The sequence below is a fragment of the Saimiri boliviensis genome, chromosome 5, assembly GCF_048565385.1.
Source record: "Saimiri boliviensis isolate mSaiBol1 chromosome 5, mSaiBol1.pri, whole genome shotgun sequence".
NCBI lineage: Eukaryota > Metazoa > Chordata > Mammalia > Primates > Cebidae > Saimiri > Saimiri boliviensis.
This window is the reverse complement of record NC_133453.1, coordinates 57,050,792-57,194,970: the sequence shown is the minus strand read 5'-3', so window position 1 is coordinate 57,194,970 and position 144,179 is coordinate 57,050,792. Positions and strand designations below refer to the sequence as shown.

The 144,179-nt window shown below is 36.0% G+C and overlaps 1 protein-coding gene and 1 non-coding gene across 5 annotated transcripts; one reads left to right on the top strand and one right to left on the bottom strand.

The window, feature by feature from the left end:
• Positions 1–23,688: 23,688 nt before the first annotated feature.
• Positions 23,689–141,915, bottom strand: NCKAP1 (NCK associated protein 1). 4 transcript variants are annotated; one of them, XM_074399379.1, is made up of 32 exons: positions 141,468–141,915; positions 128,035–128,052; positions 126,880–126,990; positions 104,290–104,376; positions 104,032–104,088; positions 103,192–103,334; positions 103,018–103,108; positions 97,107–97,244; positions 96,241–96,289; positions 90,422–90,578; positions 87,599–87,655; positions 84,747–84,843; positions 84,283–84,389; positions 82,426–82,558; positions 80,008–80,089; positions 78,090–78,148; positions 67,423–67,568; positions 65,188–65,320; positions 62,660–62,779; positions 58,967–59,106; positions 57,921–58,052; positions 54,562–54,780; positions 54,248–54,378; positions 53,860–53,957; positions 43,308–43,401; positions 36,098–36,180; positions 35,566–35,646; positions 30,020–30,113; positions 28,204–28,320; positions 27,507–27,616; positions 25,889–25,978; positions 23,689–24,612 (listed from the first exon to the last, which is right to left on the bottom strand). In XM_074399379.1, exons 1-32 carry the CDS (start codon positions 141,573–141,575, stop codon positions 24,496–24,498), a joined length of 3,399 nt encoding a protein of 1,132 aa, XP_074255480.1. In that variant the 5' UTR covers positions 141,576–141,915; the 3' UTR covers positions 23,689–24,495. The 4 variants fall into 4 exon arrangements, with proteins under 4 accessions (XP_074255480.1, XP_039325671.1, XP_074255481.1 ...); XM_039469737.2 differs by having other exon boundaries at positions 104,290–104,382; positions 141,468–141,914; XM_074399380.1 differs by lacking the exon at positions 128,035–128,052 and having other exon boundaries at positions 141,468–141,914.
• Positions 133,642–133,703, top strand: LOC120364442 (U7 small nuclear RNA). The gene has a single exon (XR_005579698.1). It is a non-coding gene; the product is annotated as a U7 small nuclear RNA (small nuclear RNA).
• Positions 141,916–144,179: the final 2,264 nt, after the last annotated feature.

The following is a 144,179-nucleotide window of genomic DNA, read 5'->3' as shown; positions in this document are numbered from 1 at the left end:
GTGCATCACAGCCACCATCCCAGGCCACAGCCTCAAAATTACTCAGAGACAACTGCGCCAGTAGCTTTGATCTAGGGCATCTTGAAGTATAGCTGAATTTTCACACAAATTCTAGGTCAGTAAGTCACCCATCAACTGAAATATGATAAGTTATTTAATGGCTGCTTGAATGTACTCTAAATTCATTTGGGAAATATATTCAGGTTTTTAAAGAGGAAAGTAATTTCACACTGAACCTTTATATGGCAAGCAAAATGGGATTCAATTTATTAGCCAAAGCACTAATGGCAGGGTAGCATGAGGAACAGGAACATTTATTCTGGCATCCAACTCCTTGTTTTATCCATCTGGACTCCCTCCCCAGTTTAATAACAAAGAAGGAAATGTGGTCACCTCCACCAGGGAATATCACCTTAGAGTCAAATATTTCTGGTATAATATCCTCTCTGTAGAATGCTGGCTCTTAAGCAAAATGCTTTAAAGAAATAAGTATGGAAATTTTCTTTTTCGGCTTTAGAAGATTGGTGTTCAACCTACAACATGAAGGAAGGCCTCGATGTTGTGCATAAAAAACATAGAAGTGAACAAAATTGAACAATTATTGGTATCTTTCCATTCTTATTTAAGCTACAGTAGAGTCTCTTTAGAAAAGAGCACATGGATCTCCTGAAACTGATAAACAACTTCAGCAAAGTCTCAGGATACAAAATCAACGTGCAAAAATCACAAGCATTCCTATACACCAGTAATAGACTTCAAGAGAGCCAAATCAAGAACGAACTGCCATTCACAATTGCTACAAAGAGAATAAAGTACCTAGGAATACAACTAACAAGGAACGTAAAGGACCTCTTCAAGGAGAACTACAAGCCATTGCTCAACGAAATAAGAGAGGATACAAACAGATGGAGAAACATTGCATGTTCATGGTTAGGAAGAATCAACATCGTGAAAATGGCCATACTGCCCAAAGTAATTTACAGATTCAACGCTATTCCCATCAAGCTACCAATGACCTTCTTCACAGAACTGGAAAAAAACACCGTAAACTTCATATGGAACCAAAAGAGAGCCCACATAGCCAAGTCAATTCTAAGCAAAAAGAACAAAGCAGGAGGCATCACACTACCGGACTTCAAACTATACTACAAGGCTACAGTAATCAAAACAGCATGGTACTGGTACCAAAACAGAGATATAGACCAATGGAACAGAACAGAGGCCTCACAGGAAATACAAAATACCCACAACCATCTGATTTTCGACAAACCTGACAAAAACAAGCAATGGGGAAAGGACTCCCTGTTTAATAAATGGTGTTGGGAAAACTGGCTAGCCATGTGCAGAAAGCAGAAACAGGACCCCTTCCTGACACCTTACACCAAAATTAACTCCAGATGGATTAAGGACTTAAACATCAGACCTAATACCATAAAAACCTTAGAAGAAAATCTAGGGAAAACCATTCAGGACATAGGTGTAGGCAAGGACTTCATGACCAAAACGCCAAAAGCAATGGTAACAAAAGCCAAAATAGACAAATGGGACCTAATCAAACTCCACAGCTTCTGCACGGCAAAAGAAACAGTCAGTAGAGTGAATCGGCAACCAACAGAATGGGAAAAAATTTTTGCAGCCTACCCATCTGACAAGGGGCTGATATCCAGAATTTACAAAGAACTAAAGCAGATCTACAAGAAAAAAACAAACAAGCCCATTCAAAAATGGGCGAAGGATATGAACAGATACTTTACAAAAGAAGACATACAGGAGGCCAACAAACATATGAAAAAATGCTCATCATCACTGGTCATCAGAGAAATGCAAATCAAAACCACATTGAGATACCATCTCACACCAGTTAGAATGGCGATCATTAAAAAATCGGGAAACAACAGATGCTGGAGAGGATGTGGAGAAATAGGAACACTTTTACACTGTTGGTGGGAATGTAAATTAATTCAACCATTGTGGAAGACAGTGTGGCGATTCCTCAAGGACCTAAAAATAGAAATCCCATTTGACCCAGCAATCCCATTACTGGGTATATATCCAAAGGATTATAAATCATTCTACTACAAGGACACGTGCACACGAATGTTCATTGCAGCACTGTTTACAATAGCAAAGACCTGGAACCAACCCAAATGCCCAACGATGATAGACTGGATAGGGAAAATGTGGTACATATACACCATGGAATATTACGCAGCCATCAAAAACGATGAGTTCACGTCCTTTGTAGGGACATGGATGAACCTGGAAACCATCATTCTCAGCAAACTGACACAAGAGCAGAAAATCAAACACCCTATATTCTCACTCATAGGTGGGTGTTGAACAATGAGAACACATGGACACAGGGAGGGGAGTACTAAACACTGGGGTCTGTTGGGGGGAAATGGGGGAGGGGCGGGGGGGTGGGGAGGTGGGAAGAGATAGCATGGGGAGAAATGACAGATACAGGTGAGGGGACGGAAGGCAGCAAACCACACTGCCAAGTGTGTACCTATGCAACAATCTTGCATGTTCATCACATGTACCCCCAAACCTAAAATGCAATAAAAAAAAATAAAAAAATAAAAAATAAAAGAAAAAGAAAAAGAAAAGAGCACATGGAATAGACACATAGATATGCTAAAAGGTTCAGTGCAGGCCGGGCGCGGTGGCTCAAGCCTGTAATCCCAGCACTTTGGGAGGCCGAGGCGGGTGGATCACGAGGTCGAGAGATCCAGACCATCCTGGTCAACATGGTGAAACCCCGTCTCTACTAAAAATACAAAAAATTAGCTGGGCATGGTGGCACGTGCCTGCAATCTCAGCTACTCGGGAGGCTGAGGCAGGAGAATTGCCTGAACCCAGGAGGCGGAGGTTGTGGTGAGCCGAGATCGCGCCATTGCACTCCAGCCTGGGTAACAAGAGCGAAACTCCGTCTCAAAAAAAAAAAAAAAAAAAAAAAAAAGGTTCACAGTGCAGAGTTCTCACAGGGGAAGATTCTTTTATGTTTTTAAATTTTCTTGAATTTGGTTTGAGGTATGGAAAAATAGTTTGTTTCTTCTTTGTTTTCTGTTTTAAAAGTTAGCTTTCTGGTAACAATAATTAAAGAACAATTCTATCAAATTTCTCTTAAATGAGCTGAAAGAAACACGTCATTCAGAGTATTGGGTATATCTCTTCCTAATCTCCAGCCTCAGAAATTAGAGACTCCTTTAAAAAGAAAAAGAAGAAAAAAAGTTGAGCTAATGAAACATATTCCTGAAACATCTAGTTTTTGAGCCACTTATTTTTTTTCTCTTCAAACTAATAAAATACGATACATCTTTGTGGTCTAATTTGCTCAACGGGAAACCCCATTGCATATAACCTTTCACATGTTCAAACACCTCTTTTCTCTTCATTTCAGTATCATAGTTGATTAACTGCTACCTACAGTGCAGACACTAGCTGTTTTTAGGAAGAGGTGCTAAATATACAAAACAGGTTATTATTCGGCAGAGGCTGTTTAGAAATACGTAACAAAATTTAATTTACTTGTTTCTCCCACAAGAGGCTACTGTAAACACCATAAAACATATTCACTTAGTCATAAAAGGGGGATTTATTGTACATATCCTGTTTCCACTGAGGTCTGGTTATAGTTCCCACAGGTAGACAAAACACAAGAGAATTTTAACTTCCTTTAATAATTGCTCAAATTGACTTTAGCTAATATAGAAGGAAATGGAAACAGGTTTTCAAAAATATGCTTGGACCTGAAAATTTGCTTTTTTTTAAATTTTCTTTTTGCTTGTAGCTATATTGTACCTCTGGATGGTTGGGGATCTCTGGTTTGTATTTCTAAGTTGGTATTTTATCCTTTAGGTTTTTTTTTTTTTTTTAATGATTAATTTTTGTACGCTTTCTTTTCCTAAGGAAAAAAAAAACAGCTACCTTATTAAATTTTGCATAACGTATTGAACTAGAGCATCAAAGCTAGGTTTCCTAAGCTACATTTTAGATTCTTTTCTCAGCAATGTACACTTACTTTTTAAAAAATAATAAAAATAATAATAAAAATCGTTTTTCCAAGCACCTCCATCTAAAGTTACAGCTGTATTTGGTTACTCTTTGGAGAGGAAGGCTGGTTGCCTTTCTTCTTGGCTTCCAAGCCTTCTTTCTGAATCCTTTCCACACACACAACTCTTATTTCAAAGAGAAACCCCACCGGGAGGCTGGAAGACAGGACTGTGAGAGAAGGAAGTTATGTTAATTCCCCAGCCCCAAAGACACCAGTGAGCATTTCAAATAGTTCGGGAGAAAAAAAAAAAAAAAGAAGCTTCCTTCTAGATTGATTAAAATTTTGGTTATCACACTTGCAAGTTTTCACAGTTCCACCATTACATCCCTCCTCCCCCACTGCACCAGTCTATTGCTTAGTCACAGAAAGTGTCACCTCTTAAGGAGCCAAGTAAGGCTGACTGTGACCCCTGTTTCCCGTGGCAGCCTGAGCCCCAAGGTAATTGAAGACATGACGGCTGTTGATTCTGGCTGAGGCACCGCAAGAACTTAATGTTTGGGGAAATCAATGTTCCCACAGTGGACCACAACCCAACCAAGTGGCTTCTCCAGCCTTGAGAAGTACTTTTCCCTCTCACACTTGAAAGAGTCCAGAAAAAGGGGACAGGAAGCGCTAAGAAACAATTTTTAAAATAGTTACACATCTGACAATAAACCAACAGACTCTTCTCTTTGTTAATTGCAAGTTACTGATAGAAATATCTTTCAAGAAGAAATGGTATACAGAAATTGAAAGAAATCTTTGAAGATGAAATGCAGTCCCTTGCAAGCATTCACTCTATTGTCAAATGGAAGGGAAAAGATTATGAATAATTGCACTGCATGACGTGTAAAATACTTGTTGAGTAGCACACATGTATATAAACATAAGACCCAGGCTGAGTGCAGTGGCTCATGCCTGTAATCCCAGCACTTTGGAAAGCCCAGGTGGGCAGATCACTTGCACCCAGGAGCTCAAGACTGGACTAGGCAACACGGTAAGACTCCATCTCTACAAATAAAAAGTAAAAAAAATAAAAATTAGTCGGTGGTGGCACATGCCTGTAGTAACATACTTGGGAGGCTGAGGTGGGAGGATCACTTGAGCCCAAGAAGTGAGGCTGCAGTTAGCCAAGACCATGCCATTCACTCCAGCCTGGGGGACAGAGAAAGACCCTTTCTCAAAAAAAACAAAACAACAACAACAACAACAAAAAGAATAAAACCATAAAAGTACTAAAAATAACATTGAGATTTTTTTTTAATCTTGAAAAACTGGACACAGTCTACACAACTATTTAAAAGGTCTGTATGGTTAAAAAAAAAGAGACAATTGATAGGTTTAGAAAACATTTGCCAAATATATGACAGGCAAAACCAATTTCATTAATATGTATAAATTTTTGCTAATATGTGACTTCCTACAAGTCAATAAGCATACAAAAAAGATGTTCAACCTCACTCAGACAATATTTTTCATCCATCAAATTGACAGAGGTTAAAAAATTGGATAATATGCATTCCTGGACCGTGAGGACACAGGGATCCTACATTGCTGGAGGGAGTGTCAATTGGTACACCTGCTATGGAGGGAAATTTGTCAATATCATATTTTTAAAACATATACTCTTTCACCTAAAGAACGTTTCTGGGACTTTTTCAAGCATATACACTTAGCCAAGTGCCCAAATACATAGATTTAGATGTTCACTACTGTTTTGTTGTTGTTTTGAGATGGTGTCTTGCTCTGTTGCCCGGTCTGGAGTGCAGAGGCGTGCTCTCAGCTCACGGCATTCTCCGCCTCCCAGGTTCAAGCAATTCTCCTGCCTCAGCCTCCTGAGTAATCGGCTGGGATTACAGGCATGCACCACTACACTCGGCTAATTTTTGTATTTTTAATAGAGACAGGGTTTCGCCATGTTGGTCAGGCTGGTTTCAGACTCCTGACCTTGTGATCTGCCCACCTCAGCCTCCTAAAGTGCTGGGATTACAGGTGTGAATCACCACGCCCAGCCTGTATTTATTTATTTTTTTTTTTTAAAGAATGTAATCGGACTGTTCAGTAGGACACATAAAGCATTTAGACTATTTCAAGATAATGGTTTATTTTGATACCACCAAAAAGAATGTAGTATATCTCTGTTTTGATCTGGAAATAGGTTCAATACACATTATATAAAATTTACCGTTTTAACCATTTTTAAGCATTCGGTTCTGTGGCATTAGGAAGTACATTCATGTTGCTGTATGACAGGTGTCCCCAAACTTTTTACACAGGGGGCCAGTTCACTGTCCCTCAGACCGTTGGAGGGCCGCCATATACTGTGCTCCTCTCACCGAACACCAATGAAAGAGGTGCCCCTTCCTGAAGTGCGGTAGGGGCAGGGGCGGATAAATGGCCTCAGGGGGCCGCATGCGGCCCGCGGGCCGTAGTTTGGGGACGCCTGCTGTACGACAACCACCATCATCCATTTTCAGTACTTTCTCATCTTCTCCAACTGAAACTGTTTCCATCATATACCTACTCTTCCTTTCTCTCTCCTCACCCCCACCACTCTACTTTCTATCAATTTGACTACTTTAGGTAAAAAGTATAAGAGGAATTATACAGTGTCTGTTCTTTTGTGGCTGGCTTCAAGGTTTATGTCTTCAAGGTTTATCCATGTTGTCTCGTGTGCCAAAATTTGTTTTCTTTTTAAGGCTGAATAATATGCCACTGTACATGTCTATCTCATTTGTTTATTGATTCATTTGTTGATGGGTGCTTTGATTTACTGCCTTTTCTTGTATGTTGTTGTTTTATTTGTTTAAGTGAACAATCATTTTTAAAGCCAAGGTTTCCTTGAGAAGCTATTTAGGGCACAGGGCACCAAAATACAAGTAAGTCAATGAGAAATGAGAATTTTCTGTGCTCCATTTTAAATGATTCCTAGTTCTCAGAATAGAACAGGGAGCCCAACCCAAGCGGAGGTTCGAAATGAGCTTCTTGGATAATCCTAAGAAAAACCCTTCCCTGGAGTCCATTCTCAGCCACTGGGTTATATAAAGGCCAAACAGCCTCCTGATCAAAGGCCACAAATTCTGTCGCATTTGGTATTCAGGCACGTACAACCAAGTCTGTCGGAATGGAGAGGGTGGGCATTCAGTGGAGGCCAAAATAGAAAAGAAAATGATAGGGTCTCAGACAGAAAGTTTTATTCTAAGGAGTTCAACCGCTGAGCCCTAGAGTTAAGGAGAAACAGTGGTTTCTGCAAAGCTGTGGTAGCTGGCTCTTTAACTGGTTCAGACTCTACTATCTTGGTGGCCTGCAGGTGCCCTGGATGCCAAAGGGCTGAGTTCAAACTCAAATAGCTGTCTTACTAAACTCTACATTTTGGAGTCCTAGTAAACCTGCTGTGGACAACCCTCGCCACCCAACTCAAGCTACAGTTTTTAATTGAGTAGGAAAGCTAGCATGATTTGTGTTTCTGTGTCCAGGCAGACATACTAAAATTCTTTGAGAGATGAGAGGAAATATTTTTCACAAACTTGGAGGTCTGAGTACGCACGTGGGGAAAATGGTGATTCTAAATTGGGCATCGATGTTAATGTATCCTCATATGTGCCCACAATACCTGGAGCCTTGGAGACAAGGAAGTTACACTACCTCGCAAAGAAGGTTTTGGTTTCCACTGGACCTGCAAAGGAGAGTCTAAGCTCTAGAAGAGCCTCAAACCACTCAGGATTCAGAACCGAAGCAGGTGATGCTATGAGGGCTGCGGCTGTGCTCTGAGCTTCTGTGCACATCGAACCAGACAATGAGTGTGAAAGAACAACCCTGAAGTTACCACCCTCACAGTCATGCATCTTCAAACACCTTTTTTTCTAGGAAATTCCTGGCAATATAATCTAATGTCTTCACTCCTCATTTTGAGGGATAACTGGGCAGACCTCAAGAACGTTGGCTTGTCAGCAACCTACAGAGGCTACTGAGAAGGTGCTTGCTAAGTATTTATACTCAACCTGTATTCATGTCCTGATGGTCCAATGTTATTACCTGGAAATAAAAATAAAATCCTAAGGCTCCCATCTGACTGAACAGACCCTCTCCTGGCCAAGAGGACTTCAGGGAAACCTTAAAAACTGAGTTCCCAGTCATGACAGGACGAGAGGTTGGGCACATCTCATTTACCCCCTCCCTCACTAACTGCCATTAGGTGTTCTTTCCTAAGGGTTAAATAGGAACCAGCCCCTTGGAAAGACCTGTTGCACCTCTGATTTCAGCCAACCTCATGACTGCCCCTCCCTTTTTGCTCTTTGACAACTGATCAGCATTCCTTCTTGTTATGGGAGTCCACTGACCATGGAGTGGCTCTGGGCAGTCTAGGGAGGATACAGTGAGGGTTTTTATGTCCACTGACCATGAACCACTGGCAAGTGGTTCTTACCAGTCTAGGGAGGATGCAGTGAGAGTTTTTATGTCCTCTGATTTATCTTTTGATGTCAGAGGGCTGAAAACCCCACTTGGATCATGCTAACACTACCAAGCCTTACATAGTGAGGAATTCAAACACATGGGAAGAGGGTTAATTCACAAGACAGCCTACACTATATGAATAAGACCAAAAGATGGCAATCAGTGCATGACTTTTATATACTGTTATAAATAGATTATGTGAAAAAAAATTGAAATACAAACTCTTGAACCATGAAAACATAAGTCAATATTATGTGACTTCAAATGTTAAATTTTTCAGTCATCTATGTAGGGCCATCATCATGATTTGGAGCCAGCAAAGTCATCAGTTAGGTCTGCTACATCCTTTTTGTTCTCGCCAGCTGTTGGAGCTTTCATGCTAACACCTACTATTACACTGAGAACACAGATTGCTGCTGATGGGAATTATTAAAAAACAAAACAAACAAAACAACTTTTAGGAGAAACTTGCCTTTATATACACTCTTATAATTGCCTCGACAAATTCAAGATGGTTATACTTTAAGTTTTTCATGATTTTATTAGAAAGCAGTAACTGTATTTCTGATAGGCCTCTCTGATAGGTCACTTGAGAATTACTTTTGCATTATTCATGTACTTTCCACAATAGACACTTCATGTCTTTTGAATTCTTTTAGTTGGAGTAGGAAATGCAAACAAATCGGCAAATGGACTTAGCCCTTGAAAGCTTATGTCCAGCTGAGTAGTTACGCTATCAATCACATCATGAAAAATACCTTTTACCAAAAAAAAACTGCTGAAGTTCAGAGGGTTGTAATTTTTTTCTCAGCATAGGACAGACTGAAAAAGAAAATGTAGACTCTCTTAAAATATCCTTGGATGTTGGCAAAAATTTAGGGAGCTTCTTGATATGAGAAAAACATGCTTTTGCCTTTAAGACAACATGTTGCCCATTACATATTAATAAACTGGCTTCAACAAAGTGTTTTTTACCCATTGCTAAAAATCAATAAACTATAAACAGTCACCACAGTTCTGTTTTTGCTGGTGCCAAAAAGATTTCCAAATCCTTTCAGCTAAAAAGCCAGCAAAGATCAAAGAGTTTTCACATGAGCCCTCTACGTGGCAATGAGAGAAAAGTACCATCTTTTAGCACATTATAACAATCCCGTTGTGCAGTACTCTTTTCCAATGACCTATAAAAATTATATATTCAAGGAAAGGTACATTTTTTTCAGCAAAGGGAAAAAGTATGAATTAGGAAAGGTACATTTAACAAGCTCAATGATCTATCATAAGTTAACACACTTTTTCCCCATTCTGTGAAGTTCAGAATTGCAAATGCTTGGCTAGTTAGCCATAATAAAAATGGAATTTGAATGTTAGAGTATAACCTGACAAAATGATTTCTTACCCCTTAGTCATTGGAATAAATACATGTTCAAACCTTTATAGCTTCTGACTTACTCTGTTATGCATGCCTTGCACCAAATTTAAAATAGGTGCACTAGCACAATACTGTAGCCAGATCTCAAAACCAAAGACAGAGGAAGGAAGAAATTCAGCCAGTTGAACTTTAGTTAAATGCAATTTATTTATTTATTTATTTTTGCTAATGATAACACACTAGTTTTCCAATGCATTCACCTATCCATTGGGCATGGTTACTATCACTGAAACTTTCACTTGAGCCTCTGTTCAGTTTTGACATTACCATGTTGAATAGCCATTATTTGTTTCACTGTCTGCCTCCTTCATCAGATGATAAGTTGTGACCCTAGTTTTACAGTATGATCAAATATGTAAAGTCTTGTCTCCTCCACTATAAGCTCTGTGACGTCAAGGACGGTATCTGGTTCGTTTACATACCAAGCACTTAAGACACTATGTCCTGTGTATTCATTCATTCAACAAATATTTATTGAGGACTATTGTGGCTTGAATATGTCCCCCAAAAGTTCATGTGTTGGAAATTTGGTCCTCAGTGTAGCAATGTTGACAGGTGAGACTTCTGGGAGGTGATTGGTTCACAAGAGCTCTGCCCTCATGAGTGAATTAATCTACTTAATGGACTGATGGGCTATGGAGGGAGTGGGTTAGTTATCACAAAAGTCAGTCTGTTATAAAAGTCAGTTTGGCTCTTTCTGGTGAGCCCCATGCCATCCCACGTTATGTGTCACCTCAGGACCCTACAGAGAGATGCCACTAATAAGAAGGTCCTCACTAGATGAGAACCCTTGACCTTGTACTTCTCAGCATCTAAAATGGTTAAGAAATAAATTTTTTTCTTTATAAATTACTCAGTTTCAGGTATTCAGTTAAAGCAACAGAAAATGAATGAAGACAAGGACCTCCCCTCACAGGGCCCTTTTGATTGCAAGAAATATAATTTAGTCAAATTAATTAAAATGAAAAAAGTCTATTTCCTCATTCTCATGTGCTTCTTTACTTCTCTATTTGCATCTACTCCATTCTTTTTTCCTGATTAGAACTCTATAAGGCTCTCGGCCTTCATGCCTGTGGAAATACAGGAAACTTCGCAAGGGCTACACAGCCCATACTCCATGAAACCTTCTGCTTTAGTAGCTACCACAACCCTCGGCCTCTTGGTTCTAACTTAGTGAGAAAAGTCTGATAAGAACCTACCTACCTCCCCTTGAATCAGTTTTCCTCCTTCATTTAATCAGTTGTAGCCAGGGAGAAGTTACATATTGGGATCAGAGTGTGCAGTCACAGAAGGAACTCCCATTAGCAGTATCTCCTCTTAAACAAAGCTGTAGGTAGAGCTGGTAATCGTAGATAAGACTAATTAAACTGTGTTTTTAGTTGCTTTGTTTTGTATTTTATCATTCTGTCCTCAGTAGCTAGCACATAGTAAGTATTTTAAGAACTATATTCACTGAACTCATGTTAGGATATGACATAATATATTATTCCTAACTTTTATAGTTTATGTGGGATGGAGAAGGCAAGTGGAAGGAGCTGAGGTTTTGGACTCTGGACAGATATAATACATACTCACTGCCAGGATGAACAGATTTAAAGCTGGCAATTTCTATTTCTTTAACTTTCCCACTCAAGTATTGCTTTTTTTTTTTTTTGAGACGGAGTTTCACTCTTGTTACCCAGGCTCGAGTGCAATGGCATGATCTCGGCTTACCACAACCTCCGCCTCCTGGGTTCAGGCAATTCTCCTGCCTCAGCCTCCTGAGTAGCTGGGATTACAGGCACGCGCCACCATGCCCAGCTAATTTTTTGTATTTTTAGTAGAGACGGGGTTTCACCATGTTGACCAGGGTGGTCTCGATCTCTTGACCTCGTGATCCACTCGCCTCGGCCTCCCAAAGTGCTGGGATTACAGGCGTGAGCCACCGTGCCCGGCCAAGCATTGCTTTTTAAATGAAAACTAACTCTTAGCACATCAACCTTTAAAAAATCAATTAAAGTAATTATAAGAGGAAATGGAGATACTCTAGTATATAATTTATATGAAACCCATTGCCCACTATAACTATCTTTGAGGACACTGCATTTTAAAAGTGCCACAATAGCATATTCTCTCCTTTTCTGATTCCTTTTAAAACTTAAGTCACTTAGAATGACATGAGGGGTTCTATTATTAACTTGAAGAGTAAAAAGCAAGGGAACAAATTCCTCTCTAATAAATTCCCTCGACAGAAAACATGCTGTGAGGTGGAAAAGGCTAGACAGATGCTGCAGAGTTCCACTGGTAGAGACGTGCTTTGTGTAATGTTGGGAGCAAGTAATGACTTTTCCTCTTTGTTCTTGTGGAGGGATGCTTTGGGGGCTCAGAGCAGCATTTACTACCTTTTTCATCCCTTCCCTTTAAAGAAACCAAATTTTGTAAAGAGTGATAAAACCAGGAGCAGATGTGATTTAAGCTGGGAATCTAACCGTACCAGTTGTCAGAGCATGTTGTGAGCATGTCTACCTGGGTGTTCCCCCTAGGGCTGCAGCTGCTCTCAAGGTCGCTTCCTCTCATATGGAACAGCAATGAAACTCATTCTGAGGACTCACCTTCTGTACACACCTTTAGGAATTTCTACTTCCAAAGGTACAATGAAGTTAATAAATGAAGCAAAGCAGATTTCTAGAACAGGCTTCACATAGGGTGGATTGCTGGATTTAGAAGTTTTTCTTTAGCTACCACACCTATTTTCCAACTGTATAGAATGCAAATGTTCGGACTTTTTTTCAAAAAGGTTGTATGGTTCACAGCTGAAGAGAGAATAGTTCAAAGTTGAGTGATCTATCCTTCAAACTAGAGGCATGATACTATCTCACTTGCCAGCAACCCTTAGATCTCTGCAAGGATGTGACAGGAATAGCAGAACTCACTAGAGCAGGCATCAGCTGTTCCCTCTAGTCACTTTCTGGGTGCTGTGACCTCCAGCAGCAGAGGCATTCATTCTCCAAGGCTGTTGCGTGAGCGTTACTCAAGGAACTGTGAGTAATCAGTTCTGTGATCAGCTGCCAAAGACTTGCCAGTGCAATCTTGAGACTAGATGAGAAGTTACACTGATAGGATAAAATTTCAAGACTTGCTAATCTTTGTGCATGATGACATGAGATCATCAGACCAGCTTGACTATTGGAGCCATTTCTATAAAGGGTTAAGTTACAGTTAAGTGTCTTGCAGCTCCTGTCTTTTCTATGAAGTACTGACTCTAGCTAGGGGTGAGTCACCAGAATAAAATGATCATTTATTTCAGGACAATGACCTGAGTAGTCACTTTGTAATTTCTCTGACGGCCTCTCTTCTTTGCTCTTGGCATTTCACTTACATTTTTAGATTTGAAAATTATTTTTCTGCTATGTGGAATGCCCTTTTGAACTCTTGCTAATGCTCTCACCCTTTTGTCTATTTATACATGGGGCTCAGATTCTGCATCTTCTCCCCTTGACATCCTAGACAAGTGATTTGTCTCACTGGGAGAAATCTTAGAAACCATGTCTTTGGGGCTGTTTCCTCTCCCTCTCCTCCTCTGCCTTTTCTCTCTGCCATGTAAGAAGTGCCTTCCTTCCCCTTCTGTGAAAGAAAGAAAGAAAGAAAGAAAGAGAGAGACAGAGAGAGAAAGAAAGAAAAAAGAAAGAAAGAACGAACGAACGAACGAACGAAAGAAAGAAAGAAAGAAAGAAAGAAAGAAAGAAAGAAAGAAAACATGTGTTTGTGTCATCATTGAGCTGCTGCTATTACAGGTGTAGAAATCCCCAGCTGCCTGTATCTCTGATGCTTCTCCATAGGAACAAAAAGAAATATAACCACTTGGTCCCAACATGAAGCTAAGGTCATCTGTACCAATGGAGGTCTGTAGCATCTGTACAGCCACCTGCCTTTCCAACCTCAAAGTAAGATTCTGATAGCTACACAGGGTAGGGAATTTGACTAAACAGTAAGAAAGATGAAATAAACCTAGACCTTGACTTCAAGGCAGTCCCAGAACCAAAGGAGACAGAGATAAATAATAATTACATTATGATTCAGTATGTAGTATAATAAAGGTATTTATAAGGTTCAGAAGAAACAGGATGGCCTGGTAAGGAAAGGGCAAGTGATGTCTGAGCTTACTGTTTACAGTATGATCAGGAGTTTGTCAGCCAGAATAAGAGAACATTCCATTCCAGAGATAGGAAACAGCATGTGGAAAAGCACAGAGGCTTCCAAGGGCAACTGTCACAATTGTTCTGGATACTGCAATAACATTTGAAAATACAAACTTTGGCTGGGCACGGTGGCTTATGTCTGTAATCTCAGCACTTTGGGAGGCCAAGGCAGGTGGATTATGAGGACAGGAGTTCAATATGGTGACACCCTATCTCTATGAAAAATACAAAATTAGCCAGGGATGGTGGCACGCACCTGTAGTCCCAACTACTTGGGAGGCAGAACTACTTAAACCGGGAGGTAGAGGTTGCAGTGAGCTGCGACTGAGCTACTGCACTCCAGCCTGGGAGACATGGCGAGACTCCATCTCAAAAAAACAAAAAGGAAAAGAAAATATAAGCATTGCATCTTATACATTTTTGTTGTGTATGGTATATACAAATATAGTATAACATATATACAGTATAGAGCAGTCTTAAAATATATATACTGCATATATGTTATATATATACAGTATATGTATTTTTAAAATTAATTTTAAATATTTTATTTATATGTAAATACATAAAAATATACACAGTATATATATAACATACATACACAGTATGTATATATAGTGTATATATACATGTAAAATGTTATATATACAAATATATAACATATAAAATGTTATATATACACTATACTGTGTATATATAACATATATACATACTGTATGTTATTTTTATATATACTGTATTTATATACTATACATACACAATACATATAAAATATAGTATATACCCAAAAATACATACAGTATATATTTTAAAAAATTATTTTAAGATGTGTTATATATTAAATGTTATATATATACAGTATAGATCAGTCTTAAAATTAATTTTAGCATTGTTTTCTGTTAAAGTTACTTGAGAGGGAATATAATCTTTCCCATTTAAGATAAAGACTCAGACCAGAGATGGAAAACAGACTAACACAAAAATATCACATTTTCATGAATGGAAGTTCTGATACTGTAATACTCATAAAAACCATGAAAAACTCTTTGAAGGCAATTTTATAAGTGAAACCAAATAATCTAATAAGATTAGAGAAACTACCGCCATTGAAACTGAATGCCTACTTTGTGGCAGCCTCTTCTTTCTCATCATCTCAATCAATTTATATGCACGGCTTTATTTTACTCTAATGCTTACAATAGCCATTAAAGTAGATAATAGTCACATTCCACCTTAGGGAAACAGACTTAGAGAAATTAAGTAATTTGTCTATAAGTGACAGAGCTGAGATTCAAACCCCAGATTTGTTTGATGCTGTGGCATTATACTTCAACTCATATCTACCCCCAAAATCCTACCAGGAACCAGTAGCTATTTATTATGAACACTATGACTGCATAAATATAAGATCAGCATATATGCGGCAACACAGCACAGCAGAAGGAACACTAGATGAGCCAAGAATCAAGCAGTTGACTTCTAGTCCCCACACGTCCCCATATATGTTAATTTGGTTAAATTACCTAACTTGAGTACAAGCGTCTTTGTGTGCAGTCTGAAGCAAGGGCTAGCTGGCAGAACTTGTGATGGCAAGGAGGGGAAAATTTGACCCAGATAATCTGAGTTGAAGATTGAGTAGGTTGAACCAGATAATCTCTAAGGCTCTGTCCAGCTACAAATGACTAAAATGCTCCATTATTATAATCATTAATACATAATTCAAGAATCAGCTATTATCTTGAAAATAAATTCATCTTTCATAAAGGCAGATTCATCAATCAATCACATTTAGAGAGCTCTCTGCACTAACTCTAATATTAGAAGTGTTGTATGCCTAATAGGGATGAGAACAGGAATCTCATTTCAAAAGCTGGGTTATCTTCACAAAACAGTAAAAGCCATTTTTGTTGACATAGAAAGTGTGTATGTGTGAGCTTGAGATTTCAAACTAAAACAAATATTTTTAAAATTCACAAATATGTGACATACTATCTATTATACATGTGGGATAACGCAGACTAGGAAAGAAATTTGATTTACTAGAGATTAATCTCAGCAGGATCAGAGAGAAAAAGTAAAGAAGCAAAGAAGCAACTTAGGACCAGGAAGGGCAGAAACTGGGCATAGCATCCCCAAGCCCATAGTCATATACCTAGGAAATGTTTTTAGTGCTTCAGGAAAGAATGTGATACAGTAGAAAAAATATGAGCTAGAAATCTAATAGCCTTAGATTTTAATCTCAGCACTGTCACTCAATAATTTTGTGACACTGGGGCAAGGAATTTAACATTTTATGAGCTGGTTTCCACACTCATTTATAAAAATTAAAAAAAAAATCCCTAACAAGTAATTTGGTTGTAGAGATTAAAAGAGTAATGGGTATGAAAATGTCTAGTATCAAGAGTAGCATAATGTAAGCCTTCAGTGTTTTTTTGTCTCTCATTGACCTTAAGGAAAAGAAGTCAATATATCAAAAAGATATCTGCATGTGTATGTTTATAGCAGCACAATTCACAATTGCAAAGATATAGAGCCAACCTAAGTGCCCACTGGGCAATGAGTGGACAAAGAAAGTGTGGTATATATACACACCGCAGAATACCATTCAGCCATAAAAAAAGAAACAATGTCTTTTTGCAGCAACTTGGATGAAGCTAGAGGCCATTAGTCTAAGCAAAGCAGCTCAGGAACAGAAAATCAAATACCATATGTTCTCACTTACAAGTGGGAGCTAAGCTATGTGTATGCAAAGGCATTCAGAGTGATATCATGGACTTTGGAGACTCAGAACAGGGAGGATAAGAGGGGGTCTTGGGATAACAAAACTAATATTGGGTACAGTGCATACTACCTGGATGACAGGTACACTAAAACCTCAGACTTCACCTATACAATTCATCCATTCAAACATAAACCTACTGTACCCCAAAAGCTATTCAATTTCTTTTTGAGATGGAATGTCACTTGTCAGCAGGCTGGAGTGCAATGGTGTGATCTCGGCTCACTGCAACCTCCGCTTCTCGGGTTTAACTGATTCTCCTGCCTCAGCCTCCTGAGTAGCTGGGACTAAAGGTGTGTGCCACCACACCAGGCTAATTTTTTGTATGTTTAGTAGAGATGGGGTTTCACCATGTTAGCCAGGATGGTCTTGATCTCCTGACCTCATGATCCGCCCACCTTGGCCTCCCAAAGTGCTAGGATTACAGGCGTGAGCCACCACAACCAGCTGCTATTCAAAAAAAAAAAATTTTTTTTTTTTGAGACAGCTTTGCTCTGTCATCCAGGCTGTAGTACAGTGGCGCGATCTCGGCTCACTATAACCTCTACCTCCAGGGTTCAAGCAACTCTCCTCCCTCAGCCTCCTAAGTAGTTGGATTTACAGGCATGTGCCACCATGCCTGGCTGATTTTTGTACGTTTAGTAAAGACGGGGTTTCACCACAGTGGTCAGGCTGATCTCAAATTCCTGACCTCGTAATCCGCCCACCTCAGCCTGTCAAAGTGCTGGGATTACAGGTGTGAGCCATCACACCGGCCTCAAATTTTTTAAAAGTTAATTTAAAAAATGCTATTGGATAGAAAAATCCATACTCACGTTTGAGATATCTGAGACACAGTATAACGATAAGAACACAGCTCTGGGGCCAGATTTAAACGTTGGCCTCTGCTACTTCCTTGCAGTGTGAGTTTGTACAAACTGCTTTGTCTTTCCTGAACTTCAGTTTCCGTATCAGTTAATGGGGGTCATCATGATATAGGGTTATTGTGAAGACTAAAGAAGCAATATTTAAACGTTTGAATTAGAGAAAACTTGAGTATCTGGTACACAGTGAGCTCTCAATAAACAGTAGCTCTCATTATTACTCTAGTCAGCATTTTTGGCTTGACAAAACCACTACTATCAGTCAAGGTCAAATTTTCCCCTCCTTGCCATCACAAGTTCTGCCAGCTAGCCCTTGCTTCAGACTGCACACAAAGACCCTTGTACATTTTTGCTGAAGGCAAGAATTCAGAATGAACTGACATTCAGCAGTAACCTGGAATGTTGTGCATTATCTGTTCCTCAGCTTCAGCTTCAACTTTTGCAAGATCTAACAGTTAAATGGTTAAATGACTATTACCTATTTCAATGTGCTTTCTGGCAGCCAGAATTTGTGTGCAATCAATGACCATGTGACTATATAAATTACGATCATACCTAATTAGCGTAACATTCTGATTATTAATAACTGGGTATTTCCTCTCAAATAAAGATAAGCATTCTATATGTAACTTGGAGTAAAACACTCCCTGTTTTATATTTGAATGCTCTCCATCAGTTCAAGGAATGAATATGCCTTCAGAATGCAAGTGTTTCTTCTTTTTTAAAAAATTTAGTATTATTATTTTTTGAGACAGAGTCTTCCTCTGTCGCCCAGGCTGGAGTACAGTGTCACAATCTCAGCTCACTGCAACCCCTGCCTCCTGGGTTCAAGTGATTTTCCTGCCTCAGCCTCCCGAGTAGCTGGGATTACAGGCACACCATGCCTGGCTCATTTTTGTATTTTTAGTAGAGAGAGGGTTTCACCACATTGGCCAGGCTGGTCTCAATCTCCTGACCTCAGGTGATCCGCCTGCCTCGGCCTCCCAAAGTGCTGGGATTACAGGAGTGAGCCACCACACCCAGCCTTAATTATTTTTATTGAGACTGGCATGCTCTGTCACCTAGGCTAGAGCGCACTGGTACAATCATGGCTCACTGTAGCCTCAAACTACACCTCCTTCCCCTCCCCTTGGGCTCAAGTGATCCTGCGACACCAGCTTTTTTTTTTTTTTTTGAGACAGAGTTTCGCTCTTGTTACCCAGGCTGGAGTGCAATGGCGCGATCTCGGCTCACCGCAACCTCCGCCTCCCGGGTTCAGACAATTCTCCTGCCTCAGTCTCCTGAGTAGCTGGGATTACAGGCACGTGCCACCATGCCCAGCTAATTTTTTGTATTTTTAGTAGAGACGGGGTTTCACCATGTTGACCAGGATGGTCTCGATCTCTTGACCTCGTGATCCACCTGCCTTGGCCTCCCAAAGTGCTGGGATTACAGGCTTAAGCCACCGCGCCCGGCCACGACCCGAGTTTTTTAAGTCGCTGAGACTACAGGCATATACAACCACATCCAGTTAATTTTTTCAATTTTCTATTTTTTCTAATTTTTTTTTTTTTTTTTTTTTTTTTTTTTTTTTTTTTTTGTAGAGATGGGGTTTAGACATATTGCCCAGGCTGATCTCAAACTCCTAGGGTCAAATGATCCTTCCGGCTTGGACTTTCAAAGTGTTAGGATTACATGCATGAACCACTGTGTCTGGCCACCAGTACTTCTTACATAATACTTGCTATAGAGAATCTCTTTCTACTCAGGGAAAGATGCTAAAAAATGGTGTTCACGCAATTAAAGATGATATGAAAATAAAAATTCAGAAGCAATACTGTCATCTTGAGAGCCAATTACATCATTCCAGTGCCACATTTCTAGAACTAAAATATGAGTCCATGTGGACTGCTATTACAAAATGCCTCTGAGTGGCTTATAAAGTTTATAAACAAGAACTGTGAACGATAAATTTGTTCTTATAAAAAAACTTCCTTCACAGAGTTCTGGAGGGTGGAAAGCCAATCAATGTGCTGGCATATTTGGTGTTTGCTTTCTGGTTCATAAATAGTGGCTTCTTGCTTTGTCTTCACATGGTGGTTGGGGCAAGGCAGCTCCCTGGGGCCCTTTTACAAGGGCATTAATCCTATTCATGAAGGCTCCACTCTCATGACCTAATCACCTCCCAGAGGCCCCACATCCTGTTACACTGATGATCAGATTTCAACATAATTTGTGGCCAGGGAGACACGAACATTCAGAGCATAGCACAAAGGTTAGGGACAACTTCTCAAGTAACTGGGTGATGCAGCAAACATATGCAAAAAAAATCAGAAATAAAAAAAGTAAACAAGGACATTATCTTAGGTTTGTTTCTGAAAACATTCAAAACACATCATGGAGTAGTGCACAGAGTTTTAGTCTGTGAATATGCTTCAATGAAATTATATCACTGACCACAAAAGCTTCAACTCCGCGAGTTAAAGAAATATTTTTAGTCAGTTACTAATGGAGAAAAAACAAATATAATTTGGTTGCAACCTCATGAGTTGCTTCCTGCTCTATAATTTAAAATAACTGCTTACTATCTTAAATTAGTAGTTTAATGTGAGAGCAATTTAGTACCTGATAATTCTGAGAAATTAATGATTTTGCACTGCATTAAATTTTATGAAATGAGCTTTGATAAAATTATAGTAATTTAAAAATATGCTTTCCTATTTATTCATAGATTCTATAAGCTTATTTTATGGTGGTAATCTTCAGTTTCGGTCTTGGCCAAATAATTTCAAGCCTTAGCTATTGGCATTTGGTTAGTATGTGCATTTAAATGTACCATGAATGTAACTCAGCCACATACTACAACTGAGACAAGGCAATCACCAAGGTCACATACCTAGTACAGCCCCATCTCCAGGCCACACATTTACCAAGTTTGTTGCCCTCATATAAGAGGTGACCAAGATGCATCTGCACCAAGAGCACCAAGAGGATTGTCCATCTATCTCAATCCTTAACAGAAAAAAAAAGGTATGGGCTGGGGTGAGGAGTATACTTAAAAGAAAAATGAGACATGGGCCTCTGTGGCTAGGATCCTGACTTCAGATTGCTAATTTATCCCATTTTATTTAGGCCAAAATGACAGGCTTAATACTTTTATTGGAAAGGAAACATTCCAGAGTTAGACATGTTTAATCTGGATAGTCAAGAACAGCAATGTGCATGGAAAGTTTGGTTCATGCAAAAATGAATAAAATTTTAATATATTTAAAGTTACTTTCCACTCTGAAAATAATACCAAAGTAGAGTCAATAAATATTATTTAAATTTCCTTCCAATCCCACAGGACCAAATAACTAAAAACATACTTTTTCTACTAAAGAATAAGACATTTAAAATCTCAAGCAAATACTTTTTCCCAAGGGCAGAAGGTCATGGCAAATCTTCGGAGAAAGAGGGCATATTGTCTATTTGAAAATTCAGGCTAAGGCCTTGAAATGAAATGATGGTTCATGATGTCATTTCAAGTGACTATGAAGACATGAAATACAGATGTAAGCAGTCACTACTTTAAGGATTATTCACAAAAGCCTTGGGAATAATACAGCTGAAGTCTCAGAAAAGCTACTCATTATAATAGAATGTGCATGATCATGTACTAAATTAATCAGTAGGTTACAGTTCACTACCTTATAGAATTTGGGCTTCATTTAGAAGGCTGATGGTATACAACAGGCTTTTTACCATTTTCACATTAATGCAAGAGACTATCAGTGAATTCATGTTCATTTCCTTTATTAAACTAACCTACATTAGATTTGATTTGTGAACTCTGGCTATATAAGCAAAGAAGAAAGCAAGCAAGCAACTGATCAGAAAAGAAAAAGAGCTAGCTAGCCCATGAGGCTCCTAGAGGGACCTTGAGCACTCCTTGTGACAGAGACACAGATGATACACTTCTAACTTCTCAAACATGCCAAATTTGTGCTTGCCTTCTAAGTCTCTGCCTTTACTATTCTGCCCCTCAGCCCACTTGTGGTTCCTTCTAATCCTTCATGTACCAGAGCAAATGTTTTCTACTACACAGATGGCACTTTCTAAAGTAGTTTCTCTACTGCTTCCCCAACTGCTTCCCAGCATATCATCCTGTATACTTTCCTGTCACCATCAGAAGTTTGCTCATTTATTGTATACCATCATTAGTATCCAAGCTCAACTATAAAAGGGGTACCATTTTACTCACCGTTACATCCAGGCATCTAAAAATACTTGCTTAAATAAATGAATGAAAAAGCAGTAGAAAGCAAGTAATTTTAAGTCTGAGAAACTGTTCTTAAAAAAAAAAGGGTCAAGTTTACAAAGATATAGATATACTTTTATAATAATGTAAATAAATTGTCTAAATATCTATCCAATCTATCCAAGTATTCTCTTTTTTGTAAGACACTCTCATTCTGTCACCCAGGCTGGAGTGCAGCAGTGTGATCTTAGCTCACAGCAACCTCATCCTTCCTGGTTCAAGCAATTCTCCCACCTCAGCCTCCCATGTCGCTGGGATAATAGGTGTGTACCACCACCGTACCTCGGTAATTTTTGTATTTTTAGTAGTGATGGTGTTTTGCCATGTTGGCCAAGCTGGTCTCGAACTCCTGGCCTCAAGTCATCCATCCTCCTCTGAAATTACAGGCATGTGCCACCACACCTGGCCATGAAATTGTAAATTAGTTATGGTATCTACAGAGGTATTAAAAAGGGTATCAAAGACATTTTTTCTACTATTGAGTGAAATAAGCAGATTACAGGCCAGTATGTAAAGTATAATTAAATGAATGTAGAGAAAACAACAAAAATAGCATGTTGTTATATAAGTTTAGAAGAAAATAAAGATGAAAACAAACAAGATATTAAAAATATTTTTGCTGTAAGAGAAAAAATTTGGACAAGAACTTTAGGTGACTATGAAGGAGTGATTTTTTTCTCCACCTAGCAGTGGTAGAGAATGTCTTATTTTCATCTTTATGCCCTTTCACATATGATTCCAAAGTGTACATATGCAAATGCCTACTTTACCTCTTAAGACATCATTGCCAACAAAGTTATTTCCCCTCTAAGATTGTAATATTTCAAAACAAACAGCATTAAATCTTAGTTCTGACTGTTCACTGTGTAAATCAGACTATTTCAGGTCTGAATTATGCCATTCAAATTTCCCTTTAAAAAAATCTTTATGGAATCACTACAATTTTTCAACAGATAGTGATAACTACTCTCTATTTTAAATACAGACTGGACAAATTATACACAAAATAGCAGTATGATAATCTTCTAGTACTTCAATTTCATTATAGTCTCTATATTTGAACAAGAAAAAATATTATAACTGAGTTCACAGCAGATTTCTTTTTTCTTAACACAAGTTACCAGCATATATATAAGAAGCTGTGAACAACAGAAGTTCTTTATGATATTCAGATACAAAGCTGTTGAGAAACAGTCTCTCAACAATGCTAAACAAAGAGCAAAACATCTGGTTAGTTTTCAAACTAAATGAGTTGCTTTACCCTCCATGCCAACCATTAAGCAATAGGCCCTTTATGTCCTTCTCATTCATTACTGACTAATGTAGCAGTTCTCAACATTCTCATTAGTCCCATGATCACTCAATATTTTCACTATTCTTTTAAATAACTCTATCTGGTTATTCAAATGAGCAAGTTGATAGCATACAAGCTTTAGGTTGTTAATTTTTAAGAAGTATTGTATAATTTTATTTTCTAATTTTGGTATTTTTTTCAATGAAATGTTTTTCAAAACATTTAAACGAATCATGTAATAGCTGACCTAGTATCGATTGCTGTACTTAGACATTCCTAAACCAAAATTTATTTTAAACTAAGTTGGAACAAAAACTTTCGTATTATCAAAAGAATGTCCAAGAATTTTGATTAAGGAAATCATTCGAACTGTAATACAGTCTAGTGTTTATTTTATGTTATGGCAGGTACACTTGAATTTCAAAAATTTAAAACATATATAAAAAGTGGTTAGGGACTAACATTTGTATCAACAGTTGATAAATGTCTAAGATTGTTTATTATACAGCAGGGTATAATGGTAGTGATAATGCCAACAGGGCACCATGGAAGTTAGTCTAAAAATTATCACTAGGCTTTATACAAGCAACAACATATGCTGCTGTTTTTAGAATTTTGGGAAATGATCTGCTTCTAATTCTAAGCAGTCCTTTAACATTTTTAAATGTTATACAGTGTTATGGTATTTAGTTTGGCAAACGTTTCAAAATAAAGTAGAAATGTATTCATAACATCACAGAAATGCACATCCAATTTTGTTTTCAATAAGAACCATAGGTACAGATCAGAACTCTTCCCTATATGAAATAATTTATACACAGATGAATGCTATAATATCACTATCTAAAATAATCACTAAATACAATTTTTTCAGAAATAAACAAGCAAAGATTTTTTTTCATTATCAAATATCAAAAACATGTAGATAATGTATGTTTTTCAAATAAATGATACTCTAAAATTATAGGAATAATCTCAGTGAATTCAGTGAATGTGCAACCTAAATCAACCAAGTATACTGTAGTACAACCATATTAAGAAACCAATGATCAGAAAATACAACCGTATGAAAGAAATTTATAATCCACAAACTTTTTCAGGCCTTAAGGTAAAATAGTTCCACAGTCTACAGGTAAAACCAAGGCAACAAAAATGCGTGCTTGTCTTGAATAAGTAGATATTTTATGCAGAAGATGTAACACTTTGTTTGTAGACAGCATGGTATGCATTTCTCAGCAAGACATAAGGAAAACAAGACTCCAAAAGATCCATTGTAAGGAATGGGGATTCTTGTACAATCTGAAAAATTCAAAAAATGCATCAAAACTCAAGTTATTTATTATTGGAACAGTTCTTGACAACCAGTAAGGCATAATTTCTACACTGTTCTTATTAGAAATAGACACATATTATTTCCTTTTTACTTAATCTAAAATGTAAATATGCCAGAGTGAATGTATATCAAAATGTTTAAAAAGTACCACTTCTCAATTAAATTATTATTATTATTGTTATTTTTGAGATGGAGTTTCACTCTTGTTGCCCAGGCTGGAGTGCAATGGCATGATCTCGGCTCACTGCAACCTCTGCGTCCCGGGTTCAAGGATTCTGCCTCAGCCTTCCAAGTAGCTGGGATTACAGGCATGAGCCACCACACCCAACTAGTTTTGTATTTTTAGTAGAGATGGGGTTTCTCTGTGTTGGTCAGGCTGCTCTCAAACTCCTGACCTCAGGTGATCTGCCTGCCTTGGCCTTCCAAAGTGCTGGGATTACAGGCATGAGCCACCGTGCCCAGCTCAATTAAATTATTTAATCAACAAGAATATATCGAGCACTTTGGTTTTCCTCACTGATATACTAGAAATAAAAGACAATAGAAAAATACTTAAAATATGGTCCATGCTATCAATTCTAACTGGCAATCCAAGACTAATAAGCTAGGAAGCAAAATCAAACATAAGACCAACTATAATTAAATGGAAAGCTGCAAATTCTAGAGGAATTCAAAATGGAAGAAAGATTAATGTAGGCCAAAATAATCAGGAATGATTTGGAAAAAGATTTGAGCTGTGGGGTGTGCTGAGTCATTAGGATAAATACAATTTCTGCAGGTAAGGAAAATGACTCTAAGTGGGGAAAGAGCCATGTGGTAGAAACAAGCAGAGCTGGTCCACAATTACTGCAGAGAGGGAAGTGACTAGGCACAGAGCATTATAGAAAATTACACAAAATGGGCAGATGGGCAGAGTACAGTCAGAATGTGGAAAAATCAGAAAACTAGAAGAGAGCTGAAACCATTACAGTAGAAAAATATAAGGCCTAAGTGTTTTCCAATAGGTGGAAAAACTGTTCATAAAAGAATACTCAGTTAATGCTAACCTTTGTTATTTTCTGATATTACCAAAATGATAAAATATAAGTGATGTTAGTCTTCTCTGCAAATTTTAGAAAGGTATGGTTTATGTGAAGTGAATAAAAGGGATCAAAAAAAGTATTCGACAACTAAAATGCTAAGAAAAGATTCTCAGGAAAGACTGGAACTTTTTTATTGTTAGTAAAAATAAATGAGACTTACCATATCTAGCAGTAAATAAACTGACTCTCTATTTCTTGTTGTAGTTTTATCTGTCTCCTGGCCAATTTTCAGTAGACTGGAGGATGCAAGCTTAAAAGTATACGTACACATAAAGTGAGTTTGTTAATAACAGGTTCATTAGTTACTTATTTTTGGTATGCTTCAACTTTCAACACATTTCAATCACTTAGTGCTATATATAAAATAATAAGCAATTAAATAACAAGATGAGCTTCGATACTCTACATTCAAGCAATAATTTAAAGAGTAATTAAGGCACAAAAAGACACTAACACAATAAATGTAATCAAATACTCTTATTGGTCTTTAAAACTGACTTTTTTGAGAACAAGTCTGCTTTTTAAAATGATTCAAATTATTTTCTCTTATCCTATTCCAATATCTGTATTGACTATATTTCTTAGTTCCCAAGTAAAAAGGCAGTTTTACACTGGATCTGACTTCACAGAAACACTGTAAGATTAAGACATTAAACTCGTGAATGAAGAAATTATCTGCAAGTGGAAAGAAACATTTAAACATTTTAATAGTGTTTTTCTTGAAATAGAAGTTATTTCCCCCCTCAAGTTAGTACTATATTTGCATATTTAATTTAAAAATTTTTTTTTTAAAAAGCAGACAGGATTTATAACTAAAAAAGAAGTAAATGTTCTAGAGTTCAGTATGCCATGGTCTTTCCTTTAAATAAAGTATGGAAAAGGTTATAGTAATAAAGAAAAGGAAGAACTACACTGATAAAGAAACTAAAAAGCATGTTTCATGAGGCTACATTTAGCACTCCTCTCTTTTGATAAGGAGTAGTATATTTTTTTTTTTTTTTTTTTTTTTGAGACGGAGTTTCGCTCTTGTTACCCAGGCTGGAGTGCAATGGCGCGATCTCGACTCACCGCAACCTCCGCCTCCTGGGTTCAGGCAATTCTCCTGCCTCAGCCTCCGGAGTAGCTGGGATTACAGGCACGCGCCACCATGCCCAGCTAATTTTTTGCACCTTTAGTAGAGACGGGGTTTCACCATGTTGACCAGGATGGTCTCGATCTCTTGACCTCGTGATCCACCCGCCTCGGCCTCCCAAAGTGCTGGGATTACAGGCTTGAGCCACCGCGCCCGGCAAGGAGTAGTATTTTTAATGATTAATTTATCACCCATTAATGGTCTTTCTCCAAAGAAATGGAAATAAGTAAAATATGTCTTTTTAGAGAGAACAGTTTTCCTGGTGACCTCAATTTTCCTTTGCTTTTTTCTCTTTCAAATCTAGGAAAATTTCTAGGGCAGTCCAAACATCAGCTTAGAAAAAAAGGTCATACTGCAGAGCTCTAGAATTGGGAAAGAGACTTCCAAGTCTAAAGCAAATGATAACTGACTGCTCCTCAATTTTAATGTCCCGCCTTCACCTGTTTCTCCCTCTAAAAAAGAAAATAAATAAATAAAAATAAATAAAAGGAGACTGAAATTTATATACCTGAGAAAATATAAAAACAAAATGAGAAGACACTAGATAATATGTAAAAATAAAAAGAAGTTATTCTTATATCTTGTAGTTCTGATTTTTAGTTTCCTTTATAAAACGTGATGAGTTCTGTAATCTGATTATACCTACCGCCAGAAATTCTTTAAGACGGTCTTCAATGCTTCCTTTGTGAATTGTAAACAAAGCTGCAGCAATCTGGTTGATGGCTTTGGCCAAGCAATGAATGTTGTTGCAATGTCCTGAGAAAATGCAAATAGGGTTGTGCGACCCCAAAATAGCAAATAATACATAGAAGGCAAATCTTTAATGACTTCACAATCTATATAAACAGTGGCATAATTAAGAGTAGATTTGGAACATGATCGAACTTGGTCTCCTTTGACTTTCATGAACACTGAAGTTTTTAAAAATAGTGTATGTAGCAAGAGAGCAGCAAATGATCATGCATATGTTAAACAGGCAAACATTTCTGAAAACATCTAAAAGAAATCACACATCAGTTTTATAGTATCTTGGAAACCAAAAGGAAGTGCTTAGCTGCTTTACAACATTTTATCTTTCAATCCTTAAAACAGTCCTATGAGTTGGATACTCCCTCACTAACTTCTACACACATTTATGCACACATGAGCTTACTCACACACATTTAATATATCAGGAAACTGCAGTTTAGGAAAAAGGAAACAGACCACCCCAGGTTCCACTGCCAGTTAGTGGCAGGACTTAAAAGTCATATTTCATTATAAAAGAGCACCAATTACTTGAAAAGTAAAGTACCAAAACACATGATTTTTCCATTGCCGAAACACTTTTAAACTACTATTACCTTCTATAGCAGGGCTGTACTGAGACATCACATTACTGGCCAGTGTTGGCAAAGAAACTGCCACAAACACCATGAGAAGGCAGGCAATTTTATACTCCTCTTCTGGACTAATGTTTTCTAAGGGACAAAAATTAAAAATAAAATCAAGGTATTTCTTCAAAATTTGTTAAGCTTTCATAATTTAAACTAGACAAAACATTTGTATTTGAAAAATGATTGACTTTTTTTTTGGAAATAGTAAAATACTAGCATTCTTAGAATTGGTCAAAATTTGGTTATTAAAATATAAAGTAGAAACAATTTATGTTACTATTGACTATTATCAATTACTTAGGCATATTTCAAGGAGCTCTGATTATATAGTAAAGTAAGATATTGTAGAACAAAAAATATAGTTAGGATAACTGTGATCCTAAAATTTCTTAATTGAAAACCAGTGAGAAATTATTACTTTATCAGAAAGTTCTATTTATAATTTAGAAAACTTATTATCTCATAAATTATTCTGAAAAATCACCAAAACAATTCTTAATTACTTTTTGAAATAGATATGACTATAATTTTAAATTTACTATTTAAAAGATACAAATGTGGAAAGAGGACTGCGTTTCCAGTCTCTCTATTTTAGAAGACAGACGAAACTAGTCATGAATAAAAATACCTAGCATTGCCCTAAAGTTTTCAAGACATAACCCTTTCTAAAACATTTATTGTGATATGCACTCAAATTGTGGGTTATTTAGGCTACTATTCACCATTAGATGCAATTAAGAATTGAATGTAAGAAAAAAGCCAAAATACGTTTAAAGATTTGGTTGATTACAAAAAATACAGTTGTAGCAAATCAAGTAATAGTTATAATTATCCATGTGACTAAATGTAACATACAGTACGAATGAAGAGACAAAGAGCATTGTTAAATGGAAAAAAAAGGGGGGCGGGGCATTTTAGTAGTAGAAATAGATGAAATGCTATAGTTTACTTTGTAGAGAAATCCAGAACTATCTAGAGCATTCTAAGCATGCACTACATTTTAAAGGGCTGGTATTAAAAATTTCTAAATATTTTATATAACACTGTACAAACTCTTGATGATGAATAACTCTAGTCCAATAAAAATAGAAGCCCTTTTCTAGATCTCCATTTTTTGCTTTCTACTGGACCATCTCCCATCAGCATACAAATGCTATAATCTCTCCTATCTTAAAAAATCCTTCTCTTACTTTGCACTTGCATCCAGCTACAATAATTTTATTTCTTTGCTCCCCTTTATAATAAAACTCTTTGGGAGAGTTGTATTCTTACAGTTATCTCCAATTCCTTTTCTCCGATTCTCCCTTAAGTACTCATTAATCAGCCTTTTGCCAATAAAACCTCACTGATACTGATCTTCTCAGTACCACCAATTAACTCTACATAGCTGATCATCTCCTTTTTATCTTCCTAGAAACTACTCTTTCCTGGTTTTTCTTCTACTTCATTGGTCCTGCCTTCTCAATTTCTCTAAATTTCTTTTTTGGTGGTTTTTCCTTTTCTCCCTGAGCTCTTAAATCTTAGAATGGCTCAAGGCTCAGACCTGGATCCTTCTGACTGCTGCATCTGTACACACTAAATGGCTGAGTAACCTCAAGTTCCAGAAGGTGGGATGCTTTTGTTTTATGCACTGATATATTCCAACTACCAGCAATAACAATAACAAATTTAAAAAGCTTAACGCAAAGCAGGCATTTGAATATATGGTTAAATATCATACCTACATCTATGATGCCCTGGTAACTTTAACTAAGAATACTAAATACTTACTAATACATTTTACCTGATTTTTGTGAAGAAAGAGCGACTACCAATGCAGGATCAATCTCACAAGGTAATCCAGCAGCTGACGATAACTCATACACATTCATTGCAACCTGATAAAAACATACGAATTACAGAGCAGTAAATAGTTTAACAAATTTCTGAGAAAGCTCCCTGTTTATTAGTCTGCCTAGAACACCAGAGAATTTCAGAAACTTGGCTGAAGCAGAAACTACAACATAACTAAATATATTGAACAACTGATTCAAGGTAGGTTGAATACTGTGTGAAGTGTTGCTAATTCTAACTTCCTACTGCTAGGCCAAACAAAACTTGTATACTTTCTGTGGCACAGTTCAGCTGGATCACTCTAAAGTTATCACTTTGCTTGGAAGCATGAATATAAAATATCAAGTCAGAAAAGATAAATACATGAACAAAAGTGAATCAATATTACTAGACCTATGTTTATGTTCATAGTAGTTTAATGAAAAATTACAGTGGTTCAATGTCTAATCATATCATATCTATAAATGTGAAAAATTACTTATAGATTTTTAAAGGAGTATTCATTTAAAAATCTGATAAGGGAATTTCTAATAAATAATTTTTCTGTATCACATATAGACATCAGATATTCAAGATATTCTGACTGTTCAATAATCTCAGATAAAGACTATCTACATAACTGGTTACCTCTGATATGGTGACAACAAACCTTAGTATAAAACATGAAGCAAAACAGTATAGCTTAGAAAAAATAAGAACATGGCAGGGATTAAGTTCTAGTTTAAAATGTTTGTAATCTACTTACTTTACACACAAAAATTAATTCAAAATGAATAACAAACCTAAATGTAAAAGCTAAAACTGTAAAACACTTAGAAGAAAATATAGGCACAGCCGGGCGCGGTGGCTCAAGCCTGTAATCCCAGCACTTTGGGAGGCCGAGGCAGGTGGATCACGAGGTCGAGAGATCGAGACCATCCTGGTCAACATGGTGAAACCCCATCTCTACTAAAAGTGCAAAAAATTAGCTGGGCATGGTGGCACGTGCCTGTTATCCCAGCTACTCAGGAGGCTGAGGCAGGAAAATTGCCTGAGCCCAGGAGGCGGAGGTTGTGGTGAGCCGAGATCGCGCCATTGCACTCCAGCCTGGGTAACAAGGGCGAAACTCTGTCTCAAAAAAAAAAAAAAAAAAAAAAAAAAAAAAAAAAGAACCAAAAGAGCCCGCATAGCCAAGTCAATTCTAAGCAAAAAGAACAAAGCAGGAGGCATCACACTACCGGACTTCAAACTATACTACAAGGCTACAGTAATCAAAACAGCATGGTACTGGTACCAAAACAGAGATATAGACCAATGGAACAGAACAGAGGCCTCACAGGAAATACAACATACCCACAACCATCTGATCTTCGACAAACCTGACAAAAACAAGCAATGGGGAAAGGACTCCCTGTTTAATAAATGGTGTTGGGAAAACTGGCTAGCCATGTGCAGAAAGCAGAAATAGGACCCCTTCCTGACACCTTACACCAAAATTAACTCCAGATGGATTAAAGACTTAAACATCAGACCTAATACCATAAAAACCTTAGAAGAAAATCTAGGCAAAACCATTCAGGACATAGGTGTAGGCAAGGACTTCATGACCAAAACGCCAAAAGTAATGGTAACAAAAGCCAAAATAGACAAATGGGACCTAATCAAACTCCACAGCTTCTGCACGGCAAAAGAAACAGTCAGTAGAGTGAATCGGCAACCAACAGAATGGGAAAAAATTTTTGCAGCCTACCCATCTGACAAGGGGCTGATATCCAGAATTTACAAAGAACTAAAGCAGATCTACAAGAAAAAAACAAACAAGCCCATTCAAAAATGGGTGAAGGATATGAACAGATACTTTACAAAAGAAGACATACAGGAGGCCAACAAACATATGAAAAAATGCTCATCATCACTGGTCATCAGAGAAATGCAAATCAAAACCACATTGAGATACCATCTCACACCAGTTAGAATGGCGATCATTAAAAAATCGTGAAATGCCAGGCGCGGTGGCTCAAGCCTGTAATCCCAGCACTTTGGGAGGCCGAGGCGGGTGGACCACGAGGTTGAGAGATCAAGACCAACCTGGTCAACATGGTGAAACCCCGTCTCTACTAAAAATACAAAAAATTAGCTGGGCGTGGTGGTGCGTGCCTGTAATCCCAGCTACTCAGGAGGCTGAGGCAGGAGAATTGCCTGAACCCAGGAGGCGGAGGTTGCGGTGAGCCGAGATCGCACCATTGCACTCCAGCCTGGGTAACAAGAGCGAAACTCTGTCTCAAAAAAAAAAAAAAAAAAAAAAAATCGTGAAACAACAGATGCTGGAGAGGATGTGGAGAAATAGGAACACTTTTACACTGTTGGTGGGAATGTAAATTAATTCAACCATTGTGGAAGACAGTGTGGCGATTCCTCAAGGACCTAAAAATAGAAATCCCATTTGACCCAGCAATCTCATTACTGGGTATATATCCAAAGGATTATAAATCATTCTACTATAAGGACATGTGCACACGAATGTTCATTGCAGCACTGTTTACAATAGCAAAGACCTGGAACCAACCCAAATGCCCAATGATGATAGACTGGATAGGGAAAATGTGGTACATATACACCATGGAATATTACGCAGCCATCAAAAACGATGAGTTCACGTCCTTTGTAGGGACATGGATGAACCTGGAAACCATCATTCTCAGCAAACTGACACAAGAGCAGAAAATCAAACACCGTATATTCTCACTCATAGGCGGGTGTTGAACAATGAGAACACATGGACACAGGGAGGGGAGTACTAAACACTGGGGTCCGTTGGGGGGAAATGGGGGAGGGGCGGGGGGGTGGGGAGGTGGGAAGAGATAGCTTGGGGAGAAATGACAGATACAGGTGAGGGGACGGAAGGCAGCAAACCACACTGCCATGTGTGTACCTATGCAACAATCTTGCATGTTCATCACATGTACCCCAAAACCTAAAATGTAATAAAAATAAATAAATAAAAGAAAAGAAAAAAGAAAAAAAAAAAAGAAAATATAGGCACAAATCATTAAGACACTGCATTTAGGCAATGGTTTCTTAGATTGACACCAAAAGCACAAACAAACAAACAAACAAAAAACCCCAAAATAGATAAAAATGGACTTCACTGAAATTAAAAGACATCATCAACCAATAGAATTAGAGAAAAGATTTGCAAATCATGAATTTGTTAATGGACTTGTATCCAAAGTATATGAAGAATTCACAAATAAAAAAGACAACCCAATTTAAAATGTCAAAGGCTTTGAATAGACATTTCTCCAAAGAAGATATACAAATAACCAATAAACATATAAAAACATGTTCAATATCATCTGCCATCAGGAAAATGCAAATCAAAACAATGAGATGCCACTTCACATTCACTAGAGTGGCTATAATTAAGAACACAGATAATAACAAGTATTTGTGAGGATGCAGAAAAAGTGAAACCCTCAAACATTGCTGGTAGGAATGGAAAATGGCACACCCACTTTGAAAACAGTTTAGCAGTTCCTCAAAAGGCTAAACATACAGTTTTCATATGACCCAGCAATTCTCTCCTGGTATATACTCAATAGAAATAATATACATTCACATAAAAACTTGTACATGGATGCTCACAGTAGCATTGTTTATAATAGCTAAGAAGTAAAAACAACCCATATGCCCATCAATTGATGTGAATAAATAAAAGGTGGTATATACATACAGTGAAACATTATTCAACAATCAGTTAAAAAAAAAAAGTACTGACATGCTGTAATATATATGAATCCTGAAAATATGCTAAGTGAAAGAAGCCAGTATCAGAGGACTACAAATGATGATTTATATAAGTGTCCAAAGTAGGCTAACTTAAACGGAAAGTAGATTAGTAAGTTGCCTAGGGCTGCGGATGGCATACAAGGAGTGGAATGGGGAGTGACTGCTAATGGGTACAAGGCTCCTTTTTTGGGATGATGAAAATGTTCTAAAATTGACTGTGGTGATGGCTGAACAAAACTCTGTCACTACACTAAAAACCACTGAATTGTGCATTTTAAATGAGTACATTTTATGATAGGTGAGCTATTACTCAATAAAGCTGTTGAAAAATATATTTTAAAAAACAGTTAAGTTCTATTGAAAGCATGATTAGGTCAGGTGAAAACTGAATGGTTGCTCAGAATATTAATTAAATTCTCGAAATTCTGCACACCAGCATCCTCTCAAGAACTAATTAGGTTTTGTTTCCTTAACTTCATTTTTTTCTTTAGTGTTTCCACTTAGGAAATCATTTCGAGCTATCTGTACATAGTTTTCAATCATAAAATCATAAGACAATCACTGATCTCAAATGTTTATTCTGTGCAAAACACTGTAAGAGAAACAACAGCAACAACAACAACAAAATAAAGTCTTGATCTTCAAGATATATACAATTTAGTATAAATGTAAGTAGAAAAATATAACACAAGGCAGAGTATAGTCAACTCCACAGTGGATAAACAAGTTCTCTGATAACACTAGGAAAAAAGTTCTTTATCACTGGAAAATCTAAGAATGGTTTTTAGAAAATGGTGATTGAATCAGGCCTTAAAATACACACAGGATTTCAAAAGGCAGAAAGAGAAAAGGTGGTATTTTCAAGTAGAATAAATTAGAAGGTAAAACAGACAGCTGTGAGAATGCAACAGAAAGATCTAGTTAGCTCACAGAATACCATATAAAAAGAGGGGCAGAGTAAGAAACAGGAAGAAAGAAGTGGTAGAAAATAGATCTCAAAAAGTTTGAGTGGCACCAATTTGAGTTTTGGTGTCATTCGAAGGAGTTTAGACATTATTTTTTTTCAGTCAGTGTTTTTCAAGATATGTGAAAAAGAAACAATCTAAGAAATATGTCAACTTAGAAAACACAAACGTTGAGTCCTGATATATCACTTACTAGATGTATAATCACTGGTCAGTCATTGCTAGGATTACATGAATGGCTGGATTTCATGGCTCAATAGATTTCAAAATGAAAATTGTAAGCTCACAGAAGGCTACTAACCCACTGTTTTATATATATTAGTTAAAAACAGAATACCAAAAATCCTTTTAAAATTATAGCCTATAATTACATTCTTTTATAAGAAATGACCTTTTAACATTTATTTTTAAAAATTTATTGAATTTTACTGTATTTAAAACAACACAACTATTATTTCATTGCCTCATCTTTCTTAATTTTCTTTATGACCATGAATAAACAGCTATCCATTTAAGAAAAAAAAAATCTATTTTTAGTCAATTTTGCATTGCTATAGGTGATCAAAGAAGACTGACTTTCAAAATGCCTAGGTAGTATTTTGGTGCTGAGCTCTTTAGATTCAATTACAAAGGCAAGCAGGCTAACTAACCACTATAAAATAGAAACTATATAGTACTTAGGATTTATTATATTTTACTGCATATGTAATTTAAATATTTCATTTTAGAGACTATAAATGCCAACTATAAATTATATTATTACCTTCATATCAGTTTCTCTTGGAATGTGATCCTTAAAATCTTCAATTGAACTTACAAGAAAAGGAATGTGGTAGGACAAGACCTAGGTAGGATTACAAATAAGAATATAGAATTAGTTTTCAATGACAACCCCTACACTTAAAAAATATTACCAATTGATTAATTCTCATTTTCATAAAAATTATTTTACTTTACCTAATTTTATTTTTCCAAAATTTCAAGACGTACGGGAATGAAATGCATTCAAAATTATTCAATATTAAAGCAAGTACAGTAAAAATGGAAAAATACTCTAATAAAGAGCACTGAAAAAGTACTGCAATAACCATGCAAGTTATACTCTCCAAGTAGCAGTACTAAAACAAAAAATGAGCTTAAATAACTAATTTCTATGTATGTTATTTTCTCTAATTACTAAAACTGGAATTTTAATTGTATCATTGTCAAATATGAATCTGAAAAGTAACTTTCAATTTCTGAGAAATTTAAAAGGATTGTTTGGATACAGAGTATACATTGCAATGGTTTCTTACATCTCTAAGTGCTTCTTGTGCCAATGATCGGAAGGATAAAATTACACCGATTATTGTCATCCTCTTCAAGACACTGTCAACAGCTAAATTAAAAGAAACAAAAGGAAGAGAATAAAAAAGTGTGAATTGGATTCTTTCTTAACCTTGGAAAAAATCTAAATGTATTAAAGTTCTAAAATTTCTATGATAAAAGGCCCAGTTAACAGCAATTTGATTACAATAATGATTAAAGAGGCAAAGATATTGATAGCTAATATTTAAACCGCTTAAATTTTTAAGTAGCTATAGTTTACATCAATTGGAGTATACTGCGTTCTCTTAAACGGGATAGATGGTTCACAAGTAGCTAACTATATAATCTCATTTCAGAAACAGTAGGGGCAGGAAAAAGGGAAGAGAGACTAGGCGAAAAAGAAGCTGATCAGAGTGAACAGGAGTTAAATCCTCAAAGGGCCCAGGAACTCAGCAGTGCTAAATTGTTACATTGTTAAGGTCTTGAGTTAAGAAACAAAAATTGCCTGTTGAGGACACAAGCCATTTTGGCAGGACCAGTTTGCTGAAGCCCATGAACAGATTTGATCACTTACATATTGGTTAGAGAGCATTATTCTAAAAATTATTAACAGATTTTCAAGGCTGAGCATGGTGGTTCATGTCTAATCCTAGCATTTTAGGAGGCTGAGCCAGGAAGACTGCTTGAGCCTAGGAGCTCACAAGCAGCCTGGGCAACACAGCAAGACCAGGTCTCTACAAAAAAAAAAAAAAAAAAAAAAAAAAGAATCAGCTGGGTGTGGTGGCATGAGCCTGTAGTCCTAGTACTTGGGAGGCTAAGATGGGAGAATCCTTTGAGTCCAGGAATTAGAGGTTGCAGTGAACTATGATCATGCCACTGCACACTGGCTTGGGTAACAGAGCAAGACCCCATCTCTAAAAAAAAAATAAATAAATAAAACTCCATTAACAAATTAAGATTTGAAGGGTCAATATGATGGTTCAATATCTTCACATTTTGTGAAGCCAAACAAACATTTGTTGAACACCATATACAAAGCATTATACTATGTACTAAAAGAAAAAATATAAACAGAATAATGATGTAGACCTCAAATAGCAGACAATCTAAATGGGCTGTCACGAAAACTAAGAAATATAATTCCATTTATGTAAAATAAAAGATATATACACAGTCAAATATTTGTATGTACATAACAAATTTCTGCAAAGAGATGTATACTACAGTAACTGCTAATTAAAGTTACTAGTTGAGGAGCAGGAATAGAGAGAAGTGTTTTATTTTTGACTTTCTCCCTTCTGTGTAGCTTGTTTAAACTTTGACCACAGCATCTTTTATTAAAACATCCAAATAGACCTAATACAAGCCAAAAATGAATTAAAATTATTAGGTTAACAAAATAAGGCACAAATTTATTAACCATTCCATGTGAGCAGGAACTACTCCTAATCTTTTCATCTACCTGTAGCACTCAGCGCAGTGCCTGATACCCAGATAGCCAGTAGATATTCAATTAAATGGTAATTCAAAATGAGACTAGGTTGGGTGGCGGAGGCAGGCAGATCATTTGAGGTTAGGAATTGGAGACCACCAGACTGGCCAACACAGTGAAATCCCAAATCTACTAAACATACAAGAATTAGCTGGGCATGGTGGCACCTGCCTGTAGTCCCAGCTACTTGGGAGGCTGAGGCAAGAGAATCGCTTGAACCCAGGAGGCGGAGGTTTGCATGAGACAAGACTAAACCACTATACTCCAGTCTGGGTGACAGAGTCAGACTCCACCTCAAAACAAAAAAAAAAAAAAAAAAAAAAAAGGAGACTAGGAAATTGTTACTACCTGGAGAAAGAAATGATGGTGACAGAAAAGATTTCTCTGAGAAAAGCTATCCAAGTTGGGTCTAAAGAAGGATTAAGAAGAAAAAAACCTTCCAGTCCAGAAAATAAGCAGTGACAAATTTCAGAAAAACGAGAAAGAACAAAGTGAAGAATCAGAGAAGATTCATTGTGATATAGCCATATATTTTCCAAAGTATGGTACCCAGAATTTAATAAAGTTTGCAAAGACTATACCCTACAACCTCTTCTTGAATGTGTACAATAATGACACATTAAAAGTTCTAAGATACTTCACAAAAAGAAATACTGTTTAATGTATTGTTTAATGGATTATTTGCCAAACCATTTGACCACTGGCACTTCCCTTCACCCCACATAACATCCACTAACTTCCCAAGGAACTGACACTATAACAGAGGCTATGTGGGTCTTGGACCAGGCAAGTAAATAGGTAGTGGGGGACAGGCAGAAAAGCAATGCTGGTCAATTATTTAGTTAATCCAAATAACACCTTTTGAATGTCATGCTAAGGAGTTTATACTATATCCTTCAAGCAAAGAGGGACCCGTTCAGGCTTTTCAAAATATAAAGAGTTATATGAAAAGAATTCTGTTTAGAAATGACTCTTCCCATTTTAAAAACGACCAAAAAAATTTTAAAAATTTAACGTAGCGTATGGCCAAACAACGTATAGTTTTGGACCAAATGTGACACAATCAATTTGTAAACTCTCATCTATAAGACACAGCTACTACATGTGGAATATGAGGAGTGAAAGAATCAGGATATCCAAGTTTTCCAGTGTGAGTCACTGGATGGATGGTGAGAGAGATAACAAAATAGTCAAAAGAGAAAATATCAGTCAGGCACAGTGGCTCACACTTGTAATTCCAGCACTCTGGCGGGCTGAGGTGGGTGGATCATGAGGTCAGGAGTTCGAGACCAGCTTGGCCAATATGGTAAAACTCCATCTCCACTAAAAATACAAAAATTAGCTGGGCATGGTGGCACACACCTGTAGTCCCAGCTGCTCAGAAGGCTGAGGCAGGAGAATCACTTGAACCCAAGAGGTGGAGGTTGCAGTAAGCCAAGATCGTGCCACTGTACTCCAGCTTGGGTGACAAAGTGAGACTCTGTCTCAAAAAAAAAAAAAAAAGAAACTATCAGGTTTTTTCTCCCCACCTACATATACCTGCCATGGAAGAGATAATTCCCATTCCAGGGATGTTATGAAAAACTTGTGGGTCATATAGCTGAAAATATCTATCAGTTTCTAAAGTTTAGTGTAATTCTGAATGACCCAGAGGACTTGTTAAAATACAAGCAACAGCATCACCCAGGAACTCTTTAAGAATGTAGATTACTGGGCCCCACCTCAGCTACTGAATCAGAACTCTGGGGTGTCTGCTTGCCCTGGGTTATACTTTGAGAAGCCCTGATCAAATTAGTACTTCGTATTAAACATCTGTAAATCAACAAAAGAGAGTGAAGGCTGAGGATGAATATTTAAGATTCGTAAGACTGAATAAGGGAAGAGAAAATTTTGGATGAAATTTTCCCAATAGAATTGCAGAGTAAAAATGGAAGAGTAAGATATCACAAACTGACACTACATAAAAGACGAACCTGCAAAAACGATGAAGTTGAGAGTAGAGATAAAGTTTTGGCAAATAAAGAAAATAAAGCTTTAATAAAAAGGATAAAAGAGATAAACACTACAGAGAAATAAACAGAATGAGAGTTGAGGAAAAAGCACCACATCTTGCAAATGAGCAGTCAGTAACAAACTATTTCAGAAAGGTTTCAGGAAAGTGGCCATATTACAGTATAACAAGAGTGGACAGGTGGGAAGATCAAACAGTGAATACAAACTAGTCAAAAACTTTCAAAGACAGATAGGTGGTAAGATGAGTAAGAGGCCAATTTAACAACAGACTTTAAAAATGTTATTGCACAAGCAGTAATCGGCTTTCAGGGTGTAAGAGACCTTCCAGGGATCAAGAAAATTGCGTTGTGGGGATGAATGCAGCAAAAAGTCAAGGGTATGACAGCATAAGGGAGAATGCACTAACCAAATTTCATAGTCCAGAATGGATAAAATACATAAAGCCAGGAAGAAGTCATCAGGAAAGCAGGGAGGCATAACAGTTTCAATGAGCTAGAACAAAAAGTTCAATAGGTGCAAAGGAGTGTGAGAGCTAGAAGACATGGCTATGATCTAAGAGTTGAATTTCAAAGTTCAAGATTTTTACTGGTGGAATAGTTTCAGGAAATAATAACATCCGAAGTACTGATAAAGTAAAGATCTTTGGAGGCAACTTATAGGTTTATACAATGAGTTTTCAAAAGAAAAAATTGCTGCAGGAAAATTAGAAATATTTCTAGTCTGGAATCAGGGAGTCAGTAAAGCAATGAACCTAGTCCCAAGAAACAGAAGGTCAGAGAATAAAAATTATGAAACATAGATGTAAGGAGATTTGCTCAAGTCATACAGGAAATCTTAAAACTGATAATAAGGCTGGGCACAGTGGTTCACACATGTATCTCAGCACTCTGGGAGGTCAAGGTGCGTGGATCACTTGAGGTGAGGAGTTCTAGACCAGCCTGGACAACATGGTGAAACCCTATCTTTACTAAAAATACAAAAATTAGACAGGTGTGGTGGCATGTGCCTGTAGTCCTAGCTACTCGGGAGGCTGATGCAGGAGAATTGCTTAAACCAGGAAATGGAGGTTGCAGTGAGCTGAGATTGTGCCACTGCACTAACAGCCTGCATGCCAGAGCAAGGCTCTGTCCAAAAAATTAAAAATAAAAATAAATGAATAAATTCCAGATTGCCTTCCAATTCAGACCTAATTTAATAAGTTGTAATGCTTTATATTTTTAAAAGAATATGCTTCTTGACTGTGAAAAACTCCTTCAAAAACACATTGACTTCTGGATATGGACATGTAGAGAAAGAAGTACACAGAATCATAAACAAAAGAGAACATTTTGGAAAACAGTTCAATTGCTGAAAAAGTAGTTCTCTCTATTCTCCTAAATAAGTCACTCTCAAGTGAATCGTTTCTTTTTCCAAATTATAGAAAAAAATTAATAAAATTATATTTAAAGACAAATTTTATATATAGGGGTCATTAATATTCAACAATTTAGATTTCTGTTTTGGCCACTTCCAAACTGGCCAAGAGTAGTGCTTATGAATCACCACTACTATATACAACATTCAAGGAAGCAGAATCTTGACAAAAGACTATGAACTTTATTTTGAAAACTTGCAAATTCTGTTTGGAATTTTAACAAATTCCATTGCTTCAATTCCACAAATATGACAGTTAAATAAACAAGGTATTGAACACTGCAGTGGGTTATTTGCTTCTAACTAGATGGGATGGTCAAAAGATTGTTAGTAGGAAAGTAAAAAGAGTTAAGGCCAATGGGGTGGTCAAATAAGTATTAAAAAATGGGAGAAAACAAGAAAAAAAAATAATAAAGAAAAAGGACTAGAAAAATATAGTAAACCAACAAACAATAACAAAAGACGATTTAAAAAGTCATTTCCTATTTATTCATACTCCTTCTCCCTATAATGCTACCAAGTCTTTCATTTTTTTTTAAATTTTATGTTTTTAAGTATCATTTAATATAAAGTATCATACAAAAAACGGTCTCTTCTTTTCCTTTTGGTGTACAGCTTCAAATTGTTTTTCCTCTCTCTTTTTTTTTGAGACGGAGTTTTACTGTCTTGTTGCCCAGGCTGGACTGTAATGGTGCGATCCCAGCTGACTGCAACCTCTACCTCCTGGGTTCAAGCAATTCTCCTGCCTCAGCCTCCTGAGTAGCTAGGAATACAAGCATGTGCCACCATGCCTGGCTAATTTTTTTTGTATTTTTAGTAGAGACGGGGTTTCACCATGTTGGTCACGCTGGTCTCAAACTCCTGATCTCAAGTGATCTGCCTGCCTTGGCCTCCCAAAGTGCTGGGATTACAGGCCGGAGCCACTGCACACACCCCAAATGTTAACATATATAGATATGTGTTCCCACTATATAACACATAGTGGTATGCACTGTATGAGACATATGATAGATTTGTATCACCACTGTGGTGAACAGTTTGATTACCCTAAAAATCTCCCTCTTTGCTTTCCCTTTATTAGTCCTGTCAACCACTGATCTGTCCTATAAGGTAACCTTTAATTTTATGCAAAAATTCTTATTCAATAAGAATTAAGTAAGTTTTACAGGAAAAAAATAGCCTAATAAAGTGATTCTCTAAAGCATTTAAGAAAAATGTCAAATATGAAGTATGTTAAATACATGTATGGCTTTAGTTTTCTTCTGGATTATTTTTTATTTAGAAAAATAAACTTGTTCTCTGGCTTTCTCAAATACAAAGAGTATTTTATTTGGGATTTCATTCTTTTTTTAGTGTTGAGAAGGCTTTTAAATTAATCAAAAAGTATGACTTTAAAATAACTTCATTATAACAGTTCAAGTAAAAAAAACAAAGAAAATAACATTAAATAATATTAATTCAAGTATATCTAAAACAGTTATCTGGCTGAACACACTTTAATAAACATTTAAGATTCACTGTTATTTGACAATATACCTCCCACAAGGAATCAATGTCAGGAAGACAATTTTTTTTTTAAAGTTGTAGGTTCAGGTTTTCATCAATGGAATACTAGCTAGCAACAAAAAGCAACAAATTACTGATCACTTAACAACATGGATGAATCTCAAAAACAAAAACATTACGCTAAGTCAAAGAAGCCAGACAAAAATTTAATATATCGTGACAAAAATAAGATCAGTGGTTGTCTGGCCTGGGGCCAGAGACCGGAGTAGGAAACCAAATACAGAGAGATAGCAGATAATTTTTCAAAGTGATGGAACTGTTCTGTATCTTGACTGTGGCAATGGTTATATAAATGTATCCATTTGTCAAAATCCATAATATCATTCACTTAAATGGTACATTTTATTGTATGTAAATTATAAAATTGATTTTTAGAAAGTTAACAGGCTCAGAAGCTAATTCTTTAGTCTAAATTAATGTAGATTTACTGTATTAAATTTAAGAAGCTTAAAACCAAATTGATTCTGGTAATATTCATGAAATACTGACAAATGATATACTAGCAGTATGGTTTAGAAAAATTGTGAAACAGATAAGCCACACACAACACTTACATGATCCTTTGACTGCAAAAATGTTCTAGTTCTCTTCATAAGCTAAAGAGTACTTTTCGTAACTTACCACTTGTATTTATGTTACAAATTTTGAGCCAAAATTAAATACTGAGTGTCAAGAGCTTCTTATGTTTATAAAAGGTATCATGAGTTACCCACATGATAATCTTTTAAAGAGTGCAGCCATCTGGTCTGGTTTGTCAAAGCTGGTCCTCATTTGTGTTAGCACATCAACATTCTCCACCACAAGTTTCTAAAAAAAAAAAAAAGAAAGAAAGAAAGAAAGATCCTAGGTCAGGCACAGACTCTTTGTGTTAACGAGGTAAGAGCATGCTTGGAAATTACAATCTGGCAAGGAGGAAACAAAATTCATGAAATCCAGATGCTCTATGCTATATATTTTTGTTGCTTTTTCAATAAAAGAATCTGAAAATTATTTACATAAGGTTAGTGTTTTCCTTCACTTTACAAATTCAAGAAGGAAGGAGTTCAGGGAAAGCAGCAAAGATAAGTAGCAGGATAAAGAGTCATCTTTTGCTCAGACATTGATTGGCACCAATAATAAAAAGCAGACACTAAAATGGACATAACAACAAATTCCAACTGAAACAAAAGAATTTGCTAAAGATAAACCTGGCCAACGTATGCCTGTAGACAATGAGTTTATCACTAGAAACACACAATCAGAGACAGAATAACTTGGTAGGGCATGGTACCACTTAATGGGGATTATATTACAGCAATGTTTCCCAACAAAAATTATAAAATGGAGGTATAAACCATCCACTTCTCTTTCAGGGACCACTGAGAAAAGGGAAGGGAAAAGAAGGAAGAGATATAAATAAGGGAAGGGTGTGAAGGATAACTATTCAAGAAAAGTATAACTCATTGAAGAATATTTTCCTTAAAAGAAACATTAAGAAAGTAATTTACTTTAAAAATGATAACTAACACAAATATAATTAATTTCATTCTGTCAGAGGTAAGCCTGGACAACAATGAACAGAGTTTCTAAAACAATGGAGAAATGAGTGAGATATTCTGTTCTTTCTTGCACTGTTACCTGTGCCCTCTGCCTTCATCACTAAGTTCACCACTATCACACTTCCCCGTTCTTTCATAATGTTATAATTTAATTTCTGATCTCTTTATTTCTACAAAGTTCTTTTAAATCAGAATTTTCTTTACTTTTGTTCTCTATATTGGTTCTCAGCCCTTCTACACATCACAATCACCTGTGGCGTTCTTTCCAAATACACATGCACAGGCTTCATTCCTGGATATTTCAATTCAGCAACCTGGTTGGGAAGTTGCAGCAAGCATATAACGTGCCATGGTGGTATTTTACAAACAAAAAGTTGATAACAACTGATTTAAGGGAAAAACTATATAGAAAATTCATGAAATATTTTTTGAAAACACTAAGTTTTGTTTAGGTTGTTGGATGATATTACTTCAGATTATTTCTTATTATGCACCTAATCAGAAGTTAAGCTCTAGTCACATTTATTTGCTGAATTTGTCTTCTGTGGTCTCTGATTAGACTGCTTGCTCTCTCTGGGCCAAGTCAAAACTCTCCCAACCTAAAACTAGATTCAATAAACATGCAAAGTCAGTTGCCCAAGCCTGATGGCGACCATGCACTTTAAACAGAGCATCACGTATCAGTGAATCAACACCACCTAATTTAAAATGCACCTTATTCCATGTATCACTAAAAGAAACAATTTAAAAAACTACTAAACTATAAGATACATACATTTTCAAAAATATTAATATATTTGTTTAATAGCAAGAGCAACTATAACCATTTGTTAAGCTCTTATACAAGGTAACTTACAATCACATTTACTATAATCCAAATGAGGGAGGTAATACTCCAATTTTTACAGCTGAGGAAACTAAGGTCAGAGAAGTTGGATAACTTGCCCAAAGTTACAAAGATATTCAATAGTTAATTTGGAATTTGAATTCCAGTATGTCATATTTTAAAATTCATGTTCTTAATCCCCAAAGAAATGGTCCTCCAACTTTAGTGTGCATCAAAATTCTGCAGAGGACTGCTTAAAAACATACATTGCTGGGTCCCAGACACCAAATTTCTGATTTAGCAGGTCCGAGATAGAGACCAAAAACTTGCATTTTAAACAAGCTCCAAAGTAATGCTTATTCTGCTGGTCTGAGAAGTAAAATTTGAGAACCATTACCCTAAAGTATTTGCTGGCTTATTACTCTTTGCGCCTATGTTTAAACCTATTGATTAATCTCATTGACAAACTGAAATCTGGCAGTAATAATAGGAATTACTAATGAAATGGCTTAGGATAAGTTAGACAAAGCAAGTGAAACAAAAATGTTTTTAAATTATTGATTTAATTTACTTGGTATTGTGTTAAAAAGAAAGTGTTAAAATTCTCAACAAAGTTAATATATAAATTTCCTACTTCATTTGAAAAAATGTCTTTTAGGATACCATAAAGAACTAGAAGAACTGATCTGTAAAACATCCAAGATTTTTAGTAGAAAAAAAGATGGTTGCTTTCTTCTCTTGAAAGGAATAAACATTTTTCATCATGAATACACGTACATAGTGTTGATTATATCTGACACACAATTTATTCACAACCATCAAATACAAAGAAGCTCTACTTTTTAAATTAGCACACAAATTTACTCTACAAAACAAGAAAGTCCTCAGCTAAAATAGTAACTAAAATAATTAAGGTCACCTTTCAGATAAAAAGAAAAAGATACAATCAAATGATATTTAGTTTATATCCATTTAGATTAAATCTTTTAAAAATAGAAATAAAAGCAAAGAAGTGACCAGGCATGGTCATTCACACCTGTAATCCCAGCACTTTGGGAGCTGAGGTGGGAGGATCACCTGAGGTCAGGAGTTCGAGACCAGCCTGGTCAACAAGGTGAAACACTGTCTCTACTAAAAACACAAAAATTAGTCAGGCGTAGGTGGCAGGTGCCTGTAATCCCAGCTACTTTGGAGGCAGAGGCAGGAGAATTGCTTGAACCCAGGAGGCGGATGTTGCAGTGAGCTAAGATTGCACCATTGCACTCCAGCCTGGGTGACAAGAGCAAGACTTCGTCTCAAAAAAAAAAAAAAAAAAAAAAAAAAAAGGTAAAAATAATAATTAGTAGGGCACAGTGGTACATGCCTGTATTTCGTAGCTACTCAGGTGGCTGGGCCCAGGAGTTCAAGGCTGCAGTGAACTATGAATGTGCAACTGTACTCCAGCCCAGGTGACAGACCTGTCTCAAAAAAAAAAAAAAAAAAAAAAGAAAAAGAAAATATAGAATAACCTTTAAAATATTACTGTTCCCCCAGAACACTGTACATACTAACTCCAAAAATACTATTAGTGGCATCACAATGTTCTGCTGAGAAGAGTGTGAGCTACAATCTTTCAGAGAGATATTTGGTAATATCAAAAAAATTAACGTTTGTACTTTTTGATCCACTTTTAGAAACGTTTCCTACAAAAATGCTCAAACGTGCAGGTGATGTTGCAGAGAAAAAGAAATGTTTATGCACTGCTGATGGGAATGTAAATTAGTCCAGCCACTGTGGAAAGCAGTTTGCAGATTTCTCTAAGAACTTAAAATAGAATTACCATTCAATCCAGTAATACCATTACTGGGTATATACCCAAAGGAATATAAATCATTCTAACATAAAGATCCATGCATGTGTATGTTCACTGCAGCACTATTCATAACAACAAAAAAAGACATGGAATCAACCTAAATGCCCATCAATAGACTTAATAAAGAAAATGTGGTACATATACACCATGAACTACTATGCAGTCATAAAAAAGATCGAGATCATGTCCTTTGTAGCAACATGGATAGAGCTGGAGGCCGTTATCCTAAAGAAATTAACACAGGAAGAGAAACCGAATACCCCATGTTTTCACTAAAAAGTAGGAACTAAACATCAAGTACACATGGACACAAAGAAGGGAGGAACAGACACCAGGGCTTACTTGAAGGTAGAAGGTGGGAGGAGGGTAAGGATCAAAAAACTACCTATTGGGTACTTATGCTTATTACCTAGGTGACAAAATAATCTGTACACCAAACCCGTGACATGTAATTTGCCCATGTAACAAACCTGCAAATGCACCCCCGAACATAAAATAAAAGTTGGAAAGAAAAAAAAAATGCTCAAACAAGTATGTAAACTATGTAGAAGTGCTGATTAAATGTACAGAATTTTGGCTGGGCGCGGTGGCTCAAGCCTGTAATCCCAGCACTTTGGGAGGCTGAGACGGGTGGATCACGAGGTCAAGAGATCGAGACCATCCTGGTCAGCATGGTGAAACCCCGTCTCTACTAAAAATACAAAAAATTAGCTGGGCATGGTGGCACGTGCCTGTAATCCCAGCTACTCAGGAGGCTGAGGCAGGAGAATTGGCTGAACCCAGGAGGCGGAGGTTGTGCCGAGCCGAGATCGCGCCATTGCACTCCAGCCTGGGTAACAAGAGCGAAACTCCGTCTCAAAAAAAAAAAAAAAAAAAAAAAAAAAAGTACAGAAGTTTAAATATCTCTAAAACTGCTCCTTAGAAATCCACTCAAGTCAGGGGTAAAAAATAAAGGAATAAACCTACAAAAAAAGAAAAGGAAAAAAAAAAAAAAAAAGGAAACAGCTGGGAAAAAACAGACCAAATGAGAAAAGTCAACAAATTTCTGGAAGATGGAAACTAGAGCAAAGAATAAGCAGAGGTGAGAAATCTGATTAGCAAGTTCTTACAATAAAGATACAATGTAGAAGCAAGTTAAATCACATCTCAGGAGGAAGGAAGGAATCAGAAATTGAAGGCGATGGCATAGGAAGGAAGGCTTGAAGCTGAAAACAAGACAATGACTTAATCATGGCAGTTATTTGCAGGAATCATCTGAAGCCTAGGATGAAGATACCTTTCTCCAGAGAAGATTTGTATTAGCATCTGCTAAGTATGTTGGGGCACTGCTAACCTAAGACCACATTAATCCAGGTCCAAGACTCGAGATGCCTGAGACAGCACAAACAGGGCTGCAAATCCTGGGAAGGGGTGATTCATTTCCAGTTCACCCTTACCCTGAAGGTCTAACCCTTTGGAATGTCTATGTAAAGACGGCTTGGGAGAAATTAAGCAGATTTCCCATGCTCCACTTTGAGAAGGCTCTACTTTAGGTTTTTGACTACTTACACCCTTGCCCCTCAAGGCCACCAGAATTCAGCTTAATTTTACAAATGTTACTTCTGCTTCAGTACACGTGCACGGGTGAAAAGTGGCTTCCAAAGCTGGGCTTATGTCTCTAATTTCCCAGGTTGTCCTTGGTGTTAGCCTAGAAATATTTCACTATCTTTCTAGTTCTTCTTTAAAGAAGATTCTCATATATATATATATATATATATATATATATATATATATATACACACATATATGTACACACATATATCCATCCAGCTTTTTAAAGTTGTTCTTCGGAAAAAAGGTGGTCTGAATTACCTAGCCTACCAATACTGAAAGCAAAAATCTGTAAGTTCTTCTGTTTCTATCTTTTCAAAAATTAGGTTACTCTAAGGAAAGTAATTTTATAGGACACTAAAAAAATTATAGTCATCAATGGCAGAATGATTACTTTTAGAGACTGATTTCAATGAGACAGGCTAGTATACAACACACTGAATTAATCTATATGAAACATCATTATGATCTGTAGGATTTCTTATGTAATAAAATACAAGAATACATATGAAGTATGCCTCAGTACTCAGCAGCTGAGAAAACAAAGTCACAAATAAACACCTCTCAAGTTCTTAATGATACACAAGTAGTTGAATACAAAGCAATCTGGACTACATCATGAGGTTATTAGGAGAGATCTCAAACCTTATTTTGAAGAACTAAATGATGAGGGCACCATATTAGAAATATAAATATTTCATATGAAGCTTTTTGAAAATCATAATCCTCAATAAGTCAGAATTTAGTATTTGAGAGGCAAAAAAGTAAAAACAAATACCAAACATCATAATTACTATAATATTAAATCATTAATAAAATATGGAAGTTATTATTATAAAGGTAAAATGGAAAGTCAAGTAAGAAAAAAAAATCACATAGGAGATTACTAAAAAGCTAACATCAACAGTTTTCAAGAAAAAAATGTTTTAAATATCCTTAACCTTACGCTTTAAATATCCTTAAGTTTAAGGATATTTAAAAAGTCAACACTGTTTACTGTAGCTCCACATTTCCCTAACTTTAAATTTTAATAATATTTGAGAAAGAGAATATAGCCACTCTAAAATATAAGAGAGAAATGTTAAAACATAAGCACCTTCCATTTCTTCTCAAGAATGAGAATATATTTGGTAACATTCATACTCAAGAGACAAGGCTAAAATAGTTAAGTTCGTAAAATAATTGATAAAAGACTAAGATAAAATCTGTAATTAAAAAAAAGACCCTAGTATAACGGACAATACCTAACAAGATAAACTTCACTAAGAATAACTGCAAAGAATACATTCAGGACTAAAAATTTCACAAAATATAAGATGTGGAAAGTCATGGTTTAATGTTAGCATAAGTGAAAAAAAGGAAAAAGAAAATTCATCTGATTACGAATTGATTGTAAAAACAGTATGGCATAGCTACCAAATATTTATGCTATCTTAAACTGTATTAGTACTTACAGTATCTAAAATAGATAAATGTACCCTCACTAATCAGATCTCTATCTGAAACTCATTCTTAATTCAGGACACTATTCTCTAAGAGTGACATAAAAAAAAAAAGAGTTTGTACAAAGGAAGGAGTGACAAACATGGCAAAGAGACTACAAATGAATATATTCCACACAGGAAAGAGAAACATGTTATGTGAAGGGTAATCTTTACGAAGGTAATCTCTGCCTCTTGATTTAAGAATGAGGACCAATAAAAAATTACTACTTAGATACTAAATCAACATTAACTAGAGATGTATAGTAATTGACAAGATGGCCTCATTTTCAAAAAGACCAGATAATACACCCTGAAAAATGCAACATGTGCTCCTTCATCAGATAAGAGTAGGTTAGCTGACTACTGAGATCCCTCTCAGTTCTATAGGCAGTATAGCATGGTACTAGCGTAATCTCTGGTGCTAGACAGACTGAGTTCAAATTTCGGTTTCACTCTTCACTAAAATGTGAGCTTGCACAAGTTATTTAATCTTTCTTGGCTTTACTTTCCTAATTTATGAAATAAGGAAAACACCTCTTTAAAAAATGTAAAGGAGCCGGGCGCGGTGGCTCAAGCCTGTAATCCCAGCACTTTGGGAGGCTGAGGCGGGTGGATCATGAGGTCAAGAGATCGAGACCATCCTAGTCAACATAGTGAAACCCCGTCTCTACTAAAAATACAAAAAATTAGCTGGGCATGGTGGCGTGTGCCTGTAATCCCAGCTACTCAGGAGGCTGAGGCAGGAGAATTGCCTGAACCCAGGAGGCGGAGGTTGCGCTGAGCCGAGATCATGCCATTGCACTCCAGCCTGGGTAACAAGAGCGAAACTCCATATTAAAAAAAAAAAAAAAAAAAAAAAGTAAAGGAGTTAATAACATTAAGTGAAGATCTTAGAAAAGTCCTGGAATAAAGAGTTAAGAAAACTGGACCAGGCATAGTGGCTCATGCCTGTAATCCCAGTCCTTTTGAGAGGCTGAGATGGGTGGACCATTTGAGCCCAGGAGTTAGAGAGCAGCTTGGGCAACATGGTGAAACCCTGTCTCTACAAAAAAATTAGCTGGATTTGGTGGCACACGCTTGTATTCCCAGCTACTCAGGACGCTGAGGTGACAGAATCGCTTGAGTCTAGTGGGGCTAAGCTGGCAGTCAGTCATGATCACACCAGTGCACTCCAGCCTGGATGACAAAGCAAGACCCAGTCTCAAACAAATCAACAAACAAAGCTAGCTATTTTTATTTTTGCATCCAACAAATATTTACTAAGTGCCTACTCTGTGTTAGGCACTACTCTACAGTAAAATTTTAAGAGAGTTTAGAACTCCAGTGAAGTGACATAAACACATGGCATGAGAGGTCAAAATTAAGATACACATACAGCTGAATGAAGAGAATAAAAAGTGCTATCTGCTATTTCTGAAAGTTTGGTCAGGAAGGACATTCTGATATAGTAACATTTGAAAAATACATGAATGTCATGAACAGGCAAGTTATGACCATGTCTCAGGGAAGAGTAGTTTGAGATAACACAACAGCAAGCAGGCCAGCCAGGCTGGAGGAGTGAAGGAGGTAACGAAAAGCGGAAGGCCAGATCCTTGCAGTACTGAAGAACTGTTCATATAAATGAATTCAGAGAGATTCAAAATAGGCTAATTTTTATTACTGCACCATGATACTGCATCCAACAAATTAAATAACTAAAAAGAAAAAATAATACAGATAATTCTAGAAGTGCCTAGTTATTCAATCTGAAATAAAAATTAGCTGGCTGAAGTAAACATATGGAGCCATAGTTCTTCTCTTATCTCATACTGAAGGAACACAAGAAAAAAAATTGGGAAAAAAAGTTGGAGATGAGAAATTTGTTATCTGAGAACAGGATAGACAAAAATCATATATTTACAGGAGAATGAGTCTAATAAATAAGAATGATACTACTTGTAAAGAACCAAGACTAGCATTTCAATGTTTGTATATTTACAACCATATAAAGTTTACAACTTTATAAATTATAAAATATAAAGTTTTATACAAAAAACTAGCCAGAGTTGGTGACACATGCCTGTAATTCCAGCTACTCAGGAGGCTGAGGTGACAGAAACGCTTGGGCACAGGGGCTAAGCTGGCAGTGAGCCATGATAAAATAAAATATAAAGTTTACAACTTTATATTTTAAGGTATCTAAAAGTTGACTTTTACACAATAATTGCAGAACACTTTAAAAATAGCAATGAGAGGATAATGATATGATGAACACCAAAATAAGAGACATTATGCTGAGCACCTAAATAAAAAGGTTGATATGCATGATCTCATAAAATTCTCTCAAAGTAAAAGCTTCGTTTAAGTATTTGCCCAAAATCAAAGCTTGGAAGTGACAGGTCTGAAATTCAGGAAAGCCTAACTTGAAAGCTTGCTTTATTTATTTATTTATTTATTTTTTGAGATAGAGTCTCACTCTGTCACATAGGCTTCAGTGTAGAGGCGCAATCTCAGCTTACTGCAACCGCTGTCTCGTGGGTTCAAGTGATTCTCCTGCCTCAGCCTCTTTAGCAGCTGGGATTACAAGCACCCACCACCACATCCGGCTGATTTTTGTATTTTTAGTAGAGATGGGATTTCACCATGTTGGCCAGGCTGGTCTCAAACTCCTAACCTCAGGCAATCCACCCGCCTCGGCCTCCTAAAGTGCTAAATTACAGGCATGAGCCATTGCACCTGGCCTAAAGCTTGAGTTCTTACCAATGAGTAATACTGCCTTACTTTTTTAAATCTTTGACTATACTAAGCTCACACTGACTCTTGCTATTTACTCAGCAGAATATTATTAAGTTTGTGGGAATTAACTTATTCTATACATTTGCCCAATTTTCAGTAGATCAGATTACCACATTTAGAACTCTATGTGCTACATCTGAACTGTAAGCTATTTACCAGTACCATATACCATTTTCTTAAGAAACCAAAAATTGGCCGGGTATGGTGGCTCGAGATCCTGTAATCCCAGCACTTTGGGAATCCAAGGTGGGTGGATCACTTGATGTCAGGAGTTTGAGACCAGCCCGGCCAACATGGTGAAATACTATCTCTATTAAAAATACAAAAATTAGCTGGGTGTGGTGGTGCATGCCAGTAGTCCCAGCTACTTGGAGGCAGAGGCTGAAGTGAGTTCAGATTGTGCCACTGTACTACAGACTGGGCAACAGAGTGAGACTCTGTCTCAAAAAAAAAAAGAAAGAAAGAAAAGGAGAGAAACTAAAAATTCAAGGCACAAGTTACCACCAAAAAGCTTTCACAAAGAAAATGTTTATTTTAAAACATGACTTCTCTATTCTGCTCCTAAGTTCAAGTTTAAATTCTTTCAAAAACTACGTAGTTACTATATATACAGATTGATTCCATATAAATCACCTAAGCCCTAGGATATTTTTTAAATGCTAAAAAAAAGGTATTTAAAATATTGTTGCTTCAATTCCTTTACATCTTTACTGAAACATTACGCACTCTAAAGTTGTTTTTCATCCAACTTAGAGGGAATAAGAAAATTTAAAAGATTACTTAAGAAAAAAAGCAATAAGCCTAATAATGTGTGTATTACAATCGATGGAAAGCAAATACATTCAGACTACAAGTATGAATACATTTTTAACTTTGGCTGGAGTTTTGAACCTGGTATTTCAAAGAAAAACATCATGATACAATACTATGAAGGCTTGACCACAGCCAAAAACCCTGAGGTTCAGTCCCCTTTACCAAGTCAATTCACCTCTTTTGGCTTTCCATTTTCTCACCTGCAAAAACGAAAGAGAAAATGAAACTAAGATGCCATAAAAAGGCCCTGCTGGCTATTTAATTTCATTTTCATATTAGTACTTTCATGTTGGATTAAAATAATCAACATTCTAGGCTTGCTGCTCATATTCCTGAAATGTTTTTCAGGAATTGTTTAAAAGCTAAAATTAATAAAGACTATATTACCTTAAGTTCAGCAACTTGTGATGAAATATGCCACATAAGGCTTTCACTTAGAAACTTCATACCATATGGGCCTAGTAGTTCTGATAATGACCTCATTTCTGAAAGAAAATGTACTTAATTTTATACTTTTGACAGAGCAAATACTTTAAGAAAATGAACATTAACACAATGCAACATCTCATTATAAAAACTAATGTAAAATCCTGAAAAAAGTCTCTGGAATGAAAGAAAGAATATAAAATGCAAAAGTAATTCTAACATACAATATGCAGTTATTCATATAATTGAATGGAACAGTCACAACAGAATCAAAAGTCAAAAGAATCAAGACACCAGCAAAAGAATTAAGTTTTCTTTCTTCTCTAAACTGTAGTATAATATTATTCACCTGATATGTCAGAATACTCCTCCGCATTGAACGTTAATTCATTTTCTGTAGGTAAGTTCACAAATGCTTTCATTGCAGGAAAATATGCTATATGGCCATTGCTGACTTGTCGTAACAAAGTTTCCAAATACCTAAAGAGTAAAGTAAACTTAACTGGAAAAAACTGCTTAATTTAAATGTATTATGATACATTCCTGCATATAATTTTAAGTTGGTTGATAAAATGAACGAGTGTTTATTCATAAAAAAATTAATTTTCCTAAGTAGATCATTACAGACTTTCTATTACTATAATTTCTAAATGCATTCCTTACCAATTTGTGTATAAACTTGTAATGGTTGGCTCTCCATGACTGTCTAAATGTTGTGTTTGTTGAAGAAGAACATTATTAAATACTCTCGTAATATCAATCTGCACATAGTTTTCTATTGACTGGAGTACGGTCATGTATGCCCTTACACTTGTTAGAAGTTCTGAAGGTTTTGCAATTTCCTGTGTGGCTTGATTATACATAGTCATCCCAACAATTGACCTGGGGAGAAGGAATAGGAGAATATATAAGAAAAGCCTCTGACTTTTCCATTCATATAAAATAAACCATTCAACCTACTGTTAATCTAATATTAAACAAGCAATAAAATTAACTTTAAAAGTAATTTATCACAAAGCTTTAAAATTACTGTCATTAACTTCCCATGAAACAACACACAAAAAGAATGAAAGCTGGGAATAGTGGCTCATGCCTGCAATCCCAGCACTCTGGGATGCCAAGGTAGGCAGATCACTTGGAAGTCAGGAGTTCGAGACCAGCCTGGCCAACATGGTGAAACCCCATCTCTATTAAAACATACAAAAATTAGCTGGGTAAAATTAGCCTTCTGATTACAGGCATGTGGCGCATTCCTATAATCCCGGCTACTCAAAAGACTGAGGCAGGAGAATCGTTTGAACCAGGCAAGCAGAGGTTGCAGTGAGCTGAGATTGCACCACTGCACTCCAGCCTGGACAACAGAGCAAGACTCCATCTCAAAAAAAAAAAAAAAAGAGAGAGAAAACTTAAAAACTACAATAAAATGTGAATACAAATGATTAAAAACATTCTAAGAATATCAGGAACAAAAATGATTTACGTATAAAGAGGGTTTTAAAAACTGCTTTAACATGGTAAGTAGCAAGGACAATGAACTATTTCATCTGTGGCTTGAATTTATCTGACACTGTTTGGTGCCAGTAATTTTTGAGGCTTTATATAAATTACCTACAATCCTCACATTTAATAAACCTACAATGTACTTATCACTATATTTCCCAAAGGAAAAAAAAATAAAGCTCAAGATTCACATAAACTGATAAGGTTTTGTTGGGAAGTGATTACGACTAAGATTCGACCGCAGAGCTGCCTCACTTAGTGCTGCCTTTCAACAAACTATGACAGTCAAACAAAATAAGGCAACAAGCAACTATATTTTCTTTCATCACTCATAGCACATAAAACACAGTTCTGTCTATATCTCAACTGTATAAGACTAAAAATTAAACACAAATTTTGAAAGTACTTTCCTAAATGATCTTATCCTACACTGGCCAGCCCTATTTCACTTTCTTTAAAATTCCCTGAGCATTAGATCGGCAAAGATCTTAGACTTGTATTTGTAAAGATGGATCCTTAAAGACAACCGACAAATCCCATCACTAGAAACAGGCCAAGAAGAGGCGACTCAAGATGAAAACTGCTTTCCTAGTGTGTAATCCCTAAATCCTAAGACTGTGCTCAAATGATTGACAAAAACCAACCCACTAATATTCACACGCTATCTGCCTGGCCAGCATGGGGAAACCCCATCTCTATTAAAAATACAAAAATCAGCCGGGCATAGTGACATATGCCTGTAGTCTCAGCTACTCAGGAGGCTGAGGAAGGAGAACTGCTTAAACCCAGGAGGCGAAGGATGCAGTGAGCCAAGATCATGCCACTGCACTCAAGCCTGCGCAAAAGAACAAAACATGGTCTCAAAAAAAAAAAAACAAAACAAAAAAACAAAAAAACTTTCCTAGGTAAATGTTCCCCTTGCCTTGATCCTAATCACTAAGTAGATGCTTGCTTTTAAAAAAAAAAAATTGCGGCCGGGCGCGGTGGCTCAAGCCTGTAATCCCAGCACTTTGGGAGGCTGAGGCGCGTAGATCATGATGTCAAGAGATCGAGACCAACGTGGTCAACATGGTGAAACCCCATCTCTACTAAAAATACAAAAAATTAGCTGGGCTGGTGGCGCGTGCCTGTAATCCCAGCTACTCAGGAGGCTGAGGCAGGAGAATTGCCTGAACCCAGGAGGCGGAGGTTGTGGTGAGCCGAGATCGCGCCATTGCACTCCAGCCTGAGTAACAAGAGTGAAACTCCGTCTCAAAAGAAAAAAAAAAAAAAAAAAAATTGCTTCTCTGTGGATTAACGAAGCAGACTGTTTACAAGGGAGCCGTAAACTGAATTCCTTCAACTCACCAATCTCCCACCTCTACCCACTTGAGAATAATAAACACCAGAAGGCAAAATGTCCCTTTGGTCTAAGTTCTAGGGCATTCTGGGTTTTACTGTCAGGATGCCTGACTTACCAAGGAGAACAAAAGACAGTTCATTGCCAGACTCTTCTCAAGTCAACTGATAATTTAACACTGAACTTAGTACCAATTTATATACTGTCATATTCTGTTCTCTAATTATTTTAGTTGTATCTCACCAACTACAGTTCCATCTTTATTATATTATTACCTAGAGTACTTAACACAATGTTAAGCATACGGTGCAAATACAAATACCACCTGTTAATGATGACAAAACTTTGAAAACCCTTTGGCAAAATTTTGTTTTATAAATTGCTTCAAGGCTTTGAAGAAAAAAAATTGTCAAACATTTTTATTAATAAATATTAATAAATATACAACTTTAGAAAAAAGTTAAAGCAGTATCTATAAAGTTGAAAGGTTTCTGACTTATCAGTGTACTATTTCATATACATACACAAAATATATATTCATATTTAACTTAGAAAATTCTAATTAGAATTGAGACCTCAAGAATCTAAAATTCTATTGGCTTATTTAACAGCAACATGTGAATTCAGAAAACATGTAAGGGTTCATCTAGTCCTCAGGTTTTCAAACATTTCACCGTGACCTACTGCAAGACATGCATCTTAACACTGCAAGTCAACACACATGCATATATGCCACAAAATGCTTCACAAAGCAATATATATACTTAATGCACACAGTGTATTGGGGTTTTTTTTCCTATTTTTTTCTTCCTCTTGTCCTTTCTTTCCCTCCCGCTTCTTTATCTAAACTTTGACTACAACCTTATAAACTGATCTTATGACCCTACTGGGTTGCCACCTGCAAGCGGAAATACATTGATTTTCTCCAATCTTCTCACTTTGTATATAAGGAAGCTATGACTTAAGAGATATTAATTAGCTTGCCTGGTGTTACTAGTTAATACTAATAGGTATAAGAAAACAATCTCGGTATTTTAAGTAATTTTCAGTTCATTATTCTTAACACTAAACCAGTTCTACTAATGCTTTTCCTTATAAAAGAAAACACTGTATAGACATTAACAATTAAATAACAAATTCATTACTGAGTCAAGAAACAAAAACAGTTAATATTCTTTCTTACTTGGTAAAGCGTATTTCCAAATGAGAAGTCAAATATTCTCGTGGAGTAAAGGTATGTTCCCATACCACCATGTTTGGTACATAATTTATAGAGAAGCATAACTCAGAAAGTGCAGTGTGCAATTTATCAAGGCTGAAAAAAACATTAATAAACTGTTAAGTAAAATGTTCAACATGTCATCATAGGCAATAAAGAATTAATTTAATAACTATATTAACTTTATTTGGAGATAATACTTGGAGAATTTGATTTTTCAATCTCCGAACTTTTTGAGAAAGTTCAAAATCTTTAAGGGTATAACTAACAAAGAAGAGGAATATTTTAAAGATGTCATCATTTATTTCTACCTTTAGGTAGTAATGACTTTACTGATGTAAAATATAATAGGTAGAACTTATTCTGCACTCATAAAGACAACCACTTGCAATTCCTGTAGTACTTTCTGTTATGAGAGAAGGAAAGTTGGCTATAAAAGGGCAATGGCTTACTCAACTTCGCAAGAAACTAGGAAATTTACTTTAAATAAAAAATATTCACCCAGTTACTATCAACCTATACCTCCCCTCCAAATAATTAAACTAGCAAATAAATATCCCTGAATGCTACCTGGTCTGTTATTTCTGTTTCATAATAATGACATTGGGTATGTTCTAATATGTCACAAACATGCCAAAATAAAGTCTCAGCTATCTGATTTTAAATAAATTAAAAATTAGATTGTTTATAATGTACTACACAAAAATTTTTAAACATATAATTGGCCTTCAGTACTTAGCATAAAATGACAAATATTACCTATTACATATATTTTCTTCTAAAGGCCAAAATCTGTATTTTGAGAGGAAATAAGCAACTAACAAGTTAACTATGCTCTGAAAGATTTTTTTAAATGGCTGGAAAATGAAGAATATACAATTATTAGCATTTCCTCAGTACTAATGTAACAGAAAAAAATGAAATAAATATTTTAAGTACTAATGTCATAGAAAAAAATGAAATAAATATTTTACCTGGAGCAAAAATGTATAATATAAGTGGACACTTACTTGGTCACAACCAGCCTGTTTTTCCTCATGCTCTCAACACCTGGTTTCTCCCTTTCAGGTTCCCCTTTCTTACCAGTCTGTTTTTTTGATTTCTTATTCACTGCTTGACTGATAGTTTTGGCACAATGCTTGGGCAGCAACTAAATTTAGAAAAGAATGAAATCTTACATTACAACAATTACTCTGAAAGCATATTAACTACTCAAGCAAGTATTAGCTGAATCCAGGCTATGGTGCAAATATCACAACAGTATTAAATGACAGAAATATAAGTGAGATATAGAGCTTAGTTAGCTAGCTTGGGTAATGCACACAGCTTGGTGGAAAACAGAAATGGATAAATCTTGAGTGAAGAAACACTTCATAGAGAAAACTCATGGAGGCTTACTTAAATTATTATTAAAAAGACAAGTAAAACATACCAGGCAAGCAAGGAATGAAAAAGAACATTTCACTGGAAGGATTAAATGGCCTTTGAAAAAAAACTATGTAAAGACATGATGGTTCAGAGCTGTAGTGAGAACTACTAGGTAGTGAAGCATAACATGTAAGGTGAAATACAGAGGTTTCAACTATTAGGAAGGGCCTTGAATGTTAAGCCAGAGGTTGGATTGTAAACTGAAAGCAAAAAGACAGAAACAATTTGATATTTTCTTTTCTTTTTGAGACGGAGTCTCACTCTTGTTGCCCAGGCTGGAGTGCAATGACACAATCTTGGCTCACTGCAACCTCCGTCTCCCAGGTTCGAGTGATTCTCCTGCCTCAGCCTCCTGAGCAGCTGAGATTACAGGTACCTACCACCACACCTAGCTAATTTTTTTTTTTTTTGTATTTTTAGTAGAGATGGAGTTTCACCAAGTTGGCCAGGCTCGTCTTGAACTCCTGACCTCAGGCAATCTGCCTGTCTTGGTCTTCCAAAGTGCTGAATTACAGGCATTAGCCACTGCGCTGGCCCTGAAGAGGTATTTTCTAAGGCTAACCCTGACACTGTCAGAAGACAACACTCAGAAAAGAAAATTATAACAAGCTGCTAGAAATAGTTCAGACAGGTATGAAAAAAGATGCGAAATAGGCAAATGTAATAAATAAATGTTTAATGGGCAGATTTGAGATAGACTTCCGAGATAAAATTGAAAGGATTCAGCAACTTAGACATGTGAGAAAAGAGGGAATCAAATATGACACAGAGGTTTCTACCTAACACATTGTTAATATCACTCATTTAAAAAAAAAAACAGGGACAAAGGAGAAATAATTGATTTCACGTGACAGGTAACAAAGTGGGCAATCAAGAAATCAAAACATTTTAGGTAGGAGAGCTTCACTGTGCAGTAGCCAAATGTGAAATGTGCCCAGTTCAAATTCAGCTGTTTTGTAAGATAAACACCAGATTTCAAAGATTTAGTATAAAAGCTACCTAATATTTCATTAATATTACATGCTGAAATAATATTTTGGGGTAGATCAGGTTGAATCAATGTTTTTAAAATTGGCTTCACCTGTTTCTTTTTAAGTTTTGTGTGTGGCTACTACAAAATTGTAAATTACATATGTGGTTTGCATAGTATTTCTACTGGACAGCACTGGGCCAAAGAAAGTTATTTAGTCATTAAACCTAGATGGTAACTAAAGCCATGGGATTGAACCATATTTGGGAAAAAAAGTACATAAGAAATTATTATTGCATTTGTATTGTGACAAAGGAGTCCCTTCCTATGATGAAAATTTCTACGGAAATTTGCAACTTCAAGAATATTAAAGAGAGCAGAGTGTTGAATATCTATAACTCTCATCACAAGAGATAGAACTACTAGAGCATAAAACCAAAATCCACAAATAACACTGACTATAAAATCAAGTTTCAAAGTATCTCCACAACCCCCAAAATACAAGTGAAAGGCAACAAGAAAGTACCAACCACCACAAGATTTATAGTGCCTATATAGAAGAGCAGAAAGAAACAACAGGGAACCTGAAGACAGTGAGAAAGCGAATCCTACAAGAGCCTTAGGTATTCACTTGAAGTATAGAGGACTTAAAGAGTCTACAGTAAGGCCTCTTGAGGTTTGATGAGGCTGCAGCAGTTTAGTCCTGACTATCAAAATGATCAGCCAGCACCCTCTACTAAGACAGTACCCATACTGGGGACAAACTGCTGGAAATGAAATAGAAATTAGAGCAAGATATGGGCAACAAAGATGGAGGAAAGAGAAGATGCAAGTAAATGGGAGTGTGTGTGTGTTGGGGGGGGGGGGTAATAGAGTCAGCAAATCTAGAATACCCAACAATAGTATTTATTAATGCTAAATAGAAAAAACAGGGCAAAATTTGGCTCACCATCTATTTTTGAAAAAATTTTAATGAAACACAGCCGCTTATTTGTTCACATACTGTCTATAACTGCTTTCCCAGTATAATGACAGAGCTGAGTAACTGTGGACAGATACCATGTGTTGCACAAAACCTAAAATATCTACTTTCTAGCCCTTTACTAAAAAAGTCTGCTGATAGAGAATGAGCTTCGAGGAATTAAAATCACTAGAGAGATAACCAACATGTTAAGCAGCTAGGAGCATCGAACATTTGTACAGAAAGAGTAAATGAATGTTTCTAGCGGTAGAACTTGTAATACCCATAGTTCAGTATGGTACAACCCCTCCCCTCCGATACCCACACATACGCAGAGGCAGTAATGCAGAGAAAATGTGCAATTTTTTTTAACCTTTCTCAATAATTATATGTTGGTGACAGAATTAATATTATTGAGATTATGATGCATTTATATTTGAAGTAAACCTGTGATTACGAGAATTACAATTCTTCCATCTTCTGGGTCCTTGAAAGCCAGATTCTCAGTAAGGAAGAAAGATGACACTGATGTAACATAGAAGAGGATAAAGAATCTGGTAGTCCTAAATTTGAATTAGAGATATCAGTACAATCCTATGAATGACTGGGAATAAATTAATCCTGATGAGCCTATATGAGAACAATAAGCATCTCTAATATCCAGATTTGGGTCTTGAAATACCATTTCCCACTAAAAGCAGCAGCTGATTCTAGGTGTGAAAAGATGAAGCTGGTACATCTTGTCACACCAGATAACAAGAAAGCTCTCAAGTGACTAAAAGGACTCCCAATAGCCAATGATGGGGCAATCTGAGCTTCAATACGAATTTATAAGTACAATGGATTGAAAATCACCAAATATGCTTAATTCCATCAGTTCATAATAATATAATTTATCAGTCACCTAGAAAATAAAGGCAAAGAATCAGGCATTTATTTTCTTTTCCTTTACAAATTGTACCACTGGATAAACAAGTAGTAGATGAGGAAATCTTTTTAAAAATGTATCACAACTAATATACGTAAAACAACTGACAGAATATTTTACAACTTTCAGTGAAATAGCAGAATCAGGTGCTAACAATACACACACAAAAAAACTGTACATGTCTGATGAAAGAACACAAACAGTATGCAGAGTCTTACCAGAAAGTTTACATCTAAGAAATTATACCTATTAATGGAGTTTGACAGCAGAGGTATGTGCTTTACTAACAGTGTAGGAACTAAAGAATGGAAAGTAAAACAACAACTGGATAACAGCACATTTTCTTGCCTTCACACACACATTTCCTTGCCTTCACACACACATTTCCTATCTGTTGGAAACATTTAAATTATTACCTGGTCACTAAGAGTACACTGCTCTGTGCAAATATCAGTGATGAGATTTCGAGCTTGTTTGGCCATTTCATCTAGGAACATATTACATAAGGAAAGACTGCGATCTCCAATATGATGTCGCTGTTAAGGCAGAATAATAATAAGTTATAAAGAAAGTACTTTGAATTTAAAAAACTTCTAAATAGACATGAAAAATTAGGTTTAAGGCACAGTCTGCAGTAAGAAGTGAGGGTGGGAGATGTTAAAGAGTGCTTTTGCCTCTTGTAACAACTAACCATGCTATATTTGAACATAAATGAGATCAAGTACTTGGTGATTATGAAAGCAATGTGTAACTGGGAGGAGTCTTGAAAAAAATCAGTATTTTGCTTAACATGAAAAGCTATGTATTTAATTTTCAAATTCCACAAAGTCCTATGTATTTAGTTCTTAAATGTTAAAACAGTAAACATATAACATGAAAGAAAACAGATTTTGCATTCTGTTTCCAATCTTATTTCATTTAAAATCTAGGTCTATTATAAATATGTATAAATTATGAAACAACTTTGTAATTGTATAAACAGGAAAGAAGCGCGCCAATATTTAAATTAAATGGTGAAAAATCAATTTGGTAATAAAAAGTCCATGGCATTCAAATCTCTAAAATCGAACGCCATTGTTCCCAGAAGGAAAAAAAAGCTGGCCATGCTCCATCTCGACAGGATTCTGTCTCTTTTTAATGGGTTGTAATCGTTTCATGTTTTTTTTTTTCTTATCTATGGTAACTGGAATGTTAAGTATAAAACACTGCAAATTTTTACATCATATATTTGTAATATTTTACAAAGAAATAAAATTTCTAGAAGTTTTCCTACCCTGATCTTCCATATAATACATATGATATATGTAGAGCTTACATACAGTATTTCTATGATGAATGTAAAATACGTAAAATATAAAAATACTTGAGCATACAAAATAACTTTTTCTAGATCTATTATGATACCTAATGCATTTTATTTAAAATGCCCTATAAAACTTTAATAGAAAGTCAAACAAAAAAAAAAAAAAGATTTATAACCTGATACAATTAACTATTGGTTCACCTTAGAAAATATTTCAATTAATAAACACTTAATGTTCTGTTTAATCAAATTTTGACTCCTGAAAGATAAGACATATATCTTCTGCTATTAATTCTTCCTAAAAAAAAAGAATACCGAATTAGGACTGCTTTGAATTTGTTCTTTACAGATACTAACTTATTTAAAATACAAATCTGATTTTACTACTCCCCTTCAATAGCTCAGAAATGCTGAAATGGAGAAAAACTACGGTTTCTTAGCATGTCCTACAAGTCTCTCTATTATCCGATCTCTAGCCTTTGGCTACAGTGCTGAGAGTAAAATTTAGGAGAACAGTGGCAGAAGCAAATAGACCACTTAAGTAATCCAAGCAAAAGATGAACTCCATATATAGTACATATGAAGAGTATCATAAATCTGAACTGTAATAATGATAACAGGAATGGAAAGTAAGAGGATGGATTCGGGACATGACATATAAATAAAATTAGAAGTACTTTATCGGTAATTTAATGAAAAGAAATTTGATGGTGAGAAAACAGTTAATAATGTATCTCAGGTGTCAAGTTTGGGAGAAAAAATCTATTAAATCTAAAAAATTTATAAATCTATTAAAATTGGTGGTATTAGTATCCTCACAGGTATAAATTCTAAAAGCAATCCCTATAAACTTCCTGTAAGCTAACTTCTGTCTCAAAGTTGGTTTTTCCCTGGAATACTGACATACAATCTGCAACAGATGTTGTCTAATGCTTACAGAAATGGACAATGTTACTGCTATCTCTAAATTCCTTTTCCACAAGTTCTGTAGTTTTAAGTAAAAGGACTAAACACTAAGTTAAATTATAAAGAAATACACTATTTAATCTTTATATTCCTATCACACTTAGAAAACATTTCTTAAAGATTAGAAGAAATACTGAATACATTTTTCACAGACACTTGGCATTAATAAAATTACCAAGCAGTTCATTTACTCTGCAACTGTGTGTGTGTATGCACATGTGTGTATCCCACAAATATCAGCAAATCTGGAATTTGTTTAATATATCTATTAGTAATTTAATCATAACAAGTTAGTGAATCTCTCTTTGACCTGTTTATGTTTATGCAATAATCCATACATTTAATTTTTGATTCCTTTCCATGACAGTTTAAGAGGAAAATTAAGTATACAAAATTAATTACTATATCAATCTTTTCCACAGATACTAATACCTGACCCATCATTTATCTTAAAGAAGGAAATTCCAAGTGACTTTATATGTTCTTATTACATGTATATTTATCCATATATATATTAAGCCTATATATCTATTCAAACATTTTTCTGATTCTGCATAGAGATGTATTCCATGAGAAGCTAAATTAGGTACTTATAACTGTAAAATTTGGTTGGCTACAGGTTTGATCTAGTTAACTTTGCATACCATGTAACTCACAGTAGTATACTGTAATTACCTCTTCTGGACACAGTTCATGGGTGCAACTCATAAAATGAGTGCAAAGTAGTGGAAATGCAATTGAGTATCTTGACTGAGAGGGTAACTCCAAACACTGCTGAAACATCTTCTCAAAAGCACGACTATAAAAACTATATAAACAAAAATCAGAATCAGAATTTTTACACTTAAAATAAAAGTTTTCTGATATAGTACCTTACAATTAATTTGATTCAAGTGAATGAAAGATAACTGGTAGCATTTATTTAAGAGAATGTTTTCCCCCAAAGTATTTTTACACACCAATAATTATCCCAGAGTAATAAAAATATTTTTTATATAACATTAACAAAAATTTTTTTAAAATAATAAACCATATATATGGCCCCTTACATCAAATTTCATTACAGCTAAGTCACTATAAACGGAAAAAAAAAACACCATTATTAAGGCCAGGTGCAGTGGCTCACACCTATAATCCCAACACTTTGGGAGGCTGAGGCAGGTGGATCACTGGAGCCCAGGAGTTCGAGACCAGCCTGGGTAATCATATGCCATCAATTTTTTTTTTTTTAACTTCTTTTAGACAGAGGGACATTTTGTGGCTAGAGTCACGGCTGGAGTGCCGTGGCACAATCACAGTTCATTACATCTTTAACCTCTTGGGCTCAAGCAATCCTCCACCTCAGCCTCCCATGGTGCTGAAATTACAGGCATGAGCCATGGCACCCGGCCTGCCATCAGTTTTAATTTGCATCTATATTTAAGATGTTAAATCTAAATATAAAAGAATATGAGTCAATAAAACACTTTACATCCTACAGCAGTAAGACAAACAGAAGTAATAAACATTTCTTTATTTTGATGTGACAGGCAAAACAGAATGCTACTATGAAAAAATATGAAAAAAATTTAGGTATGACTGAAAATTACAAATTTCAAACATTACTCAAAGTCCTTTCAGTTCCATGAAAGGGGATATGACTTTCTAATTGTTGTATTCTTCTTTTGCAATAGGATTCTTTGCATAGCTAAACATACCTAAACATATAATGTTCCATTTTCTACCTAAGGTAGACTTTGTGTTAGACAGACAGTAGTCTTGGGCTCCAAACAATCTTAAAAATTCTTGCAAATTTGACCTGTGATGTGTCTAAACCTAAAAAGCATATTTCCTAATGTGTTTCATTATTTTAAGAGATATGCTTTCTCTATCTGGTGATTTGAATTTCTTCTGTGATTCTGCTACTTCAAGCCTTCCTAACAAACGCTCAAATCATCATAGATTATATTATTTTCCAAAATAAATGCAGTGAGAAGCTTTTCATGATGATCTCTATCCAATACACAGAAACTACTATCACTATCCATTGAGATCATTTCAGCATTTTAGAAATCAAGAGGCCTACTAGGTTATTCCAGTCCTCTTTCCAAAGGAAAAAAAAAAGTACAAGAAGCAAAAAATAGAGCTGATATTATACAACTCTGAAGCAAGAATACTTGAGTTTGAATCCCAGCCCCACTGGTATGTATGTACGTATGTATATATGTATGTACGTATGTATGTATTTAAGACAGTCTTCCCTCTGTCACCAAGGCTGGAATGTGCAGTGGTGCGATCTTGGCTCACTGCAAAAACCTCCGCCTCCCAGGAGGTTGAGATGGGGTTTCACTATGTTGGCCAGGCTGGTCTCAAACTCCTGACCTCAGGTTATCCACTCACTTCGGCCTCCCAAGTGTTGGGATTACAGGAGTGCGACACCGCACCTGGCCACCCCACTGTTTATTAATCTGATCACAACCAAGTTGACTTATTCATTAAAAGATTTATTAAGTAACTACTATGATAGAAACTAAGAAAACAAATTATAGTCATTTGGGACCACATTTTCTGGGAGAAAAAGAGGGAAGAAAAGTAAACTAAGTATAACAAAAAGATTACAAAAGAGGAGAGCAAAGCACAATGCAGGAAGCAGTCACATACCATCTTAATATTTAGATTAAACTTAATACCATAAAAGTGGACTTACTAAGTATTTAATTTCCAACACTTGCTCTATTTGACCCTGATCCACAACATTTTTTTGCCTTAAGTCTAATCATGCAAAGAAGGGCCTGTAATTTGAAGCGATTGTTTTCAACTCCTCAAAAAAATTTAAGAAATATAAGTCACATGACTAAGTTGCTCTCTGAGAGAATTAAAAATAGACATAAAATCCCAACTTGGTTAAACTTTGAGAAATTTACAACATACCAAAATATGGAGAGATCTGATGTTTCCACCAACATTTCCACCAAGGAATCTACCATTTTTGTATGAAAAATTATTGTATTCATCATCTTTCCAAGTTCTCTGTGATCTGCAAGGCCAAGTGAAGCCTTAGAGACACTAGTATATGCCTACAAGGTACAGAGAAAACAAAAGTAGTTTAGGTAGAAATCAATGACTTTGGACTTCTCATTTAACAGGGGGGGAAAGCATTATTGAAAGATATTTAAACTATTTACTGTGACACTGTCAGTAGCATCCATTGTGTTAGTTGTCTGTAGTGACCCTAACTTGAAATTCCTATCAAGAATTTATTTAGTAAACCGGAATTTATTTAGTAAACTCTCATAAAAACAGAGTCCAATATATAAGTCCTTCATAATGAACCTCAAAGGAATTGAAGTTATAATATCTAAAGTATAAAACAATTAACTGTCATGTTAACCATACCAAAAGAAATGTTCAATCTAATTTAAGAGACAAAACATACACAGGAAGCAATCAGATAAAAGTAAATACTGCAAATGTTAATTCAATGAGGCTTTAGATTATACTGATTAACTAAAGACTGGATCATATAATATACTGTATTAATTTGACAAATTCTAGAAAAGTACTGAAGATAGTAAATTTTAGTGTAGTTTCACCAAAAAAGTGATAGAACTAAACAAAAATCATTAAGATAGGTTGTGGAGAAATAAATTCTATAACTGGGATAATCACAAAGAGCAGATCATGTCCATGGAGTGGGGACATTTCAGAAAGGCATAGAATAAGAATAGAAGGGGTGCCTACATAATAAATACCGCTTATTATCACTAGAGTTTGACTGCAAAGAAGAGAAGGGAAATAGTAAAACAGATTCAACCGATCATGAACAGGCTGTATACCACGTTAAAGAATTTAAACTTTTTAGTGAAGCATTAAGGATTCTGCGTGGTGGCCAGTTTTTGGTTTAGAAGGATTATTCTGTATAGTGGGGAAAAAAGGGAGGCATGACTGGGAAGGGAAAGGAAGCAGAAATCTATTAGAAGGCAGTAGTGGCAATAAGACAGGATTACGATGGTCTGGTTTTGAGTAATAGTAGTTTAAAAGAGTTTAGTCTGGGAAATAATTAGATATAGTGGGCAACAGAAGAATTAGAGATGATAGTCAGGGTTCTGGCTGTTGGGAGATACTCCTGCATGGGTCTCATGCTCCCACACATCTTGTTGGGTATGTCAAGAAGGCAAGGCCTGAGCCATTCATTCCCTACGACATTTCTTAGGGTTATACTTGCAGCTATCAAATTTGAGGGATGAGGTAATGTCTCCCTTGGAACAAAGAGCAAGTATGCTATGGCTGATGATAAAATACAAGGTTCCTCAAACTTAGTGCTCCTTATCTACAACACAAGCCCAATGCATGCTCAGAATTCATTTTGGATCCTCTGTACTACCCCTGCAGAGCTTAGAAAAATAGCAGAAATAATGCATGTATGCTGATGCCCATGCTGCTTTCTATACAGTGAATTAAGTCTTTTGTCTTTTGTCTCTGACCCTAGGAGCTCCATATCTTTTTGCCAGTATCCATGAAATAGTGAGAGAGTAAACTATTACTTTTTAAGTAAGATAAAAATTAAATCTCAAACCCCACCATGGCAAGGGGCCTTTAGGTGGATGATGTTATTATTCAATGAGACAGTGACATCACAAAGGGAACTTTTGTATTTTGTTGTTTCCGTCTACCAGAAAAGAGGAAGGAATGAGGAAGAATGATGTCAATAATCTGATGACAAAATATGCTTGACATTTATCACAAACTAAGCCTAAGGAGTTTTACTTACCATACTCAGCTTTAGAGTATAAACAGGAATTAGCTGTAGCTGTGGCCATGAATTCAATAAAGAGTTCCATTAACTGTCCCATTTTTTTTTTTTTTTTTTTTTTTTTTTTTTTTTTTGAGACGGAGTTTCGCTCTTGTTACCCAGGCTGGAGTACAATGGCGCGATCTCGGCTCACCGCAACCTCCGCCTCCTGGGTTCAGGCAATTCTCCTGCCTCAGCCTCCTGAGTAGCTGGGATTACAGGCACATGCCACCATGTCCAGCTAATTTTTTGTATTTTTAGTAGAGACGGGGTTTCACCATGTTGACCAGGATGGTCTCGATCTCTTGACCTCGTGATCCACCTGCCTCGGCCTCCCAAAGTGCTGGGATTACAGGCTTGAGCCACCGCGCCCGGCCGACTGTCCCATATTTTTAAAGAGCAGAATTTACTCTTCTCATCAGAACATGGGACATTCTCCAAGAGAGACCATATTTTAGGCCACAAAACAAAGTTCAAAAAATTAAAATAATATCAAGTATCTGCTCTGACCACAGTGCAATAAAACTAGAAATCAATGAGAGGAACATCGGAAACTAACGTGAAAATTAAACAACATGCTCCTGAACAATCTAGAAATTAGGGAAATAAAAAATTTATTGAAACAAAAATAGAAACACGATGTACCAAAACCCATGGAATACGCAAAAGCAGTAGTTAGAGAAAAGTTTATAGCAATAAACACCTATATTAATAAAGTAGAAAGACCAAATAACCTACTAATGTACCTTAAAGAACCAGAAGAGCAAGAACAAACCAAACCCAAAGTTAGCAGAAGGAAATAAGTAATAAGATTAGAGCAGAAATAAAGAAAACTGAGACTAAAAAGAATACAAAAGCTCAACAAGACGAAAAGTTCATTTTTTGGAAAAACAGAACAAAATTGACAAATCTTTTAGCTAGATTAAGATAAAAAAAAGAGAGAGGACTCAAAAAAAATCAGAAATGGAAAAGAAGACATTACAACTGATACCAAAAAACTTCCAAGGATTAGGGATTGTGAGCAACTACATGACAATAAACTGGAGAACCGAAACCAAATGGATAAATTCCTAGACACATACATCCTACCAAGAAGAAATGGAAAACCTGAAAGAACCAATAACAAGTAATGAGATAGAAGCAGTAATAGAAAGCTTCCCGTGAGAGAAAAGCCCAGGACCCAATGGCTTCACTGCTAACTCCACCAAATATATAAAGAACTATACCAATTCTACTCAAACTATTCCAAAGAACTGAGGAGGAAAGAATACTTTCAAATACTCATTCTACAAGGCCAGCACTACCCTGATACCAAAACCAGAAAAGATACGAAACTACAGGAAAAGAAACTACAGGCTATCATCACTTGTGAACATAGATGCAAAAATGCTCAACAAAATACTAGCATACAAATTCAACAACACACTAAAAAGATCATGATCCAGTGAGATAAATACAAAATGGTTCAACATATGCACATCACCAAGGACAAAACTGCGTAATTTCAATAGATGCTGAAAATGCATCCAACGAAATTCAACATCTCTTCATAATAAAAACTCTTAATGAACTAGGTATGGAAGAAAACAATAAGGGCCATATGTGATGAATCTGTGGCTAGCAACATACTGAATCAGGGAAAACTGAAAGCATTTCCTCTGAGATTTGGAACAATATACGGATGCCTGCTTTCAATACTTTTATTCAATCACAAGACTGGAAGTCCTAGCCAAAGCAACTAAACAAAAGACATACATAAAAGGCATCAGAATTGGAAAAGAAGTCATCAAATTGTCCTTATCTGAAGAAAATTGTGATCTTATATTTACAAAAACCTAAAGACTCTATCAAAACACTATTAAAACTGATAAACGAATTCAGTTTAATGACATAAAATCAATATACAAAAATCAGGGGCATTTCTGTGAGTCAACAGCAAACACGCTGAAAAATAAATCAAGAAATCTCATTTACAATAGCTACCAAAAAAAAAAAAAAAAGCCTAAAAGTAAACTTAACCAAAAAGTGAAAGTTCTCTACAATGAAAGCTGTAAAACATTGATGAAGGAAACTGAAGAAGACACAAAGAGATAAAAAGATATCTCATGTTCATGGATTGGAAGAATCGATATTACTAAATATACCACCCAAAGTGATCTACAGAGTCAATGTAATCCCTAAATACCAATGACATAGTATACAGAAATAGAAAAAAAAATCCTAAAATTCAAATGGAAAAACAACAACAACAACAAAAAACTAGAAGAGCCAAAGCAATCCTGAGCCAAAAAGTACAAAACAGGAGGAATCACATTACCACATCTCAAAATCTACTACAAAGCTATAGTAATCAAAACAGTATGGTGCTGGCATAAAAACAGATAAAAATATCAATGGAACAGAACAAAGAACCCAGAAATAAATCTGTACATTTACTATCAGCTCATTTCCAACAAAGATGCCAAGAATATACATTGAGGAAAGGACAGTCTCTTCAATAAATTGTGCTGAGAAACTGGATAGCCACATGTAAAAGAATGAAACTAGACCTCTATCTCCCACTATATTAAAAAAAAATGATATCAAAATGATTAAAGACTCTTTAAGACCTGAAACGATAATACTACTAGAAGAAAACACTAGTGAAACATGATAGAATATTGGTCTGGTCAAAGATTTCTTGAGTTAGACCTCAAAAGCCACAGGGAACAAAAGCAAAAATGGATAAATAGGATCACATCAAGCTAAAAAGCCCCTATGCAACAAAGAAGGAAACACTCAGCACAGTGAAGAGACAACCTATAGAATGAGAGAAAATATCTACAAAGTATTCAACAGACAAGGTATTAATAATCAGAATATATAAGGAACTCAAAACAGCTCGACAGCAAAAAAAAAAAAAATTCTGATTTATAAAATGGGCAAAAGATATAAACAGACATCTTTCTCAAAAGAAGACATACAGGTGACCGACAGATGTATTTTAAAAATGCTCAACATTAGAGAAATTATCAGAGAAATAATTTGCATTATCATAGAAATGCAAATCAAAACCACAATAAGATGTAGTAACACCCTAGTTAAAATGGCTATTATCAAAAAACAGAAAATAAATGTTAGCAAGGATGTGGAGACAGAGGAACTCTCATATATTGCTGGTGGGAATCTGAATTAGTAGAGCCACTATTGAAAACAGTAGTGTTTGAGGTTCCTCCAAAATTTAAAAACAGAATTTCCATATGATCCAGCAATTGCACTGCTGAGTAGATATTCAAAAGAGAGGAAATCAACATACTGAAGAGGTATTTGCATCCCATGTTTACTGCAACACTACTCACAATCGCCAAGATATAGAACCCAACCCAAGTGTCTATCAATATATAATGGTAAATATAAACACAATGGAATATTACGCCATAAAAAAAGAATGAAATCCTGTCTGTTGCAGTGACACGGATGGAACTGGAGGAAATTATGCTAAATGAAAAAACTCAGGCACAGAAAAACAAATGCCACATATTCTTACTCCTAAGTGGAAGATTTTTTTTCTTTTGAGATGGAGTTTCACTCTTGTTACCCAGGCTGGAGTGCAATGGCGCGATCTTGGCTCACCGCAACCTCCACCTCCTGGGTTCAGGCAATTCTCCTGCCTCAGCCTCCTGAGTAGCTGGGATTACAGGCACGCACCACCATGCCCAGCTAATTTTTTGTATTTTTAGTAGAGACCGGGTTTCACCATGTTGACCAGGATGGTCTCGATCTCTTGACCTCATGATCCACCCACCTCTGTCTCCCGAAGTGCTGGGATTACAGGCGTGAGGCACCGCGCCCAGCCCTAAGTGGAAGTTTTATATTGGAGTTTAGGGGTTTAGGGTGCCCTTAGCTTCCCTGAGAGGAGGAGGGTTTTTTTAGGTTTTTGGTTTTCTGCCCTTTTAGGAATGAGACAGGGGACCACGGCGCAGTGTGCAGTAAATGCCGGACTTAAAAGTGTTTGTAGAAAGTGATTTACTTATTTAGAGAGACAGAAACCAGGGAAGGAGACAGAAAGAAACAGCTAACTCTCACACCGACTGAGAAAATCCAGAAAGATGTAATTTAGGAGAGTAAAGCAGCTTCCACACTTGAGTAGAAGGGAACAGAGAGAGATGGAGTGTAGGAGGGGAAGACAGGCTTTTACCAGAGAGTGTGGAAGGGGACTTGAGATGGGAAATTTAGGAGAGAGAAAGATGGCTTCCATGAAGGGAGTGTTCATGGAAGGTGACTCAAACATGGAGTTTAAAGGGGTGTGGAAGAAGGGGACTTTTAACCTGGGAGGAACCCCCACCTTCTTTAAGACCCCGGGCCAACGAAAGGAATTTTTTCAGAACTTTTACTATTGACTTTAGTTTTTTTCCATGCCTGCAAAATGTAAACATAAACTGTTAAATCTCCCCGATGGAGAGAGATGGGAGGAGGGCATGGCTCTGGGAATTTCTTGCCCTTAAAACTCCGCCCCCTTGTGGACCTGAAAAGAGAACACATTCCCTCAGGAGCTAAAAATTGATCTCATGGAGGCAGAGAATAGCACGATGGTTACCAGAGGCCGAGAAGGGCAGGGAGGAAGTGGGGAAAAGGATTGGTAATTGGTTCAAAAATGTAGTTAGATATGAGGAATAAGAACTAATGCTTGTTAGCACAATAGGGCAACTGTAGTTAATAATTTACTGCATCTTAAATAACTAGAAGAGTAGATTTGGAATGTTTCCAATATATGTGTTTGAGGTGATGAATATTCCCATTACCCAAATTTGTTCATTTTACATTGTATACCCGTATCAAAATATCACATGTACCCCATAAATATGTAAAACTATTATGTATCCAAAAAAATTTTAAACAAAATAAAATAAAGTCAGAACTTAAATAACTTTGTGAAAACAGATTCAGGAGAAATGGACAGTAACAAAACAAGATAATGATTTAAACACTCATCTGAACTGCCTGACAACAATGGAGGGAGAAACATGTTACTAAAAGAGAACAGGTTTAAGTAAAAGAATATGAACAATTTGAATAAATTAGAAAACAGAGGAGAAAAGATATTTGAAAGAGCAACTGAAAATGCTTAATGGAATACACAGCAGAATGAGATCACTTAGGAAGTAGAAAAGAATGACAAAGAAAACATAGAATTCTTAAGAGTAGGAAAAGGACAGAGAAAGATAAAGTGACCTATGAAAGAGCAATGACCTTAGAACCAAACTAAATAGGATAAGTGAAGACACAAAGCACATTATTAAACTTCTCTCAAAGGCTTGTTCTTCTGGTCCTGCTCTGCTCAACGACTATTGGTTATCTACAGAACTCTTCACTACTCTCTGGCTATGTGAGTAGTGACAATTTACTTAACAATTCTTGTACTTCTACCTAAAGCCAAAGGTCAGTGATCAAAGTCAGATCATTCATACTTCTTGTGAATATTTTCCCCTTCTTACAGTAAATACTCTACACTCAAAAATCTCTTTACTCATTTGTTTGTTTGTCCTTTTCTTTTTCCTGTTCAAAGCAATTTCAACTTGAAAAAAGCTATAACCCTTCTAAGAAGACTGAAATTTAACTGATAAACATACTGTCTATGACATCTCTTAATCTTTCAGATTTTCAGCTGCTATTTTTTTACATTTTTTATGCTTTATCTCCATAGCTAGACTATAAAATCCTCAAAAGATGAATGTGCTATTCTTCTACAGATTATAAAATGCTGCTCAGTATTTTATCTTCTGTATCCTACAGTCTAATCTGTAGACTTGGAACCTTTAACTTTGAATTGCACCTCCATACCTATGTGAATCTTCTAAATTCTGGACACTGCCTCCTACCTTGAACTTTTGTTCTCTACTTCTAGTCAACATTTCTGTGGCTTAGTTGTGTGCCCCATTCCTTCCTTCCTTGGTATGCGTTGTCCTGTTTTTGTCACTAAAAAAAAAAAGGTCTCTATGCAGTAGAAAGGGTCTGAGTGATGACATGTTCTAAACGTGGTTAAAAGCAATGTTATACATTGAAATGTATCCCCGAAAAAAAGATGTGCTTGAGTCCTAACCTCCCAGTACCTCAGAATGGAACCTTATTTGGAATTAGGGTGTTTACAGAGATAAGCAAGTAAAAATGAGGTCATTTGAATGGGACCTAATCAAACATAACTGGTAGCCTTATATAAAGGGAAAATTTGGACATGAAATATGCAGAGAGGAAAAATGACGTGAAGAAACACAGGGAGAATGCCTTTAGAGTGATGCAACTACAAGCAAGGAACAACAAAGATTACCAGCAAATCACAAGAGCTAGGAGAGAACATGAAACAGGTTCTCACTTGCAGTCCTTGAAAGAAACCAACACTACCAACACCATGCTTTTAGACTGACAGCCTTCAGAACTATGAAATAACACATTTCTATTAAGCCATCCAGTTGGTACTTTGTTAGGACAGCCCTAGAAAACTAATACATGCAGGTACAGATTACATGAAAAAGAATCATAACTAGCTAGTGATGCTGTTATAAAAATTTTATAAAAACTTAAAAAAACCTACACATAGGAATAATCAGGTCTATATTCTTCATGTTCACTCAATGCTTTTTATTTTGCTATGATTGAAAAAAGGTAAAATTCTCACATGAATACTTCAAATGTAAATGTGCATTTGAAATGCATCTAAATCTCTAAAATTCTCTGAGCCCAAGTATTGGTTTAGGCACTCCCATAAACTGAGAACAGGAGATTAAAGCAGTTCAAGCTTTGTGACAATGACTTTCAAAGTTTTAAACATGTATACCCTTTGGCAGAGCAAATTTCACTTCTTTTTTTACAAGTTCTACTTCTGTATTGTTTCATTTCCTTTTTAAAAACAGGTATCAATTTTAAAACTTCATTTGTAATAAGAAAATAATCTATAATATATACACATTTAACATTTTGGGATGGTGGTATTTCAAGTGTACTTTCCTGATCTCCCACTAATTGGGAAGTTATTTAATACTTTTATTTATAAAAATCTTCAGTTCTAAAAATAAGCTCCCTATGGAATATAGAAGTGCTTATGTATTTTGAGGTTGGAAGGAAGAATCTAAGAAAAGCAAAAGCACCTCAGAGTACTAAGCAGACTGCCAGAAAAGTATGGTCATCCTGAGAGTCTTCACTGAGACTGCATCCATCTAAAAATATCTTCCACAAATACTTCTTATATTTTCTCTTTTTAATTAAACAAGTAGATATTTTATTACTTTTTTAAGAGCAAAACATGCCAGGCACTATGGCTCATGCCTATAATGCCAGCATTTTGGGAAGCTGAGGCAGGAAAATTGCTGAAGCCAGGAGTCTGAGACCACCCTGGACAAGAAAGCAAGACCCAGTCTCTACAATTTTTTTTTAATTAGCTGTGTGTAGGGGCTTGCACCTATAGTCCCAGCTACTCAGGAGGCTGATGTGGGAGGACTGTCTTGAGCCTGGGAGCCTGAGGTTACAATAAGCTATAATCACACTACTGTACTCTAGCCTGGGTGACAGGGCAAGGCTCTGTCTCTAAAATATAAACAAATAAGTATTTTAAAATAAATAGATAAATAGTAAAACAGTACATAGTACTACCTCATTTACTTGTTTGAACATCTAAAAAAATACAGACCAGTTATTAAAAGTGCGTATTTCTGGAGAATAAGACTGGGAAAGGGGCCAATTGAATGGTTTAACTTTATAATGAGTCAAATGACTATATAATGATATGACTACTATCATTTAAAACTATATGGATTTTTAAAAGATGCAGATTACTGAGAACACTGGGCCATTTTCCCATAATTACTTAAATATTTACAGGGTAACTAATTTTTATCATTAAAGTTACAGCATATACCAAGGTGTTAGGCTTGAATTTTTAAAGCCTTTATGAACTATTTATATGAGACTTATCTATTAAATGAACACTCTAATAATATTTATTTCTGTTGTTCAGAAAATTGAAGCTTTTGGCACAGATCAGGTGGTGGTAAACTATGGCCTGTGGGCTACCTGCTTGTTTTATAAGTAGTTTTACTGGAATACAGCCATGCCCATTAAGTTATGTGTGTTGTCTACAGGTGCTCTCACACTGCACTGGCAGAGTGCAGCTGTGATGACATGGCTGCAAGCCTAAAATTTTTATCAGCTGTCTCTATTTAAAAAAGTTTGAAGCCGGGCGCGGTGGCTCACGCCTGTAATCCCAGCACGTTGGGAGGCCAAGGCAGGTGGATCAGGAGGTCATGAGATCGAGACCATTCTGGTCAACATGGTGAAACCCCATCTCTACTAAAAATACAAAAATTAGCTGGGCATGGTGGCGCGTGCCTGTAATCCCAGCTACTCGGGAGGCTGAGGTAGGAGAATTGTCTGAACCCGGGAGGCGGAGGTTGCGGTGAGCCAAGATCGCGTCATTGCACTCCAGCCTGGGTAACAAGAGTGAAACTCCATCTCAAAAAAAAAAAAAAAAAAAAAAAAAAGTTTTTGTGCTTTCATTTTGGAATTAAATATTTGAATCAGGATAATCAAGAGATAGACTGGGTTTTGAATTTTTAGATATTTTAAAATTAAAATAATCTATTCAAAAACTCATATATTGGCTTAAGTTATAAATATATTTATTCAAGTTTAATAACTAGTACAAAATATTTCTTTTATGGTTAAGTATGCAAAAGAAATCTTTTCGATAGGTATATAATAATGAATATTTTATACTTCTGTCACAAAATTTTTCATGTTAACTAAAAACAGAAAGACAATAAAAAGTTATTCTTACCTGTAACCTAAACCAATCTAATCTCATTCCTCTGAAATCAAATACTTCCCCATCTTCAACTGTAGTAACAGAAAAAAATATATATATATTATAAAGCAAATTAATATTTTCACAAATCCATAAGAACGTTTTAAATTTTAAGAGCTAAGACAATTCTACTTCTGAGTATAGCTTAAAGAATTAAAGCCAGGGTCTTAAAGAGATATCTGTATACTCATGATCATAGAAAAATTATTCAAAATAGTCAAAGGTAGAAGCAACTTAAGTTTCCACTGACAGATGAATGAATAAACAAAATGTAGCATCTAAATACAATGAAGGCCAGGTGCAGTGGCTCATGCCCATATTCTCAACACTTTGGGAGGCCGAGGCAGGTGGATCACCTAAGGTCAGGAGTTAGAGACTAGCCTGGCAAACATGGTGAAACTCCGTCTCTACTAAAAATACAAAAATTAGCTGGGTATGATGGTGTGTGCCTGTAGTCCCAGCTACTTGGGAGACTGAGGCGGAAGAATGACTTGAACTCTGGAGGTGGAGGTTACAGTGAGCAGAGATTACACCACTGCACTCTAGCCTGGGCAACAGAGCAAGACTCAGTTTCAAAAAAATAAAATAAAATAAACATATATCATGGACTATTATTCTGCCTAAAAAAGAAAGGAAATTCTGACACATGCTACTATGGCTGAACTTGAGAACATCATACCCAGTGAAATTAATGAGTCACAGAAAGACAAATACTCTGTATTCCACTTAAATAAGGTATCAAGAGTAGTCATGCTTACAGAAACAGAAAGCAGAATGGAGGTTGCCGGGAGCTAGCAGGAAAGGGAAATGGGGTGTTGTTCCATAACCATTAAAAGAATTTGTTTTGCAAGATGAAAATGTTTTGGAGATTGGTTGTACAACAATATGAACATACATAACACTACTGAACTATACACTCAAAAATGGTTAAGATGGTCAATTTTATGTGTATTTTACAATTAAATAATAAAAACATTTTAAAATGTAAGAGTGAAGACGGTGATAAAATTCTCAAATCCTGTAAAGATGATGATAAAGGAGACAGTTGTGCTAAGGAAGTAAAGGCTTCTCTCCTAAGCTCTCTGATTCTCAGTGTGCTTACATGTCAATTTGAAGGAGGCAGAAAAGAATTTGAGAGAGCCTATGAACAGAAACTTTGGACGGCACGCTGACGTTCAACAAAATAACTCTATATAAACCAATTATGACCAGACAAAATTATTGTAGTTTCATTACTTAAATGTGGTAGCTATACAGACTGAACTAAGAAAACTGTTTATATATTTATTACTCACAAGTTTTCAAGGTTTCTGATATCTTTTATTAGAAGACTATATAACTAAAACTTACTATCAATTCACTAGAATGGAGTGTTCAAATAATGGCAAGGTGATTGATTATATGACATCAATTTTTTAGATTGACAGATTTGAGCTCAAATTCCTAATCTTGCTTAATAGCTATTAGTGCTTGGCAAATTATGTTCAGTAACTGAGAGGTTAACCCTCAAATCCAGAGTTTCCAATCTGTCAAAAGTAATAATAGTGTTGAAAAAGGAATGTGGAGTTAATGGGATAATAAATATATAAAGTGCCTGGCACAGACTATTTTATAAATGGCATTAAATATTGTTATTGGTATGCTTGGATCAAATATATGTCTTACTACAAAATGCAGTCCTTCCTGCTTAATAATTAGAAATATCAAACTATAATTATAATTTTTGTAAATGGCATCACAAACGCATTTTGAAAATCTTTGCTTCAGAGAACAATATTAAGACAAAAGATAACAGATCACTAGCCAAATTAATTGGTAAATTCTCTCCTTAATAATCAAGTTTGAAAATCTAATTAGAAGAAAATATGCTTTTATTTAAAGGACTTATTACCTTGTTTTACACTTAGGGAAGTCATAGTGTTAACAAAAGAGGACATTATGATTGATTCATCTTCAGGGCAAACAGAAAGATTCTGAAAAACAAACACAAAGTAATATTAAAAACATCTAGTTGGGAAACAACTCAGGTCTATCAATTAGTGGACTGATAAACTGGCATATCCATACTATGGAGTATCTTTCAGTAATAAAAAAGAAATAAAATTTTAACATACACCGTAACATGAATCCCAAAACCATTAGGTTAAGTGAAAGAAATAAAAAAGATTATGTGTAAAAAAGTGCATTTTTAATACACTATATAGGAAAATTTATATGAAAAAATACTTTTTAAGGCAAAAGTATAGTGACAAATACCACTTGCTGTGAAGGGCTTAGCAAAAAATGATGAAGGTGTACCATAAGGGTATATAAGCAAACTTTTAAAGGTGTCGGAAAAGTTGTCTTGAATGTGGTGGTGGTAATAATTGCACAAATGTACACAGCTACCAAAATTTACAACATGCACTAAAAATGAGTGATTTTTGTTGTATTTATGTTAACCCTCAACAAAATAAAGACCTAAAAACCCTTCAACCTGGCTAAAAAAATGAATATTTGATAAACTGTATCTAAAGTGCATGTTAAAAATAAATTCCTTTAAAGACAAATAAGAAAAAGCAAGAAAAAAAATAAATTCCTTTTAAAAAGTGGATGCTTCGCTTACAAACAGCATAAATAAAACACATTTTCAAAACATTATGATGTGAATGTACATATCATTAAACTTGTATCATTTCACTTAAAAATCATGAAAATGGTAAATATTGTTACATACATTTTACCACAATAAAATATTAACGCCTATTGTAATCAACTCTGCTAACAGGTTTACAACTTTAGTTCTAAATTTATATGCTAGCAAATGGTGAAAAACATTGTGAATATACTTTGCAACAGAATAGGGTGGCTCAGGCTTTGGAGTTAAAACTTAGGTTTGACTACTGGCTTTATTACTTATGAGCTGTGTGATACTGAGCAAATTACATAAAGCATTTCTTCTTCAACAAATAATAATGACTATATCAACTCTTGCAGAGGTATTCTACAGATTTGCTAAGATACACTATCAATAAATCTGGCAATTACTAATATCAGTCTTATTATTGTCTATGATACTATACTATTACTATAATCTCAGAAGAAATGCTAAGAAATAGTTTTCTCAGTACTAGTAAACTCCATTTTATATAAAAATAGATTAAGTGACTCAGGAATTCTGGTTTACTTTTTAAACTGTATGCTAGTATGAATAAATAATAAACAGTAACAAAAGCTTCTGGCTTATCTGTTAATAACTATTCAAATAAAATTACAGCAAGTCAATAATACTACACTTAATGGCCACAGAAAGGAAGTATCTGAGCTCCATCTAGTGGATAAAAGAAGAAATAACCTACATAGTTTAGAATACTAGCCTGTAACAATACATACATAATTCAAGGTAAAAAAAAATTATATAAACAATTTCTTTCCTGATCTTAGGTTGATTTGAAAAAAAGGAGAACTTCAAAGTATTGTTATTTAATTGGAAAAACTAGCAGCTTTAGAGTAGTCTTTATATAAAGAGGATTATTAACTGTTCTTTCTTTACACCATATATTAGCTTAGAGTCATTTAAATCGTGTAATTTTATAAAGTGAAGAAAAATAAAATACTATTTCCTTAGGGTCAGTTTATTTGAATAAAATTTTTAAAATTTAAAGATGAAGAGGACTGAATAAATAAATTATGGAAAGCAAAACAAAGGCTAACAAACCAATTAAGGAAAAAAATTTACATTTCAATTAGAACGTCTATATAAAATCTTTATTTACTGCCCATCCTCTAACAATTTTCTCCAAAAAGATTTTTATTCCACTTTCCCTCTAATACTTAATTACCAATTACATTGTCTCTATCATGTCTTCTGTAACTCCATAGCTACTGCCCAAGTGTCGGCTCTCATCACCTTTCACCTAGCCTACTGCAGTCATTTTTCTTTTGGTCTCTCTGCCTCTTCCCTTGGTTGCCCGCAGTCTATCATCCACACTGAACCAGGGTGATCTTTCTAAGCAGTACAACTGATTCATGAATAACCTCCTCTTTCCCAAGGCCCTCTATAATTTGGTTAGTATATTATCTCTACCTTCAGGATAAATAATCGTTTCCTTCCTTGTGTTCACTCTGAGCTTTATATACACTTAATGCCCAACACCTATCACACTGGACTACAATTGTTTCCTCCCTTCTAGGCAATGATCTCCTTGACAAAAAATAAACATGATTTATCCACTGCTTGGCACATAGTATTTCATAAATGCTTGTTGAACAAACAAATCAAATACTATCAAAGGTGGGAGGGAAGGAACAAATGTAAGATAGTTTTTACCTGTACGAGTTCATTGAGGACAACAGCATCAAAGCCAGAAAGGTACTGCACGTAATACCTTTGCATTACAGGTCCGTACTTTCTCACATGTGCTCTAAGCTCTTCCATGTAAAATATTAATTCAGCAATGTGCCTTTTTTTAAATTACAAGAAAAAAATTTAAAATAATAAATGCATCATTATTAAAAAATATATTAGATACCCTTGATCTCATTTCTAAAAGGTTTTTTTTCTTATAAAGGGCATTAATATTTAATGTCAATTATTTCCTTTTTAAATTATTTCATAAGAATAAAATCACAGAAAGCAAAGTTAAAAAAAAAAAAGCTGAGGCTAAAAATGGATGGCAGAAAATCCAAACTGAAAATAAACAGGGCTGGGCACAGTGGCTCACAACTGTAATCATAGCACCTTGGGAGGCCAAGGTGGGCTGATCACTTGACGTCAGGGGTTCAAGACCAGCCTGGCGAACATGGTAAAATCCTGTCTCTACTAAAATACAAAAATTAGCTGGGCATGGTGGTAGGTGCCTGTAATCTTGGGAGGCTGAGACAGGAGAATCGCTTGAACTCAGGAGGCTGAGGTTTCAGTGAGCCGAGATGGCAACACTGCACTCCAGCCTGGGTGGCAAAGTAAAACTCCATCTCAAAAAAAAAAAAAAAAATTAAATTAAAAAAATAAACAGGATATCTTATAAATACATCAAAAAATGTCAAAAGAGGATTAGCAAGAAACAAAATTTTTCTTTATGATCTTATTTCTCTGCTTTTTTTTTTTTTTTTTTGAGACAGAGTTTCGCTCTTGTTACCCCAGCTGGAGTGCAATGGCGCGATCTCGGCTCACCGCAACCTCCACCTCCTGGGTTCAGGCAATTCTCCTGCCTCAGTCTCTTAAGTAGCTGGGATTACAGGCACATCCACCATGCCCAGCTAATTTTTTTGTATTTTTAGTAGAGACAGGGTTTCACTATGTTGACCAGGATGGTCTCGATCTCTTGACCTCGTGATCCACCTGCCTCGGCCTCCCGAAGTGCTGGGATTACAGGCTTGAGCCACTGCGCCCGGCCTTCTGCTCTTTTTTTTTTTTTTTTTTTAACTCCTATTGAGAGACTGAACTAAAATAAGACGAAGACATTTTAATGACACACCGAGTTGCAACTCTATAAATAGGATTTTTATTTAAATGTTTTGTGTAGCAAATAGTTTTGAAAAATGAATTCCATAAGAAATATTACTGAGCATAGCAAGAAAGCAAAAACTTTATCACCACGAAGCATACCAAGAGAAAAAAGCCCTGGTTTAAAACTAAAGTTGACTTTGCATTCTAATTAATATCATCTAATATTACAAATATTCCAAGTTGTAAAAAATAATTTTGCTTCAAATATAAGTCTCCAGATTCCTGAGCCCATAAATCAGAATAAAGATGGTACACAACTTATAATGGTTTGGACATACTATCTTTCTACTTTACAATAGTGCAGAAATGATACACATTTAGCACAAACTGGACTTTGAATTTTGGCTTTTATTCCCAGGCTAGCAATAGACAGTATTATATTCTATCATGATGCTGCCATAGTTCCCAGTCAACTACGTGATCAGAAAGATTGACAACCTATACTTTACAGTGTACTATGTTGCCACATAAATTTGCCCAACTGTAGGCTAATAAAAGTGTTCTGAGCACATTTAAGGTAGGCTAGGCTAAGCTCTAACATTCAGTAGATTAGGTACTAAATGCATTTCAATTTAACAGTATTTTCAACTTTCAATAGGTTTATCAGGACATAACCCCATTGTAAATCAAGAAGCATCTATATACAGAATCATAATTTTTTTAATGTTGCTAACTTACTTATCTATAAAGTCGTCTGCACTCTTCTTTGGCATGTTATCTGCATGACGAAGTAGCCAGATAATTTCATCACGGGCAAAGGATAATGCCATAAAAACAAAAAGTGCCTGTTTTTTTAAAAAAATAAGTATTTATTCTTATTCAAAGATTAAAAACAAAACTGACTGACAATCTCTATGTGAAAAGTCTTTGGCAAGAAGTGACAATATCAATTCAAAAGAGAGAAGAGACTAACAGGAAAGGACAGAAGAAAACTTCTAAGTATGTATAAAGGAGAGCATGCATATAAGGGAGAAGAATGCAGGCAGGTATGATGTATGAATGTCAAGTCAGCAAATTCATTCTCCACTAAATATAAAAATCCATTTACATAGTCCCTGACTCAAATTTCAGGAAAATAGCATATAGAAATGTTTAAAATTTTAATATGGCACAATTACTGAAATAATCATTAAATGAATTACCTTGGGACCTAGCAAGCCAGGTTGATCAGAGAGGACAGTAGCCAATTCTTTCAGTGCAGATCTTAAAAACTTGCGTCTTTCTCTGTGCATTGAACCACTACAGGGAAAGACACCATCACAGTTTAGCTTCTTCACTAAAATTATTATTGGCAATAAAGTAACTAGCATTTCAAGTTCAACTTCCAAAGCCCTTTTATAGGAAGCAGAAGCTCCTATAAAAATCATCTTGTATGTTTGTCATCAAATGAGTATCTAATCTTCCATTTATCCTTGCCTTTCTTGTGTTGCTTTTTAAACTCTGTTCCTTCTGTTACTCTCCATCTATCAAAATCCTACACAAACTTCAAGAACCATTTCCCAACATCCAGCTATTTATTTATGAATAATTTCTGCAATTTTAGTACCAAATAGCTTTAAGCACTTTATAGACTATGAAATCCTTGAAGGTGACCAAGCACAATGGTTCATGCCTGTAATCCCAGCACTTTGGGAGGCCAAGTTGGGTGGACTGCCTGAGCTCAGGAGATCGAGACCAGCCTGGGCAACATTGTAAAATCCCATCTCTACTAAAAATACAAAAAATTAGCCAGGTGCAGTGGGGGGGTGCCTGTAATCTCAGCTACTAGGGAGGCTGAGGCAGGAGAATCACTTGAGCCCTGGAAGTGGAGGCTGCAGTGAGCTGAGATCATGCCACTACACTCCAGCCTAGGTGACAGAGAAGACTCTGTTTCAGAAAAAAAAAATTCCTTGAAGGCAAGAACTAACTTACTATATATATTTTTGTCACTTCCACATAGAAATTAATAAATATAACTTAATAAATATCTAGTTATAATTTTATTAAGTATATTACTATTAAATATACAAAACTAAATACACAAGAGCTACAGTCAATAAAGGTATGGGGATGAGATCTATTTGGCACTCCTGTTCAAAAACAGAAAAATGAGAAAAGGAAGGGATAATCATAAATATTCATATACTAGGTATTTTAAAATTAAGATTAGAAAATTTTCTCACATATTACCAGAAAGAAAAAAATCAGAAAATGTTCTAAGTATTACAATTCCTCATACAACGCAAAATACACACTGCTCCAAGAAAGTTTTAGAATTTAGATAGGTGCATAAAATAAATGTGTGTGTGTGTATGAATGATGCATACGTCAAAAACCCAAGTATAAAGAATACACAGCACTAGTAACTTCACTGTGACACAGTAGATCAGTTTCAGAGGACTCAAATTAAAACCTATGCTCTCTCCACATGACCTTAGGTTCCAACTCTAAGTTTCAGCTTCTTGTCTACAGAATAAGTATGATGACAACTGTCTCAAAAGATGCACCATCTTTCATGATGCCTGATATATACTGCTTTCATGTTACTTTAATTTCAGTGACAAGCTCTTTTTACTGACAATAGTAAAGTCATCGTGTCATTTCCAAGAAGAAAATGAGCAAATGTTATTTTGATTGTTTTACTTCACAGGATTACTGTAAGGAGTCTGTGATGTTTACCGGAATAAAATGTCTATAAAGCACTTGGGGCTGGCATGGTAATTAGTCCTAGAAGTTAGTACTGCTTACTATAATTATTTAATGAACAGAAGAAGGAAAATAACAATATCTTACTTGTAAAAGATCTTTACAAAAGATAGCTATACCTATATATATTTATCTGCCTATAGTAGGGTCTATACTATGAAGAAATAATAATTATGTGCATTCTGCAAGTCTAGAGAGGAATTCTAACAAACTTTAAAGTATGCTATTTGCACTAGAAATCATTTTTGACAAATTAAGCACATGTATTTCATTAAACTCAGTAAAATATGAATAAGGAATGATATAGCACAGATACAATGAGTAAAGACGGTTTAAATTCCCAGTATCTATCTTATAGCCTAAACTTAAATCCTAAAATTTCTCATAGTTTTACAGTTTTATCTATGGAGTGATGATTGTCTTCTCTCTGCCTTATATAGAAATACTGATAGATCAAATAATATTATCACTATATATTACCTAAGTTCATTGGAGAAAATATACTACATTAAGTATATCATATACATAACAATTAAAGTGAAATATCAAATTATTTAGAATTATTTTATGAGAAAACTAGAAAGTTGTTCAAAGTCTTAAAATACACTAATTTCTCAGGATATCTATACATTTACTAACATAAGAAACTAAAATTGGGAAGAGTTGCACTCTTAAAAGTAAATATTGGCTGGGCATGGTGGCTCATGCCTGTAATGCTGGCACTTTGGGAGGCTAGGGTGGGCTGATCACTTGAGGTTAGGAGTTCAAGACCAGCCTGGCCAACATGGTGAAAACCTGTCTCTACTAAAAATACAAAAATTAGCTGGGCATGTGCAGCAGGTGCCTATAATCCCAGCTAGGCAGGAGGCTGAGGCAGGAGAATTGCTTGAGCCCAGGAGGTAGAGACTACAGTGAGCTGAGATGGCATCACTACACAACAGCCTGGGGGCCAAAGCAAGAGTCAGTCTTAAAAAAAAAAAAGTAGATTATTATATGGAAGAGTTATAAGAATATATTGATTTTCATGTAGTAGTACAAAAATCATGTTGGTATGCAGACCATAGTGGCAGTGAGATTACACCCAAAGTAAGAGTCCTTACTTATAAGGAAGTGTAATACTTCCTTATAGCATCTTATCAATACTTCAAAAACACTTAAAAGAGGCTATCTACTTAATATTTCTCAATGACTGAAAGTCCCCCTCTTCTACTACCACATCTTGCATACAAATAATCTGTACTCACTTTAACAAAATGCTTTAAGAATTTTTTTTGATTAAAACTACCACAAAGAAAATAAAACTACTTACGCATGTGACACAGCTGCCTCCTTGCATTCTCTTATGTCATTAATACGTTTATTATAGCTATGTGTAAAAAAATTAGAACATCAGTTTAATTTGATCAATAACTGTCAAAATGAGTAAGTCTACTCCTAGAAGTCCAATAAAAATGACAATATCAATTTAAAAACTAGCCCTCAAACTGGAAGTTCACAGAAGAATATACCCACACCTTTTCCTAGCACTTAGATGTCAAGTCTTCCTAAAAAAAAGTCACATCATATTAAATCCAACAATAAAATCAAACATCACAATGTGGATTTTTATTTTATTAAATGTTATTACTTCCTTAATCCCCAATGGAGACACTGAAATCATACTTCTGATGTAATTAACATCAGCTTCCAAAAATCTAAAGTGCTGACAAAGCTCTAATTTCTGACTTTTTAATTAAGCCTATCTCATAAGCATAAAAAAATTCTGAAAGGCTATATATGAGTGATCAAAAGTAGTGACTGTTTGGATATAAACATTTTGTGATGGAGAAAACTGAGGCAGGAAAGCATTTGCCTACTCTATTTTTAACAGAACTATGTATGATTTTAATCTATATTTTTTAAAAAATCTTATTTTTCAAATAAAAAAACATTTAATTAAAAGAAACAACAACATTAGCTTAAAGATGCCACCGTAAAAATAAATGTTAATAAATAATTTCATGAATAATAGATACAAAAAAACCAAAATTCCTAAATTGTTAAAGAAAACATATCTTCCTGACAACTTATCTAAAAATCTCTTACACTATGGCTGGGTGTGGTGGCTTACACCTGTAATCCCAGCACTTTGAGAGACCAAGGTGGGCGGATCACCTGAGGTCAGGAGTTCAAGACCAGCTTGGCCAATATGGCGAAACCCCATCTCTACTAAAAATACAAAAATTAGCCAGGCATGGTGGCAGATGCCTGTAATCCCAACTGCTCAGGAGGCTGAGGCAGGAGAATCACTTGAACCTGGGAGGCGGAGGTTGCAGTGAGCCAAGATCATACCACTACACTCCACCCTAGGTGACAAAAGCAAAAGTCCATCTCAAAAATAAATAATAAATAAAAATCAATTACATTAAAATAAACTTCAACTTCTACACTTAAGTTCTCTAAGATTAACATAGCCTTTGAGCAAATGTTCAAAATATAATAATTCTGTAATCATCACCCTCTATAATTAATAAGCTTTTATACTTACGGTTTGACTATGAAAATTCATATTTTAAACTGGATGATCATTTACAAATTAAAAACAAACTTCTCACAACTTTAAATAGAGATTCTCAAATGATAAATTTATCATTAATAAAGCATAACAAAGACAACTGGTTTCATGGTGCCATTAAATTTACTTACATCATATGTAAGTTCACTCAATATACAGAGGTTAACTGGTTTTAAATATTTATATATATTTAAATATGATTCCACAGTGAGTTTGTCAGTATGCTAATATATGATATTAATATAAGTTTCATGATTTTCAATCTAAATCAATTAGAAAATGACAAAGCCCACCTTGCATATAATATTTCAGGGTATTCCACCATCTAAAATAAGAGCTGAAAAGTACACAGGGCACTATTTATCATATGACTGACAGATCACTGGCCTCAGAATATCAGTATGGTGACAGAAATCAGAACTGTAGTCACTTGAGAAAGGAGTGGGGGGAGTGGTGATTAGGCATGGCAGTACTGACTAGAAAGACAAACAAAAGAATTTTCCAGAAACGATGGCAATGTTCTTACATCTTGATTTAAGTGGTGGTGACGCAGGAGTATTCCTACGCAAAGTCAATGAGTTATACAACTAAGATATATGTATTTTTCTGTTTGTATATTTTATCTCAGTAAAGTATTAGGGAAGATTAACCTCTCCAAGATACAGCTAGAGGAGGTTAGACATGCTGCTCAGGAACCTGGATTTCAATTTGCATTTCAGGGTAATTCTTATGTATGCTAAAATGTGAGATATACTGGCTTAAATTTAGTGTTAGACTTATTTTTATTTTTAAATATCTAGAAGTTTTATTTCATCTCAATTTCATCAGGACATTATTGAACTGGATGTGAAATAAATGTGGGCAAATTTCATTTTTATCTGAAGCTAGCAAGCCCAACATAAATATCCAACATAAGTACAGGGGGGATTCCAGGTATTTTTAAAAGATTTCATAATTGGCAACAAGTCTGAGTTCAATTTGGCTTTTATATATTGGCTACAGAATCTCGAGTGGATAGAAATAAAGCTATTAAAAATTTCAAAGAAACACATTTCAGATATTTATTGGCTTAACTGAAAGTAAATAAAAATAAATCATGTGGAATACTTTCTATTATTTAAATAAAAACAACATAGTTTCCTACGGGCAGTGGTATGACTTCTGTAATTGCTAAAATTAATCCAATTAAGTATTTTTGATTGCTTCATACACTTTTACAAGTGTACTCTAGTCTAAAAGAACACTTCTAAAAATTTTAAACCTCTTAAATGTATATGGTACGTTCACATCTACAATCATATATGACTTGCAAAAGAAGACATATCTTCCTTCTCTAATAAATGTTTTGAAAGGGCAGATAACCTCATTTTTTTTTTTAATATGTGAAGCTACCTGTAAAAAATATGATTGTTACCTATCAGGATGACTTAAGTTAAAAACAACTTCCTGGGACCAAAGTCAGATGGCATAAGCTTTATCTTCCTGTATGGTATGACTACTTCTTTATCCCCAAAACTTCAGTAAAGATAACTCACTCGCCCTTCTCCAAAAAAGACAAAATAAATGAAAATGTCATACCCTCGTATGTTTACAAATAAGTCTTCTGCAGCTTTGTGAATGTGGAAAACTTCATCCCGAAAGAGAGAGAGGCAAGAGCTACTTTGAAGAGCTAGCTTCCAAAGGTTCAGTGCTGTAGCATCAGTATTTAGGATCCCATGGCACAAAATAAAGCCAACTTTAAATAAAAAGAAAAGCAAATATAAGTGCAAATGTAAAAGTATTTTAAAGTTTGGTGAAAGTGTGGCTTTTGAAAAATAGAGAAATGTAACCACAATCACTAAATTGAGACTTCTGAGTGACAGTAACAATACATATGTAGAAAACATGGTAACAATGTTTCTTTTCCAATTATAATTTTCTGTATTTTGCAAAACCAGTTATTTGAACCTACACTGACAAAAGGGAAAAAAAATGTCACTTCTGGGTTATGAATCAAGTCATTTTAATAAAAGTAACATTTATAAAATATTTTCAGCCAAAGATCAGAAATTTCTAATTAACATATAATGCAGTAATCGTTACACTTGTTACAATAACTTAAAGTTTATCTTGGGGCCCGATGTTGTGGCTCATGCCTTTAATCCTCAGCACTTTGGGAGACTGAGGTAGGTGAATCACAATGTCAAGAGTTCAAGATCCCCCTGATCAATATGGTGAAACCCTGTCTCTACTAAAAATACAGGTGGCGGGCAACTGTAATCCCAGCTACTCAGGAAGCTGAGGCAGAAGAATAGCTTGAACCTGGGAGGCGGCAGTTGCAATGAGCCAAGATGGCTCATTTCAAAAAAAAAAAATTATATATATATATAAATATAAAGTGAATCTACTTTCCTAAATCAAGAATAAATCATAAATAGCACCTCACATTTTAATAGCAATTTATAGTTTATTAAGTCTTCTCAAATATATTTTTTCAAATGATTATCCTACATAGCAGACAAGACAAGTGGTATTCTTTCTTTTCTTTTCTTTTTTTTTTTTTTTTGGTAGAGATGGGGTCTTACGTTACGTTGACCAGTCTTGTCTCAGTCTCTTGGTTTCAGGCAATCCTTCCACCTCAGCCTCCCGAAGAAGTGGGACTATAGGCATGAACAACTGCACCTGGCCCATATACTTCTTCATAGTTGAAGAAGTGAAGGGTCACTGACTTCACTAAAACACTATTAAAATAATAAAGCTAGGACTCTGCCCCAAGCATTCATCCTCAAAGTCTAATATTCTTTCAATATATTAAGTTGCTCTCTATTACATGAATTCTAAATATCTTTTTTACCTGTTGTTACCAATCTGGAAATCCTACATAAATGTATAATCTTATATATGCTGACTGATAAACTTTCTAGTCTTCTATACTAGGATGTAAAACCTCAACTTTCATTCAAGAAACATTTACTCAGTGTCTACTACACATAAGGTTTTGCAGTGGGTCAGTTAGTTCAATCCCATTTTCTTTCAGATTTCCCTACGATTCTCAATAGTCACTCCCATGTTTTAACTCCTATTATAACTGTACAACTATTTTGACACTTTAACATAATACTTGCCATTTATCTTTTGATTCTTAACTCAAGCTTCCTTCTTGAGCCACTACAGAATCAAGCTAACTCTGTTAAGTAGGCATATATCATAATACAAATAGAAGTATATTTAACTGCTTTGACTTGAACTATACAAAATATTTTTCATGTAACGGGGGCCCCAAAAACAAGCCAATTATTCAATCTAGCACACAATCAAAGAAACAGAATACATGTATGAAAGATTAAAGAACCCTCAAGAGAAATTTTGTTTGTTTGTAAAACATTTTCCGGCCAGGCGCGGTGGCTCAAGCCTGTAATCCCAGCACTTCGGGAGGCCGAGGCGGGTGGATCACAAGGTCAAGAGATCGAGACCATCCTGGTCAACATGGTGAAACCCCGTCTCTACTAAAAATACAAAAAATTAGCTGGGCATGGTGGTGTGTGCCTGTAATCCCAGCTACTCAGGAGGCTGAGGCAGGAGAATTGCCTGAACCCAGGAGGCGGAGGTTGCGGTGAGCTGAGATCGCGCCATTGCACTCTAGTCTGGGTAACAAGAGCGAAACTCCATCTCAAAAAAAAAAAAAAACATTTTCCTCTTATGTACTTGACTTTCCACCCTAATCCTGAGTGAAATCAGATGTCCTTCATCTCTTTGTATACTTACATTTACAAAATACTTGCTACTATTAATACAAAAGTTTTTCTGAAAATTTTTATCACTTAAAGTGTTTGTTTTTAAGATATGTGTTATGAATTAAAGTGTATTTATTTGTTTAGAATGGACCAAAAAAGGAAAACGAATTTAAAAACAGATTGCCCAGGTTGGGCACAGTGGTTCACACCTGTAATCCCAACACTATGGGAGGCCAAGGCAAGCAGATCACTTTTGGTCGAGACCAGTCTGGCCAACATGGTGAAAACCCCATCTCTATTAAAACTACAAAAATTAGCTGAGTGTGGTGGCGGGCACCTGTAATCCCAGCTACTCAGGTGGCTGAGACAGGAGAACTGCTTGAACTCGGGAGGCAGAGGGTGCAGTGAGCCAAGATGGCGCTACCACACTCCAGCCTGGGCAACAGAGCAAGACTCAAAAAAATAAAAAATAAAATAAAATAAATTGCCCAAGATTAGAGGGATGACTCATTAACTAAACTACACATTAATCTCCTTGATGAAAGTAAGGATGAAAGGACAAAAAAAAATTTAAAAATTTAAAAGAAACTTTTAAAACAGAAGACCAAGTCTAGAGAAGAAAGGAAGAAAATCTTTGAAGGCAGAAAACAGATAAAATTAGACTATCAATACAAAAAAAAAGGCAGAAATTAGTTATCCAAAACTCTGAAGATAAAGAAAAAAAATCTTTCCCAAGGATTCTCCCAAGCCTAATCAACAGACTCAAAAATGAACCCTAAAATAAGCATTAGGATAACTAATTTTATAACTGTAGTGCAAGCAGCTGAGTCCTCAATATTTTACAGCCTGCACAACTCTTAGCATCAGGTTATAATCTAGAGCAGCGATTCTCAAACTTTAGCTTGCACCAAATCACTGAGACAGTATATTAACAGATTGTTAAGAACTATCCAGAGAGTTTCTGCTTAGTAGGTCTTGGGTAAGGATCAAGATTCTGCATATCTAAGAAGTTCCTAGGTGATGCTGATGTTGCTGGTTCAGGAACCACACTTTGAACTAATCCACAACAAAGCTCCAAAGATGGTAGACTATCTACTAAAGAAAAATTCTAGTCTGGGTAATAGTTCCAAAAAAAGAAGTGCAGAATTTGAGGCAACTCCTGACCTTTATATTAGCTCTACTGAGGGTTCAAATACATGAAAGAAGTAAAACTCATTCCTTATTTTGGCAATAGTGGTTATCCCAATTCTGCCTGCTTCCTGATCGACTTGCCAGCTCATTACACAAATCCATGCTGTTAAGTATTCCCATTTAAGGTAAAGAGTTGGGGCGGGGGGAACAATCCTATGTAACTCCAGAGGTCACTCATGACAGCTAACTCTACTAATTAACTCAGTTATTCAGCTGTACATCCATAAACACAAAACAACCAACAATCAGCACGCAATTGAGCAAGGGCAAAACTCTGAAAGCTGTTTTTCTAAATCAATTATGAGACAAAGCATGAAAATCTCATTTTTATAGAAGAAAATATAAATATCACAAAAATAACAAAATAATTAATAAAAATAGCTAAGGGCAGATAGTAGTGTTAAATTCTTCCTCTTTCATGCTAAAAACAACACACTCCAAGTATCAGTCCATAATGAGACTAAGTATTGGAACAGTGTATTTAAAAATTTTCATAAAAATTTCAGTGATTTCTGATTAGAAACTCAATAACCTATTAGACTGAATCTAGTAATAAAAACTATGGGCTTAGATTTTATGTCTTTATTACTCCACTTTTCTGGTAATTCTAGTAATTCATTTTCTGTATTAAAGAATTGATCCAAAAAATATTAAAGAAAAAAACGGGTCCTTCACCATAATTTGAGAAACACTGTAATAAAAAGTCAACAAACTGTATCATCTGTCAATACGGGGGACTGGTTCCAGTACCATCCAGAGATACCAAAATCTGTGGATGCTAAAGTTCTTTATATAAAATGGTGTAGTTTTACATATAACCTACACACTTCCTCCTGCATACTTTAAATCACCTCTAGATTGGTTTTGATACCTAATACAATGCCTACACATCACTTCATTTGTGTGAACTCATTGTAGTACTCATTACGCAGTAAGTTTTGCTTTTTGGGCCTTTGTGAAAATGTTTCTGCTATTTTAATTGGCTACTGACTGAATCTCTGGTTGCAGAACCCCAGGATATGGAGGGCCAATAAAGGGTAATAAATAAAAAAAAAAAAACCTGTAAGAATGAAAAAACACCAACACTTCAAAATGACTCCCCTGTAGCAGTGAGCTTAGGGGTAAGTAGGAGGAATTTATCTATATTACAGAAATTCTCTTTCTGTATTAAACCTGTGTGTCTCCACAGAATAATACAAAGCCATAAAAAACAATGAGATCATATCCTTTGCAGCAACATGGATGGAGCTGAAGGTTGTTATCCTCGGAAACTAAGGCAGGAACAGAAAAGCAAACACTACATGTTCTTATATTTATAAGTGGGAGCTAAACACTGAGTATACATGAACAGAAAGAAAGGGACAACAGACACCAGGGTCTACCTAAGGGTTGGAATGAAAAAACTACCTATCAGGTACTATGCTTATTACCTGGGTGATGAAATAATTTGTACACCAAACCCCCATGACATGCAATTTGCCTATATAACAAACCTGCACACGTACCCATGAACCTAAAAGTTTAAATAAATAAAATCTCTTTTGAAGCTGATAAATAAATAAACAAACAGCTTAAAAGCAAATACAACAAGCTATTAGAAGTCACAGAAACCTGGTGGTAGATTTATGGGTGTTCACTCTACAATTATTTCAACTCTTCTTTTGATGTTCACAATACAATGATGGAAAAAAAAAAACCAAAAACAGAAAAAAAAGAAAGCTTGTGTCTCTTTCTCCCCTAGTTTGTAAGCTTCTTAAGAGCAGAAGCTAGTACTTTTATCTCCTATGCATCTAAAAAACTGCCAAACATATGAGCCATTTATTATATAAACTGAAGTAAATTAAAACCAAAAACTTTAAGTCAACAGACATGATATTTAAATAATCATTAAAAGTAAAAGCAAAATTTAGTTCTGAAGGTTATGTTGAAAGGCAATATAATGTAGCCCATGAGTCTTGGAGTTAGGCTGGTTTTTACCTTGTCTTCGTCACTCACCATCTGTATGGCCTAAGTTTTAGATTCCTCAACTTTAAAACAGACTACCTGGCCAGGTACAGTAGTTCACGCCTATAATCCCAGCACTGTGGGAGGCTGAGGCAGCAGATCACCTTAGGTCAGGAGTTCAAGACCAGCCTGACCGACATGATGAAAGCCCATCTCTACCAAAAATACAAAAATTAGCCAGGCATGGTATTGTCTGCCTGGAGTCCCAGCTACTGGGGAGGCTGAGACAGAATTGCTTGAACATGGGAGGCAGAAGTTGAGTGAGCTGACACTGTGCCACTGCACTCTAGCTTAAGTGAAAGAGCAAGACTTCATCTCAAAACAAACAGACTGTCTACTCTGACGGGATCAATATGAGGACTGAAAGAGGTGATGGACATAGATGGGTTAGCGCAGGGCTAAGTACAGAGGTAGTAACCATGTCACCTGCTTTTTTCTCTAAAATATAAAATCTGAGAAGTAATCACAAAACTAACCCATTTTACTTACAGATAATCCACTTTTCCATTGCATCCAAAGAGAGATATTCACAAGGCATCTTAAAAAGAGAATATATACATTGTCAGTTAAAAGAAATTCTAAAATATATTCCATATTGAGCCACTCTCCTCCCTTTCTCCTGATAACTTACTACCCAACTCTTGGCCCAAATACTACCAGAACAAATTTGAAGAGTTAGATAAAAGTTTTATTACCTATACTGAAACCTGCAGTCAATAAATGACAATGAGAAGTATGCCCCTTTTACATCTGCATATCCTCAAACCACTCTTTAAAAAACACTGTTGCTGTCTTTAATCTGATAAATGACAACTTATCAATTTCTCAAGCCTATTTCAAAGTTAACAGTATTCCAAAGGATAAAATTTTAGTCAAGTTAAAAGACATGTATGTATCTGGATGCTCACTGTCTCACCAAAATCAGTAGCTGTATGTATGTATTCTCCATATGTGTAGTAACACCTATGTTCATAAATACAGAGAAAAGATTGAAAAAAACATAATGGAATATAACAATGATTTTGTCACCTGGTTCTACTTGGTGAGTTTTGGGGTGATTTTTTTTTCTTTATACTTTTCTACATCTTCAGATTTTTCTACCATGAAAAGCAAAACAAATTTTTAAACTTTAAAGAAAAAAATATTCCTACTATTCATCGTATTAATTTAACATCAGTTTTCATTAAGACTCTAAAGCTAAAAAATCTGAATATGACTTAAGTCACGAACATTTTATAATGAACTTCAACTAATAAGCTAATGCTAATTAGAAACAAACTGCGACAGCATTGCTTAACTATTATTTTTTTTTAAATCACTTTATTTTCATTCAAAATAGAAAAATAGAACCATACAGTGTCGGACTGAGCAGGATTAAGCATTGTACTAGGTGCACTGATGAGGCTCAGCAACTGTGCATTTCTCCACTGGTCAGCTGAAAGATTTCTTCGAGGATATACCATTTGAAGAGAAATTAGTGCATCTGAAAGAGACTAATTAAAATACAAAAAAGAAAGCTGAAGAATTTTTTTCCCTTTTCTGTTTATATTCCAGCTACAATTGCTTTGCATTTATAACTATACCATCATAAAACAACATAGCCTATTTAATAGCCATGTTCCTTATAACACCTGAGTTGAGTTGTGGCTCCTCTCCTCTAGAATTTTTATGGTAAATTTTATAAAAGCTACACAGATTCTGCGTTTTTGAGCAAAAGTTTAGCTCAGAAATTCATGTTATTTTCTTAAAGGTTAAAATATGTGGCAATGTTGGGATCTTTATTCCAAAAGGGATAGGGAGCCTACTGTCATCTTTCTGTCAATACATAAGTTTCCATTCTGATAGTTTCTGATAGTTCTAAAAGAAAAAGATTTCAGGGTTATATGACTAAGTGTTAATAAAACTCAACATGCCTTGCAATTCTCTAAAGAATGTCTTATAAAAATAATCCACTGTACCTCATCTTAAATTACTTCTCTTTGCCAACTGGTTTGTTGCTTACAGCTTAATTTTCAAGGTATTCAATGTTTCATCTCAACTGTTTCTTGCTTGCTTTCATAAAAGTCCTTTGCTATTAATCCTTGCTTACTAAAAATTCTGTAAAGACTGATTCTTTAACCTGACTGCACAGAGAATGCCAGAGAAGTTTGTTCTGAATACAGAATACAGGGCTTCAACTGAAATTTATTAACCTCTAGAAACAGAACCCAAGAATCTATCATTTTATTAAGCTACACAAAGTGATTCTGACGTAGCCAACTAAGAATATTTTTAAAATTAAATTATGTTAACTTAATTTTTTGAAATCCTGGGAAATTTGGGAGGTTGTGTGTTATGGGAATTTACTATTCCCTCTCTAGATTTTCTAGTTTATGTGTATAGAGATGTTCCTAGTAGTCTCTGAGGATCGTTTATATATTCTGTGGGACTGGTTATGATATTACCCTTCTCATTTGATTGTGGTTATTTGGATCCTCTCTCTTTTTTTCCTTGTTAATCTAGTTAGGAGTCTGTCAACCTTATTGACAATCCTTTCAAAGAACCAACTTTTTGTTTCGTTGATCCTTTGCATGGTTTTTGGGTCTCAATTTCATTTAGCTCTTCTGTGATTTTAGTTGTTTATTTTCTTATGACACCTTTAGGTTTAGTTCATTCTTATTTTTCTGGCTCCTTTAAGTGCAAGGTTAGGTTATTAATTTCAGCTTTTTCTATCAACTTTTTAGTGCCAAAAACTTTTAACACTGCTTTTGCGACATTCCAGAGGTTTCCGTATGTTGTGTCACTATTTTCATTTCTTTCAAAGAATGAAATCTAGCCAAAAATACAACAAAAAAAGAAAACTACAGGCCAATAACTCTGATGAACATAGACACAAAAATTCTCAACAAATACTTGCAAACCAAATCTAGCAGGATATCATAAAGTTAATTCACCATGATTAAGTAGGCTTTATTCCTGGGATGCAAGGTTGGTTCAACATAAGCAAATCAATAAATGTGATTAACCACATGAACAAAGTTTTAAAAACACCATATAATCATCTCAATAGATACAAAAGCATTTGAAAAAATCCAGTATCCCTTCATGCTAAAATCTTCAACGAACTAGGCACTGAAGGAACATACCTCAAAATAATCAGCGTCATTTATGACAAACCCACAGCCATAGTCAGTGTCATCTATGACAAACCCACAGCAATAATCAGTGTCATCTATGACACACAGCCACTATACTGAATAGGTAAAAGCTAGAAGCATTCTCCTAAGAACTAGAACAAGACAAGGATGTCTGTACTCTCACCACTTCTATTCAATGTAGTACTCTTAAGTCCTAGCCAGAGCAATCAAGCAAGATAAAGAAATAAAAGGCGGCCCGGCGTGGTGGCTCAAGCCTGTAATCCCAGCACTTTGGGAGGCCGAGGTGGGTGGATCACGAGGTCTAGAGATCTAGACCATCATGGTCAACATGGTGAAACCTCGTCGCTACTAAAAATACAAAAATTAGCTGGGCATGGTGGCACATGCCTGTAATCCCAGCTACTCAGGAGGCTGAGGCAGGAGAACTGCCTGAACCCAGGAGGCGGAGGTTGCGGTGAGCCGAGATCGCGCCATTGTACTCCAGCTTGGGTAACAAGAGCGAAACTCCATCTCAAAAAAAAAAAAAAAAAAAAAAAGAAATAAAAGGCATCCAAATAGAAAAAAAAGGAAGTCAAATTATCTCTGTTCATTGACAATATAATTCTATACCTATAAAACTAAATGACTTCAGCAAAGTCTCAGGATACAAAATCAACATACAAAAATTGGCAGTATTTCTATACACCAATAATATTCAAGCTGAGGACTCAAGAATACAATTGTGTCCAAGCATGGTGGCTCATGCGTATAATCCCAGCACTTTGGGAGGCCAAGGCAGGCAGGTCACCTGAGGTCTAGAATTCGAGACCAGCCTGGGCAACATGGTGAAACCCCATTTCTACTAAAAATACAAAAATTAGCTGGGTGCAGTGGCGGGTGCCTGTAATCCCAGCTACTCAGGAGGCAGAGACAGGATAACTGCTTGAACCCAAGAGGTGGAGGCTGCTGTATGCCAAGATGGTGCCACTGCACTCCAGCCTGGGTGACAGAGTGAGACTCCATCTCAAAAGAAAGAAAGAGAATGCAACCCCACTTACAATAGCCACAAAAAAAATAAAATAGGAATACATCTAATCAAGGAGGTGAAACGTGTCTAAGAGAAGAACTAGAAAACACTGCTGAAAGAAATCACAGCTAACACAAAGAAATGGAAAAGCATTCTATGCTCATGGGTTGGAAGAATCAATATCATTAAAACAACCATAATGCCCAAAGCGATTTAAAGATTCAACACTATTCCAATCAAATTACTGTCATTTTTCACAGAATTGGAAAAATCTATTCTAAAATACATATGAAACCAAAAAAAGAGTCCGAATAGCAAAGGCAGAGTAAAGAGACAACTTACAGAATGGGTGAAAATAATTGCAAACTATGTATCCAACAAAAGACTAATATCTGGAGTCTAAAAGAAGTTAAATCAACCAGAAAAAAAAACAAACTCCATTTAAAAGCAGGCAAAAGACATGAGTAAAAGCTTCCCAAAATAAGACATATAAGCAGCCAACAAACAGATGAAAAAATACTCAACATCACTAATCTTCAGAAAGATGCAAATCAAAACCACTGGTAAGATGGGATATCATCTTATACCAGTCAGAATAGCAATTATTAAAAAGTAAAAAAAAAGTAACAGATGTTAACAACACTACTGGAGAAAAGAAAATGTTTATACACTGTTGGTAATGCAAATTAATTCAAACCCTGTGGAAAGCAGTTTGGTGATTTCTCAAAGAACTAAAAATAAAATTACCATTCAACCCAGGAATCCCATTACTGCGTACATGCTCAAAGGCAAATGAATTGTTCTACCAAAAACACACTTGCATTCATATGTTCACTGCAGCTCTATTCACAATAGCAAAGACCTGAAAACCCAGGTGCCCATCAACAGTAGACTGGATAAAGAATGAGTGGTACATATGCACCACGTAATACTATGCAGTCATAAAAAGGAACAAAATCATGTCCTTTTGCAGTAACATGGATGGAACTGGAGGCCATTATCCTAAGAGAATTAATGCAGAAACAGAAAACCAAATATTGATTGTACTCACTTATAAGGGGAAGCTAAACATTGGGTACACATGGACTCAAAGAAACAGCAGACACTGGGGACTCCAAAAGTGGGAAGGAGGGAGGTAAGGGTTGAAAAACTACCTGTTGGGTACCATGTTCACTACTTTGGCAATTGGATTATTAGAAGCCCAAACCCAGTATCACACAATATACTCATTTAACAAACCTGCACATGTACCCCATGAATCTAAAACAAAAACAAACAAACAAAAAATACAAACCCTAGCAAATACATGACAGTATTTGATTAAAATTCTAAGGTATCATGGAATATTAGAAAAAAAATCAATTTTAGAAAATAACTGGTCTAATTCAAATGAATAATTCTCCTATGTAATTACTGAATATGTTAATGTGCTAATGACTACAGAGAACTTAAAAAGATACCCAAGAGGCTTTAAAGAAATTTTCAAAACCTAAATGGAGAAAGAACCAAATCTAAAATAACTAAATAAAAACAAGACCATCCACAATTAGAGAAAAATCCAAAAAGGATTGAGAGAGAAAAGAGGAGAAGAATAGAAAAGACAGTTCCGAGTGGTAAGAAACGACTACTAATATGAGAGACAGGAGATGACCACACTATGTTCAGCATTTTGAGGAATTTTGACACTTCCATCTACAATGCTGATTTTTTTAAAATTTCAAAACTGATGCCATCTACAAGCTTCTTGCAAACTGTGATTTAACCAATTCCAAGACATAAAACCTAAATAAATTTGTGTATAATATAGCTACGCAAATCTTGAAGAATTTCTTCAGAATTTTCATGGGAATAAAAAAATTCAAAGAAAATTATTGGTGTTAAACGTATGTCAAGAAAAAAGCACAGTGGCCAGGCACAGTGGCTCGTGCCTGTAATCCTAGCACTTTGGGAGGCTGAGGTGGGCAGACTGCCTGAGCTCAGGAGTTCAATACCAGCCTGGGATACACGGCAAAACCCCGTCTCTACTAAAAATACAAAAAATTAGCCAGGCATGGTAGCACATGCCTGTAATCCCAGCTACTCAAGAGGCAGAGGCAGAGGCAGAGGCAGAGGCAGAGGCAGAGGCAGAGGCAGAGGCAGGAGAATCACTTGAGCCTAGGAGCTGGAGGCTACAGTGAGCTAAGATCGCACCACTGCATTCCAGCTGGGCTGACAGAGCGAAATGCTGTCTCAAAAAAAAAAAAAGAGAGAGCGAGAGAGAGAAAGAAAGAAAAAAGACAGGCTTCTACAAGGTAGAAGTATTCAAAGAGAACAATCAAGGTAGACCAAGATTCTAGTTTCCTGGGCTTCAGTTCTGGTTTTGCTACCATTGTCACAAATGACTTAACCTTGTCATGATACTGCTCCAGCCCTTAACCTTTAGCTATAAATAATGAGAATGGATGAAATACCTATAAATATCCTTGAAGTGCTTAGAAACTACCGTTCTGTGAATTAGCCCTTCTGCAGAGAATCCATAATGACAGGACTACTTACAACCAAAATTATTTCATTAAGAACTATTTGTAATATCTCCTAAAAGATAGTCATTTCAAATTATTTCCATAAAACTCCTGTCATTTTTTTCTTGAGACAATAATAATATAGCTAAAATTTATCAAATACTCTGTACTTTTTAATGAAGTAATTCATTTAATTCTCCTAAGAACAATATGAAATAAGTACTATTTATTATTCCATTTTTACTGATAAGAAAACTGAGGTACCATGAGGTTAGTTAAGTAACTTGCCAAATATTATACTATAATTTACAGAGTTGCTATTAAAATCCATTGGTATGAGAACAGAACTCTCAAATACCATATGGTAAACCCTACTGTTTAATGCTAAACTGAAATCTAAAAAACTATAATGAATCAATCAATATATCCTTGAGTCTCTATACACTATCTTGAATCTCATTAATTAGTTCTCTGGTCCATAATTAGATAAAAGCACACATAACTATTACTTCTATCCCATTATAGTATTTTTCAAAAAAGAAGTTTATCACTTTATCCAACTATCCATCCTCATGCTATGTTATATGCCTATTCTCTCATATGCTTAAACACCACCTCTTACCTTGCTATGGGGTACAAATTCTTCCATCATCTTCTTTAAAGGGTTTTCATAATCCACAATCATCTGGCCAAGGCGTGGGTATTCTCGGTCACTTAAAACAGACATATCAAATTTCAATGAGTTGTAATCTCCCAAACTGAGAATTTCAGAAAGACTTTTATAATGCAGATCTACCTTGCTCCATGAGTCATTTCATGGGCATAGTTGTATAGTCCAATGATTGCCTTCCTTTCTTCAATTCGAGACAGCAGTATCATTAGTGTTGTATAGGTTATAATTAAATCTAAGTAGTTCTTTGTTAAATCAAAGTTTACAGTCTAGGAGAAAAAAAAATCAAGTTCAACTACTTCCTATTTCTTAACATTTTAAACACATACAAAATCTTCATAGAAGCTACTGAGAGCTATTAATTTTCTGGATTTATCTTATCCCCCATTCTGCAATGCTATCTAATTCTTTTCATTAAAAGCATGTCTAAAATTCGGGAGTTACAGATAACAGTTCTGTGATTGACCCAATTTTATGAATGAAAGAAAAAAAGCTTGTGATCACTATATTCCAACTGGTAACAGTTCAAAAGGATAAAAGCCAGAACAATAAAGAACACTGATGCCAATCTCACCAAAGAGGAAAAAAATTACTCTTTTTAAAGTTCACCATTAACTAAATGGAGACATTTTTCACTTTGACTTCCTATATCCAAAAATTATCATACTAAGAAAGAGTCCGTCAAATATGCCTTTTACAAAAATATTATCCACTTAACTTTTCAAAATTGGGTCTATTAAATAAAATTCTAAAGTTAAGGTGTATTTCCCAATATGTACAAGACTTATACTAAATGATAATCCAAACAAATATAGAGAATATACACTGTACTTTTTTAAAAAGCTATAAAACAAGCAGATTAATGATGCTAAAACTTTATATGTTAGTTATATAATCTATCTAAAAAAAAAAGCAATTGGTCCCCTGAGCTCTTCTGGAAAGAGAATAACTGGACATGATACTTACAATATCAAAGAAGACTTGGCAAACATCAATAGTATTCAGCAATTCACAAACATGGTCCTGAAAAGAAATACTTATTTCAATCTTTTATCTGTATAAATCTGTTTAAATTCAGAAAACACAAACGAACAGGGGATGTTTTAAATTTCAGTTCTGGAAGAACTCCAATTTTATTATTTACAAGTGACAGAGCAATTTACACAATTAGTAAACATTAAATCTACTTTCGAAATGTTAAATATTATATATTAAAATACATACCTTAAATTCCATAACATCTACAAATGTGAAGTAATATAATGCCAGATTTTTCAGAATCTCTGATTTTTCTTTCTGTAGTTGTGCAAGCTGTTGCTGTAAAAACAAAATTACAACACATTGTTCATAAAGAACAAAAGTATTTCACTTTATTACAAACTATCTTCTTTTATGACTGCTATATGGAAGCACAAGCTTTTAGAATAGTACTTCTAGATGATTAAGGCTTTTTAAAAAAACCAAAGTACTCGAGACAGCAACTGCTAATAGTGATCAGCACTGACAGTGTGAGGCTATAAAACAAATCAAAGCAGATTAGTACCAAATTGCACTACTATTAAGGAAAATCTGGAAGTGTTAGAAAAAAAAATCAAATGAACTCTTAAAAAATTAAAAACAAGTCATGAGCATGATCACATTACTAGAAGTGGGAGAAAAGAAGGTAAAAAACATCACAACTTATACTACAAAAAAACAATATGCTATATAAATTTGGAACTTACCAAAAAGAATATCCAGGTAAAGCCACGTTACGCATGCAAAATAAAATGTAGATACAAACATAAAATACAGTAACGGTTCCCTGACCAGATCCACAAAACACAAGAATATATTAAACAAAAGCAAAAACCACAACAACAAAAAAGAAATGAGAAAGAAGCAAAACTAGAGTTAAGACATGAAAGAGGGAAATGTGAAAGACAAATAGTATTTTAATTAACTGTATAATTTACAAAAGCCCAATTTTTCTTTTAAAATCAACTATTGATATAATTTCCAAAAGAATCTAGCTATTTTTAATGCCCTATAAGATTCTCAGAATTCCAATAAATGATCTAGAACCTTGATACTCTTGAGTGTAGTCTACTGAATAGCTGCTCCCACATAATTTAGGAGCTTGTCAGAAAAGCAGACTCTCAGGCCTACCTCAGACCTACTGAATCTGAATTTGCCTTTTATCCTATTAAATTTGTGAGAAGCTTATTCAGAACATGAAAAAGCTAGAAAATGTAAGTGGCTCAAAATATCAGATTTGCTATCAAAGCTCATACAATGTTGAGGCCTTTACATATAGCTCTTATTTATACTTAAGAACATTAAGGGAGCGATGCTTCCATACATAATTGTACTGCACCACTATGATAAGTCAGAAAATTTTCAGCAGTGAGCCTAACATCAGAGGATTTTTTTTTTTAAACTACAAAAAGCCAATTTAAAACAGTAAGCACAGCAGTCTGGTGGACCTTACTATTACTGGGTAAACCACCCTAAATATTGCAGTACCTGAAGACATTTACAGAATTCTAACTAGAAAATACTCACACTCAAACCTGTAATCCCAGCACTTTGGGAGGCCGTGGTGGGTGGATAATCTAAGGTCAGCAGTTTGAAACCAGCCTAGCCAACACAGTGAAACCCTTTGTCTACAAAAAATACACAAATTAGCTATGTGTGGTGGCACATGCCTGAAATCCTAGCTACTTGGGAGGCTGAGACAGGAGAATTGATTGAACCCAGGAGGCGGAGGTTGCAATGAGCTGAGATCAAGCCACTGCACTCCAGCCTGGGTGACAGAAACAAGACTCCGTCTCAAAAAAAAAAAAAAAAAAAAATTCATAAATGAAATATTTCATTACTACCCCCCAATGCCAGCAAATTAAGATATATACTTGTAGTGACTATTTTTAGTTTAATCTATGAGAGTAGCTGACTCTATTTTGCACAACATAATCTGTTTCAGAACAATTTCATGTTTATATGTACATTTTAATCTTTACTACTCTAAAAACATGAAGCGAAGAATACTTGTTACCCTATTCAACGTTAAACTTTGAGAACTGATGTCTTAGTTCCACAGAAAACTGAAGTTAAAAAAAAAGCAAAAAAGAATTAAAAAAAAAAAGAGAGAATTGATGTCTTAGTCTTTTTTCCTGCTTTTCAGTACTTTAAACATGACTTTCAAAATACAACAGGTGAAAGTACATTCATAATAATAAAATATGAAGGGTATAATTTGGTTTATATTGGGCTTAATACTCCCAATTTATTTCAGCTGCCCTAGTGTAATTCTATTAGTAGTGTCCCCTTTCCTTCCAACTTCTGTGTCCTAGTCTGGACAATAAATAATATGGTCACCATCTTACTATGAGCCTCAAATGGTCTTACATACAAACCCCATTTTCCATATTAAGAACCGAAGACCTACAGACCTTAAAATAACCTTCTTAAAGTTACAACTACCTAATGACAGAGCCAAAATTGGAAATCTCATCTCCTTACTTCTGAAAGTGTTCTTTCTACCATTCTACATGCCTATCAATTCCTTTTTAATAAAATCTCACAGGCTACTTTCTCATTCAACTTTACTTTCCCCAAAGCCATATATGACTAAACTCTACTTGGCTACAAACATTTATTCAACAACTACTAGATGCCTAAATTCAAAATAGTCAAGATTTCAAGGCCCTCTACAATCTGGTCCTAACTTACTTTTCCAATCTACATTTCCCTACATGTATTCACACTCTACATACAGTAGCCAAAACAATCTATTCTCTATTTTCTATACAAATCTGCTTTCTTACTGTTTCTTCCACTGGAATGTCAGAATCCCACTACTTAAACATGTCCAAATCCCACTATTCCTAAAGCACTCAGTTTAAATGCTTACCTCATTTTCAGATTGAATTCCTTCCCTGAAATGCTAACATCTCCCTTTTCTAAAGGTGTATAATGTCCGACAGCAGCTATCACTTTCTATTATAGCTATCTCCAGCACAATTAGACAGTGTGCCAAACTCAAGTTTTAATTTCCCCAGTCCATATCATACAGTTCTGCATATAAGGAAGTAACAAATGCAAACATCTATCAGATTAGAGATTTCAAAGACTATCGGTGTTAGATGATATGTTTTGGTAGGTGATGCTAAAAAGCCTACCTTATTATGCAACCATGGCTAAGTGACTTAACATCTCCAGCCTAATACCCTCCTCAACAAAATGGAAGCTGATATAGACAATTAACCAAGATTATGTACATAAGAACTGTAGCAATGCCTCACAACCAGAAGCTGTACATTAAACATTAAGTGAATAATAAAGGAAGCTTGCAGATACTTCTTCAGAATTAGTAAAACTTTAATATAACTTGAAGTCTTGTTGAGAAAAAAAAAAAAAACTTTAATAATCCCCAACAGTACCCATAGGATTTCTAATAAGAGCTGATATTTACTGAGTATGAATTATGTGTCAGGCATTGATTGTTCCAAACATTTTACAGGCATCTCACGCAATTCTCTTAATATCTTTACGCAATCACGTTCCTCATTTTAGTAAAAATAAATTTCATAAAGCCTGTGTGAAAGAGGTCAACTATAACAATGAAGAATAAAAACGTCTACAACTCTCTAGCTTCAATTACAAAAAATGCTACATTTTAGATCCTAAAGTGAGGGAGAGTAGATACCACCAAAAATTATTAATATCTAGAACAAAGTTTTCTTAATTCAACTGATCTCATTGGTTTACAGTAAATAAAAAGCAGGAAATGGCTTAAGAACATAGATCAGTAACACATTGAAGTTATGCAACAGAACATTAGAAAAATACTATTGTGAAAAAAAACTGATACTATTTACTACACTATTTATTTATTTTTGAGATGGAGTCTTGTTGTGTCTTGTAGGCTGGAGTGTAGTGGCGCAATGTCAGCTCACTGAAACCCCTGTCTCCTGAGTTCAAGCAATTCTCCTGCCTCAGCCTCCTGAGTAGTTGGGACTACAGGCAGACACCAACACATCCAGCTAATTTTTTTGGATTTTTAGTAGAGATGGGGTTTCATCATGTTGGCCAAGCTGGTCTCAAACTCCTAATTTCAGGTGATCATCCCGCCTCGGCCTCCCACAGTGCTGGGATTACAGGCATGAGCCACTGTGGCCAGCCTCACTATAGTTATAAAAGCATATTCATATGATACATGCAAATATTTTAGCAAAATATTTATATAATGCTTTCATTAAAATTTCTAGCTATGGGTCATTATTCTAAATATTCAAGTAAAATATGTAAAAACTGGAAATAAATAGGATAAACATTAGGCATGCTTATTGCAAAGAACCTATCTCTATACTGAAAAATCCTGGTAATTAATCTTTGTTCAATTAAGAAGCATTTTCCACACAGATATAAGCATCTAGAAAATTGATTGAAAATTTTTTTTTTTTGAGACGGAGTTTCGCTCTTGTTACCCAGGCTGGAGTGCAATGGCGCGATCTCGGCTCACCGCAACCTCCGCCTCCTGGGTTCAAGCAATTCTCCTGCCTCAGCCTCCTGAGTAGCTGGGATTACAGGCAAGCGCCACCATGCCCAGCTAATTTTTTGTATTTTTAGTAGAGACGGGGTTTCACCATGTTGACCAGGATGGTCTTGATCTCTCGACCTTGTGATCCACCCGCCTCAGCCTCCCAAAGTGCTGGGATTACAGGCTTGAGCCACCGCGCCCGGCTTCCTGAAATTTATTATTCTAAATCCTAAAGCATTTCATTCTTTCAAAGAAAAAGCACTGGCAAATTACTATAAGGAATCAATGCCTACAGAGCTAAATCATTGAATACAAAGGAACATAGGTATAGTTTTTATTTGCTCATTTCAATTATTACCTTCGTTTGTTACTGAAACTGCTAGGAATATATAATATATTCACTATATATTATGAATATAAAATATTCATAATATTTTTCTTAATCTAAGTTTTGCTAGTATTTTGTTCCTCTTTAAAAACAACCAATTACGTAAACCCAGCACTTTGGGAGGCCGAGGCGGGTGGATCACGAGGTCGAGAGACCGAGACCATCCTGGTCAACATGGTGAAACCCCGTCTCTACTAAAAACACAAAAAATTAGCTGGGCATGGTGGCACGTGCCTATAATCTCAGCTACTCAGGAGGCTGAGGCAGGAGAATTGCCTGAACCCAGGAGGCGGAGGTTGCGGTGAGCCAAGATCGCGCCATTGCACTCCAGCCTGGGTAACAAGAGCGAAACTCCACCTCAAAAACAAACAAACAAACAAACAAACAAAAAAACAACCAACTATAGAAATTTGGTTTCAAGGAATGCTTTGTTCACATTCTTAGTAGGATATTCTAGGCCAGGCTGTTTAAGTACTGAGATGCTATTTGGATAAATCTCTGCCTAAACTGTCCCAGCTAGCACCCTAGTCATCAACTCTCATGCGGACTCCTACAGTAGCATCCTATCTGTACTTGTGCTCGTGCCTCGTCAACCTTCTCTACATAGCAGCAGCACAGTCAACGTTTTTCTGTTTGTTTATTGTCTGAGACTAAGTTTTGTTCTTGTTGCCCAGGATGGAGCGCAATGGTGCGATCTCAGCTTACTGCAACCTCCAGAATTCTCACGCCTCAGCCTCCAGAGTAGCTAGGATTACAAGCATGCACCACCACGCCCGGCTAATTTTATATTTTTAGTAGAAACAGGGTTTCTCCATGTTGGTCAGGCTGGTTTGGAACGCCCGACCTCAGGTGATCCACCCGCCTCCATCTCCAAAAGTGCTGGGATCACAGGCAGCACAGGGTCATAGGTGGCTACCAAGCCTGGCCACAGCGAACATTTTAAAGCACCATAGTACCTTGAAAAAACTGATCCCACTGATGTTATGCAAGCATTAACAGCAGGTGAAGAGTACATGGGAATTCTCTATACTAATTTTGCAAATTTTCTGTAAGTCTAATTATTTCAATATAAAAATCATTTTTAACTCTAACAGTTTCATCTCACAATTAGAACAAACTACAAAATCTTTACCAGTGCCTCAGTAAAGTCATCAAAGCCCTTACCTATCTCTAAGACCTCATCTCCTTTCATGCTCTTCCACCCTCACTCAATATAGTTCTCATATTAGTCTTTCTGCTGTGTTCACATTCACCAAGTGTGTTCCCACCTCAGAGCCTTTGCACTTGTTCTTTCTCATATCTGGGATGCTCTTTGTCATTTTTTGGCATAGCTTACTTCCTCACCCCATTTCTCTTCACAGGCCATCGTTATGTAAAATGATCTTCTCATCCCCATTTAACTCCTTACCCAGCTTTCTATTTCTTCCTACCACCTATCCCCCAATGCAAGTATATATTCATGCTGGGTGCCATGGCTCACCCCTGTAATCCCAACACTTTAGGAGGCCGAGGCAGGTGGATCAACTGAGGTTGGGAGTTCAAGACCAGCCTGACCAACATGGAGAAACCCCATCTCTACTAAAAATACAAAATTAGCCGAGCATGCTGGTGCCTGGCTGTAATCCTAGGTACTCGAGAAACTGAAGGAGAATCGCTTGAACCCAGGAGGCAGAGGTTGTGGTGAGCCAAGATCACCCCGTTGCACTCTAGCCTGGGCAACAAAAGCGAAACTCCGTCTCAGAGAGAAAAAAAAAGGAAGTACATATTTATTTTAGTTGTTTACTGTCTAACAACACAGCTTGAATTTAAATTCCAAGAAGGCAAGGAGTTTGTATTATTTCCTGCTGTATCTCTAGCTGCTGGCACACAGTAAGTGCACTATAAACAACAATAAAAGATCCTCAAGTTTTTCAACATAAAAGGCATGAAGAGTGTCCTTAATTTTAAAATTTAATTGTTAGTCATAAATGAATTTGATAGTAGGTATAAATTCATGTCTCGAATGAGTTTCAAAAATGATGTAATCCCTTGAATAAAATCCCCAAGGTTGGGTAAAAGATTTCACATTATATCCTTCCAACGCAGGAAAGCATAAAAGAAATGAGTAGCAACTAAAGAGACTGACATATGCATATCAAATATAAGCAGATCTCTTAAGATTACCTGAAAATTCTAATTAACACAAAGATTAGTCATGTTTTAAAAGAACTTCAAAATCTTATTTAAAATCCTTAGTAGTATATCTCTTTTTTCATACACAAAGTGATTCCACTGGAAGTATTTCAGAAAAGGTAGTAAAAACATTTTAGGAAAATGTATGATCCAGGCTGGGTGTGGTGGCTCATGCCTGTAATCCCAGCACTTTGGGAGGCCGAGGTAGGTGGATCACCTGAGGTCAGGAATTCCAGACTAGCCTGGACAACATGGTGAAACCCTGTCTTTATTAAAAATACACAAATTAGTCAAGTATGGCAGGTTGGGTGCCTGTGGTGCCAGCACTCCAGAGGCTGAGGCAGGAGAATCACTTGAACCTGGGAGGCAGAGGTTGCAGTGAGCCAAGATTGCACCATCGTACTCAGGCCTGGGAAACGAGTAAAACGCCTTCTCAAAAAAAAAAGTAAAGTTATCCTAACACTAGCCTAGTAAAAATAAGCATTACCAAATTACTGAGTGTTTAAAAAGTATTACTAAATTGAATCCTCTTAATACGTTTTCAAGGTACATTTTTTTTATTGTGGTAAAATACACATAACATAAAATTTACCATTTTAACCTTTTCAAAGTGTGCTGTTCAGTGGCTTTAAGCATATTTGCATTGCTGTGCAAGCATTAGCACCATCCATCTCCAGACGGTTTTCATCTTCTCAATCAAAACACATTTTAATCCTCATTTTGCAGATATAGAAACAGACCAGAAAAGGGTAAGATGCCAATACAGGTCTATGAGATTTCAAAACTTGAAACACTTCTTCAATATACTTCAACATTCAAGTTGCCATACAATGACATAAAAGTGTAGGGACACGCTAACGACAACATTTGTATTTAATTACATTATAATCAACTACACAGACTTAGACTTCTAAAAAATCTAATTCAAGCCTTTCACTTTATAATTAAGGTTTTTTTTTTTTCTAAGTTCACATTGCTAGTCTTCTGTTTAAATTAATTCTGAAATGCACAAAGAGTTTTCTACTAAAGAAGTGAAAGGCAATAAAACAGAAAAAAGAAAAAAAGAACTGAAAGGCAAAGGAAAAAAAATTAAAATTTGTGTCTAGGTCTCCTTGCAATAGAACTCTACTGCCTCTTCCATTAAGCAATGTTGTCTATTTTCCCACCATTCCCATCTTGGCTGGCCTTGTGACTTGTCTTGACCAATAGAAAGCAGCAGAAGCAACAATGAGTCACTTCTAAGTCTAGGGCAAGGTCTTAGAGTTTCTGATTTTGCTCTTTTGGGACACAGCCCTGAAATGCTGTACGTGAAGCCTGAGATATCACATCACATAGAGAGAGGGCACCTCAGCATCCCTGCTGTTCCAGCTGGGCTCATCCCCCAGAATGCACCAGCAGAAAGCACTGCTATAACCTAGAACCAGTGAGATAAGCAAAGGAACTGCCCAGTCAACTCACAGAATCATAAGAACAAGCTGCTGTTGTTTTAAGCCACAAAATTTAGAGGTAATCTGTTATGCAGCAAAAGGTAGTTGAAACAATTAATATAAAGTTCAGCAATATAGATTAAAATAATTTCTATTTTACCACCTGAACACATTAATTTGCCACAGCTAAAATTTTTGGAAATTTAAGATTCTGGCTATAGATGGTCAAGTAAAAGCAAACTTGAAATTAATTTTATCATCGGTACTACAAAATCACTAATTATATACTAGGGTATAGTGGGCTTGGTCAAGTGTAACATCTTTGTATAAAAGGCATCACATTGTATTAATGATAATACAATTTACCTCATTTAATGGCACTATTTTCCATTACAAATAGAAAAATATATAGGCTAGTCCCTTTACATTCAATTTTAATAATGTTTTAAACTTTTCTAAAATGTGATTAACCTACTTTCAAAACCAGTACACAAGACATAAATCAAGCTTTTCTTACTGACTAGACATCATCGCTGTAATTGATAATTATACAGTAATTTACGTCAAGATGGCCTCAGATGCTACTGACATGTACAAGATAATCTGACAAGATTAAATGGTCCTTGCCTGCTATACTTAAGAGTTTTTATTTCTCTTCCTATAAATTATCATTTGCTCCTGATGGGAGTAACTTTTAATGTAGTGTGCGTCAGAAAATATACTTGTTACAATTTTGCCTAATCAGATTCAACAAGCTTGGTCATAGGAAAACCAAAATGCTTTTCTCTGAATAAACTTCACATTTATTCTAGAATACCATTTCTAGTTGCTCAAAATCTTTTTTTTACAGTTTTATTACGGTACAGTTTACTTACCATGAAATTCACCCATCATAAATGAACAATAATTTTAATAAATTTATAGAGTTGTGAAATCATCCACTCTATCCAGCTGTAGAACATTTCCATCATCCCAAAAAGTTCCCTTGTGCCCATTACAGTTAATCCTGCTGTTATTCCAAAGCCTGAGGCAACTACTGATTTGCTTAGTCTCAATAAACTTGCCTTTTGTAGACATTTTTTATAAAACAGAATCATACAGTATGTAGCTTTTTACATCTGACCTCACTTATTCATGCTGTAGCGTTTATCAGCAGTTTGCTCCTTTTAATTGCTGAGTAGTATTCTGTTAAATGTCCATACCACATTTGGTTTATTCATTCATCAGTTAATAGGCATTTGAATTGCTGCCAATTCGGGCTATGATGAATAACAAATTCTGCTCTAAACACGTCCTTAGATAGACATATTTTCATTTCTCTTGGGATAATTCCTAGGAGTGGAATTGCTTCCTTTGTAACTCTGAGATGTGATTCAGAGATGCAAGTGACATGAAAAGTATAGGCAAGTGAAGAGTTACTGTAATAACATAATATCCATTTAGACAACAACCTGTTATATTAACAGGCATTGTGGGAGAAGATGAGAAACACTATGAATAAAGCACTCACCCTCCCCTAAACAAGCTCATTGTCTATATGAGGGATGTGTAATATAAATGTACAGGGAACTCCCACTTGCTTGGGGTATTTTTTATTTGTTTGACTGGTTTTTTTGTTCTTTTTAACGTAAATATCCAGTTTTAGAGGCTGATTATTCAGTTTTAGAAGCTGACTAACTTCTAGGTGCAAGGTTCAAAGATGGTGAAAAACTACAATGATCAATTCCCATAATCCGTTCAAGACAAAGGTTCTCATAAACTGGCAATAACATAAAAAGGGTAACAACAAAAACAAAATCTATACATTAGTGTGATAAAGACCACAATAAGAAAGGTCAGAGCTTCTAAGAGTGGTGAAAATGCTGAGCAAAACAGGGAAGTTAAAGGAGAGGCTGCACTGAGTAGGTACACATGAATGACTTTTGGTACATGAATACATACTGACAGAGTACATGACAGCTGACATTAAGTTTCCTTAAGCCTGTAAAGAGGAATAAAGTTTATGTTTAAGTTATCCCGGCTTCTGTTTGGCCTTTCTGGACATCTGTTATTCCTGGGAGATTTGGAGACAAAGTGATGCGGCATCACTGGGAGAATAATTCCCACTTAAAATCTCTAATACTCTGCCTCCACAAATTCTTTGAACACAGAGACCTCCTATTCATTCACTCTACTGTCTTTTTACTGTCACTCATCCTCTTATGCTCCCCTTTTTTTATGAGATAGAGAGTCTCACCCTGTCATCCAGGCCAGAGTGTAGTGGCATGATCTCGGCTCACTGCAGCCTCCACTTTCCAGGTTCAAGTGACTCTCATGCCTCAGCCTCCCAAGTAGCTGGGACCAACATGTACATGCCACCATGCCTGGCTAATTTTTTGGGTTTTTTTTTTTTTTTTTTTTTTTGGAGAGACAGGGTTTCACCGCGTGGGCCAGGCTGGTCTCCAACTCCTGACCTCAAGTGATTCACTGGCCTCAGTCTCCCAAAGTGCTGGGATTACAGGCATGAGCCACCTCGCCAGGCCCCCTACTTTCTATCTTATCCATCTTAACTTTAAATGGTCCATCATTATAATTACTGCCTTGTCCTTCTATCCTGCTTTCATAACCGTCTGATAAAACCTGCAATAGTAGAAAAGCATATACTTATGGTGACTTGATCTCAACCTGATCTCATGATCATTAAACTGAGTAGCAATACTACTTAATTTTTACTGTCATTTTCCCACTCTCCTAGATGATTATTCCACTCCTTTTTCTCTCTTAAATCCCTCATTAATTTTTTCAATTTGACTCTCAGCCTTAAACCTAACCTGAGATCCAGATGCATATAAACAATTGGCACTCAGATTTCCAGTAAGTCGCTCAAACTTAACACGTCTAATATTGAGACACTGGTTCCTTTCCCCACTGCATTCACTGTACTACTCCCACTGTACTACCCCAAACCTATTTCTCCTGTTCTCTCACCCCATTCTATCTTGACATTTGTTCAAGCAAAAAATCTTAAAGTATATATCCAGAATCTGAACATTTCTCACCTTAACCACCCTAGTCCAAGCCATCATCAGCTCTTACCTCAGTGACAACAAATTTCCTAACTATTCTCCCTATTTTTACCTTTGCTCTCCTGCAGACTATTCTCTACCAAGTAACCATAGTGATCACAGTCATATCACTTCATTCCTCTGCTACTCCCCGCCTATGGCATCACAACACACTCAGAGTAATTAGCTAAGGTCCTTACTATGATCCAGAGAGCACTATATGATCTGCCCATTCATTACAACAACTGGCCCTTCATGTACTACCAAGGTCTCCCTCAATCACCTATTCCACTCATAATGGCCTCCTTGTTCCTGAACATGCCAGGTATGCACCCACCTGAGTCTTTGGAGCTGCTGTTCCTTGAGCACAGAATGCTCCTCCCCTAGCTAAATTCACTCCCTGTCTTCAAATCTCTGCCCTAATGCCTTCTTTTCAGTAAGGCCTTTCCTGGTCACCTAAGTAAATTAGCATCTGCCAGGCATTAGTCTTATGCATTTACCCTGCTTTGTTCTTCCTAGTATTTACCTGGTATTATATTCTTATTAATTCATTATTTACTTCTATTCAACATAATGTAAGCTCTGTAAGAACAGAGACTTCTGTTTGTTCACTGTGGGAACCTTCTCTTCCAGAACAGAATTTGGCTCATAGAAGACACTCAATAAAGGACTTAAATAAACAAATGAATAATTAGTGTAAAGTGTGATGGAAACATACATATGCAGAACTTAAACTAATTTGGAAAGGTCAGGGAAAGGGCTTCTCTGAATGATGACATCTAAGCACAGACCTGAAAGACAAGTTAGCCTAGTGAAAGAATATGCGAGAGACTATTCCAGATAGTAAAAACTGCATAAACAAAATTCCAGAGGCAAAAGTAAACATGACCATTTGTTCAATGAAAGTATACACACACTTTCTCAAAATACAACACTCCTTTAAAAAAATAAAGCAAGCAAATATATTTTCCTTATGTTCTACATTCTATCCTACACTAGACAATGGGAACTAAAATAGCATACTAGTCTGCATACTCTTGGCCAGGTACCATTAATGTACCTAGTTAAAATATTCTTAGCCAAGATGAGTACTAGGAAGAATAAAGGAAAATAAGTACTCTATAACATGTGTTATTTATTCCATTATACCTTTTACTGTCTTATTTTCAATCTTAGCAAATAATTTTAGATCTGACAAAAGGTAGTACTGAACCTGCCAGGAAGAAACATTAAGAAGATAACATGCTAAAGGTACTTAAAAGGTACACGATTAGCCGGGTGCATCCCAGCACTTTGGGAGGCCAAGGCGGGAGGATCACGAGTTCAAGAGATCAAGACCATCCTGGCCAACATGGTGAAATCCTGTCTCTACTAAAAAAAAAAAAAAATACAAAAAATTAGCTGGGCATGGTGGCGCGTGCCTGTAATCCCAGCTACTCAGGAGGCCGAGGCAGGAGAATTGCTTGAACCCAAGGAGGCGAAGGTTGCAGTGAGCCAAGATTACGCCACTGCACTCCAGCCTGGTGCCTGGCAATAGAGTGAGACTCTGTCTCAAAAAAAAAAAAAAAAGGTACAAGGTTAGAAGTGGCTAAAGGCTCCAAAGAAATGACCAAGGAAACAAAGGTGATTAGGTAGTGATAATGTCCTCTGCTACTATGAAGGGCATCAAAATCACCACTGCACCCAAAGGGACTAACAACTGTTTGAAACCCGAAAAGCTATCACTTAGAAGCAAGATATAACTTCAACTAGTTTGAAGAATATGGAAAAATGCAGACTGCATATACTTGGAGGCTATGCTATGGAACCCCAGTGTAATGCTCATTGTCAGTCTCATTTCCAGAAAAGCACAAAGTCTCTTTGAGTTGAAGAGGTTATGGTGTAGCATGACAAAAATATATAGTATATAAGATGCACAAAAGAATATTCTGAAAGCCCAGGTAATTATATAATAAGGATAAGAAGGAAGATATTTTAAAATAGATGTGTTTTGGGATCATAAGAACCACCCTTGAGAATATGAAAAAAAGCTTAAAAATTCATTCACACACAAATTCTATAAGCAATTTTAAGGGATTCTCAAAGTCATGAAAATTCAATGGAAAAGCACAGGTAAAATCATTACACCGAAGACAAAAACATAACCCATAATGAAAGCTACGCAGTAGGCTTTTACAAAAATTGTCTAGATGGATGTTAGAAGGCAGAGGGTTAGAGGAGAGTAGGCTCCAGGAAAACAAAAAATTATAAAAAGGTCACATGATTATCAGGCCAAATAAATTAAAGGATACTAAAAAAGGCTTATAACTAATTTCAAAAAGTTGTGGTATAACTATGAAACTAAAATAATTTTAAGTGAATGACAGAATTTAGGAAGAGAGACTCCTTTGCACTTTAATGCTAAATATTCTTCAGCATTAAATTTCACTTTAATGCTAAATTATTCATCTTATAGCCCAAAGTGTGACAACAGAATGAAGAAATGCAAACCAAGCACTTAGGCCTTTACTAATTTTAAATTTTTTACAATCAACATATAATACAGTATCAGAACACTGTATAAGTACAGAACCAAAAAAAAGCATAAACAATTTTGACAACACAAAAATAAATGGCTAAATGACCAAGGGTGAGAATATCAGAAAAAGAACTATATTAAAGTCAAAAAAGGAAGTAATCAGTGATTCAAAAATACTAACAAAAAGCTATTAAACACTGGGAAAAGGGCTTGAGTGGGGGAGTAAGGGGAAGAAAACTGAGCAAGCTAAATCTTCATTTTTTGTTGCATAGAAGAGAGATTGTCTAAAGTTGGTAAGTGAAGTTGTAAGGGAATAAGCATATTTGTTATAGTTCTAGCAGTAACCTGTAGAAAATATTAAAAATAGAAGTTCCCTCAGGAATATGACCAGGATAGGAAAAAGTAAACTAGGAGATATTCACTTTTCATCCTAAATTCTTCTGGACTATTCATTACTATGTATTCATGTTCTTTAGGCAAAAATAAAAAATTTAAATCAGTTTAGGCAGGTTACCAGTGCTGATGTAATTCCTTGCCACTATTTGACCTATTTCAATTACTTTCCAAATAATATCAAAGCAAGGCTTACTTGCATCTTCATAGGAGTTGTTTAAGATAGAATTAAAGACTTTTACATATGGAAGAGTCATTAACAAGTCAATACTAATGATACGTTTTTAAAAGACTACTGACATTTCAGTTAATTCTCATCATATCAAAATTCCTTAAATTCTGGCAATGTTTAATTGGTCAGGAACAAATATTCCTTTGAGTTTCGTTATGAATAAATATATATGCCCTAATGGGATCCCATAGATAGGCATATATATTTATTCATAATGGAGTATGTTGTCACAAATTTCAGTTACATTATTGCACAGCAAGATGATCCCTTCTAAACCAAAGTTGTATTTGTTGGCCTACTACATGCCAGTCAACAGGGATTCAAAGATGAGTGCGTGGTCCAGGAAGATGGAGATGTGGGGTACCACAGAGAAAGCAATTGTTTTTTGATTTGTTCTGATTCCCCTGGTGGAGGATGGAGAGGGGAAGGGAGGGCAACAGTAGGAGAGAGTGGACGGCATAAAAATCAATGTTTGGATTAACATGGGCATAAAAATCAATGTTTGGATTAACATGGCATTTATCCCAGCAGGAGACACAGATCTAAAGGGGATAAATTCAAATGGCCTTATAGTGGGGAACCTGGAAAAGCCATAAATAACCAGTTTGATGTTTTTTGCAAGTCAAAAGGGATTGTGAAAGTTCTAGTTTAGATAACCAAGTGGATGGTGACAGTTCAAGGGAGGAAACACAAAAGAGAAAAACACATGTTCCATATTGGATACAAAGTTTCCTGTTTAGCTTGTGGAGCTGTCCAAAGGGGTAGCTAGAATTAAGATCTAGAGCAGCAGTCCCCAACCTTTTTAGCACCAGGGACCAGTTTCATGGAAGACAATTTTTCCATGGACTGGGGTGGAAGGGTAGGGGGTGGTTTGGGGTGACTGAAGCATGTTACATTTACTGTGCACTTTATTTCTATTATCACTTCGTAACATGTAACGAAATAATTACACAACTCACCATAATGTAGAATCTGTGGAAGCCCTGAGCTTGCTTTCCTGCAACTTGATGGTCCCATCTGGGGGTGATGGGAGATAATGACCGATCAGACATTAGATTCTCCTAAAGAGCTCACAACCTAGATCCCTTGCATGCACAGTTCACAGTAGGGTTCACACTCCTATGAGAATCTAATGCCACCGCTAATATGACAGGAGAAAGAACTCAGGCAGTAGTGTGAGTGATGGGGAGTGGCTGTAAATACAGATGAAGCATAGTGTACTCACCTACCACTCACTCACTGCTGGGCAGCCGGGTTCCTAACAGGCCACAGACTGGTATCGGTCTGTGCCCTGGACATTGGGGACCCTGATCTAGAGCACAGAATATAGGAGATTGTATATGTACTTATTTGAAGCCACAGCAGTAAATGCTTTCATTTTTATATATATATATATATGTGTGTGTGTGTGTGTGTGTGTATATATATATATATATATATATATACACACACACACACACACACACACACAATGGGGAGGGGGAATCATTTAGAAATACCGACATTTAAAAGGTACCCAGAAGAAAAGCCAGTTAAGTAGACCAAAAAAAGTCAAACAGGTAAATGTAAGCAACAGCTTCAGCTTCCATTCTTCAAGAGCAATTTGTCGCACATTGTACTACATGCTTTAGGAGACACTGACCTGCTCCTTACTGGCATTATTACCATTTTAGAAACAAGAACAATGATACCTGGCCGGGCGCAGTGGCTCATGCCTGTAATCCCAGCACTTTGGGAGGCTAAGGTGAACAGACCGCCTGAGATCAGGAGCTCAAGACCCGCCTGGTCAGCATGGTGAAACAGTGTCTCTACTAAAAATACAAAATTAGCCTGGCATGGTGGCAGGCACCTGTTAATCCCAGCTACTCGGGAAGCTGAGGCAGGAGAATCACTTGAACCCAGGAGGCGAAGGTTGCAGTGAGCTGAGATCACGCTATTGCACTCCAGCCTGGGCAACAGACAAAAAACAAAAAACAAAAAACGATGATACCTTAAGATGTTAAATAATTTCTGCCCAAAATCATTCAGCTAGTAAGTGGAAGACCAGAAGTCAAATTCTGGTTTACTGAATCCAAAGTCCATCCTCTTAACCAGTATGTTACTACCTTAATAGGAGTCATGACAAAACAAGGAATACTGTCTTAAAGACAAGTTAAGAAGGAGTTAAATATGCCTACCATTTCCTTCTAAGACCTTACTAAAGTACAGTGCATGTGTCAAGGGCCTTCCTACACCTATCCCCAATTCTACCACCCCACCCCTAAAACACATTTATGTTCTTAGGAACTGAGACTCTTGCTCTTTTTCTCGGTTACTTTCAGGAATGCCATTAATGAGATGTATTTGAATAGTTCTACTAAAAAATACAATCTTTTTTTTTTTTTTAGCTAAAATTAACTCAGTAACTTTTTTTAAAGTGTCGATAAGTTCAAGTCCTGACATAAATCTAAGGCGATCTTTGAATACAAGCGAAAACTACCTACGTTGAAGTCTATCAAATAGTTCCATTCATTAATGGGACATTTACTTAGTGCCTCTTCGGTGTCAGGCCCTAGGGATAAGAGAGTTTTAAAAGACTCTAATGCTACACCTCTGAACCAAGTTTACTGCTAATTATCACACCTGGAGTTGCTTAGAGTGACTATAAGCTACTTAAATTAAAACCGTGTTTTACATAACATCTTAATTCTATATTCCTTGGGAGAAGGGATAAATAATATCTGTAACATAAAAGATTCCTCCAACTTAGGAAAATGTAATTTTCAAGTTATTTCAAGAACAGCCTGTGTCCTAGTCTAGAATCCCTAGATCACTCTTGTGGCACTGTACTCGCCAGCAATGTCTCTATTCTTAAGGACTTCAAGATCTAATTCAATATATATAGGATAGTAATTTTTATCATTTTCTCATCAATTTGGAAATCAAACCCAAAATGTTACACTAAAATATGTAACAGGCTAATTCCATAACAAAACTATTGTGCAGGATAATACTTTTACTGTTTTATAAAATACAAACTAGCTTTTAGGTGTAAAGCAATATAGAAAAGAGAAAAAAAAAAAGTTTAAAAAATACTGGAAAAAAATTAGTAAGAAAAGTTTTAACATATACCTGAAGATTTCTTAAATTGCCTTTTAGATTTCCTAAGCAAAACAATTTCTATGTGTTAATAAAATAAGAAAGGAGTTTCTACTATTTCTTCATCCAGGAAAGTAACAGATTCCCCTCCATGTTCTCATAAGAAACCGACAAGAAACAAATTCCATTTGAGTTACACTTTCAAAATAATGAAAGCATTTATATTAGAGATAAATTAAATAATCCTTCAGCTCAGAAATGCTTTGCTTAACCTGAAATTAAATGAGGAACTTGATTAAAATACAAACCTGGACCAGCTGGGCGCGGTGGCTCAAGCCTGTAATCCCAGCACTTTGGGAGGCCACGGCGGGTGGATCATGAGGTCAAGAGATCGAGACCATCCTGGTCAACAGGGTGAAACCCCGTCTCTAATAAAAATACAAAAAATTGACTGGGCATGGTGGCGCGTGCCTGTAATCCCAGCTACTCGGGAAGGCTGAGGCAGGAGAATTGCCTGAACCCAAGAGGTGGAGGTTGCGGTGAGCCGAGATCGCGCCATTGTACTCCAGCCTGGGTAACAAGAGCGAAAAAACTCCGTCTCAAAAAAAAAAAAAAAAATACAAAGCTGGACCAGGTACGGTGGCTCAAGCCTGTAATCCCAGAACTTTGGGAGGCTGAGGCGGGTGGATCACCTGAGGTTAGGAATTCGAGACCAGCCTGGCAAACATGGTGAGAACCCATCTCTACTAAAAATTTAAAAATTGGCCGGCATGTATCTGTAGTCCCAGCTACTCAGGAGGCTGAGGCAGGAGAATCATTTGAACTCAGGAGGCAGAGATTACAGTAAGCTAAGATCATGCCACTGCGCTCCAGCCTAGGTGACAGGGTGAGACTCCATCTCACCAAAAAAACAAAAACAAAACAAAACAAAAAAAAAAAACGAAACAAAAAAAAAACCACACATAACCTGGCACACATTAGAAAACAAGTGGCTGCTATAATTATAAAACTGGTATGGCTTTCATTCATTTTGAATTTCATTTGATCAGCTTGGTTTGAACCATATGAACCACATGGGGGGTATTTAGTTCAACATCATGACCCAAGGGAAAAACCTCATTCCTTGGTCCTAGATTTTCCCTAAATCAGAATTAGAAGTACAAAACTCCCTTACTAAGAAAGTAAAAATGACTCAACAGAGTCCAACATCATCACTGTAGAAGCCATTTTATGCACCAATCCTGCTATCCTTCACCAGTGCCCTCTTGTTGTATATCAAATGACTACATGCTCAAGGATTCTAAAGGGATTAAAAAGTATGGAGGTGAGGGCAGTTACTGAAAAAAAAAAAATACACACACACACACACACACAAACCAAAAATCAACAATTTTTTGGCTGCAAGATAAGAATAGACTTTTCGCAAGAATCCAGTTTAGAAACTTAAAAAAATATATATTTTGAGGCTGGGTGTGATGGCTCAAGCCTGTAATCCCAGCATTTTAGGAAGCCAATGCAGGAGGATTGCTTGAGCCCAGAAGTTTGAGACCAGCCTGAGCCACACAGCAAGACCCCATGTCTACAAAATACACAAAAATTTAGCCAGGTATGGCAGATGTGCCCCTGTAGTCCCAACTACTTGAGAGGCTGAGGCAGGAGGATTGCTTGAGACCAGGAGGTGGAGTTTGCAATGAGCTGAGATTGCTCCACTGCACTCCAGCCTGAGCAATAAAGCAGGACTGTGGCTCAAAAAAACAAAAATTATTGCATTTTCACCAGAAATCTGTTTTTATGAGTACCTTTTCTGAAATTGGGGACAAATATCACTTGTAAGACATGAATCAGAGTAGAAATATTACTAACCTAGATCCCTGAGAAAAAGTAAGCATGTCCAGTTTCACATATTTACATAATGATCCAAAGAACAAGAATAAAAAAAAAACAAAAAAACAACTATGATATCAAGACGACTTCCACACTGCACTGGCCAGAAATCTGCAACCTCTTAAGAATCTCAGATGCTACTATCTTTTCCAGTCTTTAAGTGTCATCAACTAATTTAATAAGTTATAAAAACAAAAAACAAAAAACAAAAAAAACTGAAACCTCAATTCTCAGGTCCTGACCCAAGCTGGCTAGGAAGTTCTAGCCAAAATTTTAGGAGACCCAGATCAAAACTGAGCTTACAAGACATTATATATACTCAATACATAGTACTTCAGCAGGTTAAAAAAAAAAAACAATAGAGTAGCATTACAAAGAATAGTTGTAAAGGCAACATGACAAAACCCAGGCTTTGCAAACAAAACAAAGTAAATGCTACAAGTAAGTCAAAACATTCAACAACACTGTACAATCAATTTTATAGGTTTAGCACAGAATTACCACACGACCCAGCAATTCTTTTCATAGGTTTATAAAGCCAAGAGAAATAAAAACATATCCATAAAAAACATTGACATAAATGTTTATAGCAACATGATTCATAATAGGCAAAAAAGTAGAAACAATCCAAACATCCATCAACTCATGAATGAATAAATAAAATGTGGTATATCAGACAATGGAATATTATTTGTCAATGAAAAGAAATGAAGGTTGGGCACAGCAGCTCACAGCTGTAATCTCAGAGCTTTGGGAGGTCAAAGTGGGAGGACTGCTTAAGACAAGGAGTTTGAGATCTACCTAGGCAATATAGCTAGACCATGTCTGGATTAAAAAAATTTAATTTTTTTTAAAAAACAGCTGAGCATGGTGGTGTGCACCTATGGTCCTAGCTACTCAGGAGGCTAAGGTGGGAAGATCCTTTCAGTCTAGGAGTTTGGTATTACAGTGAGCTATGATGGCACCATTGCATTCCACCCTGGGCGAGAGTGAAACCCCGTCTCTTAAAACAAAGTACTGATACATGCTACAGCTTGGATAAACCTTGAAAAAACTATGTTAAATGACTGAAACCAGTCACAGAAGATCACATATTACATTATTCCTGATGAAATCTTCAGAATAGGCAGAGAGTTGGACAGAAAACGCTACAATAGAGGTTGCCTAGGGCAGGAGTGTTAGTGGGAAATCAGGAACGACCACTAATGGACATGAAGTTTCTTTTTGCAGTGAGGAAAATGTTCTAAAATTAATTGTGATATTGGATGCACAACTCTGTGAATGTACTAAAAAACACTGAATTGTATATTTTGAATGGGTGAGTTATATGGTATGTGAATTAGATCTCAATAAAACTGTTATTAAAAATATCAATTTTGTGCTTCAAAAGTTAGAAAGAGAAGTAAAACTACTAAAAAACAAAAAACAGCAGCATGATAATAAATAGTTTGCCCTGCATTTCAAGAACAGTAGATTCTTAATTGGTCTTTTAACTGACAATTTTACTATTATTTCACCAGATATTTCTAATTTTCTAAGGAAAGATCTAAGGAACAATGCATATTCTCACATGTAAGTTTACACACAAACACATATGTAAACTAAGTTTCAAAGACTCTCTGAAGAGCTCATGTCAGAAATTTTATGAGCTGTAAGAAAAAGTATATATAAAATTAATAAAAGATTTTCATAACAAAATCTCTCTCTTTTAGAGTATACAATCTCTCAGATGAGCTAGGCAATTAATGTTAGTAACTAAAAAAGAGTTCTCCACATGAATAGTGTCAAGAATTACAAGTTTTGAATCACCTATTTTGTAATCAGGAACTAATTATAATGCCTTAATATACTGATATAATTATAAAACAATCTTTCTGGCTGGGCACAGCAGTTCAAGCCTGTAAGCTCGGCACTTTAAGACGTTAAGCCAGGAGGATCCCTTGAGCCCAGGAGTTCAAGACCAGCCTGGACAACATAGTGAGATCTCATCTCTAGAAAAACAAATTATCTTATATAAAACCAAGACCTCTACTAACCTGTACTCCCAAAAAACAGATTTGTTTTTAAAAAAAAAGCCTTAAAAACCACTGCATCTGACTTATTCTGTTAGTTCTTACTAGCATTTTCTTTCTACATGGAAGTGCTTTTAAGTAAAAGTAATATCAACAGGCTAAATACGAATCTGCAATAAACATATATGATTTGAGAAAACAAAGATGGCAATATATTTTTTTATTTTTAGACTAGTCAAGTGTAGCAGTAAGAAGGGGCAAAGAATAGAACAAGGAGCTGGATCTCTAATTGACGGGGAACAATCAATTGAGATAACTCACTATTTTCAGACCAGCTGACAATATATCTTTTCAACAGAGCTTCTCAAAATTAAGGAGATCATATGTGAGAGGAAATTTCTAAACTAAATTTGCATGTAAAGCAAAAGGCAGCAAAGATTATAACAAGAAAATATCAGAGAAAAAAGCCAAAAGAGAAGACAGGCAGAAAGATGCTGAGTCAAAATTTATATGATAATGCCACACCAAGGTGAAAAATAACTCTAATTTTCCAAAAGTAGTTATTCATAGAAATTATTATAGACTCTGAAAATGACCATACTTCAGTATACTAAGAAAAAACTTTCCCACATGCAAAGTAATATGGGGATAATAAAGACTTGAACATAATCACTTTCTTGTATTATTTAATCTTTAGAAATCATTGTCAATTACCTATATATAGATATATACACTAGAAAAACAAATACATTTTAAAATTAAATACAGCTAATTACTAAAAGCAACAGAAGTTCTATGAAGACATTTACTAATGTCAACAGAAAGTTTATAAGAAACAAAAACATCCCAAGTATATTTGGAATATATACATATCTATTACCTTACTTGTGTTGCAATTTAAAAGGCAATAAATATATAGGAATCTAAGATCTTATCTTTTCTGTAATAAAATGGCAATGTAGCTAAGAGTTATTTTTTTCTGATCTCAGACATAAGAATATTGTCTCAAAACCCTTAAGGTATAGAATCTGTATATAAAAATATTTAAAAAATAGGTAAATAAGAGCTACTATAAGCACTGTGTTGACCACTGTTTCCCTCAAAGATGGCTAAAATCAAGTAACAGAAAAATTTAGAGGACTTACATTGTTGTTGCGGGTTTCTACAGCAGGGAATTTTCTGACTATGAATTTCACAGCAGATTCCAGGTTTTTGTCGATAAGGTAGGATGGTTTTGCCTTGGGGTCTCCACATGCCTATAAAACAACAGCAATAAAAAAAAAAGTGAAATGCACCCTTCTTCTAAAATCAAAAATAGCAAATCTGCAATTAGAAATTAAAGAGATATTTATTGTTTTTGGTGAGCAGGTGATAAAATGAATAGGCAAAGTGCAGGGATTGTCACAGCTGAAATATGCAATGGGAGACAGTACAGAGATGTTCTTCTACTGAAAAAAATGCATGGAAAGTTTCAAAGCAGTTAGCGCAGAACAGCAGTGAAGAAAAAAGCTCAAACCTAAAAAAAAGAAAAAAAAAATCTTGATTTGAGGTAGGATTGTATTCATCTGAAGCTAATAAAATATTACAAAATTAAATATTCAGTAGAGTACTAGACATGTTTCTTTCTAAGTGTTATAAAATAAAAGCTTATGTTTAAATGTCTTTTCCAGAATGTTTTCCTCATTCACTTTAAACATTTTAATACAAGAGCCCTAGTTCAAAAGAACTGGAAGCTGCTAAAATTGTCTTTATGGTGCTAAGGTATGTTGCCTGATCCTCTGAACACCTGAGTTACAACACTGTTTTCCATCATACCAGCAGCACTTCAAACAATGAATCTACATCTGTTCTATATATCATAAGCACAGAACAAATGGAAATGTTTACATTTTGACCATATCAGCAATACAGCATTCTCTGCAGTAAACTGTAGAGCACTATACAAATGTAAGGTATTATTTTTAGAAAGAACATTCTACCTGAACTATTAGCAATACAGAACATAATCTTGAATACTGTTCCTATTTCATTATGTGACATTTAATTAACTGCTTGCTAGTGAGATGTTATTCCTTAGGGAATTCCTAAAATTATAACATTTCTATTTAGCTTCTTTTTATTGCATTCCTTTGAAAAGTTTTATCTGTCTGCCATGTGTGAGAAAATACGCTATTGCAATTTTATATTTTTCCATTGTTTACTATGGCTATGTTGTGGATTGCAGAAAGAGAAGTTATGAAACATGAAACTGATCTGAAAGCGGGCAAGCGGGCAGAGGGAAGGTGAAAAGCTTTGCAAACCTTCCAAACTTGTCCTTGCTGGGGAAGCATTGTAATAAAAAGAGAGAAAATTACGTGTAAACAATGATTGTCAAACTATGATATACGTTTCAGAAGAAAACTTATGCACTGCAGACTATGAATAACAGAACAAGATTAGAATTATATGGTGCTACAATTTTAAAGGTATTCTAAGTAGCGAGTTTTAGTATAAAATAAATTTATAGAGTATATACTATTCATATATATTTAAATACTACTGTGTAAGTGTACAATCAGGTCAGTTTCTTGGTGCTCTTTCTAAACCAACTTAAAATCATACTAGAAAAAGGAAAATAAAGACTACATGCAGCTATAAAAACAGGAGCAAAACCATCAGTGAAATTTTACATACCTTAAAAAGAAACGGTAGCCAAGAATAAAAATAAATCGTTATTGGATGACTTTTGTATTTCAGCTCAAATTGCAACTATTTTTCAAACATGACCTAACTTCCTACCATGCCAAAGTAGAAAAATCAATGTTAAAACATTCCTACATTTTCCAAATGGAAATAGGAATGCGGTAAGAAATCTCTTCTCAAATATCATTAAATAAAACAAAATCTTAAGAAATTTAGAACTTCATCATCTTTAACCAGATTGACACAACTACTATGTAAATTCCATTTCAACATCATAAATATTAAAACATACCCAACTTTCCCTCTGCGTAGACTATCATTTCTTTAAAATATTCTTTTAACCTTCCAATTTACACTCTCCCCCCAAATATTACATAACAGCTAGGAATAATCATGTAACTAAAAATCTGCCCAAACACAAATAGCTATAGATTAGCATTGCTTTACATCAATTGCATAATGAAAAATCAAGTATCATAAACATGATTGAGGTAGTGCAGAATCCCAAAGTGATTCCAAATTATGTTCAGTTTTCTCATATGTATTTTCATATTCTAACTATAGAAAAATTTAGCTATCCATTCTAAGAGTCTCTATTAGAAACTATCACATATAATGAAAATGATATCACCATATCCATTTCCCACAATCACAAATTTTACTGTTTAAGAATATAAACATGTATATAACTTCTTTGTTTGATAATCAAAGAAGTGTGTGTGTGCATGTGCGTATGTATACACATATGTACATACATAAACGAGCAGCTCTTCCTTCTTAAACTGAAAACAAAAAGAACAGAATTTCATTTTGTCCAAGTGCAGTGGCTCATACCTATAATCCCAGAACTGGGGGCCAAAGGGCTTGAGCCCAGGAGTTGTAGACCCACCTGGGCAACAAGAAAGATCCTGTCTCTACAAAAAAATTGTTTTAAATTACAGAAGTAAGCTCAGGGCTTTAAGAGAAGAGGGGAAAAATATATATATATATACACATATATACACACACACGTGTGTGTGTGTGTGTGTGTGTGTGTGTGTGTGTGTGTGTGATGGTATACAACTATACTCCTAGCTACTTGGGAATCTGAGGCAGGAAGATCACTTGAGCGCAGGAGTTCAAGGCTACAGAGCTATAATCACACCACTGTACTGCAGCTTGGGCCACAAAGTGAAGTTCTGTCTTTTATAACGTAAAAAAAAAAAAAAAAAAAAATTAAGGAGTATACAATCTGCTTTCCCTGGAATCAATTTACCTTTTCCACTCTGCTCAGTGGACCTTATCTAACATACGTACTTACTTGGAAGGCAGTATGCCTCAAAGGTTAAAAACTAAGATTCTGGACTAAAACTAAGTTTCAATCTTCACAACTTACTAGTCATGGGACCTTGAATATATTACAAAATATCTCCTAATCTAAATTTCTTCATCTGTAAAGTGGGGAAATTAGTACTTACCTCTCAGGGTTATTATAAGGATTAGAAGAGAGATAAAGAATCCATGTAAAGCATTTAGCAGAATGGTAAGCACATAAGTGCTCCAAAAATGCTAGCTGCTTTTTAATAATAGCTATAATTATGATAATAATTATCCAAGTAAAATCTAATATGAATAGTAATCATAGTAGTAACAGTTTTTGTTATAATATAGAGAACTAGCAAGTTAGTGTTAACTTCCTTATGCAACTATTAAACACAATTCCCTCTCTCAAATATTTCCTTTATTCACTTTAAGCCTAAACATCTAAACATAGCCGAAATATAGACTCAAGTCTCCGTTTGTTGTAACTGTACAGAGTTTAACCTAATAGTTAAGAACCTGAGTTTCAAGACAGGTTGTCCATGTTCAAAATCTTGGCTCCATCACTTAACAACTTTGTACCCATCAGCAAGTGATTTTCCCTATCTGCGCCTCAGTTTCTTCATCTGTTAAATAGATAATAATTACAACCTATGCTAAAAGGTTTTTATGTTCACTGCATGAAAGTATATTTGTAGACTTTACAGGGTATTTGGCATATCAAGAGTGCTCAAAAAATGCCAATAAAAAAATTAGGGGTTAATAAATATAGAAGTACTGGGCTCCATTTTATCTTTTTCTAAAATCTACTTACTTGATTTATTTGCTTAATAAGAGAGAGATTTGCATGGGGTATACTTAGTCAAAAAAGAAGTATATGAAAAAAATAAACTGACATGACTAAAAGTTATCAGCTAGGTAAAACATATCCTGGCAAAGAAACATAACAAATAATTCAGGTAAGAAGGCTGATTGGGATGGTGGCTCTCAACTGTAATCCTGGCACTTTGGGAGGCTGAGGTGGGAGGATCACTTGAGGACAGAAATTAGAGACCAGCCTGGGCAGTATAGCAAGACCTTATCTCTACAAAATAATTTTTTTAAAAACTTAAGGTTTCCTGCTATATTAAAACAGTATAGCAAAATTTCAACTAACCAGAAGTTGTAGTTTATAAAAATTCATCTTCTTCCCCACCCAAACTAAAAAAAAATTTCATTTTGAGGACAAGGAAATCACAACTTGCATTTTTAGAAAACAGCCTGCTGTTGGTACACTTGAAACATGTATCTTCCTATTACATCTACAATATTACACAAAATTAATCCTTAAAGTTATCACCTTTTGAAGTACCAAATTTTTAAAAACTAAATATACTATTATATTTAGTTATCAAAACATTTTAGACTAATATATTTCAGAAAGGCTTATCAAAATGATTTAAAAGATTTAACAAATTACCAATTCAAACATTTGAGCACTCTACCCCTACATAACCCCAAAAATTGAAAGAAAAAAAAAAGGTGAATACAACGTGAAATTATGTCTAAATCCCTGAATTTTATAGCCCTATCAAAAAAAAACTTTTTCAGAGAATTGACTAAAAGACGTATTTCACTACACAAAAAGAAAATTATGCATAAAGTACAGAATTGAAAAACGAAAACAAAAATTCCCCCGAATACTTTGTTTTACTTTATCTTGAGTCCGCATGTTTCCATAAAACATAAAATACTATAATTTCAAATTTCAGAAGTTCTAAAATAAATTTAAATATTTATATACTTAAATTTCCAGTTATCAGAATTGGAACTTTATTCTCCATGAATATTCTAATTACAATTTTTAAAATAAAAAAAGTTAGGACTATTTAGTGTGGCAGATAAAAGTATAGTAATGTTAAAGGATACACTTAAACATAATAATTAAAAACCTTGTCTCTTTATAGTCAAGTGGATAATAGCCTATACGGCCTTACGCAAGTTGCCTAACCTCTGAGCCTCAGTTACCTAATCCATAAATTGAGGATATTATTACTACCTACTGCATAGGGTACACTGTTAAGATATTTAAAAAATAAGATACACATAAACGGCTTATTTCGGTGCCTGGCACATATGTAGTTAACAAATAACTTCTAAATAATACTTTAAATAAAACTTTTCTATATACACGAATATACATAGTGAGTTTTCAATTATGGAAACAAGATTTTCCATAAAAACAATTCTAGGTCAGTATTAATTGTCAATTCAATATCTCTAAGTTCCTTTTCGAAACACAAATCTGATGTTATTACTAAAAATAAAGGACAAGAATGTTTCAAAAAACTATACAGTGTATTATTCGGGACACAAACATCTTTGATTAGAAGCAACAAGCCTAGACTCCATGCCATTTTAAAGTATTACTTTAAAACAAATCTTTCTGCCACTCTACCACAAATCCCCATACTGAGGCCTTTCCTCAAGCTGTTACAGCATAAGATTATATACCACAGCTTAACTTTACATGGTAAATGTTACATATTTTTTTAAGAACTTACCACCATGCCAAAAAAAAAAAAAAAACAAATATAGAATTTTAAAATTCCTGTATCTATTAATAAGAGGTAAGCGACAATCAAGACACAAGAAAACAGACCCCTCAGTAGCTCACACCTGCAATCCCAGCACTTGGGAAGCCCAAGGCAGGAGGATTGCTGGATCCCACAAGTTTGAGACCACCCTGGGCAAAAGCGAGACCCCATCCCTACAAAAAATTTAAAAATTATGGTCCTGGCTACCTGGAAGGCTAAGGTGGAAGGATTGCTCGAGCCAGGGAGGCTGAGTCTACAGTGAACCCTGTAAATACCACTGCAAACTCTTGCCTGGGAAAGAGTGAGACCCTGACTCAAGAAAGTTAAAAAAAAAAAAAAGAGAGAGAGACAGAGAAGAGGAAGAAAACAACAACAAACTAATCAAGATACAAAAGGTATTGGAAGTAAGAACATTTACTGTGCAACTATTGTGTGCAAAACACCTGTGTTTTGAAATTATCTAAACTATCACTCAACAGAGAGGAAGGGAGCTTCTGAAAAATTAAGTAACTTGATCAAGATTTCACAACTGACAGGACCCACAGAGAAATTCATACCTGATTCCAAAACACTAGAAAAGCTTATCTAAAAACTTATGTGCCCTCCCAAAAATAATGTTTACAATCATGCTCCACTTTTTCAAAACCTCAGCTGCTTAAAACCTCAGGAAGCAGTTGCTATCAAGGTAAAAACCTGATCAGTTCAATCTATTTTATATTTTTGAGACAGCGTCTCACTACATTGCCCAGACTGGACTTGAACTTCTGGTCTTAAGAGGTTCCTCCTGCCTCAGCCTCTTAAGTATCTGGAATTACAAGCATGCACTACTACTGTGCCTAGCTTCAGTTTTATTTTTTAATTCCTAGTCTAACTCAAGAATAAAACATATTCCTTTGCCAAAAAATGGAAGAACAACATAACTTATTTTCTAGTACAATAACTGAAAAAAATGCCAAAATATGAAGAACAAAATGATTTTCCAGTATAATGAATAAATTGAAAAAATATGAACAAATCTCAGGAGTCAGAGTGAGAATGATATTTGTGAGAGCACAGAAACCAGCCCCATCTGAATAATGTCACGGATGAGGAGAAAAAAAAAACGCGGCCAATTTATACTAGAAAAAGGAATTTAACTTTGACTTAATAACCAAGAAACACCACACATTTTGCAAAATTGAGGAATAAAGGGACAAAGATTCTTCCCTGAGTTTTTAACAATTTGAAATTAATACCTAGAGGAAGAACAGACATTACCTGAAATTATGGAATGTAAAAGTAATACACACCTGTCATTATTTTATGTTCCAATTGTTTAAATAATGAAAATGTTACAGTATGAAAACTGTCCAGTGTTACAGCTCTTTTAGAATTTGTCTAGCAGGCTTTCCGGTTTTTGCTGGAAAGCCCCTTGAAAAAAAACAGAAGAAAAAGAAAAGAAAATTGTCCATCAATAATGAAAAACCTATCAAGAGCAAAATGAGACTCAAATTAATCACTAGTTAGTTTTCCAATTATTTTTTTCCTCCTGTGTTATCACGTATATTTTGGCCAACTGACCTGCTTTAAGTTATCACTTTTCTTCTATCTTGGGTAGGTAAAAAGAAAAGAAAGCTGCTTCTGGATTCCCTAAAAAAGAAAGCAATCTACTGCTAACAACTTGGATTAAGAGGCTTGAAAGAAAGTATACTGAAATTACTGGAAATGCTTTCAAATTAATGTGTATCAATAACTACCTCTTAATTGGAGCCAATAACAAAAATACAGAAATCACAGTTACTGTCCTTTAGACAAGTTTGAGAAAGTCATGAACTTGAAAAACTTCAACCCATTATACACTTCAAAATTCTTTATTAAAATTATCGATTCAAAAAAATAATAATTTACTGATTCAAATGAGTTATTACTAGTCAATTTACAAGAAAATATATTACTCTTGCCTTTAAACAGTTTTCAGCTTCCAAAATTCAGGATCACTATATTGCCTCAGTTTATAAAGCAAAGGTGCTACTACAATTTTTTTTGTTTGTTTGTTTGTTTTTTTTGAGACGGAGTTTCGCTCTTGTTACCCAGGCTGGAATGCAATGGCGCGATCTCGTTTCACCACAACCTCCGCTTCCTGGGTTCAGGCAATTCTCCTGCCTCAACCTCCTGCGTAGCTGGGATTACAGACACACGCCGCCATGCCAGCTAATTTTTTGTATTTTTAGTAGAGACGGGGTTTCACCATGTTGACCAGGATGGTCTTGATCTCTTGACCTTGTGATCCACCCGCCTCGGCCTCCCAAAGTGCTGGGATTACAGGTTTGAGCCACCACGCCCGGCCTACAATTTTTTTAAGTATATATACTGTCACACTTTTGCTGTTAAAAAGAAATTATTACTTAATGGACTACTGTGGAACCCATACTTCTGAAATACAAATAATTATTTTGTCTCAGCATTAAGTAGATATCAAACTGTATCAAGCAGTAAAATAGAAGAGTCAGGAATGTCTCCTAAAAGGTAATCTTGAGCTTAATTTAATATGTGGTGTGGGGGAAATGAACATTTATTAAGTGTTCACTACGTTCTAAGCCCCAAAAATAGAACCAGTTATAATAGCTACCTTTATTCAGTTCTTACCCTTGTTACAAAGCACTGTACTAATACTGCCTATGAATTAACTCATTTAATTCTCCTATTAACCTATGAGGTTAATGAAAGTGTATTCCAAAAACATGAGAACTGGAATATCTATTTAAGATTACAAGAGTTAGAATCAGACTAGCATGGCTTGGAAAGCCAAAAAATACAGCTTGAAGCGTAACAGAAGCTGAAAGCAAATAAGTACCATGGATCTGGTTTTGCTAGTAGAGAGCCAATGTGCAGCCTTCCAGAAATTTAGGTATAACCCAGACAACTAAATTAAATCACTACAGTTAATAATTAGCAGGAAAAGAAATTAGAGGTATTTAAAAACTTACATTTCATTTATTTCAGTAATTAACATTGGAACTATTTCAGGGATTTTTTTTTTCTGTTTAACTAAGTTTGGGTCAGGGTCCAGATGTATGAAATTTGTAAAAACCTTCCAAGATGATTCTATTACGTATCCCTGATGATTCTATTATGAACCACTAATCTCCTCACTTTACAAATAAACTACAGCCCAGAAAGGTTAAATAATTTGTTCAAACTAAAAAAAGTTATCAGAGCTTTATTTAGAATCTAGTTCTCTCAACTCACAGAATATTATGCAAGTATGAAAAATGTTTAGAAAGTAAATGCAAGAAGAGCATTATTATTTTATACTCTTAGACACAGTCATGCATTGCTTAATGTCATTAGACAATTTCATTGTTGTGTGAACATCAGAGTTTACTTACATAAATCTGGATAGCATAGCCTACTATACACATAGGGTACATGGTATATAGCCTATTGCTCTCACTCTACAAACCTGTACAATGAGAATACTGTAGGCAATTGTAACATAATGGTATGTATTTCTGTATCTAAATGTATCTACACACAGCAAAAATACAGTAAGAATACAGTATTACCATATGAGACTACTGTGTATATGCAGTCCATCATTTAGGTGTTATGTGATATATTATGCAGCATGACTGTATTTTGTTATTTTTATACAGAAGTTCCTCAATTTAATGATGGGGTTACATTCCAATAAACCTATCTTTAATTAAAAATATCATAAGTCAGCCAAGTGTGGTAGCTCATGCCTGTAATACCGGTACTTTGGGAGGCTGAAGTGGGTGGATAGCTTGACCCCAGGAGTTAGAGACCAGCCTGAGCAACATGATGAAAACCCAACTCTACCAAAAAAAATACAAAGATTAGCCAGGCATGGTGGCACACGCCTGTAGTCCCAGCTACTGAGAAGGCTGAGGTGGGAGGATTGCCTGAGCCAGGAGGCAGAGGTTGCAGTGAGCCAAGATCTTGCCACTGTACTCTAGCTTGTATGACAGAACTAGAACCTGTCTCTAAAAAAAGAAGAAGAAAACGCACATAACACACCTAACCTACCTCGTATTTTAGCCTAGCCTATCTTAAACACGTCCATTAGACTACAGTTGAGTAAATCATCTGGTAATACAGTACACTGCAGAGTATCAGATCACAAGAAAGTATCATATCACTTACTACTGCATGCCATAGCTTTTGTGCCAACATGAAGTCAACAAACTGTTAAGCCAAATCATCATACGCTGGGGACCGTCTGTATATATTCTACTGAATAAAAACTCTGGAATCTGAAACAGGAACTAGCTACTCTCTGTCAATGCCTGCCTGACGTTTCTATTCATACTTCAAAACCAAGTATAGATGTCACTCTCCTTCTCTTTACCATCTCTCCCAGATTGCAATCTTTCATTCCCTTCTCAAGACTCCACAATCCTACTTACACAATGCATTTTAGTTAATCTATACATCTCTCTCCCCAATAAGATACTAATTTCTTGGCACTAGAGACTTCATCTTAATTTACCTCTTAATGCCAGGGAATACATTCAATAAATGAAGAGTAAATGAATAAATCAAAAGGGAAAACCTCAGTATTTGAGACTAACTGAAAGAATAGTTCGTATGATGGCTTATAAAAGTTTTAAAGATGCAATTTTATAATAAAAAAAGAAAAAAGAAAAAAAGATGCAATTTTATTACTATCACATATCTAAAATAATCAACTATGCAATAACAAAGTATTTTCCAGCATAGGTTCTTCTATTTAAAACAAGAGAATCATTTGAAACCCTACTTACAAATTAACAATTCAATAGTGTATAAAGTTATAAAGATGGGCAGACAGTGAATATTTGAAATCACTCACTTATGTTGAGTTTTTGACAATAAGCATATATTCCTTTGGTAATCATTAAAAAATTTTAAAGTTACTTAACAATTCCATAAAGGAAATAAAAGATGGATTATCATTGCTTCTGAAAAATTAAAAATAATTATTTCTCCTAAGCACCTTTGGAACATGCTTCTGTGTCTGATTGACCAAAAATGAAAATAATGCCCTAAATGGAAACAAATACTGAAATGGAAGACTAAAACGAGTTACGAGTTCCCCTCCCTTTTACCCTGCACTGCTCCCTTCACAAACATCTTTTCTTCCCCCACTAAATAAGCAGATACCAGCTAAAGACTTTCAATTTTGCAATGCTATTCCTGTTAACCTGTTAAATTTTTACTTAGAAAATAAATTTATCCAAAATCATGAGAAAAGGACAATAGGGAAAAAAAAAGTATTCCTCTAATTTTGTTAAAGAGGTAAAAACCCGCATTTAAACCATCACAATACTCAATTTTTTAAAAGTTTGTAATTAGTTGTATGAGTTTTTTTTCTCCTTTTCTGTCCTTTACAATCAAGGAAATAATTTAACAGACGGAGAAAAACACAAGTATTAACTGAGATCTTTTCAATACAGCGATCAATCTCATGTTGGTAATGGTGTAGTAAAAGAAAAGAGAAGGAAAAAAAGAAAGAGTAAACCCCAAAATTTAACTCAGCAAAATGTATTCTTTGGGCATTTGGTATTTGGCAGCTTTGTTAAGCAGCTAGACAATTTCAGAAAAACAAGTGTTTCCCAAAAAAGATGCTCAGATTCCTAAATACTATTTTCAAATATCCTCTATCTTCAGAAGCAATTCTGTGAAGTAGGTAGGGCAGGCATTATGGTCCCTATAGAAAACTAAACAGAGTTCAGTTACTGTTTAAAATGGGCAATAATTTCTACTCTACTCCTTCACCATAAATTCATAAAGATAGAGCTAGAGGCCGGGCGCCGTGGCTCACGCCTGTAATCTCAGCATTCTGGGAGGCTGAGGCGGGCGGATCACGAAGTCAAGAGATCGAGACCTTCCTGGCCAACATGGTGAAACCTCGTCTTTCCTGAAAAGTACAAAAAACTAGCCGAGCGTGGTGGTGCGTGCCTGTAATCCCAGCTACTCGGAAGATTGAGGCAAGAGAATTGCTTAAAACTGGAAAACGGAAGTTGCAGTGAGCCGGGATCGCACCCACTGCACTCCAGCCTGGCAATAGAGCAAGACTCTGCCTCAAAAAAAAAAAAAAAAAAAAAAGAGCTAGAATAGACTTTAGTGTTCCTTTTACAGTTAATTTTCCCCATTTTACAGATGAGGAAAAGTAAAGCTCAAAAAAGTCAAATTACCTACCCAATGTTAGAGAACTCTCAGTGACTGAAGATTGGAATGCAAGTCTCAACTTCCGGCCCAATGCTCTTAATCCCACCACAAAACCTGCCATGCTAGAACCTTTAAAAATGTTACAAATCTCCACATAATTGAGTGACATTATTAGATCTGGAAAAGGGAAGCCATATATTTAAAATAAAATTTTTAAAAAAGGAATTAAGCAACAAGTAAATTTAAATGTAAAACTACCAATCACCTTCATGTCTTTTCCCTAAAATCTGCTTTTATGGGTTCTTACATCCTTCATCAAACTACAAGTTCCCTAAAATTCCCATAAATTGTAAATATTAAGATCTCAAAAATTTTTGACTAATGAAATTTAAAAAAATTCTTCAAAAAAAATTCTTCCGTAATCATGCTCCAACTCCCCTAATAAGTGTCAAAGCATATTGACAATAGTAAGTTATTTTTCTTAACTATTTTTCATTGTATACATTCACTAAAATATCATTTCCACTGTATACTTCCAATTGAAACAGAGTAATTAGATCCGGTAGACAATCTAATGCACTTGCATTAATGAAAATGTGGTAATTGATTGGCAGACATGTGTTATAAGGTGGAATTTTTTTTTTTTTAGGACTAGGAGAGGTTGAGATTGAAAAGATTATGTGGTTTATAATGCAGTAAGAATGCAGACAGCATGAACCTAATAAACACATGGTGAACAGATCTTACTCAGTTCTTTGGCAAGATATCTGAACAAATGTTTCAGTCCCTAGCCAGCTGGGAAGATATGCCAGATTCACCGACAATTCTATAGAGTGAAAGATCCAAAATCTTATCTGATCCATTTACATGCAAAATTACACAAAGGGAGCAAACCCAAAACTATTATTATTAAAACCAGAGCACACAGGTTTTGAGACAGAGGAGGCAAATCATTCATTCACTTCAACACGGCCTCACTAAAGATGTCTAGCATCAAATAAGGCCCTAAATACTCTAGTATTTCAAAAATTACACTGTCGTTGCCCAGAGAAAACTCACACTCAAGCAAGGTAGGCAATGTATTTCTTAAGAAGCTACAAATATAAGGCGAGTGCTAAAATATAACATTTCAATAAATCAAAATATTTGACATGGATATAATAATGATCACATTCAACTCAGTTTCTAACTTTCACTAGTTCAATAATACAAGAGCCTAAAGCTTCTCAAAACAGGAAGTGATAAAAACAGTGCTTTTGAGAAAAGGCAGTGAACTGGAATTATAAGAGTTCAAATGCCCAGAATTTCATTTAATCTTACTTATGAAGGAGGAATATTAAAGTTTGATTGCATTTATCCTATAAAAATGTTTAATGAATGCTTAGAAAAGGTATTTTGCCCAATTACCCAAATCACTTTTGATGTTACTCTCACTTCCTCTTTTAGAAACCATCATAACCATTTCCTTTAAACCACAATACCACAGGTCTAGTAACTTTTACAATGTTTGTCTTGCTCGTTTTTTTGGACAAAATTCATATAGGAATCAATTTCGAAGTTTTTTAAGCAGCATAATCTCTCCAAACAACTCAGATCAATGCAACCTTTAAGTAATACTACTTAAAACTGAATTATTCCCAACCTGTATAAATTTATAACCAAGGCTCCTTGGTAAATGCAGAGGGGCTGCTTTGTCATGACACTGAGCTCCTGCCACATAAAAAGTAACAAACTGAATAAGCATGCTGCAGTTACTCTCCAGATTGCACTTTAGAGTAAGCAATCCTTTCAATCAGGTGAGCAACCAGATTTTTGTCCTTATCCAAAATGTATCATCATTAAACCAGGACACTCTTTAGAATTACAATGTCTACGTCAAATTGTAAAAGTAAATCAATTTTACACTCAAACTCTTGGATATAAATTTCAAAATATATACATATATTTCTTCAGAAGCCCTCTCAAATGACATGACATTAGACATTATAAACTAAAGGATCTAGAATGTCCAAAAATCTCTTTTTCTCTTTATCGGTTTGTTTAAAACTTACCAACCTTGCCTTAAGAAGAAAGACATTTTGTTGTTTTGCCCCAGGATAATGAGTGTAATATTTGTTCTATCTTTACATGGACTTTTCTAAACTTCCAGTACAGTCTTCCACTCCTTATTGTACTGAGGACATGTAAAAGCCTTTCAATGAGCCTATTAGCTATAGCTGCTCAAATTATCAGACTATGCTATAAATCAGCAGTAATAGCAACATTTTTGCGTTTTGCGGTTTTTATTTTGTAGAGACACCGAACTAAGAAACGGTACTGGAAAATCTAATATGAGGAGGAGCACAGGGGAAAGCATAGAAGGTTGTTTTTCCAGTTCTAGTGACTCAGAGCTTAGAAGTATTTCAGAAAATTGGTTCCACCCTCACTTCCCCCTCCTCTCCACCTTCAAAATGAAATAATCTCAAATCGTCAACGTATTCTCAATGGCTATTTAGCAATCTAAAGCGGCAAAGTGGAGGGGATACGCGATTCAACCAATCAGCCCTTCCCTACCCACATTCCCACACCAAAAAAATTGGAATGTGGGGTATAATCCCTGTTCACTGCTGCCATCTCCGCCGGAATATGGAACACTCAAGTTTTCCTACCCACCTAGAATTTCGCCCACCCACCACCCTCCCTTTCCTATGGGTCCCGTCCTGGGGGCAGGGGCGCCGAGGAGGGGGCAACTCCCGGCTCCCAGCGGCGCCCCCACCCAGTGCTGGGCCCAGCGCCGGATCCGCCGCAGGGAGCCGGGTAATGGCTTCTCTGCCTTGGGCCGGCCGGCGAACCACCAGGAGAGGCGCCCGGGACTCCGTATTAGGCCGCGGTGCATCCAGGCGACCCCAGGTCGGGCCTGGAGCAGCGACGCCGAGATTTCTCACCCGGCGCCGCCCGCCGCCCCCCAACCCCACGGCCTCCCTTGCCCTCCATCCCTCCCGGGCCCGCCCGCCCCCGCCGCGGCCTCCCCGGCCCGTGCGCACCTTCTTAATGTTGTAGAGGCGGGTGAGCATGCCGACGCCCCGGTCGTTGAGGATGGTGAGCTTCTCCGCCAGCTTCTGCTGACTGGGCTGCAGCACTGAGCGCGACATGGTGGTACCGCCGCCGCCGCCGGCCGCCTGGCGCCCGGTCACCGGCCCGCGGCCTCCGCAGCGGCCTCTCGCGGGCCTCCTCCCCTCCCGCCAGCGACCTCCGCCTTAGGAGAGCGCGCCCATGGCCCTCGCGCCCCAATCCCGCGCCGGCGACAGAGCGAGCCGCGACGGACGCCTCGGAGCCCCTTCCCCCGCAGCAGCTCGGGCCCCGGCAGCCTCCTGCCTTCCGCCCGCCGCCCTTCCGCCCCTACCCCCGGCGCTCTCCGCCCCAGCCCCCAACGAGCCGCCTTCCCCGGCTCCTCCACTAGGTGTGGCGGCGGCGGCGGCGGCGGCGGCGTCTCCGGCGGCTGAGAACGAGGCGGCTTCCCGCAGCCCCGGACGGGCGCTCGGTCACCTGATCGGCGGCGCCGGCGCCCCCGCGAGGCCGGATGGGGAACTGCGGCGTGCGGGCCCCGCGCCTGGCCTAGCAGCCGCGGCCGTGGCTCTGCCTGGGCGGGACAGCCCTCTACGCCTGACGCCGGGTGGGAGTCCCAAGCGGGGACCTAGTGGGGTGGCGTTCTGTGCTCTTTCCACCTCGCCCCACGCTCCTCTCCTTCAAGTTCCCAAAAGTTGCCTTTCCGCACCACCCTCCGAAAGAAACCGGCAGAAACTCTGCTGGGAGGCGGGATGTTTTCCAGGCGAGTTTCGCTTGAGAGTGGGCTGGTGGCTCCAAGCGCTTTTTCCTCCCACTGCTTGACAGGCGCTCCCCGCAGAACACAGCAGATGTGCTCCGCGAGGCGGGCATCGCCTCTGCCAGCCTCCCCAGCCCATCCTCAGTCTCCCCGCCTGGAGCCACTTTGTGAGAGAGGAGGTCGGAAGTGAGGGTAACTCCTGTCCCTGAGATAATCACCATCTGGACTTTGTCGGCCAGAAGCACCCATCCGCTGGAGAGGCTAATAGGTCCTGGCCTGTAGAAGGCAAAAAGTAAATGTTTGTTCAATGCATAAAGGAACCGGTCCCATTTTTTTCCAGCATCCACCCTAAATCCCACCTCTTCTTGAAAACATTCTTTGCCACCTCATTTATTTTTTCCTGATCAATTTCTTCTTAGTGACACTCCAAGGTTACTCCCTTGTCAAATGTATTAGACACGATTCCAAAAGTGAACTCATCGAGGACTTATGTAATTGGGGTGAGAAACCAGCCAAGAGGACTCAGGCCTCTGATATTTTTGGCTTTGCCTTCACTCAATATTGTTAATCTTTTGTATGATATTCATTAATTTTAAGTAGTGACAAAATGTCCTGCCACATTCAATAAGACATTCTAAGAGTAATAAGCCATCACTGGATTGATCAAAACACTTTTGAAAAGGAAATTGTAGTGAATAGCTTTAAAATGTTTGTAAAGCTATTATATCTACTATTTGTAAGGAAATCTTCATTTTAATATTCCAACAAGAAAGAGGAGGTGGACTGAATGAATTTAAGGGCCATTAAAAAGAGTCTTGTTCCCACCAAAAAAAGTTATAATCATACCTGCCAGTGTGCCTGAAGTTCTATATACAAAGCTGCAGTACCTTGAATGAATGCTTTGCACCTGAAGAGTCTTAAAAATACAAACACTTCAGAGAGCTCACCTGTCGAGCTAATTATTCGTCATTAACTGGTCAAGGAATTTATCTGGTTACTTCTCAGCCTGATAGTTAACATTTTAATTTAGAGGAGGCAAAGTTTTGGGGCCTGAAATAGTAAGAGCAGACCTGAGAAGGTAAGGCTGCAAGGAGGGGTTTGGAGTAGCCAGATAAGAAAATTTAAAGATGCTGAACATTGGGGGAAATATGTGCTCTTTTAGGGAAACTACTAGTAACTAATTCTAGATGCAGAATTACAGAGTTCTGCCAATAAAAGATTACCTCATTTTCTAGTTTTTAAAAACTGCTGTATAGGGAGAACAAGAAAATGGTACTCTATTATAAATCTGAACACAACTCTTACTCCTCAAGAAAAACTATCATGTTGCCATATGAACCTGAATACTTGTAGTTGCTTATAACTCAGGGAGTACCCAATAGGAGAACACTGTAGATAGTGGTCTCATTATTCAGTATTTATTGTCACTAATTTATAGACATACTATCCCTAGACGATAATGAAATATATCTATTTGAGTAAAAGAGATAAGATGTAGATGAATTACAAATTTGTCTTTCTCTACACTTTGCGTTAAAAAGAATTTGTGATTAAGATCATATGTGTATGTGCATTTTTAAAAACTTTTTAACTTTTTTGTCTCCCTCTGTTGTCCAGGCTAGTCTTCAACTCCCTCAAGCTCCATCACACTTATAACCCCCACACTTTGGAAGGCCAAGGTAAGAGGATCGTTTGAGGCCTGAAGTTCAAGACCAGCCTTGGCAACATAGGGAGACCCCCATATCTATAAAAATTTTAAAATTAGCCAAATTTGGTGGCTAATTTTAAAATTTTTATAGATATACCTGTGATCCCAGCTACTCAGGAGGCTGAGATGGAAGAATAAGAAAAAGAAAGAAAGGGGCCAGGCGCGGTGGCTCAAACCTGTAATCCCAGCACTTTGGGAGGCCGAGGCGGGTGGATCACGAGGTCA

What these genes read in the sequence shown, in the direction of transcription:
- NCKAP1 (XM_039469737.2), bottom strand. Translation starts at nt 141,575, where the DNA reads ATGTCGCGCTCAGTGCTGCAGCCCAGTCAGCAGAAGCTGGCGGAGAAG. An exon ending in AATGGAAAAGTGGATTATCT is followed by an intron (nt 90,579 to 96,240) that starts GTAAGTAAAATG and finishes TTTTATTTAAAG; the next exon opens with TTGGCTTTATTTTGTGCCAT. An exon ending in CACAAGTTGCTGAACTTAAG is followed by an intron (nt 43,402 to 53,859) that starts GTAATATAGTCT and finishes TTTTTTTTTTAG; the next exon opens with AAACTTGTGGTGGAGAATGT.